The 144179-nt window shown below is 35.8% G+C and overlaps 3 protein-coding genes across 15 annotated transcripts; all 3 read right to left on the bottom strand.

The window, feature by feature from the left end:
* Positions 1-32696: 32696 nt before the first annotated feature.
* On the bottom strand, positions 32697-60904 carry LOC145670501 (uncharacterized). Of its 3 annotated transcripts, none has more exons than XM_081739248.1 (3): positions 60765-60904; positions 44318-44776; positions 32697-36268 (listed from the first exon to the last, which is right to left on the bottom strand). In XM_081739248.1, exons 2-3 carry the CDS (start codon positions 44680-44682, stop codon positions 34921-34923), a joined length of 1713 nt encoding a protein of 570 aa, XP_081595374.1. In that variant the 5' UTR covers positions 44683-44776; positions 60765-60904; the 3' UTR covers positions 32697-34920. The 3 variants fall into 3 exon arrangements, with proteins under 3 accessions (XP_081595374.1, XP_081595373.1, XP_081595375.1); XM_081739247.1 differs by lacking the exon at positions 60765-60904 and adding an exon at positions 58269-58348; XM_081739249.1 differs by lacking the exon at positions 60765-60904 and adding an exon at positions 53771-53932.
* Positions 58467-122193, bottom strand: LOC145670500 (uncharacterized). 11 transcript variants are annotated; one of them, XM_081739240.1, is made up of 5 exons: positions 122048-122140; positions 121585-121813; positions 112666-112840; positions 91998-92470; positions 85145-87745 (listed from the first exon to the last, which is right to left on the bottom strand). In XM_081739240.1, the coding sequence occupies exons 4-5, from the start codon at positions 92372-92374 to the stop codon at positions 86395-86397; spliced, it is 1728 nt and encodes a 575-aa protein (XP_081595366.1). In that variant the 5' UTR covers positions 92375-92470; positions 112666-112840; positions 121585-121813; positions 122048-122140; the 3' UTR covers positions 85145-86394. The 11 variants fall into 11 exon arrangements, with proteins under 11 accessions (XP_081595370.1, XP_081595366.1, XP_081595363.1 ...); XM_081739237.1 differs by having other exon boundaries at positions 121694-121813; XM_081739239.1 differs by having other exon boundaries at positions 121698-121813.
* A 10119-nt stretch (positions 122194-132312) lies between these two features.
* Positions 132313-133149, bottom strand: LOC145670179 (zinc finger MYM-type protein 1-like). The gene has a single exon (XM_081738555.1). The coding sequence runs from the start codon at positions 133147-133149 to the stop codon at positions 132313-132315; it is 837 nt and encodes a 278-aa protein (XP_081594681.1).
* Between the last annotated feature and the right edge of the window lie 11030 nt (positions 133150-144179).

Raw genomic sequence — 144179 nt, 5'->3', positions numbered from 1 at the left:
GATAATCCTAAAAGACAAATGAAAAGAAACTAACTCAAGCCGTAAAATCTCAATAATGCAAAAATACTGATGATTCGCAAGTAGCGATGGAAGAAATACGATTGATCGTAAACTGGGCTGAAGTTCACACAATCTTAATAGAGGGACCATACGCCAGAAAAGGGAAAATATTGAAGTTTGATGCTGAAACATTTAAACTAGGAGAGAAATCAAGTTCGGAAACTGCAGATGGAAAACCAAAAGTGGCAAATGAAAGTTTCAACAAAGATAGTTAATTGCTCAACATAATATAAATGATGGATAGGTTGAAATAATGTCTGAAAATACAATATAAAACAAGAAGCTTTATTTTAGTAAACAGCTACTGCCAATTTAATATGGATAGAAAAATTCTTACATAAAAATTTAATAACATATGTCGAAGATAAAATAACAGTATGATTATACGGACACTGAAATTGAAAATCACCAATGTGGCATAGTAACAAAGTAGATGAAAAGATAACTTGTAGAAAATATTATAAACAAAAATTAGTCTAACAATAATATGCAAAGATGGCGAACTTCTGACGTAGAGATAGGCACTGGATGAGTAATCATGGATGGTACCTTAAAACAGAAATAATTGGTAAAGGAATAAAAACTGGTAAATTCCAGATGCCGGAACAGGTAACGACTGCAATGTTATCGTTTCTGGCATTATGAAAACACAAATCTTAAACCATACACGTATGATAATTAACAGCTAAAATCTAATCTAGACAATATAAAATGACAAAACTTCGGGAAAACCATATCTTTACTGCAGATAGAAACCAAATACAATACAAATTCAGTCTCTTTTGCAAACAAAGATTGATACATCAGTTACAGATACGAAAACGAGAACAAGAAGTATATACAGGAAGTCAGGACCGATATTTTGGACCAGTAATCTAAGAAAACTGAAACAAAAGAGTAGAAAGCTACGAGACACCATGGATCGAGTAGTACGGCAAACTAAATTAGAAAATAAGAACGAAAGAAGAGTACCAAAAAAGTAAAGAAACTGATAAAAAAGCAAGGAGTTATCATGTCAAAGAAAACTTAAATATGGACCCATCGGATGAATCGTATGAAATAATAAACAGTAAGATTTCAAAACCAATAAGAGTGCCATTTTGGGTTCTCAAAATCCCTATAATTTTAGTCTCAACTTTGAGGTTCAACGAGGAAGAAAGAATTATCTCAACAGAGATTTTCTATTTTTTGAGGAGACTTCCAATCTTAAAATTAAGTTTCACTAGACACCAATGCTTACAACCTACTTGAAGGATCAACAAAAGGGAAAAAAGACAAAAATTCTAAACTATACTTACTGACATAATTATACATCTAAGAAATACAACGAATATACATTTCCTAATACATGCAAAATTTCTAGGTTCCACTCTCATTTTCCATAAAACAATACACAATCAATGAGAAAGGAAAAGAAAAGAACCTAAATAATAACACGATAAATATCAAGTGAATTTCCTTTGTCTTTACTATGAACCACCTGTAAGAACTAACGCGACATTGTAATTTTATGTGCATCTAGAAACTCTAAAGAATATCAAATACAATAAAAAACACATAAGCATAAATAGTAGGCCGCAGTGGCTCAATCATAGAGCGTTCACCTCTGGTGCACGGGGTCCAGGGTTCAAACTCTGTTCCTGCCAAGTGAACTTCGTGGTAAACAAACATCGTGTGCGTGGGTTTCCTCGGGTTCTCCCGTTTCCTCCCACTTTTCATTCCACAATTTCATTCATTTCTCATCATCACTGTCTCCTCTAGCCTAGCTGGCATAAGCGTAGCACGTAAAACTCAAACCGCCTTATGCAGAGTCGTTTTGATAAATGATTAGCGTCATACTAAAGGCCTGACTACTGCAGGAAGGATATGTTAGTTGAATTCTTTAGTACGGCACTAATCACGTGACAGAACGGCTCTGCATAAGGCCCAAAGATTTTATTTCAAATGCATAAAATAGTCAATCATACAATAAAAGATTTGAAAATAATTTTTCTAAGGAAATTTCGTAAATTTTTTTCCTAAATTAATAGCTACGTGTTCAGTTAATGGGTGCAAGAGATTTGCGCACATTTGAGATACAAGATTGCACACACTTTTCAGTTATACAGATCAAGATTCAAAACTCGAGGTTTGCGCACAGTTTTTTATAACGTTGCTAAACTTAGATGTTTACAGGGTGTCCCAAAAGTAGGTATACAGTACCGTATTTATCAGGCTCATTGCATTTTTTATCATTTCTTATTGTTATTTTTCAGATAGGCATAGTTTCTTTATTATTTGTTTTTAATGTGTTTTTAAAAACACACCTTAAGCTAAGAAGAGCCTAAGCAAATAAATCCATAAACTAGAATGTTATACTTGATCAATGCAGGGGTTTATACCTACTTTTGGGCCACCTTATATTATTATGAAAATGAAAATTAACTTTGTGTTAACCTGATCAAAACAGCATAGTTAATGTGCCAAAAACTTACTTTACTTTCTCTGGCAAGTATGAACCACTATTTGAGACTCAGCATCCACGACTTTTCTCCTTTCGCCGTAATAACATCTTGGATCTCTGCTATCTGCTTAATAGCTTGGAAAGTGCATATGGGTCCAGTAGGGGCTAATTTATTTCGACAATTATATATTCCTTCTCTGCAACTCCTTATATCTTTATTAGGGATGGACACGAGCGAGTTTTCTTTGAAACTGACATGTATGAGCTCGACTCGAGAACTTGGCTCGAATTTGGGTCGAGTCCAGTCAAAACGAGCCAATTCGTCCTAAATCCTGTGTGTAGTTCCAAGTACTCTCTTCAAGTGTCCTACATAGATAATATAATTATCAATGATACCACTACTGCATTTATTATTATTATCATTATTATATGAACACCGTGTATAATCTTTGAAAGATATGCGGTTTGTATCTGAATAGTAAAAGCTAATTGACTGCCGATCTCGGTCGTCGTGAAGTCTTCAGAAGGCAAGGATACCGGTCACGAGGTTCTGGGTTTGAATTCTGGAGGAGCAAGTATTCGTGCTCCAGCCAAAAAATTGTTAAAAGTTAGAGGGCACCTGCCAAACATATTCAAAACTGTTCGGCCCTGGTTTAGGGTCATCAACGACTCGAGCGGCTCGGTTCACAGCTCACTCAACCGAGCTGACTACTCACTCCAACCGAGCCGGTTCGAGCTATTGGTTGATTGATTTTGAGTTTAACGTCCCTTTCAGCAGCGAGGCTATCTGAGACGGGATCTACTGATTGACGTGGAATCCAAACTACACGAGCTCCCGCCGGGAAACGAACTCGGGTCTCAAACGCCAAAGGCGCGTACAGTAACCGCTCACCCACGAAGGAGCTCGTCGAGCCATTGGCTCAATTGAGCTGAGTAGCACCAAGTGTATGGATTCGGTTCAACGGAGCTGATGGCTCACATGAGCCGAGTTGGTAGCTCATCCCAGCCAAAGCGGCTCAATTGATCTGAGCAGATGGCTCTTCATCCCAACCGAGCTGGCTCGCGCTGTTCGCTGAGTTGAACCCAGCAGAGCCAATCGACATCACTATTCGGGTTAGGCTTATGCTTGGGCTCAAAACTTAGACCGTGCAGGTCTCAGCCTTGACGGTAACAACTACAGTATATATATATATACAGTATATACAATGTCTCGTTATAAAAATCTATTGTCGTCTCGTTTTCGAGACAAGACTAAACGCACTAAGAGATGAGATGCACCCCTGTCAAAAGCATCAGTAAAAGTATTCCACGTTACTGCTTACATATGGCTTTCGCTTTCCAATCTAATCAGGCCATGATTTCAAAACGAGTTAAAACGAGCTGAACGAGCGAGCCATTTATCAAACTCGACTCGACTCGAAACTCGAACTCAAAACACTGACTCGGTTCGGAACTCGTCTCGAGAAAATTACCTTTGACTCGACTCTCGAATCTCGAATGGGACTTTGTGCTCATCTCGAATCTTTATGGGTAAATTGTACACAATCGTCATCTTTGAAAGCTCCTGCCTGATAATCTTATTAGGTCTCTCTCTAATATATTCCATTGCTTTTCACTTACATGCTTCGTTTAGAATATGCTTCTGAAGTTACTATTGGACTTGAACATTTTACAAAATTATTGACCTGCTGTTAGAAAGCCGAAAAATATTAGAATTGAATCATTTAGAATAATTTTGAATCCTGATATCCTGAAATTTGTCTTTACAAATAAAAGTAGGTGGTGGTGTTTCCCTTCCAAGTACGAATAACTAGTATTTCAGATTTAGCATCCAGAAATCTCAATTGTGCACAATTCTGTTTTTATCATCTGGCAACGCCGCTTCCTGATCCTGTGCGCAATCCTGGCCAAAGATACTGTTAATCAACCTGTTATCTGGTATTTGCTGATAAAGAAGATAAGTGTGCGCAAGTCTGTGACTCCTCAATTAATTACGTACCTTTTTCTGTTTCATTCCCTGTTTCTATAATCATTAAGATGCTTTCTCTTGAATGACGTGAGGCTAAGCATGGAGATATTCTAATAGGTTACCCTCAGTACAGTCAAACTATTTCAGATTCTAAAAAAAATTGCATTCCAATAATACTTTCACGATTCAATGTATGAAGAACTGTGCTGTTCTTTAAAATTTTCTGCACCAAGTAAGGCCCGAGATAGCATTTCATAAATTTGTAATTTTCGTGTCGAACTGTAGATGAGATATAATGGGTTTGAACCATTACAAGACCTCCTTCTTTCAGAATTACCTCTCGACTAGCTTCCTTTTTTGTTTCCATTTTTTGAGCTTCTATCCGGGTGAGTTTGCAGATATTCAACCCTAGTAACCAAATTGGTCAGACTTGAAGGCTACGGAAATGATTGCATGAAAACTCCAGCCGCTGAATATAAAAGGATCAGTTCAGCAGACGTACTGTTCATACTACTGCAAAAGTAGTAGTTGAGCTGTCCTTGCATCACTTCCAGTAGAACAACTAGATACATGAAGTTCCAATAGATAGAGATAATTGCGTCCATCAATAACTTTATTTTTTAAGAAGAAAAGAGAGATATGGCCGCTTCAAAAATGTGGCTCCTGGTGATTATTCCTAGATGGTACATTGCATCACTGAGTACTTCTTGGTACTCAGTGGTTTTTACTTCATCAATCTGGTTTACTTCACCATCGCAGAGTATGGGTGAATAAATGTTTTTGTTAATATCTAGTTTGCAGTTTGGACGGGTCAACAAATTTTTACGTATTTGTTATTGCTTTCAACTGAACTGTAATGATCTTCCATGCTTCTGCGCGGCAAATGTACTTTTTTGAGGCAGAACTCCTCTACCCATAGTGAACCAAACAAACAAACTTGCCAAGGTGATGAAATAGACATGACTGAGTGTCAAGAAGTATATACAATGTACCATCGATGAATAATCACTGAAAAACTTATATTGCCACGTTTCGAAGCAGATATATCTATGTACTTTTTAAAAAGAATAAAAAATGAAGTTGCTGATTGACATAATTATGTCGCTAAATGCAATTCTGTGAATGCTCGTTTCTCCTGAGGTAATATTGCCTATATATATATATATATGGCAAGATTTTGCTTTTAGTTCTACTTATCCTGGATTGTGGAAGGTTTTGCACCTGTGAACACTCTTTGAGTTTTCGAAATTTTGGTGCTAATATTCATCACTTTTCCCCCGATTTTGTCATATATTTGAAGTGCCATTTCTTCGCTATCAGATAGGATAATTTTTAAATGTATTACATAATTACAATAGCTTTTACAAAATATGATAAGAACATATTCATTTTGTTCACAAGTACATTATGGTCATGTACCATTGAACAGATCCTCTTGTACCTCTGAACAAAATGATAATTGGAACGTTTCTGCGGCAATACTATAAAAAGAAGCCACAAATATTAACAACTATAAATTGCAATAAAAGGTTTAGCTTTAAAAGTTCCCCGAAATTGTATTTTCTTTAATTCAAAAGGAAGAGAAGTTCTAACAAAAACTTGTGAACAATAAACTTGAGTATATACAACTCATAACATAAGCTTGCTTCTGTAAACCCACTTAAAATGGAGAAGATACCACCTAAAAATAGGTCAAATCTACATTGTGAATATTAGTATCTTTGGCTATACTCTGAAGTCTAATGTAAAATTTCCTCTGGAGAAGATTGAATGCCAACTAGTAAACCTAACATTATTTCTTTATTGCAGAAATTCTAAAAGTTCAGTTGGTTCATATTGATCTCTAACTTAGATCTTAATATTTATTCAAAAGCCAATAGGTCTATGTAGCTATGTAGACCATGAAAAGAAAGAGAAACCTAAAAATTACCGATTCAGTTTGGATTTACTTAACATTGTAGTTCCTACCAATCAAGTTAACCTCAATCAAGTAATCAGTTGGTTACTTTACCTTGTAGTTGATCCAAATTTCAACGGTGGAGATAACTTCTAAATAATGTCGGATTCTATAACATGAAATACCTTCCCACTACCGTACATTAACTTTTTTGTATCCCCAACACGTTTCAGAACGGTAGTTTGAAAATATGTGACTTCAGCATCTACAATTTCCCTAACAAAATGTTCAATGTCTTTTTTCTTCTTTAAGAACAATACTAACAGAAAATCACCAATAGTACAACTGCTCGTTTGGAATTTCTCTATTTCTTCTAAACATTTTTTTTAATGAAGGATAGGTCTAACTTACCTCAAGGCTTCCAAGAAGCCTTAATCACTAGTGGTATTATACAAACTGATGTCCAGAGGATCATCTTCTGTTAAAATTCGAGGTTTGCATAACGGTCTTTGGGTCCTATAATTGTGTTCTGTTTCCTTGTCTATTTCTAATATTCTTTTTCCGAGATCTTCCTTTTAGGGAGTGTTTGTAATAATTCTTGTTCTTCCAGGTTTTGTTCCTCCGGTATAAGGTTATTGGGTTCGATTAATTTTGAATCCCTCTAAGGGCTTAACCGTTTAATGACAGTACGGGGTTCGATCCTGTATATCCCTTATTTGGGAAGAAAGTTTATGACACTTCTATGACTCTCTATGTCCCGCACGTCTCCTTAGGCTTTAACGATAGTTCGTAGCTTCTACCAAAGCCGACGATATAACCACTGGACAGTACGGTTCAGCGTTCGGGTCAGAACATTCTAGAAAATTGAGATAAAGACTGATTCCAATTGTATCCCTAATGCCAATACAATATAACAATACGAATATTATTACATTGTATAGCCATTAATTATGTTGGAAAGAAAAAGTGAATTAATTTTTCTTATATCTTAAAACATAAACTTAGATCATGGTGATTATTTTGAAAAAGGATACGTGCTACTGTATTTTTTAAATTTTAATTGATAACACTGAAACTTCACAAACACATATTAAATTTCACTTTGGCAGTTTGATTCAACCAATTTAAATATAGCAAAACATTTTATATTTAGCCCAATTTTTCTCACTACGCTCGCGAGGTTGCGTTAGTCGCGTGCCGATGGTTGAACACTTCACTACCACTTTACAATTGAGGAGTGTAGTGGAAAAAGTTGAAAACCCACAAGAACTAAATTATTGAAGAAACGCGATTAAAGTTATAAATTAGTGTAGAAAATCGTTTTGTTGAGACAGCTGGTCGGGCTTGTCCTTTTAATTGACCTCTATTAATTAACTTTCTATGATAAAATTGAAAATAATTATTAGACTTATTAAATTATGATGAGGAAAATACATCAATTGTATTCAAGATTGCAATGATGGTTATCAAGTTTTTCCACCACACCCCTGAATTGTTTGACTTTTGTTGGTTTCTTGGACGGTTTGGGAGAGGAAGGGAAGTTTTCTTTTAGCAAGCCCGTGAGGCATGGTGGTTATTTACAGAAATCCCTGTTTACGACATTCCATTTAATGCGAGGTTAAATCTCTCCTTAGTGTTCTGGTCCTGCCGAATCTTCTCCATTGCGCTGTTAGTTCCTTCCACGTACGAAGACTTTACAAATAATGCTTTGCAATCAATCATTATTATATTTTGACTTTCACTACGTATATTTATTAATCTTTAACTTAAGTGATCACATTTTGTACTGCTTGTTGTTGTTCGTCTTGTCGTTTATATCCGACTAACTCGCTTTTTCTCCCCGGCTCTCAGTCCTTCTATCAAGCAGAGGGCCTCGCAATGCAACCCGTTGATGTCGGAGTTAAAAATAACTATGATAGCCTATAGGTGAGAATGCTTGGAGACGAAGTTCGCTTTCTACGTTACCTTTCAACATTTAATTTGGGGAAGCGAGCTTCGCAAGAGCACACACACAAATACACATATTCGTTTGTTGGCGAAGAGAAAAATTCTAAGAATTGATTTCATACGAGGTTCACTTAAAAATTTAAAACTTTTGCAGCAAATTTTTATGGCATTGCCCATGATCTCATAAAGGCGCCCGCAGAGACTTTTGCTTGAAATCTGATGACAAACAAACAGAATTCTGCAACAGTGATCACTTCACTCTTGACGCTAAGTTTCTCCCACTGGTTTTCAAAGGGTTAACCTTCATGAAGTTTTCTTATGATAAGAGACATGCAGCAAAAAATTACTAAAGTCCATTTGGAAGTACGGTAACGAACACTTGGGCCAAACGAAACGAATTTCGGATCACGATTGGGCCATAATTTTAATAAAGTTCCTTAATGTCTTTCATTGTTTTTTATATCAGTTGTTTTAAAATACTTAATTACCAAAATTTTAAAAACACCAAAATACAAAGTTGTTACTAACCCCTTTCAAGATATATTTAATTATTTCATTAACTAGTTACTGACATTATTTACAATTCATTTCATGTTGAAGAACATACTAACTAGTTACTGTAATATAAGATAGTTACTAATGTAGTGCCTTTTAGTCTAACTTTTACATGTATTAACCTGAATTCTTTTGTGAGAAATCATTCATATTCAATATTCACTTTCATTAACAACTTCAAACATATTGGAAAACTAACGAAATAAATCCATGTCTGTTTTTATTTATTTGTTATTACTAGTAGTATTATTTTAACTATTATTACAGTATGAAACAATGATGACCTCATACTGTAAACGTTGGTGGATCACCGATGGGCAACTAGCGACATGTCGCCAAAAATTGGCGGCCCCGCAGCGACGATCCGCGGTGGTTCCTCTTCCGTTTTGAAAATTATACCGCAAGTGATCCACCAGCGGCAGAGACGCGACAAAATACAATTTCAGGAAAAATAAACCGATGACTAAAAATTTCGCATAAATTATGTCTCTAAGAACATCAAATGTCAAGTAACAGAGGGTATACAGCAATATATAATCTAGTAATGTAATATACGTAAGGATAGAAAGAATTTACAGAGCACAAAATGATGTTCGATTTCACGTCTAAATATGCATAAATTAAATATTTCATATTTGTTAGTGGCCTGAACAATTTTTAACCCCATAACTGCTTTTAGTGTAATAATCTGAAACTAATATTTTATTTTTATTCATTGTTTACAATATTTCGTGTAATGTTGGTTCGTCCTCAGATGGCCATGGCGTGGCCCCAGGTTGCGGATCGAGGAGAAGTCCTCTAGATATAGAGCTTAGTTGTGAATGTACTGAGTAAGAAGTCGTGGAGAGACAGTGTTCCTCCAGCCTGGGGGTCTGGGTGATGCTAAGAACCTTATCCTGTAATAAAAAGAAATTGTACAGACGCATTGACAGAAACCTCGGAACAAGACTGATAATTTGGAACGACCTCAGCGAGAGAAAATGGTCACGAGATTTGGAACATGGAATATTAGAAGTCTCTATAGGCAGTCGCGTTAAAATCCGTAATGAGCGAGTTAAAGGAATACAGGATGGACCAATAGGAGTTCAGGAAGTTAGGTGGGAACGAAATGGAACTGTAAATTTCGGGAATTTTACGTTCTTTTACGAGGAAGGAAATAAAAATCGCCAATTAGGAACAGGTTCTTTCGTTTACAAACGCAGCATTAAAATATCAAATATTACTTTTGATAAAGTGGATACTTTCTAATGTCTAGGATCAATATTAACAGATGATGATCATATTCACAAAGAAATTAAATGTCGACTAAAAGCAGGGAATCCGTTATTATTCATTTCAAAATCTCTTGTCGTCGCGAATTCTGCCGAGGAATTTGAAGTTTTAGATACATTAAACGGTTATCATTTTTGTTGTGCTGTATGGTTACGAAACTTGGCCGCTTACTTTGGGGGAAGAAAATAGACTGAAAGTAGTTGAGAATAATATCCCGAGACAGATATTTGGACCCAAGATAAACGAGAATGTAGGGTGGCGAAAACTTCATAACGAGTAAGGACATAATTTATACGGTTTACCGAACATTGTTAGGGCCATCATGTCTAGGAGGCTCAGATGGGCAGAACATGTTGCCAGGATGGAAGAAAGTAGGAACGTTTTCAAAGTCTTAATTGGAAGACCAATCGTTAGACGACTATTAGGAAGAGCGATACTCAGATTGGAGGACAATGATAAGACAAATCTTGCAGAAACGTGAATACAAAGTAGGAACTGGATCCGGTTGGCTAAGGATAGAAGTTAGTTGAGAGCTTTAGTGAACGCGGCATTAAACCTAGGGGTTCCATAAGCCATAGTTAGGTAGTTAGTTAGTTTGGCATAATATTACGTTCTTCCTTATATTGAGATTTCTGTTTAGCTTGGTAAATTGTCGTTTGCTAAAAGGGTGGTAGTTTTCTTTTTAGACAAAATGTGAATGATTATGACTAGTTGTTCTTTCGTACTTGTTTGGCAGAAGAAGAAAAGTAATAAATTCTATTGCTGCAAGAGTCTGTTACAAAATAACTGCACCACCCAAGAAAAATATATACATTTTGCGAATTGTTATATATATTATGAAAGATATTAATAGCAATGGTTTCAAATTATTTCTCATACATCGTTTGGTGTTTTATCTACTGCATATATAGAGACAAAAGATCCAAATACGATATATTACATAATACTATGCTACAAATAGCCATTATTACAAAAACTACGAATATATTTGTTTTCATTAACTTTGTATAAACGCATGTTAACATCTCATTAATGAACAAGAAATGGATGCGAGTTTTTTTTTGAACAGTACTGTTAAGTGTATAAAACCCATAACTGTGTATATACCTCATTCACTACTATGTATGTTTCCCATGTGCAGCTTTCAGTGCTGCCAACCTACTTGGAATGCTGTGTACGAGAGATTGGCACAAGGATTCGTCTAACTCATGGAACCAAACTTGCACCACAGCTTCAATAAGCTCCTTTCTCGTTTGAAAGCACTTCCCTGAAAGCTTGCGAGACATGATATGCCATAAAGTTTCAATAGGATTCATGTCTGGAGAGTTAGGTGGCCACCACAATATTTGGATACGCGTGTCTGCAAACCACTTCTTAACCACAGCAGCTCTGTGACACGGCGCATTATCATCTTGAAATACGAAGTAATCTAAGTTTTTGCATGAGAAATGATCCCTTGCTGTTGATAGAAGTTTAAGGTTTAAAATGTCCATGTAATACTGTGCGTTAACTGACCTGTTGCAAATTTCTAATCTCCTGACCCCTTTCGACGTGAAACAGCCCCACACCATTACACTCTCAACAAGCTTCTCTGTCGGTAATATTCAGTCGCTATTAAGTTCTTCCCCAATTGTCATCCATAGTCGGACGCCACTATCGTTCCCAAGCACCCTAAACTCTTTCTCATCGGAGAAAATCACATGTTCCCATTCTTCCACACCCTACGCTTCGTACATGGTAAGAAAGTGTTTCCTGGTTCTTACATGATTTGTGTTAAATATCGGCTTCTTTCTAGGTGTTTTCCTCCGAACTCCTTGTTCCTTAGCCGTCTAACAACTGTCACGTATTTTACACTAACACCTGTATCATCGGAGACAGTTTGAGCAATTTATCGTGAAGATGGTGCTCTGTTTGTCAGAGCTAGGGCCTTTATTTTTCTGTCTATACGAGGGTTTGTTTTTCGCCTTCGTCCACATTTTCTCTCAAAGAGGACTTATCATACATTGTTTGCTTTTTAATAACTCTAACAACCGTTGTATAATGCAGTTCAAGTTGTTTGGCAATTTAACGTTGCGAAATACCACGATGGTACAACACCAGTTGTTTACGAGGGAATGTGTCGTTCAGTATTTTACTCATTTTTGGTATGTAATCACACTAACTATTGAGGAACAATCACAAAGCACTAAGTATCATATACAGATCATAAACAACAACCCACAGGCACAAAAGGTCAAATATGGAACAAATTTTCATTAACAACGATAATCAAATCACCATTCAGTTGCTCATACATGAGGCAGCCATTTGCAAAGTGAATGCATGCACTGCCATCTGTTGAACAAAGATCACACAAAATCCACGGGTAGTAATAAACAAAAACACATCAAAATGCATTGGCTAACAAGTGTATGATACGTTAAGCCTCTTTAGAGATAAAATTAATTAACAATTTTCTAAGGGAAATTAAAACCTTGAAATTTTAGCAGGTGGTGCAGTTATTTTGTAACAGACTGTATATTACGTACGCTTTTGTAGAGAAAATAGTTATTTGCTTGTATTTGCAAGATGTTTGTCTATGATGATAAATGTAAGAGAAAATGATTAGTAAACAAAATGCAGATATTGCAATGTATCTTAAAAATTCTACCAATGATGCTTCATATCACTGATTTTGAGTGTATGATTTTTTTTATATAGAATCTGAAAATTTGCTAGCGGGAAGTGATGATGGGCAAACATAGACATAGAACCCTATTCAAATATTTCGATCGATGTTTACTAACGATAGCGTTATTAAGTTAAAACACACATCGAAGACGATGACCTGGACCTACTGAATCGTTTCATTATGGACTCTATAAATTTGATCTTTTAATGCTTGAAATAGTAGAACTAGTCTTTCTGCGACATGCATTAAATATCATTTCTTTCATCGTGTAGAGCGAGCGAAACCAGCACAGACCGAGAGGTTTCGGGATAACCAGGCACCTCTGCTTCTCTTGACGTCTGCAGGAGATAGTCGTTTAAGGGGCTGCTTTTTGAACCAGGCGAATGTAAGAAAAAGGCAAGGCCGCACAGATAAAGAATTTTCGTTAGCACAGATATTTTTTGTTCGGTTGTCCCCGTTGTCATACAGGAATAAATTATGAATCTTAAATTAATGTTTTCGTTAACTATTTTTTTCATACTCCTTAAGAAGGTACGTAAATTCTTGACTATATTACAGAGCTGACCTTGCTTTAGATATTCTTTTACAACCTAGTATGCACTTAATTTACAACGGACTTTTTTAGGATATGTTTGTTCACGATTATAATAAACCTCCAGTATCGGGATTATAATAAACTTCCAGTGTGGTTATATATACACACAAGATTACGTCAACTCACTCTTGTAGGTTTGTGTTTCTGGTCGTTAATTGAAGTAGTTCAGAAGCTCGTAGTAATTGTAACTACTTGTTAGTGAAATATACCTGTTGGTTTTCCGTGTTATCTATCGCAATATAAACAACAGATATAAATTGCTGGCTTGTAGCCTTGAACTTACAAAAAACAGATAAATGTATTATTTAATAGGAAGTTGAAGCTGTAAAAGAATGGTTTAAGGTATTACGAAGCTCAACCGTTTGTTTTGTAAAAATATTAGTAATAATTCATAATATTGTAATAATTCATAATGTTACTGTCTAATATTTTTAAATTCCATAGTTTCTATTACAATGATAAGAGTAAATATTGAAGAAATTAAATCAAATTTAAGTGAGATTATGAAATATAAAAATCACATAATAGTTGATTAAGAATTCATAGAATCAATTTTTTCTCCGGACAGTAAATTAAAACCCATATGAATAAATTACATGTCAATATTTAGAGAATGTGTCCCCAATGGATGAGTGGTTAAGCTCGTTGCCTTGTAATCAAGCGGTCCCGGGCTCGATTGCCGGTGAGGACACCAATGGCTCGGATCCCAAGTTAAGTCCCGTGCTTACTATGTCATCATCATCCCATGGAAGGCAATGGCAAACTACCGTGGGTTCACTTTGCCTAGGAACTTTCGGACAAATACCTACCTTGGGGCAGAACACTACATCATAGTCATCATTAAGATAATACGGCCACTTAACATTACGTTGTAATTTTTTTTAACTTGTAATACCTAAATTGCTACTCAGCAAGAGCTGATATATTTTGCAAAATCACTTGTTATTTCTTTCTTTGAGATAAAAATTTGCGCAGAGGAAGAAAAAGTTTTTCTTTCTAGAGTGATAGAAGAATAGGACAATCCTGTGAAAAGAGAAATATGCTTTGTATAAGTCAGCAGACAACTGAAGTTTAATTCCAAGTTCGGTTGCGATAAAATATCTGCAACTGTCCTTGAAAATAGGTGAAATCTGATTTTACGTCAACATTTTTAAATCTTCAAAGGCTATTATTTGTTAGATAGTTTCTTTTATGTCAATAGAATTAATGTGAGCAGCTAATTACTGTAACTTTTGGCTATATACTTCGAGAGGGTAAGAGCGTTTCTTTTATGCTGATGTTAATAAAAGACAAGTCTTACAGACAAGCAAGAACATCAATTACAGTCGTTTGCAACTGAATGCCCTATGATGTTTCATTTACTTCTGTATTTCGTAGTTTGAGGGGAAGTATCTATTTCCTGAATACAAATGGTAAATACAAACATCTATAACACTAATTACAAACTAAGAACTCATAAACGTTACGGTTTGCTTTCTAGTTCAAAAGGAAAGAAATGTTACTTAATTCGAGGCCGATAAAGGACAGTAGAGACAGGTACTCAATAACATCGACAGAAGACGTTTTAAACTGAATGCTGTGTGACAGCATATTACTTCTGGCTTTCGTTCTTTTAATTAACCCGACGTTGACAAAATATAGTGGTGACATGAAACAAGAAAATCTATAACAAACATTTCCAACGGAATGCTATCTGACGGCTTGTTGCCTTTTTCGTTTGAATACAATAAGCTGTCACTGGATATAATTTATGCTTCAAAGCTTGATTCTGTCCTTCTTAGTTTGATGGAGAAGAATCTGTCATTTACTCTGTCTTAGCAAAATACTGTGGTGACAGGAAACAGAGAGTATTCACAGCAGTCGTTTCAAATTGAGTACTCTGTGACGTCACACATTTCTGGCTTTCGTAGTTTGAGGGGTAGGAACTGATATTAACAAAAGAGTGTTGTCAGTTAAACAAGAGCGTATATAACAGTTATTTGCCAATAACTGGCTTGCTAGTCATAATCTATTTATCACCATCTTTGCTTGTAGGGGAAGGAGCTGTCATTTAATCTGAAGGTAATATAACACTGCGGTGACAGGCAAAGGATAGTGTCGATAGCTTTCACTAATAACTGAATACTTGTGACGTTATAGTTTGTTTCTCAGCTTCTTAATTTAAAAGGATGCAGCTGCTATTTAACTCGACTTCAATAAAAGACAGTGACGAGGGACAGAGAACAACATCTGTAATAGTGTTTGAAACTTAATGGTCTGTGACGTCATAGAATGATTCTCCACTCTTTGTTTGAGGGTCGATAAAAGACAGTACTGATAAGCAAAATCAAAACCTCAATTGCAGTTGTTTGTGAGTAAAAGCTCTTTGACGTAACATTCATTTTTGGCTCTCTTAATCTGAGAGCAAGGAAGTATTATTTAATCTGATGTTAATCTAAGGCAGTGATGACGGCAAAGATGAATATCTATAACATTTGTTTTAAACCGAGTGCTCTGTCACATTACAGTTTTTTCTCAGCTTCCTAGTTTGAAGGGAGGGAACTGTCGCTTAACCGAACTTCAATAAAACATAGTGACGACCGGCAAAGATCATGGATAGCAAACTTTTCGAATTGAATCCAATGTAATTCCGTAGTTATTTTTGATTTTCTCAGTTTGGGGGAAAGACACTGTTACTTAAACCAACTTTATTAAAAGACAGAGATAACAGGAAAGAAGGGTATCGATAACAGCACTTTCGAACTGAATGCTCTGGGTCGATATACTTACTTCAGGCTTTTTTACTTTAAGGGAAGGGAAGAGAACCGTTTCTTACTTGACAATAAAATACAGGGATGACATGCAGTCAAGAACACTGATAGCTTTCACTTTCACCTGATTGCCCTCTAACGTCAAAATTATGGTTTTCGTCTTGTTAGTTTCAGGGGAAGAAGCTAATACTTACCCTGATATAAAATAAATGGTGAAAGGACGAATATCAATAAAATAGTTTCAAACCGAGTGCTCTATAACGTTAGAGTTTCCTTCTCAGATTCTTAGTTAAAAGAAAAGACCTGTCATTTAACCTGACGTCGATACAGAACAATAAAGGCAGGGAATTAGGAATATCGATAGTATTCGTTACCAACTGAATGCTCTGTGACGTAACATAGTTCTGGCATTCTTTGTTTGAAACAATGGAAGTATTGTTTAAGCTGATTTGATAAAGGACAGTGGTTACACGAAACAAGAACATTGATGGTCATTTTCAACTCAATCCTATGTAACGTCAGTTACTTCTGTTTTCTCATTTTGAAGGAGAGAAACTCTACTTCAACCTGACTGTAATAATATACAAGGGTTTCAGGAAACAGGACCATCGTTAACCAGGCCTGTAGCCAGCCCAAAATGTAGGGAGGTCCGGCTGAAGTCAGGGAGGCAATAAAACCATATTATAATTCACCACTATAATATTTAACTGCCAGTCTACCGTGAGTTTCAGGGGGGCTAGCCAAAATTTAGGAGGCCGCCCCCTAGACTCCCCTGGATACGGGCCTGTCGTTAACTATCATTCCCAATTTAATACTATGCGACGTCACAGTTAATTCTTGCATTCTATGTTTGAGTGAATGGAACCTTTATATAACCTGAGGTTTACAAATGATAGTGCCAACAGGGAACCAAGATCGTCGTTTGAAACTCAAAACTGTGACGTCATAATATATTAGTTCCCTCTTCTTAGTTGGAGGGCTAGCAACCGTTACTTAAATTCACGCTGATAAGGCAGCGGTGACAGAAGCAAATCCACTGATAACGTCGCAGTTATTTCTGTCTTTCATTGAGGGGGCAAAACTCTTGTTCCACCTGACTTTAATAAAAGGCAGTGGGAACAGGAAACAAGAATATCAATAACAGATATGCAGAACTCAATGCTCTGTGAGGACAGTCACTTCTGTTTTCTTAGTTTAGGAAAAGAAACCTTTATATAATCTGACGTTAATAAAGGACAGTGATGAAAGAAAAAAAAACATCTATAGCAGTCAGTTATAATTGAATGCTTTGCGAGTCGTATTATGCTTCAAGCCTTCTTATTTTGATAGTAAGGAGCTGGAATTTAACACAACGTTGGTAAAAGACAACGGTTCCTCCATTCCGTAAACGTCGCCAACACCTAGTGGACAGCTTGCCGGTAAATGTCGATCGTCGATATAGCGACGAGTCGAAGGATTGCCGCTAGTGTGCCACTAGCGTTATGGTTTTGTCGAATCGAAACAGGTATCTAGAGTCGAGGTATTGAAATTGACACCGCATAGGAACGAAGACTTTATTTTGGTCCACACTCTTTCGATTTGTCGCATAGAATCGCGAAGGTGATCATCGCTAGTCATTTGCATGCGATTATTATTATATATTATTTTTTCCTGACAAATTGTTCCTAAGGTGAACTCTAGGGGTCAAGAAATTCGAAACGTCTCGAAATTCGAGTCGAGACAAAATGTACGAGTAGAAATTTACGCACACATCAGCCAGAACATTATGACTACCTACCTAATTGTCAGTATGTCTATCTTTGGCACGAATAACAACGACAATGCTTGCATGGATGCAATCATCCTTGGTAGGTCGCTGGAGAGATTTGGCACCACATGTGCACACACAGGACACCTAATGCTCGTAAATTCCGGGAGGGAGCGATGCGCTCTGACGTCACGCTCAATCACATTCACGATGTGTTCGATTGGGTTCAGACCTGGCGAGTTGGGGGGCCAGCATATCACTTGAAACTCGGCCCTGTGTTCCTCAAACCACTCCATTACACTCCTGGCCTTGTGACATGATCCATGACCTTGTCGAAAAATACCAAATATCACGACATTAATTATTAGCTTTAATTAACTGAATTGAGCTGAAAATTAAACCTTGATGTTTTAAGACTAACGATTAAGTTTATGCGTTCTGTACCTTTCTGAAGTAATAAATGCTGGAATTGGTTTCAAGGCTGTTTCTGAGTGAATACTTTCTTCAAAATAGTATTAAAAATTATAGAAAAAATTTCGAGTCATTCGGGTCGAGATATACGTTTGTCTCGACTCGCCTCGAATTTTACAAAGTGTGTCTCGACTCGAATTCGAGTCGAGTCGAGGTTCGAGACATGTTCCGATTCGTGCACATCCCTGGTGGTATAATTTTCAAAACGGACGTGAGGCCATCGCGGATCGTAGCTTCGTTGCCGCCAATTTTTGTTGAGATGTTGCTAATTGCCCATCGGTGGTCCAGCGACGCGAACGGCACGGGGTCATAAAAATAACATCGATATGGGTGGTCTACAACTGAATGCTCAGTGATGCCACAGCAGGATTATCTCTTCTTAGTTTAAGGAAACAACTATTATTTAAATCAATATCGATAAAAGAATGTGGTGATTAGTGTTGTAAATAGAAAAAAAAACGGTTCGTATTTTTTCAGAAATTTACGTTTTTTTAGAAAAAAAAAACGTTGACTCTCGTTTTTTTCTAAATTTCGTAATAGTCATTTGTAATACATCTTACGTCTATTTAAGTATGAAATATTTTTATGTAGGTGTAATTACCTTAAAATGCAACATAAATTATACGCTAGATACTGATACGCTACAAATATTTTACAATTTACATGAATACCATACCTATAACAATTCGGGTTTCAGCAGTTTTCATCAATATCAACTAAGAAATAAAAGTAGAAATGAAATTTTGTTTTTTCGTGAAAGCAGGCCTTTAATAAGTACAAAAATAATGTCACCAGTATCCAATAACTTGTGTAAAGGTAAAAACTAATACTAATTTGCCTAATAGTATTTTTCTAAATGTCATATATAAATAATTTGTCGACTACATATATATGATATGCAGAGCCGGCTCTACCATATATGAAACAAATGCATTTGCGTGGAGGGCAAACTTGGATTGTCCAGCAAAATCTGTCATAAGTATATTATTTAAATTAAATATTTGTTGTTGGAAATATACTTCATGATGATGGTAGTTACATTTACTAAGCTGACCCTCTATTTGAATACTACATTCATAAATTATGTTTAGGTTGCATTAGTTGAAGGCCACATGGACAATGCTAAAGCAAATGGTCGAATAAATCCGAGCACAAATTGCTTGATTGTTGTCAAATGCAAGAATTCAATTCTCGAATAGTAGTGAATGTCTGTTCCATTTAGTAAGTTATCACAGTTTTGATATGAAACTAGTCTTGTTTTTGTCAGAAACAAGTTCCTTATCATTGAAGATAGAAACAAGTTTTTTTTAAAAAATGTTAAAAGATGTAGAAGAAAAATCAAGAAATAAAAAAAGAGCTAGTTGCACTGGAATTGCAAACTGATACATTGAGATTGAAGCTCGATTGTGAATTCTATAAAAAGGATTACCATCTTTACTCTGCAGGTGTGTTTGCTTTATCTTTCACTAACATAATAGCTTAATATTTAAAGGAAAAAGAGACAAAACGGGATTGCATTTTTAGTAAGTATTTAAGCCTTTCTAAGTGCGACTGCACTTACCCTCACCTTTGTTGTTCATGCTGGAGTAGCATACTTTAAATCATGACTTTTAAGATTTGTTCTTTCTGGAGAAAGGGGGAGGCGGCAAATTTTGCCATTGCACGGTGCGACAAAATTGCCTAGTACCGGCTCTGATGATATGTATATACAAGACATGAATATAGGATGCCACAATTTGAAGTAATGCAGGGTGTTTCAAAATTAATATTAGGGTTTTGAAACTTTGTAGTATCTACTACAATTAACTTACAATTATAAATAGTATATCAAATGAAAGAGCAACTCAAAGAGTTTTGTACGCACGCATGTACGTGCATTGTTTCTTCTGTCTGCCGTTAGAAAGAGCAAGTAGCAAAGATGGAGACTAGAGAGCAGAAAGCTTTTTGTGTTTTAATAAAGACTGAATCTGTAGAGTACAACCGTCTGTGTGAAGAATATTAAGGAGACGCTTGCAACTACGTCTTTATGGTTTGCAGTTGCTACAGGTCTAAAGCCTACAGACTACGGTTTACGTGCCAATTTCGCAAGTGAAATATTCCTGTATAACAATGAAGATTTTCTGGACAGTGTCGTCTTCAGTGATAAATCGACCTTTCACCTAAGAGCTAGTGTGAACACTCATAATGTTTGCATCTGGCCGTCAGCAAATCCTCAGGAGATGGTACAGTTGAAACGAGACTCCTTTAAATTGAATGTGCTTTGTGCCATATGGCGGAAAGTTTATGGGCCTTTCTCGCCTATCGACTAGATGTGTGCCGTGTGACGAATGAATCTCACATTGAACACTTGTAGCAAAGACTGTTTGAGGTGCTCTTTTACTTGATGCATTGCTTATAATTGTACGTAAAATGTAATAAGTACTTCGAAGGCTTAAAATCCCAAAATTTATTTTGAAACACCCTTCATTTCTCAGCAAGTGTTGGAACTAAGATGTAAAAAGGAGAGAAAATTTTCCTTATAAAGTTATTGTTTACAACGATAATATTATTAGTCGAGACTATAACTACAACAACAACACGAGTTAGTAGTCAAAAGATGTAATCAAATGTAGACTCGGTGACCCAGGTGGCCAAAGTGGCACACACGGGTGTGTTACTTGTTTAATCCGCTCCTGTGTGGACACTAATTAAGATATTGGGATATTATTCTTGCAAAATATGGCTGGACTATAGTTTATCATATTAATTTCTTTTTCTTCTGGTGTCGAATTTCCTTCTCAAATTTCACCCAGTCAAAAATTCGAGAATTTTTTAATTTCTAAATTCCTTTACTTCTTTTTTCCCTGTAGCTTCCTTCGTTCTCGAAAGACATCCTTAAGACTTGCCGGGTTGATACCTCGGATGGATACATAATTGCTGACATCAATTGGACGGGCCTGCGCACAGTGTTGCCAGTTAGGGAAATTAAAATTCTCCTATATTTGGGCAAAAAATTAGAAATTTTTGTTTATAAATCCGTACCTATACGTCCGAGTGCAAGCCAACTTATGTCACTCGAACATTTGTCCTTACTTAACAAACGCAAGTACAGATCGCTACAATGGGGTAATTAGGGGGCGCACGTAAAATTCGTATTTAGGTTCTAACCCTTAATTTTTCTAGTTTTTCCCTACTTTTCTGTTTACCGTAATATATTTTTGGTAATTAGAAACTTTATTCCTTAAATATCGCCATAATACTTGTAGGATATATTAGTGGTGTACCAATGTTTAATTTAAGATAGTTTGCGTCTGTCTGGTAGCAGTGTTACCAGCTACAGAAAATTTTAATTCCAGAGTTCAGGGGGAAATTTTGGAAACATTATATGTTTTGTCTCTATTATTTCCCTCTTGTTGGCTATATCGGAACAAACGTACAAGTATATGAAAGTCTCGTCTTTGCTCTACACAACGCATTATAGAAAGTTTCAATAGGATAATTAGGGGAAGTACAGTTGAGGTTTACATTAGACCTTGTTCTCTAATTGGAAAGATAACTGTGATTTTTTAAAAGGTAGAATGAGATATTTTTTTGACATGCTTGCTTTGTTAGATATCATCACAATACTTGTAGGATATATTAGAGGGATACCAAAGCTTATTTTAAGATAGTTTGTGTGTGTCTGGTAGTAGTGTTGCCAGCTACAGTAAATTTTAATTCCAGATTTTAAGGGCAAATTTTGAAAAAAAAATCCCATTTTTATTTCTATTATTTCCTTCTAGTTGGCTACATTCGAACAAACGTATCAATGTCTAACAGCCTCATCGTTAGCCTACACAGCGCACCACAAAAAGTTTCACTAGAATAATTAGGGGAAGTACAGTTGAGGTTTATAATAAACCATTTTCTGGAAATGGTAAGAAAATGGTGAATTTCTGAGGTAGAATGAGATTTTTTTAAATTTCATGCTTAATTTGTTATATATCGCCATGATACTTGTAGGATATATTCTTGGGGTACTAAGGTTTATTTTCAGATAGTTTTCGTCTGTCTGATATCAGTGTTTCCAGCCAAAACAATTAATTCCCGCTATTAGGTGAAAAATTCGGAAAATTTCCTTTTTCCCCTCTATTACTTCCCTCTTGCTGGCTACATTGAAACAAACGTACCACTACCTGAAAGCTTTCTCTTTTATCTAGAGAACGCATCATAAAAAGTTTCAATAGGATAATTACAGAAGCTGTAGCCCCGGCATATTTGATTTTTGCTTTTGAGGAGTAAAAAGTGTCAAAATTTCCTGTGTATGACAGATTTTTTTCTTTCCCTCTTTGAATGGATGCCAGTGACTTCAGGATTTCACTGTACATTGTCAACACACCACAGATTTGTTTAGGTGACTTGAACCTATATAGCAGCAGTGGTGCTACATACAAAAAAATTTTGAAATTCGGTTAGAGAATTTTTTGTAAATTTTTACCCCTGCATTTCCTTCAATAATTTCCCACCCGTTGGCAACAATGCAATGCAACTTACACCAAAAAATAGCCACTTCCATTTTCTAAAAAAAAACCTTAACCATATCAATCGAATGAATAGTTTTTGAGCAGTAATCACTAACTGGAAATCTAGGAAAACGCCAAAAATGACCTGGGGCCGAAAGGAATAATCACACAATTTTGCTCGCATAGGTACAAAGAAACAAACGATTTGTAAGTTACGAGGGCTTCGACTCAAGTTCTGTTGATTATTTCAATAATCTGGAACATAAATCAATAAATAATCGCTGCCAGAAAAAAAACAGACATTTGAAAAAAAACATGAAAAAGAACGATGTTTTTTATTTAAAAAAAAAACTTCACAGAAAAAAAAACCGTTTTTTTACAACACTAGTGGTGATACTAAAACAGAACAGCACAGCAGTAATTTATGACTGACTACTGTTAGAAATACCGTTGACTCATATATGCAATTCCTCCCTTGAAACGGGAACATTTCCAGAAGATCTTAAACTTGCAAAAATAAGACCTATACACAAAAAAGGATTAACTACTGACCCAAGAAATTATCGTCGTATCTCTATCTGTTTTCTCCAAAAATTTAGAAAAAGTTATGTATAACAGGTTGGTGCCCTTTTTGGAAAAGAATAATATCTTCACGAAGAGCCAATTCGGGTTTAGGAAGTGCAAATCAATTAACAATGCTGTAGTTGCTTTTCTAAGTGATATATATAAAGCGAGAGAGAGAGAAGAAATAAAATATGCGGAATTTTTCTGGATCTCACAAAAGCCTTTGACCTTGTTAATCACAAAATTTTATTGAATAAATTGCGTAGTTATGGCATTAGAGGTCATACTAATTTATGGTTCCAATCCTATTTGACTAACCGCATGCAATATGTAGAAATAGGTCCAACCAAGTCAGAGGTAAGACACATTAGGTACGGAGTTCCACAAGGTTCAAAATTAGGTCCTGTACTTTTCCTTATATACATTAACGATCTTCCCGATTATATAGTTCCAAACAAAAGCGTACTTTTTGCGGATGATACAAACATTTTAGTTGAAATTCCAAATAACATTTGCTCCGAGGAATTCATATTTAAGAACACGACAGATAAAATTGTAGAATGGATAAAAGCAAACCAACTTAACTTAAATAGAGCAAAAACAACTATAATGAGTTTCAATGAAGGAAAACTGAACTCTCTAAATATACATCAAATACGTATAGACGGGGAACTCATGCAGATATCTGACACTTGTAAATTTTTAGGGTTAAAATTAGACTCTAAGTTAACATGGGATGATCACGTGAATGATTTGTTGAGAAAACTAAGCGCGAAAATATATCTTATACGTAAAGTTAGTAAGATTCTAACTACAGAAACATTGAAAACAATTTATTTCGGATTGATCCAGTCAATTCTATCGTATGGAATCATTTTCTGGGTTAATACCTGTTATGCGAAAAAAGTATTTACAATGCAGAAGAAAATGTTACGAATAATGTTATCAGTTCCGTTTCACACACCAAGTAGACCACTGTTTCAGAAACTTAAAATATTACCATTGCCGTGTATATACATTCTCGAAACAACATCATTCATACATATGAATAAAAGAAACTTTCAACTCAATTCGGACTTACACCAATACAACACAAGAACAACCAATCATATTCATATACAAAATTTCCGTCTAACAAGAACTCAAAATTCGTTACACTACATAGGAATAAAACTTTATAATAAATTACCAGATCGTATCAAACGAATGCCAAGCTTGCAGTTTGAAAGACACCTCAAGTTACTGTTACTTAAACATCTTTTCTATGGTTTAGATGAATATCTTCAGTGTGATCTTTCTTTGTAATATAAATATTACGATTTATTTGAATTTTGAAATATATAAAATAAGGTACAATTTATATTTTCTCTAAAAATACACTTCTAGTTTTATTGTTAAGTATATATTTTGTATTATTATTATATATATTGTATTATTATATATTATTTTTTAAATAACTGTGTTATTAATTGTAGCGTTTCTCTTGTAATTATTATTATTATTAATTGTAATAGTAACTGTATCTCTTGACGAAGCCATGAACTCTAAGTTCTTACGGCGGAAAATGAAATAAATAAATAAATAAATAAATAAAAATCATTCTCTACTTCTTGGCTACTTATTTGGAGTGGCAGAAGGTGTCGTTTAGACTACGCTGATGAAAGACAGAAGTGACATGGAAAGAACAATATCAATAAAAGTCAATTGCAACTGGATGCCCTGTAACATACTCTTCTCGTCTACTAAGTGTGAGGGGCAACGAGTTATCTTGTGACAGACGTTAATAAAAGACAGTGGTGACAGCAGACATGAACATCCATAACATTTGTTTCGAACTGGTTGCTCTAGGGGTTTACAACTTGCTTATCTATTTCATAGTTGGGGGGAAGTAGCTATCATTTAAACTGATATCTATAAGACATTGTGGTGGCAGAGAAACAAGAACATCGATGACAGTAATTTACAACTGAATGCTGTGTTACCTCGGTACTCTACTTCTCGCCTACATAATTCAAAAGTATAGGACCTGTCACTTAAGTTGACGTTCATAAAAGAGCGCTTACATGCGAAGAATACGGGTTCAAGTCTTTCTAACGGAATGCCCTGTAATACTACAGCTACTTCTTGCTTTCTTGGCTCAGAAGAAGAAACTGTTATTTAACGTGACTTCAACAAAAGACAGTGACATCAATAGGAAAAACTTGGAACTGGATGCTCTCTAACGACTAAGTTCATTTCTGTTTTTCTTAATTTGAAGAAACGGCACTGGTATTTAAATTGACGTTGACAAAAGACAGTGGTGAGATCAAACAGAAACAGCAGTAGTAGTCATTTCCAACTGAAAGCTCTTGTTTCATAGGAGGAACTGTTATTTAACGTAACCTTTGCAAAAGACGGTGCTAAAATGCAAACCAAAACATCGACAATTGTAATTTTCAAATCATTCCTGTGCAACGTCACAGTTACTTCAGATTTCTCATTTTGAGGAGAGGAAACTTATTTAACCTGACTTCAGTAAAACACAATGCTGACAGCAAATAACAATCTCTAAAATACTCATAGAATAATGTAACAATTGGAGATGAAACTGATGCACGACACGGTACTTAACTGCGAAATTATGGTTGAATTTAAAGAAAATTCAAATGTTTTAATTTGAAAATGACTAGTTGGGGAAAGGTGAGATGAGTAAGATATAAAGGATGAGCACTAGCCTGACATTCCGACGGATTGATATCGTCCTGATCATCTGGATGATGAATGGTTTTCCCTGGAGGAGCCTGGGTATACTGGAGTCAGCCAACAACTGCAACTCAATCCTGCTGGACTGCTATGGGCGTCGTGTTCTCTCTTCACGGTATGTCTTCTACGATGTTTTTCTTCACCTTCATTCCACTACTCAGATATCAAACTCAAATGTGTCTGTGGCGATGAACCAACGAATGGTATTCTCGAAACATGGAGTTGGTTGTCCTCCAATGGTGCGATGTGCTTCTCTCCACGATCCTGCACCTTCCTAAACCTGGTGTCGAATACCCCTTGTCGATGTGTCCTCCGTGGTCTTGTTTAATCAAAGAACGACGAATCCGATGCTCAGCAAACTAGGAAATGTCAAGGTAGGCGGAAAAGAATGCGGAAAGGGAAGAAGGAAACTAGTCGCGTTTAACATGATTATACAAGCTGCCTGGAAATGTACAACATTAATACAAAGCTTTTATTACGTAGAATTTTAAAGAGTTAATGATTCTGTAGAAGATAATCGTAAAATAATAAAATGGAATTTAACAAATTAAATCAATAGTTCACAGTCATCTCACAGTCACATCACTGTTACTAAACAGATATTTCACAATATTTTGGAACTGAATGCAATGGAACGACACAATTGGTAGTGACTTTCTTAGCTTAAGGGAAGGAGTACTATTACGGAACTTGCCGTGAATTTGAGACAGCCCACCATATTATGGACAATATTATGACTCAACATACCGGCTATTTAAATATTGTTTTGATTACTGAAAAACCAGATACGGTATGTCCTCATTATTGAATAACCAGAGGCGGTATGACATACCACCGCATACCATCTCACTTCGACCAGTGGGTAGAAATGTTCAATTTGTTTTAAGCACTAATTACCATAGTTTCACGTTAAATTTGTTTTTTCTATTGCAACCGAAAATGTAAATAAAACATAGTATCACTTTCGTTTTCAATATCAATCTCGATAAAGCAAAAGCGACAAATGGATTTTATATGAATTCAGCGTTTCAAGGATAATTTTGATTGAATGGATGGTAAGAGGTTAGCGTCCCTTTGAGCAGTGAACGTAGAGTGTATCGTAGGATCCGAACCACATGAACTCTCATCGCGTTTTCATCTTTCCCATAATATCAATAATTCACAATCCTGTTTACCCAGACAAGTACCCAAGTAGTACTTAAAAATTTGTCTGTATTTCGTAACTTACTTTACACAATTCGTGACTCCGGCATTGAGAAACGTGGATAATTAGATAGATCATATACTAGTTTCCGTGTAAGTTTTTGAACTACTTCCTCCAAATCCCATAATCTTCGAGCCAGAATGTTTTAAAACCGGACGTTTCACATTTTCAGTGATTCGTAACTTGGAAATGGGAAGTTTTCCGAGCTATATTTATGAAGATCACGCAACTTGAGTTAGAATATTGCAATATTAGAACATCTCTCCGTCCGATACATGATAATTCTTAAAAAAAAGTTATCTTTTGAATTCTGTGTTTTGCAGTAGAAATGCAGAGCGAAAATCTGAGACGAGTTCGTTAATGTTGTCTATCTTTAACTTTATAACAGGGAACAATGACTCACGCCCTTCCGTTACTCCACACGAAACATTTGAATGGAGAGTAAATTTTAATTTTGTTTCTCGTAACACATAACTAGAGCAATTATCTCGGCCAAAAGAGTCAATTCTTTAGTATTTTATTGTTCCGCCGACTTACATCCGTCAGTTACTGCACGCGATAATTCTCGAATCAAAGTGAACTTCATTTGGTAGGTATGCATACAGTAATGTAAGATCGACTGATTTTAACGATCCTTGGAACCAACCATCTCGTCCAACATAGCATTGGCATCATATACAAACTCTTATTCGTAAGGTTTTGAAAAGGAAATAAAAATCAACAATGAAGATAAGGGTAGAAGCAGTGAAGTCTATTATTAAGTAGCTGGAACACATAGGTGTTTTCATTTTTTCAGGTCAACATAGACGATAAGAGCTCGAGCAGTGACTTATGAGGGAACTCAATAATATACGGATCTTGGTACAATTGCACATACTTACATTTGGGGATATTGAAAGCAATGCACTCATTTTTATTGATAGATTTCGGAAGAAACTCCAGGATCCTAAGATGAACCTCAATGATGCAATTCTTAGTTTAAATGATCTCAAGGAGTTCTTTTATAGCGAAATACTAATTTACGTATGCGTCTATTTGAATGAAAGATTTTCTTTCGAAAGTGGAAACTAAAACAAGTCAAAGAAGAAATAAAATTATGGCTGGAGAGATTACGAGAGATGAGGGGCTTACCGCTATACAAGATATGAAGAAATCAATAAGTGGGATTTCATGAACGTTTCAAGAACCATTTTGTTGCTCGATGCTGATTCAAAATTTGGATTCCTTCTGCACGTGAACATAATGTAATTCGCTGCTAACAGGTGGGCCTAACGAAATGGAAAATAGTTGCAGATTTTGGGTAAACCTTAAAACCTTTTCCACTTATAATGGTGCACAGAAGCTACGTGAAAATACTCTAGAAAGCAAGGTCTTAGTTTCGTCTCGCATTCTGTTGTAGAAGCAGATTATAATCATTCAACACATAAAATATATTTAAATTTATTCTTAAATAGTAACTTATTCAGAAACAAATATGAGAAAGAATAATTTGGCTAATTAGCCACTGAACGTATAAAAAGAGGATAAATTTCTTGCTTGTGTTTCTCAGTGCTTACTTTAATGATTTGAAAATTAATCACTTGAATAATTCAGAATCCCTAATCTATTGTGTACTATTTGCAATTTTACATTGTGTTTCGATAACCATGCGTATTTAGTACTTCATTTCTTTTGGAATTCAACACTCCTGAACCTGGCTCGAATCCAACTGGCTATTTTTATTTACTAAAAAAAAAAAAAAACTTTTCCGCTGTCCTTAGATTGCTATTTCTAATTCATATCTTTCTTTCTTTCTTCAGAGGTCATGCTTTAAAAATCACTAACTAATTGCCCCTTGTATCCGACGATTTACCAAGAATACATGAAAGCTATTAAATTCTTACTAAAATGAATTCAAGCGTATATTCTTCCGAGTGTGCGTATAGACGGGAGGATGCTTGCGATTTCCTCCTGTCAAAAAATATGTGGCAGAAAATCGACCAGTTCCGGTTCTGACGGTGATCTCTATGGAATAAAGGCAGTCATTGACAGCATGGAGTAATTTTTGGCAGTCAACGAAACGTCCCAGGAATATATTCCGTCTTCACTCTGGTCGCTCTACTACAACCGGAAGTGGGACAAATCTACTACCACTTCCGGTTTTATTATTATTTGATATAATAGCAAGCCATAGAGACCACTTTTTCACGTGTTACTATATATAGACAGAAGTATTTGTTTGGACGACAAACTTAGTACAACGATATATTATAAAATTGTAATTACATATGTGCACCATGAAGGAGTTGTTTATGATATTATATTTTTAAAATGTGTGATGCTGGGCATGTTTGGGTGAATTCGTTCTCTCTGCGTAAAGTATTCAATTTATAAATTGTTTCCCCTTCCATTTTAAGTACTCGGAAGTTATGTCAAACAGGTGAATTTGCAGTAAGTTCTTCAATTTTTTCTCTTTCTTTCAGTTCCACAGTCACTGTTAGTTCCCTGGTTCACTATAAATAAGTTGTTCATGAACTTTGTGTCGCTATTCCGCGGTGCTTCTTGACAAGTTTTTATATACTCCTCGAATTATTTGATTATATAACATATAGAAATTTTTGTAACATATAGAAATTGTTACTTGTAACCACTGTTCTCTTATTTTTAAAATTTAAATGAACCCAACCCATACCACGTACTAGGCAGACCTATGTTCTGACTTTCTCCCAAAGGAAAAATCTTAGTGCATTTTTTCCAGAGACGCAGGTATTCTTGAAACTTTGCTTAACGACTCTGCAGAAATATCTAATATATTAAAAACAACCTACTTGATTTCTAGGTTGCCACCAAATGAAATCATTTTCGGTTTTTGAAGGATTTCTTTTGGAAGAGCTGGTGCCAAATATTGAATTGGTTGCATCTGTGGATAGTGTTTTGCAGCCCCTGAAAGATTAGTTTGACTAGGTAGTGTTACGCACGGTTGAATCAAGCGGAATATTTGCCCCAGATTGCGAGCTGTATGGGTCTTCCTCTATAGGAAAAGATAGGCTATTTAAGAAAAGTAACAATTTACTCTTCTTGGTTTATTCTTGGACATAAAAATATTTAGAGATAATGACCCTTGAATTCCTAAAGCAATTTACAAGTGTTACCCTTAATATTGCGAAACGTAAGTACTCATAAAGTTAACATAGGGGACGTTAAAGTGTGATGCTCTCAATATATACTTTAGGATTGCGAAAGTATAGAATATTGAACTTTAAATCTGGTTATTCTATATCCAATAAAATAGAACAGTAAACATAAGAGAACTTTCACATGTATATTTCCGATAATTTATTGTCTTAAGTCTGGAACGATTGGTCCAATCATTATTGCATCGAATACTACAAAATGTAATGAAAACTAAATCTTTCAGTTTTACGTCCCACGCTTATGCCGGCTAGGCTAAAGGAGACGGCGATGAGAAATGAATGAATTGGTGGAATGAAGAAAGTGGGAAGAAACAGGAGAACCCGAGAAAACGCACGCACATGGTTTTCTTCATCACAAAGTTCACTTGGCGCGAGCTGGGATCGAACCAGGGACCTAATGCACCAGAGGTAAACGCTCTACCACTGAACCATCGCGGCCTCTTAATCAGGCCAGTAGCCAGCCGAAAAATGTTGGGGAGGGGGGACGGTCCAAGCATTTATAGTTCATCACCATATTATAGTTGATTTCCAAGCCTACTGTGAAAAATTTATGGAGGGCAGTAAAAGTTCAGTGGTGCTGGACCCCGTTGACCCCCGCAGATGTGGGCCTGCCCTGTGAACTACAGTGCTGGTCACTGATCTAATATGACACTTATCCTAATATTTAACAGTGGCCTATCGGATTCTCACCATTTTTATTACTGCTGCATTAGAGGACGCAGTGTTCAAAGCGAATAAATATAATGAATACCTGGGAATATATAAGCAACAAGCTTTGAATGGAATGAAAGTAAGATAACTAAGAAATTTAGAAATATGAACTGTTATAAGTTTTATTTAAAAGGTTGAAAATGACTATGACGAGAAGTTCCTTTAAGGTTAGGCCTTCTTCGGTCAAATAAACAATACAATATGATTATCAATGCAGCATTGGTGGCAATGGAAATAGTTAATCGATTTTTAGAGATGCGTTATTTGTATAAAATTTTAAATTTTCAAATTTTATTACTACTATTTAGTGACATTTCTATGAGGTTACAGCTTCTGTTCATCAATAAGTGTAATGCGTTGCGTATTATAAAGAGACGGAATATTTGGAAATATGTGTTTTATATAATAGCGTTAACGATCTATAGCTGCTGGTTGCAATAGAAGGATACGGTCGTAGATGGAACATGTTCTTCACACGATGAATGCATACAAAGTAAGTTTCTCGAGTACAGTGTTTGATCCGAAAGGATTAAAATTGAAATGGAAATTTTTCATGAATTTCTAAAAGATAAGGAAAGCTTTTCTATAAAGAGAATCACAAAAATAGAAGTTCTATTTACGATATTCGGTTCTATGTCAATTCGAATGGATTTGAATTTAATGTCATGTTCAGGATTAAGGATATATGAAACGTGGACTTCAGCTTTATCTGGGCTGCGAATGACATTATCTCTCGACCGGAATCGAACTCAGATCTCGCATTCCAAAAACACGTACCATAATAATAAAAATAACAATTTCTCCAATATTAGAACTGCAGACTTATTTTGAGCTTTACAAAAATCTAACGAATTGACGTAAAGAGTGATTTACATTAAGGGGGAATCAGATTGATGCAAACACACACACACACACACACACACACACACACACATATATATATATATATATATATATATATATATATATATATATATATATATATATATATGGAGAAAGTATTATGCCTTGCAGCATTTTGTTTCTGGATAGTTCTCAATCACTCCCTATTAATACATATAATATAAAAGTTACGGTAAGAATATCTGAAGTTACAAAATAAAAATAAATAAAAAAATCACTCAGTGAGGTTTGTACCATGTTCAATCCCCCCAAACGAAACAATTCACATGCCTATGGAATTAACTATGAAATTTTCCTTCAATTATGCTATTGATATTGGACATCTAAACAACTCTTGTTTTCTAAACAAATTCTGTGGCCGTTATGCCGATGTGGTTCACCTACACGCATGTCTTCTGCATTTGTCATGACATCATTGTGTTCAAATGTATCATTACATTAAATAACAAAAGATAGACTTAGTATTTCAAACAGCGAACTGTGTACGTTCGGAGGTCTCGCTACTTTTTTTCTCTATGACTTCCGCTTCTTTTTGTTCGAATACGTTGCTGTCAATTTTAAAGGACTTAGAAAAACTGAGTCATGCAATTATATTTTGGAGAAATGATCATAAACTATGATATTTTGAAATAATGTTTTACATACCTTTTATCTATTTTATTGAATAATAACAGCAGCATTGAAATTTAGATAGGATTATGGGTAATAGCATTATTATACCCAATTTCTTACCTCAGTAATGTTAATGTTAACGCCCAGTATTAAAATAAATAACTAAGAGGCGGCTTGATATGTTAGAGTTAATATTACTTATATTTTTCTTTCTAAGAATATAAGAGAATATCTGCAATTCTGAAAATGTTATCTCAAAGTATCCTACAAAAATACAGCTCCACTACTTTGATATATGATATGTCAATTGTAATGTTTTTATCTGGAGGCTCGTAAATTGAATGAGTTGTCTTCGAAAGTTTTTTTCTTTTCTTTTTCGTACATTTTTAAAGCTATAAGAGGAATTTATGATGTTTCTTCACTATATCTTCTGCATTATTTGCTCAATCAATTATGTAACTTTTGAACCTCATATGGTACGTATCTTACGTTTAATTCTTGGTCCAAACGTCACGCAATTCGAAATCTAACACTCTAATCAAATTTTGCAGAAAGAAGGAATGCTTCATAAATTTACCAAGTAATGTGGGCATACTAGTTTTCTTAGAAAATAGGTAGGTTTTAGTGTGCACTACAGAGAATTTTTCAGCACTCTTTTAACCAAACGATAAGTTTAGTGATGAAATTTTGATGATTTAATGTATTTCTTTTTAAACGGGCTGACACACAAAACGGTATGGTTTCTCATATCTAACAATTTGCAGTTTCTATGCAAACTTGCGAGTAACCGTCTTGCTAGACCCTGTTCATGGCTTTACACCTCTCATTTGTGCATTTATAGCTGCATCTATTTCCAGGTGAGAGGATTTACAATGAAAACAGTAGATTCGATTCACTTTAAATTAGGAAAATAAATCTCAAGTAGTGTAAAACAAATTTTAAAATACAGGCTGTTCCACTGAATGCATGAAAACATTTTAACTGTAATTGTAGTTTAATTTTAAAATATATTTCCGAGCGGAGAATTTGATGCAATGGAGATAAGTGTTTCATAGCCTGTACAAAGTTGGCGGAAATCATTCCTGAAAGTATAATGTGTAAGATGTTACATATCTTGTCCTTTGCTTTCTATTTTTTAAGTAGTTAGTAACCTTTAAAATTTTAATTTAGCTTTGTCAGTAAACGATTTGACAGTAACAACCAGTTACGGGCCGTTGAATCTACGTCATTTATCATGCGGAAACTGTTGTAACTTTCTGAAAGAAACGCAAACACACTCAAATTAATTAAAATGGGCTCAACATCTGAGTATTTGCGTGTAATTTGAAAGAAACATTTTGAACAGAACTTGCCCTGGCAGACTTTGCTACTATGAGAGCTTTCAAAAAGTAATGTATACTGAGAAATGGCATTTCAAACTCAAACACCTGCAGAAACCATTAAATGAGGTATATAGTGTGCTTATCTGAGTATCCATGTGTAATATGAAGCAAACTTTCTGAATGATAGCTTTGCCGACCTGGTGTAACTAATGAGCGCTCACTGTAGAAAACAGTGTACACTTGCAAATGTGCAAATATACGCACAACTTTTAGAAGAGTTTTGTACATTGCAGGCAGGTACAATTTTCTGTCATAAAGCAAGTTCTTGTTAAACGTTTCTTCTTTTTTTTTTGTTCTTGTTTTCTAATTTAAGCGTTTGTAACACACTAAACATCTTGACAATAACACGATAGATCAACTTTTTGAGGGAGCATAATATATCCAAGTAACTTAAGACGTTAATGTTCATTCACGGTGATAAAGAGCCTCTTGTGAGATTTAAATTTTATCAAAATCGATTGCCAATCTGATGCAGATATATCCCTTTTCAACAGAAATAATGATATAGACTTCACATTATTTATTTCGCACAAACGCCTTGGCCCACTCTATGCAAGTGATTGATGACTGTTCAACATTACTGACATTCTGTTGTAGCTAGAAGCTACTTTTCCTATTAAACTGTTTTTCATGATCACTATAACTATCAATTAATTTTAACTGACCGTCTTTCTGATAAGTATATTGAGAAGGATGTACAGCTTAACACGTAATCAGAAATATATATAAAGTCTCTCTAATAATTTGATCTCCTGAGCCAAAGCAAGTGTTTTATTCACATAGAAAAGAGGGAGCATATTCAGAGTTATGAATAACCTTGTGCTCTATTAAACTGCTTTTCCGGCTGAACCCCTTTCCGCATTCAGAGCATTTATGTTGGTTTTCACCAGTGTGAATATTCATATGTATCTTTAAACTAATATTTAGACGAAAGGCCTCGCCACATATATTGCACGAATGTGACCTTTCAGTGGAATGTATAACCAAATGAGTTTTTAAATCATTTTCCCGAACAAACAATTTACCACAGTCTGTACATTTGTGATGCTTTTCATCAGTGTGAATTACCATGTGGCTTTTTAAATAGCTTTTCCGACGGAAGGCCAAACCACAATCATGACAGGTATAAGGCTTCTCCCCAGAATGAAGAAGCAAATGCATTTCCAATCCAGCTCTGCGAGTAAATGATTTTCCGCATTCATGGCATATATGTTCCTTTTCTCCGCTGTGAATCGTCATATGATTTTGTAGGTTGTTCTTTCGAGTAAAATCCTTTCCACAGTTATAGCAAATGTATGACCGGTTTCGAGTATGTATAATCTTATGCGTAGACAAACTAGTTTCTGAAGGAAAGGTCTCGACGCATATACAGCAAGTAGATGACCTGACTTCACTATGTAGAACCATGTGCCTCTTCAAGTCATAATTCCGCCGAAATACTTTCGCACACTCAGTGCAAGTATAAGGACTCCTGTCTTTATGAATTCTCATGTGGAGCGCTAAGTAGGATTTCAGAGCAAATGCTTTTCCACATTCAGGGCAAGTGTGTGATTTTTCATTAGAATGAATAACGATGTGTTTCTTAAAATCATATTTTCGTAGAAACACCTTGTTGCAGTGCAGACAAGTATGTAATCCTTCACCAGTGTGAATATTCATGTGACATGTAAGTTCATATTTTCGGAGAAACGCCTTGCCGCACTCATTGCAAACGTTTGACTTTACACCACTATGTAGAATCATGTGCCTCTTCAAATCATACATTCGACTAAACGCTCTTCCACATTGACCGCAAGTAGGTAACTTTTCACATGTACGAGTATCAGTATGCAACTTCGAAGCGCTTTCAACAGTACATGATTTTCCATACTCGAAGCATGTTTTAACTCTCTCACTCTCTTGTTTAAGTGTGTTATTTGTGCAAGCAGATTTTCGACTAACTTTTCTGCTACACTCAATGTGGGATGAATTATTTGAAATTTGATTCGACGTAATATAATCTTCACTAAAATTTCTGCTACACTTTCCCTTTATTCTTCTCATTAATGATCTTCCTTTCCTCAGGTCAGAATTGTCGGAAGAGTCTGTGGCACATTCATAAGATGGTGAGAAATAGGATCTGAAAGTATATAAATAGTATAATATAATTTCGAAAGCTTGTTATGTGTGATAGCCAAGTTTATATCCCATGGACTTTCAGATAAAAGGTTACTGTTTACTGACTTTGAGTTAGTCTATAACAACTATCTTTTCAAGCAGCTATGGCCTTCAGAGTGTTTTTGACGTATGACTAGCGTCATGCTAAAGGTCTGACTACTGCAGAAAACATATATTAGTCGAACTATTTAGTATGGCACTAATCATGCGTCAGAACGACTCTGCATAACGAACTGTCTTTAAATATATGAAAAAAAGACAGCATTGAAATAAAATCTAGAAAAAAATCATAGCATTCTGCAAAACATGTGCAAAGGGAATGAGACAAGATTCCCATCCCAGTTCTTCAGAGAAGCCTATTATAGTGGAAATTACGTTGTCGGGCTATTGTTAGGGACCAAGGGAAACAAATCGAGCACTTACAGACCTAGCGCCATGGATTCTTTTAAATTTTTAGGTAAGTCGAAATTGTCCAAATGTAGACTGAACAACATCTGTAGAACGTGATATGCGTGAGTGATGCCGTAGATCGTATTCAGATAGGAAAACTGAAGCTCGGTGAAAAGCCAAAAGTACCTATAAATTATGGATCTTATTTGGAAATACAAAAAAGGAAAATTTAAAGATTTACTTAAAAGTTTTGGTATCCATCTAAGCAGTAAAATAAGAACACAGCGCTGGCTACTCAGATGGATTTGAGTTCACTCATGGGAGTTTTTCATACATTTAACACATATAGGACTTGTAAAAATTTAACCAAAGGAACTTACATATATGTAGAGACATGAAATTTTCTTCGGAATGGAGTCTTTGCTTCACTTTATTTGTTTATGTACTTCTAAAAATACTTTAAATTTATTATGACATGCCTAATATTCTTTGTGGCATTTGGCATATTTTTAAATGTAATTTTGCATATAAATTCAGTTAAAAAATGGAGTGCGCTGAAACTGGTTTTATTTAATCTGGTAGGGAATCACAACTTTGATGTCTTGTAGGCTGTGGGCTCTGCAAAGACCACTAGAAAAGGAGCGTACCATGATATGTGGATTCGCCCGATACCTCAGAGTCAAAGTTCAACAGTTGTGGTGCCTGACGCGTTGACGACAAGGTTCATCATCGAGGAACTCGGATGATAAAAGTGATCAGATGGCCGGTAGTGCAGCAGATAATTGGTTGGTGTAAACCATTCCATACAGAACAATTTCCTCATCATGGGATACATATGCAAACATCGACGAGGGTACTTTCGCTGATGTTCCGCCACAAGGCACAATGACCGAAATGGGCAAATGCATGGCGACTGACTCGGGCAAAGGATCGCAGACGCTGGACATTAGAACATGCAGGAAATTTACGTGGATAACTTAATCGAATACTAAAGGTTATTTTGTTGTTTACCGTAAACTACATGAAACAATGGATCCTTCTTTAAAGTGGAGTAAATTCAGGTCATTGATAGTAGTATGCTGGTACGACAACAGTTCACGTGAGGTGATTTAGGACTTCTGATAAATTTGATCGTTCTTCACAAACGAAAGTTAGAGGAACCTGTTGACATATTACGTTCATTCCTATGTTCTCGAACACTCGGTAACTGACCTTTATTTGTAGCTGAAAAATACGTAAGTCCATCGCTCCCCAATCGTGTCTGACTAATTTGATGAGTAATCCACATACCTTATGATACTTCGTTTACCTCCAATGTACCCTGACATTAGTCTGATTGATAACAATTGGAATGCTGTCGAGAAAGGTTTCAATTGCCTTAACCTACTCTCACCAATCTTCGAGGTATATGGGATGCTGTGTAGAGTCCATGTCATGCACCATTCTTGACGGCATGTGAATGTGTGGGTGTTAGGAGCTGCTCAATTGAATAGTGACACTTCGGATGCCATTTAAACCCAAGTTCAGTCACCATTAGCACCTTTCAGAGAGAAATCGTGAAATGTAAAACTATTCTAAAGAGATCCAGATTATTGTTGGATCCAAAGTTTTCGTAGTCTCTTACGTTTATTGGCAATAGTTACCAAGGAAAAGAAAAGTTCATATTTTATGAATGAGCAAATTATTGTGTAAGGGATTCCTTACACGATATATTTCCAGATATGCTTGCAAGAGAATTTACTGATAAGCTCTGATTTCAGCACTACAGCTTTTAGTGTTATGAATAACGAGTGCTGCAATGTTTTGTTTCATGCATATACGTGAAAAATGGTAAAATATTCGTGATAAGATACATCGTACCACACGTTATTCAGAACACGAGAGCTCGTGGAAGTAGTGTATGAATGTATATTTTAGCATAACTCTGAAATACGTGGAGCTATTTCAATCAAACGTTGGAGAAGAATGACTTACGGTATGAAAAAGTACTTCGGCAGCTGAAAGGAGTGAAATGTAAAAACAATTGAAAACGACCTATATCAGTGTACAATCCATAGTTTTTGGGGTCGCTGAAATGAATAGTTATGATGTTAAAGACGCTGAAGTCTTGGTTCAGTCACATCTGCATAGATCTGGGGAAAAATAAAATGTCAAAAATGAGATTTGGAATGAAGTTCATAGTTTTCGGGGTTGGCTATATGAGTTTCTGTCTAAAATGCTTTCTGTCAGTTATTACCCACTTAGATAGGGCTTTTAATCATAACAATTTGGTTAAATTGCCCATTCTAGGAAAGTTAGTATTTCAAAATTTATGCCAGAAGTAGAATATATTTTGTATTTTATTCATTACACTTTCCTTGAAATAGTGTACCTATCCGAATGGGGAAGAGGTTTGAAATATTTTGCATCATGCTAGTCTTAATGTGTGAAGCAGGGAACATTTCAATTAGAACATGCATATAATACCTGATTATACTACGTGTAGTTGAAAACAGATGTCTTCACTGTATTTACTAATTATGTGTTCATATCGTACTAAATAATATTTTGTCGTCTTAATGATTTGTTGAATTATGATGTTCCTCTTCATCATGTTTGTGAAATGACGCCTAATTATTTCAACGTATTATTCGTTGCAATATTTCCAGTTTTCCAGTTGTTTGCAATATTTCCAGTTTTCAGGGAAAGAATTTCGTTTTTTTTCCTTATTATGCATAAAGTATATAAGGTCAATCCACATTAGTTATTTCGTTTGAACTCTCTGCTATAATTAATATATATATTTGTGCTAGTTTTAGGGGTTCTTTGTAAAGATATGGCTGAATCTTTACTGAGAAATAGAACTGAAACTTCATACAGTTTGTTGTATTTATTATTCCACTTCGTGCGTACATCGAAAGAAAAAAAAGTAAGCACCTCAGCTCATCAAGGCGTTCATTAAAACCATGCTTTCAGGACGAGATCTATAATACCTCCAGGTTACCACAGCAAGTTACCCAACTGAACGTCCTAACGTAACCACTTGCGAACTTTGTTTTTTAACAAAACCTATTTGAACTTCTAAACATTTTGTTCTTTGCCTTAACACTTTGTAACTGTGAACTTTGAGTTGAGAACTAAAAAGCAAAGAATGGGTAACGCTGAAATATATTATGCATGAGACTTGTATCAATAATTCCTAGCAGAAGACGCATTTAAAATTTCGCCTTGAAAAATGTGCATATTAGCAAAGCGAAGTTTTGTATAGCTGCGGCTGAAGCCCAGTCATATACTTTCCTCTGGAATCATTTGGTCTCACAGAACTTCATTGAAACGAGCTCGTCGTATACAGTGTCATCAATTCTTGCAAATAGTAGGTAAAAAGGATATATATATATATATATATATATACACAAGGTGTTAATGAACTATACCGACAAACTGCAAGAGGTGATTCCTCACATCAAAATATGAAAAAAGTGCATATGGACCTATGGGGAAAAGTGCATAGTTTCAAAGCTAAGGCTGTCCAAAATCGCGAAAAAGCTAAATTTCAATAGTTTTATTTCGAATTCCAGAAACTGTGGATGGTGGTCCTTACCGGCGTAAAGGAAGCCACGCATAAACAATCCAAAAGTGCATATTTGATTCAAATTCAATAGGAGTAGAGTGTATTCCCTACAGGGTGTAATTCTCAGATATGTTTCTAATAGTTTTCAGACATACCCTCATTTCAAGAAGCGTCCAAAGTAGGCAGTATGTAAACCTTGACTACAATGAACATCCAATGCTTCGGATTGAAGGCGGAAGTTTTAGAAACCCGCAGGTCCATATTTCGTTGTGATCGGAATAACGTGTGAAGATATGTATTTCGTCACGGTATATTTCGCGTTTTCATCACTTATAAGCGTGGAAAGAAACATCGCACCACGTGTTTTCCCGAATACGAGAGACCGTGCTGTTGACGATCCTTAACACTTATGACATCGCGTCAAATGATTCTGTGTTCACTGGTATCAAGGCCTAATCATTTGCCTACTTTGACCCAATCACAGTCTGAGGATATCTCAAAATTAGGTTGGTTGGATATCTGGAAATTTCACTCTCAAGGGAATAATTTGAACACCCATTGAACATTAATGAAATATGCATTTTTGGATTGCGTATGCGCATAGGCACCGAATTTGGGGGGTCAGGAAACTTTTGACCCCCCAATATTTAAACGTGAAGTCCTCTCCCCTCCAATATAATCCAGTCGAGGAAGAATTAAAAAAGGGGAGCAAGAATTTCTGTCATAAGCTTCGTCGTGCCTTTAATTAAATATTACTAACAGATTTCTTATTCAATAGAAAACGCCGTCTTCAAAACTGTGTTTAATAGAGCACTGAAGCTTCAAGCAACACTCTGACATCACTGATACCGATTATCGATATGGTATGTAAAGTTGCAGTGAAGTTCCCAAAATTTGAATATGAATTTCTTTTATTAGCTTTAGGTAAATTTGACTTAGGTTGTGAATTTTGCAGCGGAGCGGATGAAGCGGACCGAGAACTAGGAGGGGGGGAGGAAAGGAGCTTCATCAAACAGTTGATAGAAAACGGCTGAATGTGATGATGTTAATTGTCTGGCCCCCCAATATTTTCTTCAAGTCGGCGCCTATGCGTATGCGTGCCTCCCTTTACGCTGATAACGACCACCATCCAGTCTTTTGCATTCGAAATAGGACCTTTTGAAATTCGGGTTTTACGCGATTTTGGACAGCTCTAGCTCTGAAACTATGTACTTTTCGCCATTGGTCCATATGAACTTTTTCTCTTATTTTGATGTGAAGAGTGACCTCTTAAAGTTTGTCGGTATAGTTCATTAACACCGTGTATATATATATATGTATGTATGTATGTATATACAGTTGAAGCCCTTTTGTTCACCACTGTTGTTGATCAACCGTGCTCAAGCCGAACTTGTCCCGACCCGTCGATAACTCAGGAGGTCCATTAGAGTTTACTGCCGTCGCGGCATTGTTGTTTACTTGTTAGTCCTTGACCGCTTTAGTGTTCTGTCATCTCTTGTATCGTTTCTTTCATTGTGCGTGTTTTCGGTACTGTAGTGTGCAGCTGTTAGTGCTTACTGTTCATTGCTTTTCCAACAATGTTCTTTTGTGTTAATCATACTATAGGCTTATCTTATAGACACTGTATATACAGTATGTATTACTGTTTACAACAATAATAACAGCTTTTGTACGTTTTTTTGCAATGTTTTTTACTGTAGAGAACAACACAGCTATTTTTGAGTTTAAAGATTAATTATTTTATTGTTTGTGTGAGTGTGTGTGTTGCGTATGAATAAAGTGAGATTCAATACGTATCATTCTATCATTTGCATCATATTTGCGAATTGTATGAAATAATGACTATGCATCCAACAGAAGGGCAAGAACAATCAATACTTTTGTGCTTTTCGTAAAGTGTGCATATTAAACAAACACATACAGCAACAGTAACCACTAAACTATTGACCCTACGTTCAGAATATTTCAGGAAAAACAGTTGTCACTACTATCAATACTAATAGGTATTCAATATCAGTGAACTTGATTGAGGTTCTCTTATCCTACTCGATTAGAATTTTATGTATAATATATAAACGGTGGCTATGGTACAGCACTTGTCTCTGATGCGTGGAGTCCTTGCTTCTATCCCCGTCCAAATAAGTTTGAGGTGGACTACATCGTGGTCGTGAGTTTTTTGGGTGCTCCTACTTTGTCATTCCACCAATTCTTCCATCATTGTTCACTTGCGTTATTCATCGTTTCTCTTAGCCTAAGTGGCATAAACGTTGGACGTTTTAGACTTCATTTCATTTTTCATATCTACCACACGTTAATACAAATAAATGTACTCGATTTTACTGAAACTCGGATGTAAGTTCATTCATGTTCTTGAAATTGCTCGTAAACAATCGTTCACCTTTTATGCTTATTCCCTCATTTCTACACTCTATTTACAATTGGGGAAGTAAACAATATCTCATCTCTTATGTATTCTCAACTTGCTTCTAATTCTCAATACTCTGAGAGCAGGTACAAACGTTTTAAAAGCAGTCACGTGACGTGAGGTCACAATTTAAACTCACAGTTCAGTCACTACGCGTTCGCTACTGATGATATATTTCAGTCGTCTTAAGCAGGAGGGATAAAATTATGCAACAAATTTATCGCATTGTTTCGACATTTTGCATATACCTCTCGTAACAATGAAGTTACAATTGTGATGTAATGCTTGAAGCTGTAGCCATATTGAAGACTTCTTACTTCTCTATGGCCCCAGTGCACTTGGAATCAGGTAGGATTAAATGTGCTCAGTGCGATTTAATCTGGTAAATTAACATATATATGAAAATGTGTATTTAGTGACATTATAACGTCTATCATTGACTTAAACAACTAAGTAATTATTATATATACACATACTATTCATTGGAACTAGAGTTTAGGTTAGAGTGGGGACAACTGGGACAATTTTCCCTTCATATTTTTTTTTAAACCTACATTTTGCTTCAATTAAGAAACCAAAGGTCGAATATTAAAGTGTGATTTTTTGGGAACAGTCCACATCTTTTGGAGGTCAATAGAAAAATATTTCATAAAAAATGGAGAAGTTACTTCAAGAGTGCATTTTGTTCCATTTGTCGACATTGTCAGGCCAACTGGGACAAAGTAATATATATGTAAAAAAAAAAAAACAAAAAAAAACGGGGAGTTTACATTAAATAATCAACATTAGATGGCAAAGCAGTAAAAGTTTTAAATATATGACTATATAAAAAGAAACATCGTACTTATGATAAACTATTAAATGCTACCCTTAGCGATGGAAATTGTACAAGTAACTTTTAGATCTATCGGCAAAAATTATGAACAAAATGTTGAGAATGCTTCTAACTTTAGTGTAGTTAGTTCTAAGTTGAAAACTTTGTGAACATGAAGTATCCAGTAAGTAGTAGGTAGGTTGACTAAGCTAGTCACAAGGCGATGCACATAAAGTATGGTAACGTGAAGTGTATTATTAATAGAAAACAATGCCCGTAATACAGTTCTTATGATTAACTGCCATTAGGTTTACGAAAACTGAATATATTAAGCTATTTACACTATTAGACGCATTACATACAAAAACGTATCTAGTGGGGAGAACTGGAACATTGTCCCAATTGTCACCGCGCGATATGTCCCAGTTGACCACACACGGTCGTTTTTCACATTCCTCCTTATTCAAACTCACTGAACCTGCCACATGGAATCGGCTTTCTGTGTTGGAGCCCTAAAAGCACGTGTTGAACATAGATCTTGTTTTAATAATACATGTGTTCTAAGGGAGAAATTGCATTTATAATACGATACAAAGAATTTACGTTTAGCTGTCAAAAATGTTATTCTTGGTTTCTTCTTCTTTGTGCTTGTTAGATTGTACGACTCACATGCCATAAACAACAACCGTCTGACACTGCATCCACAGTACTCTAAGAAGTTCTCGTACTCCAACTAGATGGTACCAGCAATCAATGTCCAAGTTGACCTGGTGTCCCAATTGTCCCCACTCTAAGCTACATGGAAACTAGGAAACAAAAATAAAGCATTTACCTTTGAACTTCAGACCCATTTGAACTATCTATACTTTTCTTTCTGTCAGTTAACAACTGAGTTGGTTCTGCAATTGTAGTACAACTTTTCAGTTCACTTGTATTTTCAGTATCAGTGACAATAATTTCTTCAGTCTTTATTTCAGGCTTGGTTTTCTCAACATCTAGTAAATTGGAAGTGAAAGAAGATGAACATGTTGCTTCGGTTAAATGGTTTTCTTCAATAGCTAATGGTAATTTGAAGTCTTTGTTATCCGTGAACATTGCACTCACACCTTCACTAAAATAAACATTGTTTTCCATGTTTATGAAAAGTTTAGATTCCACTGGAATTGGTTCATATTTTGATTCACATTCACCTTCCATTATCGTATTCGGTTTTAATATATTTTCTTTATCGATATTAACAGCATGTTTACAATTTATTAATACGGATCGAAATTCGAAGTGCCAGCTTCATCTGGAATTACACAAAGCAACACAGATAACAGAATAGAATGTAACTAATTTGTAATATTAATGGGAATATTTTATACAGTAGTGGAAACTGATATAAGAACATGTAAATATTTTTGGATAAGAGTGTAAATACAAAGAGAATTATTCTACAACACACACACACACACACACACACACACACATATATATATATATATATATATATCATCGCAACTCACTTGACAGCGCAGGGACTGCAAACCATTTCAAGCCGTGATTTCTATGACGGCAGATAGTGTCACTGCAAACAGGCACATTATAATCTGAGAACATGAACACTAAACAAACGGAACACAATTTTGTTGTAAAACCGAGCCTGTTACCTGCGAGCTCAGGTACCAATATAGCAATCTTTATTCCTTAGGAGAAGGACTGTTTTTCCATTGAATGTCACTCGGATTCCGGCACGAGTTGTCGAGACATAAATTACCACGTACAATTGATGCGGAGCCGAGCTTCTCGGTTGCAGAGCAAGGACACAAAATTCAGTAGTCTTTATTATTTAGGCGATGGGTTACTTTGGCTTAAACATCACTTAGATTCTATCAGTAGTTTGCAAAAAGTAACTCATAGAGCCCGAGAAGACCCAAAACTGTCCCTGACCGAGGCCGATCGTCAGATATATACAAAGTTTTATTCCTTGAATCATCGGCTACTAGCCCACAAAGTTTTACTTAGATTCGATTAGTAGTTATCAAGAATTAATGATCCATAAACACAAATTAGCAAACACACACACACACACACACACACACGTTTGGAATAAAAATATAAGATCATGTATGCTCCAGCTGGGAGCTAATAACACAGGCCGACGTTTTTAAACTTTTGAAGAGTTACAGAAAGAAAACTCACTAATTCTGACTAATTTTAGGTCCGTGAATATGATATCCTTTTTACTACATTAGCTAGCATTTTTCTCTAACGCATAATTGCCAGATTTACCATTATAAGGAAAATGACCCATCATGAAGTGTACCGACCAATGAGCTGTTTGCGTGCCGAAAGGGAATCAACTTCATTTCGACAGTTGGTCAAGAACGACATTCAGTTTTAAAAATTCTTAAAATTAGTTTATTGAATCAAATCCTTTTGTTTGTATATTAGCACTAAAAATCTATATATATTCTGATAGTTTAGGCCGATAAGCATTTACATACACAGAGTAATTTATAAAGTTTAATGTTTAGAGCTGCAAATAACACCATCTGCTTTACTTTTTTCTTTTATGAAATGGTGGGTCCTCTCTCTTCACCGACCAGCAACAGCCCCATCATTGCAGGGTCTCAACGTCCTTGATATCGAGTTTCCATCGTTCTTATATCCTGGTGAAACCTTCTCCCATTTCGTCACTTACATTTGGAAGATTTTCTGGAAAGAAGTTGCGGTGGGAGTGCAGAAAGTGGATTTTCAAAGACATGCGACATCCCAGAGCTTCATATGCGACCATAAGTTGCTGCACCAGAGCCTCGTAATTTTGAGCTTTAGTTTTGTCCAAAAGACTTTTACAACAAAAGCACGCCAGGCATTTAGCTGTTTGTCGTTTAAATTCTGTTCAAACAATTCGTCATGGATAAGGTAGCGAATATCAGGTCCTGTGAAAACTACTTTTAATTTACCATCACTTAGTTTTAGAAAACACTGTATAAGATATTTAAATCTTTCACTTTCTTTGTCCATAGCTTTTGCAAAATTCTTCATGAGGACCAACTTAATATGAAGAGGTGGAAGCAGCACCTTGTTTGAATCGATCAAATGCACATACTTGACACTGTTGGTACCGGGCTTAAATGTCTCTCTGGGGGGCCACTCTTTTTGCGAAAAATCTTTTCCTGTGGCTCTTAAGTCCCAAAGATACAAAAAACAACAGTACTTTGTAAATCCACCTTGCAGACCAAGTATATTGCAATAACTTTCAAATCTCCGCAAATTTGCCAACCATATTCTTTGTAGTTAATACGATTTAAAATGAGTGGGAGATTCTCGTCTCTTTCATCGAAACATAGTGTGCCACAGGAATTGACGGCAGCTTATTTCCATTATGAAGTAAAACTGATTTCAAACTGTCCTTAGACGAAGAAAATACGCCAATCGGATGGATCATATTGAATTTGTAATTCATTCATCAGACCATTGATGTCCTTGCATATGCAAAGTGAACCTTCCATTATTTAGTATTCTGAAAAGTGAGTGTAGGTAGTTCCAGGAGCCAGTAAATTCTTTGCGTTTAGGACCCAAAAGTTGAGCTTTCTTTTTCGAAAGTTGTAACTCTCTCATTAAATCATTCAACTGGGATGAAGTGAGGCTCATCATTTACGTGGAAGGAACTGTCTCTCGGATCATCATCTGCAGATATTGAGTTGGTGTCCTCATCGCTCCCTGTAGGCGCTAGAATATCGATAGTTTTACAATCTTTTGGAGGAGTAGATACAGGCAAATTTTCTCCATGGTGCACTGGTCTTTTCGCGGGTTGCAAATTTGGGTGTTCCACGGCACGTTGTTTCTTCTCGTTACTTCCTACTGTATTCGTCATACAGAAATAGCAATCATCGTAATGATCCGGGGTTCTCTCCATATCATCGGAACAGCAAAAAGGCATCCTTCCTTTGGTTCCTTTAAGGCAGGCAGTCAGAGTCGCATAACATATCAAACAACTCATATGAGGTGCCCAGCTTTTATCTTGATCACGGATCTTGCAGTCAAAATAAAAATAATATGTTTCCTAACGTCATCATTTATCGATCTAATCTGCGACTTAACCATAAATACGCCACAGATATAACAAAATCTGTCCGGTGAGTTTTTACATTCTCTGCGGGAAGAAGTTGACATTTTGCACAGGAAAGCGAAACTTACAACCACTTATTCCATAAAATCACTAAAAGATACTGAAAACACAGACACATAGTTCTAAAAATACGGTAAAATAAAACTGAAGATACTGACGTAAAAATTCCAAGTCAATTCTCCCGAGAAAATACTTATACACTTGAGAGATTACTTACTGCAATGCATAGGAGCAAGACTGAGCCACACAATAACGGCGCAGTTGGAGCTTTTTTCGCCCACGTCATCTTGCCGCTCATTGTTGCCACACAGACCCTATTTTTTGGACCGGTTTCAGTGGTCTAAAAGCAAACAAAGGAGGAGGAGGAACACAAGTGTCAAGCATTTCAATTATCCCCGTCCTCCCGGTATTCATATATATGCCAACAAGGGGGGTCCTATCTGTCGCCAACCGAGTAAAATCTAATTTATTTCTTATTCAAATAGCATTGTCAGACCGGTTACTTCAATGACAACTGAAGCAGTCCCAACAAAATGGCAACATTGGCAACAATACATAACGCCAAAATACGAGCTAATGTAGCAAAACGGCTATAAATTTCGAATTCAGCATCCTGAAATTAGTCAGAATCAGAGGTTTTCCTTCCTGTAACTAAACTGACGTCGGCCAGTGTAATTGACTTTGGATGCATTGTACATTCACGTGTTATACTCGCGTGATTATCTCAGACATCTTTTCGATAAATCGTCTTTTGTGGTGACGAAGAAAACAACATAGGCAAGTCTTAAAGCTGAGAGTGTTTAGTAAACACAATAATTTGTGGCATTGAGAGTGTTAGGGGTGTACTTATTCGCAAAATGCACGTAGGAGGGAAAATCTAGCATCGTCTCTGTCATCGTGCAAAATGCACAGGTAACGAAAAGTATAATTTTTAAACGGAATCGCGGATCAGGCTGTTGGGTCATGCGTGAGCGCGAGTCTTTATAACTATCTAAGTAACTAGATTACGGATTTTACAGCCAAGAATTAGCAATAACATTTTCAAATATTACACTTACATGAAATATTTTTGTAGTTTTGTATTGCCGTCTTGTTGTACCTACATCCCAAGTCTACAAACTAATTTCACTCTTTAGATTTTTTTTATTTTTACTTATAATTTCAATAGCACGTGACTTTAGTGGACACCAGAAAGAAACAAAAAGTTTTCTTCTTTTCGAACATTGCATTAAGAAGTTGAAACATCTAAGAGACAACTAGCATTGCAGACTTGTCTGTTGCATGTATTAAGATTCCATTAAGAAGTAAGCGCATTAGTAATACCACTCCTACAACTGGGTGTTGGCAAAATTTTAATTTCTGGTACGGGTATTAGATGTACTCCTAGTATCAGATACTGCAATTTTTCCATCGCTGTATGCAACTTTTTCCCTCAAGGGACCGTTGTTAATCCCTTAAAAAAGTGTAGTTTGTCTCAAATTTTAATACATATTCCAAATTTAGCGAAATGTCAGATACAAAGAAATAAATAATATATTTTTGGTAGAATATACGCAATGTAATTCTAGGGTACAATATTATCTCACATCTTCAAACTTGCTTTTCTATATAGGTCATATTCAGATTTACTCCACACGTACATGTCTCCATAGTTTCTTTCTCTTTTCTTTTTTACTTTTTTTCGGTTTCTTATAATAAGATAGAGTTATTTTTTGATATCGATTTTAAAACTTGACATACTATATACTTGATTTAGTTCTAAAACTCGTAAGCTGATCTGTATCAAAATGATATTGAAATTTTGAGAGCAACGGAATTTACACTTTACAAGATAGATGTCTATTTACCAATTTTGAAAATAGATTTAAAGAAAAACTAAGTTATGCCTTTTTTATCTGAAGTCACATCAAAGAGTGAGTTCATATCGTCACTTATTATTATTTTGAAGCATTTCTTATTATATTCATACGTGAATAACCTATTCAGATTGTTTAAAAATATTTCGGTGTCCCCATCCGTTGACTATATAATGATTAGTCAACCGGATTTTTATGCAAAAGCACAGTTTGATTGAATATATACATCTCTGTTAAACTTAGTAGGTATTTCTAGCAACAATAATACAGCTCGAATTCGAAGTTCTATGAATTTGAAGAATGCGAAGTTGTGTTTGAAGTTCTAACCATAATACAGGATATAAATGCATATTTCAAAGGTTAGAGCATGTTTTAATGTTTAAGAACATATTCTATAAGTTTTATTTTAGATTTATGCTTGTAGCATGGAATAAATTCAGTTTTAGTTTATATTTTCGCTGCATTTACATGTTCATGCAACAGAACGGTTTTTACCATGAGACGATGGAAGAATGCCTAATTTATGGAGGACCAATTATGTTGGCAACCAACAAGCAGAGCAAGGACGCTTACAATTGTCAAGACTTTAAGAGAAATCTGATAATGATAAAGACACTGTAATCTTGTTGACATCAATTTAGAGACGCAAAAAATGTTGCTCAGTGAATACTTAGCTCTCACTGATGAAGTTCGGAAAAGCTTCAGTCAGTTCTTAGTAAATTCTTGCGCTCTGGGTGCTGTTGCCAGAAACTCCAACTACAAAACAATTTAGGCTATTGGAAAATGCATTCAAGGATTAAATTAGTTTCAAAGAAAATATAGATAACAAATTTGTTCCTCTATATAAACATTGCCCAGTAATATCTATTAAAATTGAGAGGTCATTTTCTAGCTACAAATGTCACAAACTGACACGAAAAATGAAGAAAAGCATTTTGTGATATACTCTAAGACTAATTGCTGGAAGGAATCGTTAAATTTTCTTTTTATTATTATTTGTACAGTGGAAACGTGTATAAAAGTTAGGCTTGTATCACTTCAGGTAAAGTAAATGCACTATAAAATAAAAATCTGAAGAAAAACAACTAGAGATTGTGTTCTAATATCAGTGTATTTATTTTAATCTTATAATTTTTGTATGTTTTAAAAAGTTAGGATTATTCATAAGGGTAAGCAAGGAAGTTCTGTCGCTTTTTCACTGACCACCTTCGAACATCGATATGTCACCTAAGAAGTACGTGGAAAATGAGAATAATCAGCAACTAGAACTGCTGTCAACTTCCTGGAAGGCCACGGATTCTATTGCGGTAGAACTTGTTGGGCCGTGAAGCGAAGAATGTAGCAATTGAATTTTGTATCTGTATTAGGGATTTGAACTGGCGTTTTCCAAGGTGATTGTCCAAGGAATGAAACAGGTGATAATCTGACGGTGCACTGTCTGGGGAGTATGACGGATGAAATAGTGTTTCCCATTCAAGGTGTAGAATGGTGTTCCGGGTCATCCTATCCATGTAGGGCTTAGTGTTGTGCTGTAACAGGTGGAATTATTTGCGTTTCAGAAGTGCTGGCTCCAGGGCTTTTAGTGTTATTTGAATACGGTTCAACTGCTGACAGTACATAGTCTTATTGATGCTCTGATCAGCTGTTATCAATTCCTGATGCATGATGCTGCGAGCAGTCTACCAAAGACACAGACACAGGTGGTTTCGGCTGTTTTCAATCTGGTTCATGTTATGTTAACCAATGACGACGGTGCTTGCGAGCTTCGCACAGAACCCATTTCTCATCATATGGCAACACCCTGTTCAGAAATGGCTTTCTGTCAGACGAGGCAGCAAAGAAACACAGGTGTCTGCTCACATTGACTTCTGTCCTGGAGTCAAATCATGTGGGACTTATCCACCCAAGTTGTAGTGCTTCGGAAATTAATGGAGATGCTGCCCAACGGTTTTTCCACTCACAGTGAATTGTAGTCCCAGTTCCTCACATGTCTGGACACTGTTCGCCTCAATTGCTGCCTGAAAATTTTCGATTTGTACATGTGTTGTTCTTCCGACATGTGGTGGGTCTTCGAGTGTTTCGTCATCGTCGTAAGATTGTTAATCTACGGCTGCAGTGTCCGCGTAGTCCCGAAACCCTCACCAAAGGCCTTGCATATCTTTCGAGCTACTGCAGCGGTGTTTGACCCAGTTTGAACTCGTTCAACTTAACGCCCTTTTGATGCCTTGTTGAGGTTCCATGTTCACTCTGTCTTTACGCAGGTTCACGGTGCAACTGAACTGCCATAACCAGGTGGTATGTTGGATATGACCACACAAACAATTGACCATCGCCTTATCTCCATTCCCATTGAATTTCGATGTGAGGGTCGACTGAACACAGACGTCCGCAAAATGCAACAGAATTTTCTAGGTTACTTTGATAACTGGAGATGTAATAAAAAAAACTTCTGAATAGAAGTCCCTAAAAGGTAATACACACTTTCGAAATTATATTTAAGCTACAATACTGGCACAACTTTGCTGCATGTTTAAAATGCTTTTTTTTATTTCATTGTTAGTGCATAAGACATTTAACAGCATAGTAGCATGCATATTTCATGAATTTAATTGCGTAAAAGTCTCACGTCTAACAGTGATGGAAATGTTATTTGTAGACGCACTAATATCAGTCATTTTAATGTCAATTTCTTCACAATCAAAGGTCACAATCTACAAAATCAAAGTTCAATTTCTTTCGTACCACAGTATTTTTAACCCATATCAGTCCAGCAGAGTATCTACTGCTGTTTACGACTTAACTTTTACTAGCTTTTAACTTTCAGTATTGTAATAATCGTGCTCATTTTGTGAACAATAGTGTTCACTTTAACTTAACACTTTTCTATTAATATTGTTTGAGAGCATAGATTTATCTTTTAACCCTTGTACATTAAGATATTATGTCTCCACTTATACAATGTTGTTAATATTTATATTGAAGAACGTTTTAGCCTTGTTTGTGTAGTTGGCGGCTTCTTTCGCTTTACGTTTCTGACTTCTAGTGCTAATATTATATATATAAAGAAATCATCTATCTGACACGCTGTGGTATCTTCTAGATTAATAAAGAAAAGACGCTGAAATTTTGTATCATACAAAAATCGGTGCGGGGTCATCGTACGGCATACACTACTACCAGAAGACTAACAGTGTTGTGAACACAGAATAGAGTTGGTGTTTTTTCAAACAGCACTTTGTCATATCATTACATACTTGATATTTAAATGTTGAAATGAAACTTACAGTGAGATACTTGTTATTCATAGTTGCAAAGTAAGAACGTTAAAGTATAAGAACCATCCATACTTTGAAAGCGTCTATAGCATGAACAATGCAAGCGAGGCAGACAGAACAAGGCAGATTTAAAATACTTTAACATATTATATTATATTCATAAATGACGAATTTCGAGTGAATAGGAATAACGATACAAGTGATTGAAAATTTAACTTTGATCGAAAACTTTTAAGACTGCTTATATAATTACATCTATTCAATATGTAGGCTTTCGATAGGTAAAAGATTCTATTGGTGTATACACCAACTTGATATTTAGAACCGTTCTTAGGAGATACTCAACATAGGTACAGTTTGCAAAATTGCTTAAAATTAAATATTTCCGCGAAATTGTTGCAATTATACCTACCGTAACTGCTGTTATGGTAAAGAAGTAAACTAAATCAAATACTCTTCTAAGTTTGAACAAATTTATGCAATATACCAAATTTACCCATTTATTCGGTCTTCAAATGTTTGAGATAATAAACATCTGTAAGCGGCAGCATTATATTTATGACTATTGAAAAGTGTTTAAGTACTTGCATGCGATGTTTATCTAAACAGGTTTTCAGCATATCCTTTGAAGACTCTCTTTCTACGTGTATGAAATATGTCATACGGGGAGTACTGTATGCAACATTACAGTGCCATGAATGTGCATTGCCTCGCCCGTTTCACTTGGCATTATAAGTATTCGACAACCTTGCAAGCTGTGGTTCTTTTTTAAATACTACCTAACACAGCTGAATTTTACGTTTATAAGTGTAGGATTAGAGTTACGATCGCTACAAATTATGAACGACAGTTGAAATAAGTAAATGTATATGAAAAATGACTCCATTAGATATAATTTTCTACGAGCAGAGTGTTTCTGCACAGAGTACAAAAGCTGTATTTCGTGTTTCAAGAATAGAGTCACTGGTTTTAAACCATTACCATTACATGTGCTATTGGAACTTGGAACATTGCTAAAACCTAAATATTTTAGGTACCTTTGCTTCAGCGGATATTTATCTTCTCTGATGCGAATACTCCCTTCGGTATCACTCGTCACTAGCTCAACAGCTTCGCCCTGCTCCGACTCCGTTAGATACCACTCGTGCATTTGGCTCGTCAACTGGAATCGCTTCGTTTTTTTTTACTTCAATTTTTATTCCATACATTCAGACGCTGTACTTCTAAGGAAATCGCAAGAGAATTGTGACTTTTAAACACCTACTTCTGTTAGTCTTCTAGTGTATATCTTTTTAAGGACAATAAAGAGGAAATTAGTGAAATAATAATTCTATAAAAGAGTATTTCGTGTGGATTGACTAAACATGCGGTCGAGAGGTCTAATATTACAACCAACGTACATAATACAATAACCAATGTATTTTTTGAGGAAAATAGTAGCGGCAATATTACAGGGATTATCGCGATTTAAACATACACTAAATCCAGCCAAAGGTTGCCAAAGTTGTTAGACACATAGTGAATAAAAGAAACGAGATTAATACTATTCAGTCTGACGAAATGTAAAATATCGAAAGCAACAAGTACAACTAGACACAAAAAAAATGAAAAAAATTGAACACAATTCTTTCTCTTGTTTCAAAGACACCAATCTATATAACTACTGGGAAACGCTCAGAGAAATTCTGTTTCCGTACAGATAAAGAATGGTCGTCAACCATTTCTTTTCCACATAAAAAACATTTCTCTTACATATTTTTGGCCTTATATGATTCCATATGTAGTTCTGGACTTGATTATCCTGGTATAAGTCCAAGTTATTTTGTACAGATTTTTTAAAAATATATGTGCAGACTGATGTACCCTAAAATCACTACCCGCTATATGCAATTACTCAATCACTAAGTTTACACAAACTTTCCTAGAGATGAGTATGATTGTACGAATTGCATTCATGGGTGCATATTCACTGCACGACTACTTTCGCAAGCAGTTTTGCTAGGTGGACACTAAAACAGACAATTCTATCCATGTAAGTTAGGGCAGGGGATCAGCACGGAGGGCCGCGCGTATAAATAGGAATAGTGAAAAAAAAATGGTATCGCAAAAGATTTCCTAAGGCAGAGCAGTTGCAATGATTTACAGCTGTAACTATATACATGTTAACATAATATATACTTTGTCTATATCGTGCAAAAATACTCCGCCGGAGAGAAATTAGTATGTTACAAAGTCAACCTTGAGATGCACTGATTCATTTTAACACTGGTATAGCCTTTGTAATAGTTTCACACTTGCAAACGTCAAATACTAGTTTCCTAGATTGTGAAGAACATTTTAGATGGAAAAATTAAATATGGTACAGAATCCTCTTTCATGTGCTTTCAATCGTGTTAGCCGTAAAATTACCAATTTAATTATGGACTATTTTTAATATCTAGTTTTTACCATTAAAAGAATAATGCACATTCTACTTCGTGTAGCATCAAATGTTCAATTACTGTACATATAAAGGAGAATTCTGCGTTACAAAAACATAATTCTTTCTCTATAATTGCAAATAGTGATATCTTCTTTTTTTTTAAATATTTATTTATTTAATTTTTGATATTTGTATAATTGTTTGGACATTTTTCATCATTCAAATTTTAATGGCCTGCTGTTAAACCATTCGAGTAGGTCAATAGGAGTAATACGAAACCAAAAGGAGTAATAAGAAACTAGCTTCGTTTATATTTGACAGATAGAATGCAGGTGGAGGAAATAACTAGAGTAGATGGGAGAAACCCAAAAGTAACTACTTTCACATCCACAATAAATAAAATAAAATGCGGCGTACCACAAGGATCAATTCTTCGGCCATTACTGTTCTTGATATATATATAAACGATCTCCCAGATAATTTAAACTTTGCAAAAGCCACATTATTCGCGGATGACACAAGTGTAGCAATAACAGGCGAAAACCAACAACAATTAAATACTGACATAGAAAATACCGTAAAACAGATAACGAACTGGTTTGATCATAATAAGTTAGTAGTAAATTCAGCAAAAATCCTTGTCAATAAGCATTAAATTAACAAACAACAATCTAAGTAAAGAAGTATAAAAATAACAGAAAGCGAAATAAAACAAGTTACTTTGTAAAATTTTTAGGTGTACATATATCAGCAAATTTAAAATGGAATTATTATATAGAAAAAAATGCGAATAAGTTAAGAAAAATGTGGTACGCCGTACCAACCATTAAAAATACTATAAACCGAATTACAGCAAATATATTATATTACTGCTCATTTGAATCTATATTAAGATATGGATTAATATTTTGTGGACATATTGTAAAAAGTAGACATATTTTTGTTCTTCAAAAAAGGGTTGTACGAATCCTAGCTGGTGTAGGACTCCAAGAGTCCTGTAGGAAATATTTTAAAGAAGTAGCTATACTACCTTTACCATGTTTGTATATATATTGCTTAATAGAATTTGTAAGATCCAATATAAATGAGTACACAACAAACGGTGACGTGCATGGTTATAACACAAGAAAAAAGACTAATTTTGATTTACCAAACCATAGAACAGGAATGTACGAAAAGGAAGTCAAGTATGCTGGTATTATGCTATACAATAAGTTACCAAACAAATTAAAGGTAATCAAGTCTAATGCTGCATTCAAAAGAAAATTAAAATACCTATTGTCACATTGCTTCTATACAATAGATGAATATAATCAATTAAATAGTCACAATGTAAATAGTAGTAACAAAGTAACAAGATAGGTCCATTTATGTATAAAGTATGCTGTAGTATTGGTATAATGACATTTCAAATTACTAAATATTACCAATAGACAAATCTATGAATTATGTTTAACAAATGTGTCTAATATATGTACTGCTTCAATTAACCGTGACGAATCCTATGTACTATCGGAAAATTATTTCCAAGTTTGTACAGAATGGAGGATAAATAAAATGAAATGAAATAGGGAGCGCAAATGGGTTCAAATTATCTGGTATAACATTAGAGGTGAGATAATACTTTTACCTAAATGCGTTCATTTTTTATTATCTACACAATTATTGTGTAACAACATCACTTTTTACAAGCATTTTACTTAGTATCGTAGCATATTTAATGCTAAACTATAAGCTTTATTTTTTAAAAAAAAATCTTATTAATAAGAGAACATACATAAAGATTGAAAGAAAGATGCTGGTATAGATTTTGCGTACAGGATTTTTGAAGATTTCCAGGTAGAATTCTATTTTGGATCAAAAGTCATGTTTATAAGAAAAAAATTTCTGCAGGCGACAGAATTAAATAGATGGTAAAAGAGCTGCATTCTAGGTTTACACTTGTAGGGTTACTAGTGAAAAATCATTGCAAGTGCTTTATGACGAGCAAAATAAGTAAGTGCATATGCAAGATGACTATATTAAATGCTATATTTCACGGACGGATATTCTTGCACGTCCGAGTTTATCAGCAAAATATAGTATTGCACAATTCTATATTTTGTTTACAAGTGAAGCGTTACTAGTACGAAACGATGACAAGTGCTACTGAACTGCAAGATTGCCAAAACAAACTTCTCCCAACTACAGTTGCGTAGTGCGTACCCACCACCGCTAACGCGCCAGCTTCTTTCGGACGCGCTACCGTTACCCTGCGGTACCCGTTTAGACAGCATTCATGTGTTTAGTGTCCACTTAGTGCTTTTTTTTGCACTGTAGTTTTTATGCCACACATTCGGAAGCCGGATTTTAAACGCAAATCGAAACAGTATTGTATATTTTTAACAACTACTTCTGGTGGCCCCCTTGAATTATTTTTAGGCCAATTGCAATATTTTTAGGTTACCCAGCGGGGACATTTTAGTGGACAATATGGAAATTAACAGAAGTTTTTAACATTTTTTTCAAGTGGTACGCCAAAAGTAAACCAGTACGCAGAAAAACACATACATTTGTAGTCCAGGTTCACATCGCTCATCAATGTTATTTGCTAATGTGTTACCTGATGAAGATGTGGGTCACGCCCGCTGACAACAAACCATTTCAATAAGTAAGTGAAATGAAATATCTAAGTATAATGGAGGGACAACGAAAACAGACAGGCTGATAAGTGAAACCATCAAAGCAAGACTAAAATAGAACCTCTAGAAAACAAAAAGTAATCAGAGAACTACGATGATTGATGTTGGTCAGACATACTTACCGTTTAGGAGAAAAGAGAATACTGAAAAAAACAAACTCCCGTGCAGGTTTACTACATGTATCTGTAGGATATGTAGTAATAGAAGTAGGAATGTGTTAGGTAGGTGTTAGTTTGGTTCTGTTCTCTACATAAAATGGGCAAATTAAGGACTTATCTGATGTTTTTTGTACAATTTACCATCTGTGGATCGGTATAAGAAAAAACTGAACCCAACTGTTATTCGCGACGTTCAGTTGATACCACTACTTGTTATATTTACAAAGATAGCAGCCGAAGTTTAAGATTCCGAGATGTTATAAATAGTACTTACTGTAGTGTTTATCACCCAACATAACGAGAAACACAGAATAGTAAGGTCCGTATTTGTAAATCTCCCCAAGAAGATACCTGATAAAGCCCTATGAAAACTAGGTGACAAGGCAATCCTCTAGGCAGAGTCACAACCTACGGCGTCCGAGTTTATCAGCCTGATAGATGCAATTTGTGCATGATAAAACTAGGAAATGAAGAATGTGGAAAACGATGAATGATTTGAGTTCATAGATTTTGATGAGTATGTTACTAATAAAGTGAAACATATGTTTGTTCCAACTATAATCAATTCCTGTTTACCCCAGGCACACAACCTGACATACAAGAAGACGATAAGTACTGAAGCGCAGTGTTGTGTCGATCATGAACGATTCAATCATTATGAACGAATCATGGCGTGAATCAAATTCTCTTCACAAACGAATCGATTCTTCTAATGAATCATTTGTACTTTTCATGAATTGCTTGCCGTGATCGAAATGAATGGAAAATCACAAACTTCCTGCTTGTGTGAGAGTTGGTAGGGTTGCTTCTGTAAATGCGCTTGCAGTTCACGGGGAGTGAAAAACAATGAAAACCATACGCATGCTTTTTTCTTCCTGCTTTCGTAGATGCATGCGTTTTTTCTTCGTCTGTGGCAGGCTTGCGTCCTGTGAAGAAAGGGAGCCGCATTGTTAGAAACAGATTACTTCTTCTTCTCGGAATTGTTTTGCCCTGACGCTGAGTCTTCTGGGCAGTTCAGTTACACTCGTATATATGGGTGTGACGGTGACGGTAACGGTGGAGGGTATTAATGGTTAAAATATGAAACAAATCTTTAATAACCTCCCGTTATCCGGAATCTCGGTAACAGGAGCGCACGCTTTGAAAACAAAGTGCATCAAGAAATAATGAACTCAAAGAGGAATACCAATATTAATACTACAACACTGGGTCGTAATCGACAACTAACCATTCGAGCCTTCAATATAAATCTCCACAATGTTGTGATTCACGAAGTTGTAAGACGTAGCGTGGACGTAGAGAGATGATGCAATCTAGACTCTGAAGTTTCAGAATACACTTGCATAAACTTGTTATCAAAAACCACATGTATTTATTTACTATATTTGTTTCTATAATACCACATTCTATCACAAAATAGTGTTCATATACATAACAGATAATGCTTGCCACAAATAAACAATCTTTTGACGTAAATAGTCGCTTCAATAATGACTTGGTAACGTCACTCACTTTAATTATTGATACCGTTCAACATAACACTGAGATTAACAAGTAATTAAAAGAAACATGATATTTAGAACAATGAAACATACAAAATACTATATACAACAAAAATAATAATAATACATGCAATAAGGTTTTGCTACTATATTTTTAAAAGTCTTTTCAGAATAAATGAAAGTCCAGACGACAGTAGCAAATTATGTTATTTCGAATATCTAGAAAGAAGTTTGATCTCTTATTTATATTTGTATTTACTATTTATTTATTATTTTTAATTATTTTCTTTTGGCACTGAACTATTATATTATACTTGCCACTTGATATAATTGTTTCTATCTTCGGTTCTGTCTTTGCCCGAACAGATGATTCACTAGTGAAATACTAATTTGAATGCAAAGAGACTAACTAACTGACACTTGATAGTCGCGACTGGCGAACTTTTATTTAAATTGAATTCAACTTATTACTGATACTTCAAACATTCTTCACAGATAAATATGTTGGCTAGCACAGTTTTCAGAAATAATGCAGTTATGTAACGGTGTTATATCACTACTGTGGTTGTTAGATATTTTTATAGCTATAATTTGAAGTAATATTCCGCTATTATATAGGCCTATATCAAATATAGATTGATTTTGTTTTAAGCGCTTTTTGTGTATATATGTTTTAAACTTGAGCTTACGACTAAAAGAATTCAATACAAAGGAATGCGTTCATATTGTGCGCTCATTATATGCACGACGTTCTATATATACTAATCCTCTAGAGTGTATACAAATTATTAACTTCTACTAATATTGACTGGCGCAAGAAACTTTACATTTACTTTTTGTAGCACTGATATGCAATATCCAATAAAATAGATTAGGTTATGAGTGAGGTATTTGAAATGAATAATATGTCGGCTCACATAAATAATGTATCAATATTGTAGATTTACTTTTTATATGCGCATATGTTTTTATAGTCATATCAAAAGAATTCTATAAGGTTACGAGTGCAAAGCATGCTTTAATGTGTCGTATACCGTATACACATATCACTTGTTTCAATCCTTTTCGTTGTCATTAGTACGTGAATTCACGTTCAATTCAATTGCTCAAATCTTCCTTCTTTTACTATGACGCATGCAAACTAAGTATAATACAAGTGTTGTAAATATGACGCCCTTAATAGTGACATGCGATGTTTACTTGCAGTGTATTGCTTCTTTACGAATACGGCTTACTTGTTATTTTTCGAGCACATTCGGTTTTCTTACCTTCACCGGCAGGTTGAAGCACGTATTTACATTTCATCGTACCTCTTATGCTTCTCACTTTACTATTACATCACTTAAAATTATTTTTCAGCTACATTTCTCTTCTATTCTTCTCCAGCTGCCTGCCACCTGCTCCTCTTCTCACACTGCTGCTCTTGATCATGTGTTGACAATGTTGCCAGTGAAGTTCAGACAACACTGGGGGAGTTTAGAAGGTTACTGAGCGGAGCGCTCAGTCACACCGCTCGAAGTGAGCGAAACACAAAACTACGAAAACAACACGTATACAAATGATGATGGGGCAGCGTGTCCTGTCACATGGGGTAGATGTACTATTGGCAGTCCTTACAGGAGGATATATTCCACTTGAGTTATATCTAGCTGTAGTGCAAGAGCTAAGTAAAGCTAATTAAAGCGTGATGTTGTTGATTATTATGTATTGCAGGAGGTGATACACTACTGTTCGAATATTGTTTGCTAAGAGAAAAGGAACGTTCACTGGTGTGGTATGGTGGAAATGATGAATTACAGTATATAGGGTGGTACGATGGAGTTAACTTACACTGAAATATGAGATGAGATAATCTCCCTTCTTCTTCGGCACAATTACAAAGAGATGTGTTACGATGTCCTTGTCGGTATAATCGATACGGTGTTTGAGTTACTCCTAAGTACAATCTAGAAAGTAAACACACATGTCTTCTCGACCAACCTGCAGGCGTAATCCACTGTTTCGTCGTGGGTCTTGGAAATATAGCCCAAAAGTATTTACCTTCTCGGTGTCTACATTGATCTTGGTATCGTCTCCAGTTTTTTAGTCGTTGTTTTTGGAGTTGGGCGTGGAGGCTTTCCGTGGGAATCAAGATGTCAGTGATATGATCCAATTGTGTACTTTCCTTTGCAAGACGGTCGACCACCATATTGCCATGAATGCCAGTGTGACCAGGTGCGTGAAAAAAGAGGACACTGTGTCCGTTGTCCTTGATGGTTGTGATCTGTTGTTTGATATTACCATGGATCCATGGTATGCGGATAGATAGGCACTTTGTTTGGAGGCTTGTTAAGGCGCTAAGACTGTCACTACAGATTCCAAAACTTTGGTAGTTATGTTCTATGGCGTGTCGCAATCCCATTCGTATAGCCCATAGTTCAGCGTGGAAAATGGACATCTGATTTGGTAGTCGTTGTCTCTCAACGCGTATGGAATCTGGTATGTATATACTCGCCCCTGTGTATTCCTCTCCTGCTTGCGTTCGTTTGGAAGCATCTGTATATATTAGGATGCGATTAGAATGGTTTGCTGCCATGTAAGAGTCCCATCTGGGAGCCACGCTCTGCGGGCATCGTAAGTTCGTTCGTTTGTTAGTAAAAATCGGTAATTCCAGTGTAGCTGATTGCAATGTAGTTCGATATTGCAGGTTATAACAAGGTAGACGAATCCGGTATATTGTTTGTTTCCAGCGTCGCAGGTTTGAATATGCGTGATATAACCATGGAAGTCTGTGTCGATATGGTAATGCTTTCTGTCTATTGTGCGTATAGAGGAGTTCAAGTTTCGGAACCACTGTGGGTGTTCCTTCTCATAATGAATCTTGAGACATAGTATTGCATTTGGACTGCGAATGGAATTGTACCGGCAGCCCCTAATAGAGCGTTAGTAGGAGCGGTTTGCGGTAAAGAAAAAATTGTACGGAGTGTGGTAACTTGAAGCCGCAGGGGTATTTGGCAAAGTCTCACAGGCGTAGGTGCGGACAGACAACCTCCATAGAGAAGAATGGCGTCTATACATTGTTGAGAGATTCGGAGTAATGGTCCTACGTCCGTCCCCCATTTTTTTGTACTAACACTTCGAATGATGTTGATATATGGTCGTATCTTCTCATGTAACAATGTTAATTGTAACTTCCAGTTTAATCGTTGGTGAAAGGTGATTCCCAAATAAGTAAACTGCGGCTGTTGTGTCAATCTGAGATTGTCAATCTGTAGGTGAATGTGACCAATCTGTCTTTTCCGTGTGAATATTGTATAGGTCGTTTTGGTCCAATTTACATGCATGCCGTTTGATAAGTTCCATTGTTGTACAAAGTTCAGAGCAACTTGTAAGCGCCTTTGTATGTCTGTTAAGGAGGAACCGCGAACATATAACAGATGGTGATCAAAATAACTGAGAATGCGGACATGTTCCCTCAGTGCGTTGTGAAATTCCAATATATACAGGTTGAAGAGCAGTGGACTGAGACAAAATCCTTGTGGGAGTCCCTGAGAAGTGGTACGTGCTGCCGTGATTTTCCCTTGGTATTTAATGCGGATCCTGCGGTTTACTAACCAATTGTGAACGTATCTAATAAATATTGGCGGCATGTTGGCCTTGGTAAGGTGATGAACCAGTCTATCTAAGTCGAGACGGTCATATGCTCGATCAAAGTCCAATTTGATAGCTGCTACGTATTGCCTGTGTTGGTATGCTTGCCAAATTTCGAGCAGAAATGTAGCTAAGGCGTCGAATGTAGCTTTGCCTTTCCGCGCGCCAATGATTGTGGCGGGGAATGTGTTATAATATTCAGTATTCCATTCCAGTCTTCGTAGTATGATTTTCTCCAACACTTCGCTGATACATGGAAGCAAAGTTATAGGTCGGTAACTAGTGGCCAGTCCAGTCGGTTTGTTGTGTTTCAAGATCGGGACTACAAGATGTTGCTTCCAAGTCTGTGGTATATGGCCGGTGCTCCATATGTATTGGAAACCTTGTATTAATAGCGGATGAAGTTGCGTAGGAAGATCCTGTATATGCTGATTGGAAATTGTGTCGGCGCCTGGGCTGGTGTGTCGTCCTCTAAGGATCGCTTCTTCGAGTTCCGCTAGGGAGATGTTAGAGATGGCTGTCGACGGTGAGGAAGCAGAAAGGTGAGATAATGTGGCAATTCTCTAATTCAAGAGTGACGGTGCTGTTAATTGTATATGAAATTCCTCCAACCAAGAGGGAGGAGAATGAAATCCAGAGTGGGTGTGTCGGTTTGTCAGAGCATTCCTAACGTACTTCCAAATGGATGTGGCGCTAGTTCCTTCTTGTAAGCTGTTACAGAAATTCTGCCAGTGTGCGCGTCGGTTCCTCTGGATCTGGTGTTTGAATTGCGCCTGTGCCTGTCTCGAGTGATAGAAGGATTCCGGAGTTCTGTCCTGAAAAAATTGTTTCTGTGCCGCTCTGCTTTTGTTGAGCAGTTTTTGGCATTGAGTGTCCCACCATGGATATGGATATCGTTTGGTACTATTCCTGCTGCTGTCCCGTTCTTTCCCCGCCTGTCGTACCCCTGTTGTTATATGCTCTGTCAGAAGTGGAAAGATGGAGCTTCCATTGGCTGTATGTAGGTGCGCCATAGCCTGTTTTAAATATTCCTGGTAGAGGAATGCATCATAGTTACGAGTAAGCGGTATGAAAGGTGTTGCTGCGTATCCCGGTTGCGTTTGTGAAGAGATCCCTTCCATGTTTTCCAGAGTGGTTATGATAGGAAAGTGATCGCTACCCCCGGTGAAACCATAGACCGTCCTATTATGATATAAGAAAGCATCCACACTAAGAAGAGTTAAATCAGGCGCAGAAGGTGGAGCGGTGAGGTTCGGCATGCGGGTTGCTGTACCATCGTTGGCGATCAGAAAAGATTGATCTTCTAGTGCCTCCATCAGCAGATCAGCGGCCCGGTTGGTATTCTTTGATCCCCATAGGATACTTTTGGTATTGGGTTCACCCGCTATGATGCAAGGACCCTTACATTGAGTGAACAAATATTTCCGGAGTGTCGGTGGTATTGCTTTGTCTGGGGAAGCGTAAACATTGAGAATAGTAAGTTGTTTGTATTTGAAGCCCTGCACTTGGATTGGATACATCAGCTGTGGATGTTGTAAATCCAATTGTATTTCATTAACGGATGAGTGTTTGTGAAATCCAACTGCGATTCCTCCGTATCCATCTGGTCTATTTTGCGTATACAGTCTATATTCCGGCAGTTTTGGTGGATATGTTAGAGTAGACTATGTTTCTTGTAAAAGAATAATAGCAGGAGTGAAAAATCTGCATACTTGCCATAAGAAAGGTTCCTTGCCCTTCAGTTGTCTACAGTTCCATTGCAATAATTTGAACACTGGGTTATTGGCCATTCTCTAATGACCTGAAGTATGAGTCTAATTGGTGATATATCGGGGAGTCTTCTGTCTGGTGCGTTACGGGCTAACATCCGTAGTTAATTATAGCATATTTTTTGATACTGCGTAAAAGATTTTGAAGAAAGTGTTCCAACGATTCTTCCTTGTTTTCGGTTGGGTTGTTCATCCGCGTTTGTAGTGTCATCCTGCGACGAGGAATGGACGGATACTCCTTCTGGAAGTCCTCTAAATCTTCCTGGGTTCTTCTTTGTTTACTATTGTGAAGTCCTGTATTAGTCGAGGACGGCAGCACGTCGAACGAGCCCAGCTCTTCATCTGCGCGTGGGGCCCTGCGTTTTTTAATATGGTCCGGTTTCTTTCCTCCCATTCTAGGAGATGCGATACGGGATGTTGTAGGTGTTGGAGCTGAGCGTGGAGATCTGGGGTTGGTAGTTGATGCTGATGTGGAAGGTCCCTGGAAGGGAAAAGGAGCAGGAAGCGGTATGTTGCTAGAGGTGAGATTATGAAGGAGGTTAGCGGGGCTGTGGTTTGTGAGTAATTTTGTAGTTGGTATTCTTTTCTGAGCTTCATTATAGGTTATCTTTTCCGTCGCCATGAGTTGATTTATTTGTTGATATTGTTTCCTCTCGGGACATTGTAAATCAGTGGCCGAGTGTCCTCTTCCACAATTAATACATTTGAGTGCATTGGTGCAAGTTTTAGCATCGTGTGGGGCCCCTCTGAAGATGGCCGAGACGGTGGCAGCCATCTTTACATTTCCTTCAGGGAAGTAGGATACATTTTCTGAAGGAAAATGATGGCACGTTTTAGAAACGTTTTGAAAATATTTCATTGCTGTTTGGGCTACTGGTACAGGAAGACAGAAAATAAACTCCATTACGGTTGACCGTCTTAAGAATTATTTACCCTCCGTCGCCTGTGGACGAGTTAGGAGATCACGACCATCAATGCAAGAAGCCTCCCACCAGTGACGATATTGAAGCCAGTAACTCAGCCATTCAAGGAGAGAACATACCCCCTGAAGAGAACTGTACAGAACATGAGGAGGAACGGAATCAGCTGTCTCCACGGAATGATGAAGACGAAACAGGCTTACCAACATATAGGTTTATTATTGAATTCACTGGAAGGAAAGAGAGAAAGGAAGAAAAAGATGATCAAACTGACAATTACACGTTCCTAAATATCGTTAATGCCATTTTTAGGCTCCATTAACCGGCGTGGGATGTCACAGCCAGACGTACGCTTCATAATGCACCTAAAATTTGGTGTGAATTTTAAAGTAGCTTTGTACCATTGGTGACATCAATTCTAAAGTAGCTTTGTACCATTAGAGCATTGTAGAACTCCAGGGTGATGCCATTGTATAGCCAAGCAATACGGATTTATTACCCATAGGGGGCGCAGACAGGGCAATACACTTAGCAGCAGGGCCACAATTAACTCAAGAATGTGCACGCATTGGGAAATTAAAAGAAGGTTCGTGCATAATTACAGAAGGCTTGAATCTTCCAGCTAAACACGTAATACACACTTGTGGACCTAAAGGTGAAAATAGTAAATCATTACAGTCTTGTTACTAGAAAATCTTATTTAGTGTTTTAAACGATGATTTTCGTACAGTTGCATTGCCTACCATTTCAACAGGTACATTTTTATACCCTAAAACACCAGCATGTCACATAGCCTTAAGAACTGTGAGAAATTTCTTGGAGGAAAATTTGGATCCCGTAGATAAAATTTTTTCTGTTTACGATGTACAGAATAAACGAATCTACGAACATTTGATGCATGAATATTTTCATGTTGTGTGAAAAAAAGAAAAAAAGCGAGCTTGAGCATATGAGTGAATAAGCTAATCTTATTAATACGATACGTTAGTAATGTATAGAGAAGTATTGATACTCTATTTTTGATAATTTTGAAGCTACTTTTTAGTTTCTGTGGGATATTTTATAGTCCCTTCAGCTGCGTATTATTTATTGTGTATGAGCAGTGGGTTGCATGACAAGTGTTCTTTGAATATGTTTTATATTCTTTCTTGACCTTTTTGTTGGTCGTTTTTTTCACTGACAATGAACCTTCAAGGTAGCATGGAAATAAATAAATAAAAATATATATATGTACATGTTAAACGAAAATAAGGGAAAGAAGCACTCAAATGTTTCTAGTGCTGTATATAGTAGATAATTTTAATATTTTGTTATTGCTCATAGCTCTTCACCATGAAGTTAAGAAGTAAACACAAGAATACTGCTTCAAATTCATATTTAATTGTAGAAATAGGCATCATTTCTATTCACTTGGCGTATCTAATGTTCTGTGAGAGCAATGAAATTATCTTCGGCGTTTCAAAGCTTTTTAGGAATTACTGACCTGCTCATCTTTATAACCCTAGTTCTCATGTTATTTGTGTTAATAAAAATCTTCCGATTATTACAAAAGAAACCACCATCTCTTCATCGTACTTTTCCAAGATTTTTGCCCGCTACTGCTAGAAAGAACGCCTCGACAGAAACACGCGAGGACTTGCATCACTCTACGCTAGAAGTTACTCCGAGAAATATCTCAGCATCTTATTTAAACAATTACATCCCTTATGTGTAACATATTTTATCTCGTGGTATCCCAGTCATTTAACTAATCTGGAATAGTGCTACTCTTCATATACCGTTACCGAGTAGTCCGCGGTATATCAGACTTTTCAGGCACTTAGTAGAGGAAATGCTACTAACCAAATTAGTTAGTCTAATTGTATCCTCCCATATTCTAACACTCCCACGAATATCAATTTTAACTAACACAAACTTTTACGAATATCTAAACTTAGAGAGATTTTACTTTGCATATGTATAAAAATATATATTATCTTATATGTTATTCATTATTTATAATTTATCTTATTATATTACATATATACATATATTTAATTTATATATCACAATTAGGTTAAGGAATCATATAATTATTACACATAAACAAGTCACAATTAATTTTTCTTTCAAATGTCATTTTTTCCTTCCCACTTAACCCTTTACTTGTATCTCAGCCATAATCTATATTAATAACTCCATATTAAAATTATTACACGTACCTCCCATCAAAATTGCATAACACCACACTTCCTGAAGTACTAGGAACTAATTCGTTTTATTTTTCTTTCAAGTAAAAAAAAAATCTGAATCAGCGCAACCTTGAATTCTATCCTTCTACATCTTCAGTTTTTACGTAGTAATGAGAGCGTCCGCCAGAGGGCAACCTTCGACAACATATCATAATTGATTAATACCTGACCGCCTTCTTAAGGACATTGGAGAATTACTACAGCATCTTTGGGTCATCAACACTCTTCTCCAGGAGAACACTCCGAATTTTTTTCAAAATCGTCGTGGAGAAATAGAGCAGGGAGTGTAGAAGATATCAGCCTTAGCGCCTATTTTGAATTCTCCCTGTATGTTGTTATTGTTCTTCAAACAAGAAATTGTAATTATTAAATAATAAAGAAGAGACTTCCCTATGTTGTCACCTCATCCCAATACAAATTCATGCTTACCATTCTCTTGCTAGTTTCCGTAACTTCATCAAAACAAACTCACCCACGCCGTTTCAGCATTTAACAAACTTCCCTATTGACCAAGATAATTTTGATGAGCTAGTCACCCACGTGCGGAGCACCAGGAAGAAGCTAAAGAAAGGAAGTAGAACAAAACTAGGGGACATTGGACCCTTGAGGTGGTGTTTGGACCCCTATTCAGAAGAGTCGTCCTAGCAGCAATTGAGAGACGGTCGGCACGCCTGGGCCCTCACCATCCACTGCATGACAGAGGTGTCATTCCGAAGAGACCAGGACATCTGGGGGCTGTTGCCCTGAGGTCGAGAGGTTCTTCACTCTCGAACGTGAGGTCACGGATCGATACCAGACGGAAACACTCAACGGATTGGAGGATAAGACTTCACCCGATATTTGAAGAGGGTCATCACAACGAAATGGCTGAGGTACAGTAAGACCCTTTCCTCTCCTAACCTTTGCGTCTCTGTGCTCTCTTCTATTAGAAAACATGCATTTCATTTCATTCATCCCCAATTAATTACTTCAGCACTGTACTGCTCAGATCCCTTCGCCTCTAGCATCACTGCCATACTCGGGAGGCTGTTTGAGTGACTAATTTAACTATCCGTTCTACTGTCACTGTGTAACACAGATAGACGGTGAAGAACCATTCTTTCACAGTGTTGTCAGCAAGTCAAAGTTTGTCCATGAGGTGTTTGTTTGATACCGACATCGGAACTGGTGGTACAGTTATTGAAACATCAATGCTTTCCCTAAATATTATTTCAGTGTTATTTTTCTGGTTCCCAGAATGGAGTCATAAAGATTACATTATCTTCTGTAATGCATTTTGTGAGACAGCAAGTCGACCATTAGTCATCATGGCGAGAACATCTCTGGGAGTGCGAAGAATGCATTCGCCTGAACGGATTACAGCCTGTTATTTTATTTGGTAAGTATCTAGACCTATGAATGGTCTCAAGGACGTGACGACGACCATCAGCAATGGAAGACTGTGTTCTCACACGTTATTGCATAATCACATAGATTGTAAGTATGAATGTCACAAATTCTATTAATTTCTTTGTTGCAATATACAATATTAAAATTCTGTTTGCTGTAGCCAACGAACGAGCTTTGTTTAGTTTGACAGGGATCATAGAAGCAAGCGATTCCGTGCATGCTAATGATTCAATGGCTTGAGATATCTGGAACAAGTATCTCACGTCTTTAGTGAGTTTTCTAAGCTCTTCTGGGCTGTGATGAATTAAGTCACATTTCATTTTTTTTGAATGGCACCACTGGAAGCTTTTCACAGTTAGAGAGTTTTGAGCCTGTGGGACCTGTGTAAGAATATCGGCTTGAATAAGCGCCGTCAATATGCGTAAAGAGAGCTCAGAATGGCAGTTCATTAAAATGCAAGAGACAAATAGCCCAATGCGTAAGTTTTCCTGTTAGTTCCTCTAATTTTCGAAGAATACCTTCCTTCCAACCAATGTTAGTGTTTATTCCATCACATCAAGAACCTCAACCTCATCAAAGCCAGCTTTGAGTTGGTTCATGATGTACTCGAAATAGCCGTTGTTTCGTCTTGTGCAGAGCCAGAGGCTGGTGTGACCTTACCAACGTACTGATATTTAGGTTCAGTTACAAGTGATAAGCGCTCTTCTCTAAGAATGCCTGTGTGTGTTCTAGTGTCATCCCTTCGACCATCAATGTATGGGACTTTAATGGGACCACCGTTTCTAGAACTTTCTTTTAAATTCCGAGCAACTTTAAGTTTCGCACGCCTTATTTTGCTCCAGTCCACAATTAAAGCAAATGTTATGTTGCTAGATTGTCGAGATGTTATAATTCCAGCCTTTAAAGCTGCCTGAAGCACAGTTGATATATGTGCTGCAGCCGGCCAGCTTATATTGTATCTCTGAGCAATCATAACAGTTTCAGTCAAATCTAGCTTCGGTTTAGATGTTCTGTCTCTGGGTTTGGTGTATTCCTCAGAAGCGCTATCTGCTTTGTCGTCAAGGTCTGCTTCATTGGTGTTGAAGTTTTGGCTGCCATTTGAAGCAGACGATTGAGAAAGGAAACTCTCATGTCTGTGCCTTTTACACGAACGTTCAGCTCGTTTCATATTTTGTTTGGTTACTGCTAAATCAACTGACCCGATGCGGCCAATACCGGGACCTCTTTGATAAGAAGGAACTGGCGTTCGAGAACAGTAACTTTCTTTTCCTTAGGGCAGGTACATGCAGAAAAGTCAGTATATTTACAGAAGGCTATTTCAAAAAGTTATGCGGTCCGCTCTTTAAAACATGTTAATTTATCATCCTTTGTTTTTTGAATTGTTGTTTTACTGTTTAGAATTTTCTTCATTAGAATGTAGTCATCATGGCAGCGAGTAATTTGTTGAATTTCCCTGTTATGTATTACTGTTGGAATAGAGACTTTATTCCAAATAACTTCAGGCTTGATTACAACTTGTTGGTCTACAGAAGAAAAAGCAGGGTTCTTTTTACTTTTAGACGTTAACACAATTTGCCGCCGAACTTCGAGACAACAAAGCAGAACATCTTTCTTTGTTGGTAGTTTAACTTCGTTAAAATACTTAGGGCTTTCTTTAAAAATCTGGCAATGCTTTACACCACGAAGAACGAATTTCGAAAGTGACATTCTATAGACTGAATGAAAAGTTGAATAAATCCTAAGCACACACCCGGCAATACAGTCAAATGTTAAGAAATAAAAGATCGATGAGCGAGTCAAAGAACTGTAACCACTCTCTTTCATCAGCTACTTCCCCAACTAGGAAGCAGCATATGGAAAAAGGTTCATTTATCTCACTATGTTGACGTGGCTTTGGCACACATGTGGTTCATATTATCAGCACTTAGTTGCTTGTAAACAATAGGTAACATGAATACACGCAGAAAAGAAAATTGAAGGTAAGAAATTGTATCTGCTTCTCAATGGAAGTCCTTAACCCTCCAATCCAGCAGTCCTTTTCTGCAACACCATAATAGGATAACTTAAAAGAAACTTCACAAAAAATATCTACGTCAACTCTGTAAGCATTCAAGATATAACTTCATCTTGCACCGAAGGAAAGCCAACTATGCTTGAACTATAGAGAAGCGACGCTCGGCAGTTCATATCAGAAACACAAGTAATTTAGATTTGCTATATTTCGTCCTCCACACGCTCTTCTCCTACTCGCCAAGTCGCAGAGCAGTCAGACTTGCGTACTCAGGAAAACAATGCAGAGAAGTAGTAGTGGGGGAATTTCACAAAGCAATGCACTGCACTGTGACACAAACTCGAATGTCATTTTTCTTACTTTTTTTCTCTTTTCTGTTTAAAGTATTTTGAAAGAACTGTTCATAGTAATTGCAATAAATTTTAATTTGTAACTCATTTTTATGATATAATAAATATGTAACGGTATGGATTGGCATGAATTTTTAAATCAACCCTCGTATTTCCCCAGCCTCAATTCTTAGAAATGAAAGCAGCCAGCGAACAGTTGGAAAAGAACAATGCTTAAGAATTTCTCACCCAAAAGGTACCTCACTTTTCCAGACAGTCTTATTTCCTCCCGTCAGTCCATATTAAGAAGAAAAATTTTGCTACCCTCGAGAGAAACGCCCACGCACAAGTCCTCATGATGATGACAGAGTATTACGTGACAATGTGAAAATTATTAATAATCGTGAATTTTACAATTTATTGGAACAATCAGTGTTTCTAGTGTGAGTTCTATTAACCTATGGACCAGTCATTATATATTATTAGCAATATAATAACGTAAAAATTTAATGTTCTCTACGAACTATATTTTAGTTTTGTCAGTGTATTCTTGCGCTACTAACTGGCAACTATGTGAGGCGTGAAGAGAGGTGTGTGTTTTCTTAGCCACCATGTGAAGCACAAGGTACCAAGTTTCTGTCTTCACTTAAAGTATAGACATACGTAAAGTTCCAGTGTCTGACTTCTAAAATAATGTAAAATAATTTGTGGAACACAACGTTCGAATTTAGACAAACAAATTAGTGTCTTTTCACGTATTTGTGAATAATGAAAACCATATAATCATACTACTCCAATTCACAAGTCGCAATGTCAAGGAGAGCATCAATTTCTGCGAAATGACACGGACTGATTAAACAAACTCTCATGTGAATTAATCAATTGAGTTGAATACTTTATAATAGTGCTACACCAAATTTGTATATTTAACAGTGGTGATACTGTGAAATCAACTATGTCTTTTATCGTAATATGGTAATGAACATCTTCACAGTTAAAATCAACGAAGAAACTTCTCTTTGATTCGTTGTGCATTGCAGAAATGAAACCATCGAGCTGTTATCTTCAAGTAGCAATGTAAACGAAATCTTTCTTATGAACGTGTATTGATGTTCGTCGTTACGTCCGCCTATATCGTCGTGCGCGTTTATAGATCGTCGCGAAATCGCGTATTAGGGCCAATACATCGTCAAGTAAAATATTATCCATAATTTGCAAATGTTATTATTGTTGAATCATATGTAATTTGTACAGTGAAAGTGAATGATAATATAGTGTTAATTTAAAATTCTTGTTATTATTCATAAAAGTGAAAAGTGCTAACCAGATGTGTTTAATAAGTTTTCTTTTAGCGGTTCAAATGTGTACCAGATAAAGTATATACGGCATAAAGTGTTTGTCAGAAGGTAAGGTATCAATAAGCGGTGAAGGACAAATATTACTTTCGTCTCCCACTATCCATCTGGCGTAAATCACGCATGGCTATCCTACCTTGCACTTTCTACAGGTATTGATCAGCGTAACTTGGAGTTGACGCAACAGCGATGGTGGGTAAACGGCTTATGCCTCTGATGGTTAACGCCCGAATCCCAGGACCGTAGGAGTGAGAATATTTGTTTACTTACCAGTTTTTTATTGGATCTGTTAGTCTTTTACAAATGAATGATGTTAAAGGAAGACTCCACAAGAGATCCAAGGTTCGAATCCCCATATTATTATTATTAGTCGGTCTTCTCGAACTGGAACAAGCAAGTATCAAACCCCATTCCCCTTATATCTGGCTTTCCCGAACAGGAACAGATAATGAACGAACCCGGCACTCCTCTTATATCTGGCGCCCGAACAGGGACAGATAATGAACGAACCCGGCACTCCTCTTATATCTGAAGCACCGAACAAAGACAGATGTTTTAGTGGGGAGAAAGCGAATTTTTGAACTTCACCATTTTGTATTCAATGCCCGTGTAAGGATTTTGTGTTGTGTCTTGTAGTATAATATTTTACAATGTCAACTAACGAAATGGAAACACTGCTTGAAGCAGTACAAAAATTGTCCGCAGATTTAGCTAACACTAACCAAGTGATAAAAGATAATCATAATGAGTTAGTCAAACAAGGTAATAGTGTCAAAGCAGAAATTACAGAGTTACGTGAAAAACATGAATTTTCAACTCAGGAACTTACGAATGGTATACAGAGAGTAGAAGCTGAGTGCAATGCCTTTAAAGTAGAAATTAAAGTTGAAATTGAAAATTTGAAACGTGAAGTTAGGGATTTCAAGGCAGAAGTAAATGATCGTTTCGATGAAATGAAAATTCAAACGAACAATCAGCTGATCGAGACACGGAATGAGTTGTCATTAGTTATCCAGCAGGTTGAAGCCCAAAGTTGTAGTTCACTAACTCAAATGAAGTATGATTTTCAACAGATTTCTAACACGTACGAGTGTAAAATCGTAGACCTTGAGGAGAAAATACGTAGCAATCAAAATCCATTGGTAGACATTGAAAGTAAAATTCAAGCTCACCAAGCACAGGTAGTCCAGTGCATGCAAAAGGTAACCGTAAATGAAAGTAGTGTAAACAATTGCGGCATGGAAGTTGACCGGATTAATCAATCGTTACTTTTTCTCAAAAATACAGTAGATCGTTGTAACAACAGTGTAGTAGAATTAACCAATGATAGGGAAAAAGAATCAAAACAGTATGTGCAGATCCAGAGTACTGTTTTGGAGGTTAAAAATGAAATTGGTAACCTCAAACAAGAACTGCAAATGTTACAAGCTCAACTAACCTTGACGCAAAAACAAATTTTGAACTTACACGTAGAATCTAGACCTAGTAGCATTGCTAATACTCGTAGTGTAACTAATTCACTATATAGTAGTGTAGCTAACACCTCATCAACTCGAAGTTCCACTAGTCGTAGTAGCAGTAGCGGCACTAACACAAGTTATGAATCTAATAGCAAACCAAAATCTAAAAGTAAAAATCGTAGTCGCATTCATCACAGAAAACCAGTTCAGATTACGAATGCTAGGCCCATTAAGCGTAGTGATATTGAATCGTTTGAAAAGTTCTTAGGACACGAAAGTGAAATCACAGCTTCAAACTTTTTGGAACTGTTTGAGAAAAATGTTAAATTAATGCAAATTCCTGAAGAGCAGTATTTAGATATTTTAGATTTTTTGATGCAAGGATCTTCCAAATCTTGGTTTCTTACTCGTAAACCTGACTTTAAATCATATAGTGATTTTGTTCTTGCTTTCAAGCAACAGTTCGAATCTCCGCAAGTTGTAGCTGGTAAAATGTCAGTATTGCAATCGAAAAGGTATGATCCTAAAACCGACAGTACAGTTTACCAATTTGTAGCTGATCGCTACCATAAGATTCGAGAATTGAATGAAAATGTTAGTGAAGCTTTTATTTTGAATACAATTAAATTGTTATTGCCTAATTATTTTCAGAAACAATTGGTTTTGTTACCATCCTTAGATTTACAAAGTATGTTAAATGTTGTCCAAAATCTGGAAACATTGTCAAAAAACAATGACAATTTTAGAACGAATAGCGGATTTCTTAAGAAACAGATTCGTGTAAATCAGGTTAATGTCCAAGAAAATGAAAGCAATGAACATAACCTTAGAGAATCACAACATTAAAGCAAAAACAAAGGCAAAAAGCAACCCCAAAACAAAGGTAAAAATCAACATTTTAAGAATAAAGGTAAATCGAGGAACGTTCATTCTCAGCGTAACCCTGAAAACGATAATCAGTACGATAGCCAAGAAGTTATACATTACACTGAGACTAGGCGCGCTGATAATGGTGGGCATACGCCTCAACCATTTCCAACTTTTCATCCTGGTAACCAATCACCTTTTATTTCAAATTTTAATCAACCTCGTACCTTCTCTCCTCCTACATCATCAGGTAACCAGAGTAGACAAACACCGTTAAACTAGAAACGCTCTGCCGAGAGAGTGCTTCTGGTAGAGCTTATGAAAACTTTAGTAATAGTCATGATTTCAGTAATGAAGATGCACTCACCCCAATTTTTCCTGTGGAATACGTAACGTTGAGTAAAAATATCAATAATGTTGTTAATTGGGACTCAGATATTTCTGAAGATGAAATAGAAATTGATGAAAATGTAAGTCAGGGTAATAACACTCGCACTGCAGAAATTTATTGTAAAGTATTAGATACTCAGTTGAAAGCATTGTGCGATACAGGTGCTTCGGCATCCCTTATCAGTTTTGAGGCATGGAAACGTATTTCTTCCGTAATTTCACATCCGCAATTAAAACCTGCACCACATATTCTCTTGGTAGATTATTCTGGTAAAAGAAAAAAGCAGGTTAAGGGTGAAGTAAATATTTGTGTGGAAATAGAACACTTGATGTTCGACATAAGAGTTCTGGTAGTAGATGAATTAAACAGAGAATGCTTATTAGGTCGTAATTTCCTCACAGTCGCCCATGCGATGATAGATTTTTCGAAAAACGTAGTTAGTTTTTCTGACGGAAAAGAAATTGTTGTTGTTCCTATGCTCATTGAAAAATCACATAATAAAGAAAATAGTTGTTGTCAACCTAAAAAGATTTTGACTTATGCTGATCGAATAAATAAACCTGTTGATACTGAGTTTAGTATTTCTGTAGAAAATAATAACTTGTCAGATGAAAGTTCAGAGTTCGAACCCAATCATGACTATACATCTTCAGTATGTCCTGTAATTAATAATTTGGTTTCACAAAAAGGTAAATTAGAACAAGAGTGGATCCGTGTTTTACATGAACGAGATCAGGCTTATTCACAGTTGAGAAAAGAGTCGAAAGATTTTCGAATAAAAGATCTTAACATAAATCAAGCAGTAGAAGAAAATTTTTTACTCGAGTATTATGGTTTACAAATGTCAGAGATTGACAATGAGATTCAAAATGCTTATGGTAATATCCAAAGTAAACAGGAAAGTTGTGGGGATAAGGTATCAAATGATAATGTTATTTTTGAAAATGTGTGTGCTGTAGCAACAATAAACGAAATTAGGGAAAAGGTTCATGAATGTGATCATTTAAGTAATGAGGAAAAACGGCAATTATTTGATTTGTTGGTAAAACATCGTGATATATTCACAGATTATCCAGGTAGATGTAATCTATACGAATATTCTATAGATGTTGACACTACTGACCCCATAGTAAAACGGCAATATACGTTACCCTACCATTTTAAAGAAAGCATTGATAAGCAAATTAATGAATGGTTAAAAGTAGGTGTCATTGAACCAGCAGTGTCGATACATAGCCACCCAATTTTCTGTGTACCTAAGAAAAACACCACTAAACCTAGAGTCGTAGTTGATCTGACTGAGCTGAATAAGCATGTTAAATTAAAACAATTGAAAGTAAACCGAATCGATGATTTATTGTTGAAATTTCAAGGTGCTAAGTTTGTAAGTTCAATTGACCTTGTGTCATCGTATTCACAAATTCCTGTGTCTGAGGAATCTCGTGATTTTATTGCTTTCTCTTGGAACGGTCATATGTACAGATTTACTGTTATCCCATTTGGATACATTAATGGTTCTGTTGCTCTCATAGATGCATTACAGAAGGTGCTAGGTTATGCATTGTATAACAAACTTGTTTCATATATCGACGATTTAAGTATTCCAACTTTTTCTTTTGAAGAACAATTAAATTTATTAGATCAGTTATTTACTAAGCTGAGTGAAGCTAACATGACTGTCAACCTTTCAAAATCTTCATTTTGTAAAACTAGTTTTAATTTTTTGGGTTTTGTTGTAACACCTGAAGGTATTTGTAAAGATCCTTCTTACGTAGAAGTTGTTCGCCAACTACCTCGTCCAACCAATATAAAACAATTGCAACGAGTTTTAGGCCTTTTCGAATGGTGTTCTAAATTTGTACACAAGTTTGCTGAATTAGCTGCTCCTTTATTTGAACTTATCCAGAAAGGGAAAAAATGGATTTGGACTCCAGAATGTGAACATAGTTTTCAGTCCCTTAAAGACAGTTTGGTTCAAGATGTACTACTCACTCACCCAAAACTTGATTCCGATTTTTCATTGATTACCGACAGTTCACAGGTGGCCGTGGCTGGCATACTTTTTCAAGAAATTGATGGTAAACGTAACATTATTGGGTTCTGTAGTAAAACTTTAAACAAAGCACAGCGTGCGTACACTACAACAGAACAAGAGGCGTTAGCAATAGTGATTTCTATTCGTAAATGGGGACATTTACTGTATGGTAAACATATTAAAGTGTATACTGACCATAACTCTTTAGTGTACTTACATAAGATCAGAAATTGGAATTCTCGTTTAGCTCGTTGGAGTCTTGAATTACAAAGTTTTGATTTGGAAATCATTCACATTCGTGGAATTGACAATAAAGCCAGTGACGCCTTGTCACGTATAGTTTTAGCTCCTAAAACTGAAACTCATACGGTGAATAACCTCGAAGTGCTACCGTCATTTTTCGGAAATATGACCATACAGGAACTAGTCGAAAAACAACGTGAACACGCAGAATATGGTGCAATAATGAAGTTTCTTCAAAATCCTAACGACCCATACTCTAAGGTGAAAAACAGAAATCTTGAAAATTTTTATAAACTTGAAAAAGGTGTACTTTTGAACAGAAATTTTCATTTCCCAAATTCTTGGAGAATTTGTATTCCACCTTCATTAGTTCGTACTGTTGTAGAACACATGCATTGTCAACGAGGTCACTTTGGAATTGAAAAAACTTTTGGTTTTGTAAATGAAATTTGTTACTGGAAGTCCATGAGAAAAGATATCAGTAATTTTATCAATGATTGTATTGTATGTAAAGAAACGAAGGTAGAAACATCACCTCCGGCTAGACCAATGGAAAGTATTACTGTTAATGGTCCTCGTGTACTTATTTCAATTGATATTTTAGGACCATACGTTTCTTCTTCCTCAGGTTATAAATATGCATTGTCAATTTTAGACGTTTTTACTAGATATTACACTTTATATCCTATGCGAAACGCTACTATCAAATGTGTATTACGTTGTTTAGAATCATTGTATTTTTTGCATTTAGGTATTCCCAGTGCTATTCTGGTTGATAATGGTAGCTGTTTCATTTCTCGAAAATTTAAAGAAAAAATGTCAGAATATGGAATTAAAATACACTACGTAACACCATATCACGCTTCTTCTAACCCGGTTGAACGAATCCATCGTGAGACTAATCGCCTATTTAAATTGTTTTGTAGTGAAGATCACACTGCTTGGGAAAAATTCATTCCTCAAATTGTAATTTTGTTAAATTATTCAATTTCAAGTAGCTTAGGTGTAAGCCCTGTCAGCTTGCATTTGAATGTAAAGCCTTCTGAATCAGTATTTAAGCATTTTGGTATTGTGGTTACTGAAAAGGACACAGATGAATATGTTTTGTGGGATAATAAATTAGTTATGGCAGATCTGAAAAGAACTGAAATAATTCGTAAAGAAATGTTAAGCATAACCTGAAACAAGAAAGTAAATATAAGGTAAAAGAAAATGACTTAGTTTTCTTGAAACAAACGAATTTGAGTTCAGCCATAGACAAAAGAATCTCAAAATTTCTTTATCTGTACAAAGGTCCCCTGTTGTGTTCTAAAAAGGTCTCAGAAAAGGTTTTTGAGTTAACGGATCCACTCACTGGTAAATGTTTAGGATTACATTCAGTTGACAGATTAAAGGTTTGGAAACCTACTAAAGAAACAAAGAGTATTTGGCTTAATTTAGCTACTAAACACTGTGGAACCAAAAGTGATGAAATCCTAAAAGAACAGAGTAAAAGTTCAGAGTTGAATAGTTGTATTGAAGAAGTAACCTATGATTCTATCAATGCTGTAAGGGTAAATCTTTCAAACCAATGTGATTCCAAAATTAACTCCAATAGAATTGGTAAAATTCTTGATGAAATTTTAGAATTAGATTCATATTTAAAATATCTCACTGAATCATCATGGTGTAACGTACATAACTTAGAGTTTGCATTGACAAATTTTATTAATCCTCTCGTTTTGTTTAATTAGCATTCTGGTAAGATCACAGTGATCAACTTAGAATGACTGACTCCTACTGATGTGGTGGGCTACCGCAGCCTTGTTTTTCCAACTAAACACGCCTACGTGGTGAACCACCGAGTCACAAACGGGAGAATAATAATAATAATAATAATAATAATAATAAAAACAGAATCAATGTTCAAATGCAAATGTGAGATTAGCAAAAGGAATATTTACATGATAATTGTTAGCAACTATTGTTGCATTCACTGTGTACTAATCTTTTCGTTGAATACGAAAACATTTCAAGTAGTACTTGAAGACATTGAAGCAAAGGTCCCTCCACTATTATGGGTTATTCATATTATGTAATGCCCGGAGTAGGCAATTTTCTTATTAGTCCCCTCTGTATTATTTTTGAATTTTAACTAAACGTTCTATCTTTTCACTTTGCTTCGGGGATGGAAACATATTAATAAATAAATGGGGTAGGGTCTTGCAAATTTTATGCAGGCAGTATATTTATATATACTTCGAGCGTGACGAGCTCGCATAAGCCCAGTTTATTTCATTTCATAGTAAATGAAATATTTTTAGTGTTATATTTACATACGTGTTTTTAATATGCAATTTTAATACAGTATAAACCAATTGTGTGTACTATATCGTATATTTTAGTTGTGTTGAATTATTTTGAATATTTTTGATAAATATTTTGTGTTAACCTGTCAATGAAAGTACATTTTGAATTTTATGAATAATGTTGATGTTTTCATTGTAATAAAATTTTCTACACATATAGTAGGAAGGAATATCTCATTTTCGTGAAAAATAATATTATGATAAGTTGAATTATTTCGTGATATACGATATTCTTGAGTGATATTGTGTGTTCTATTTTAGAAATTAAGAAGCACTATTGCAGAATATTAAAGCAATTTTACCATTTTAAATTTATTGGTATACATTTAGTATGTATTGTTATGTACTTCTAAATATGGCATTGAATACAATACCTCATTGAATACGATACCTTACCAAACTTAACACGTTATCAAATATAAAACTTTATTGAATATTGTATTGCATTGAATATATTAATATGTTTGTATAACTTGGTTTGAATTTTGAAAAACATTATGAAGTATAATGTTGAATATTATTTTGAATTACAAATAACTATTGATTTATATTCAAATATCGAAATTATTTTGTGTTTACATTTCAAGGAATAATTGAAATAAATGGAAAATGTAAACAAATAATAAAAATGAAAGGACTCAAAAGACATTTACGAAATGGCCCTCGCGTTATCGTAAATGGCCCTCGCGTTCGTTATTCTTCGAATTTCGCGATTATGTGCGTTCGAGTGAAGCTATAAACTGTTATTCTTCAGTGAGAACGAACTTAAAATGACATTCACCCTCTATGGACTAATGGAGTGCTGTGATTGCTGTTATGTTGCAGTATGGTTATGAAGACTTGGATTCCAGGTTTCTTGCCCACTTCTGTGATACCTTCAGTGGACAGTCCGTTCGCGGCCAGTTGTAACGGTATGGATTGGCATGAATTTTTAAATCAACCCTCGTATTTCCCCAGCCTCAATTCTTAGAAATGAAAGCAGCCAGCGAACAGTTGGAAAAGAACAATGCTTAAGAATTTCTCACCCAAAAGGTACCTCACTTTTCCAGACAGTCTTATTTCCTCCCGTCAGTCCATATTAAGAAGAAAAATTTTGCTACCCTCGAGAGAAACGCCCACGCACAAGTCCTCATGATGATGACAGAGTATTACGTGACAATGTGAAAATTATTAATAATCGTGAATTTTACAATTTATTGGAACAATCAGTGTTTCTAGTGTGAGTTCTATTAACCTATGGACCATTCATTATATATTATTAGCAATATAATAACGTAAAAACTTAATGTTCTCTACGAACTATATTTTAGTTTTGTCAGTGTATTCTTGCGCTACTAACTGGCAACTATGTGAGGCGTGAAGAGAGGTGTGTGTTTTCTTAGCCACCATGTGAAGCACAAGGTACCAAGTTTCTGTCTTCACTTAAAGTATAGACATACGTAAAGTTCCAGTGTCTGACTTCTAAAATAATGTAAAATAATTTGTGGAACACAACGTTCGAATTTAGACAAACAAATTAGTGTCTTTTCACGTATTTGTGAATAATGAAAACCACATAATCATACTACTCCAATTCACAAGTCGCAATGTCAAGGAGAGCATCAATTTCTGCGAAATGACACGGACTGATTAAACAAACTCTCATGTGAATTAATCAATTGAGTTGAATACTTTATAATAGTGCTACACCAAATTTGTATATTTAACAGTGGTGATACTGTGAAATCAACTATGTCTTTTATCGTAATATGGTAATGAACACCTTCACAGTTAAAATCAACGAAGAAACTTCTCTTTGATTCGTTGTGCATTGCAGAAATGAAACCATCGAGCTGTTATCTTCAAGTAGCAATGTAAACGAAATCTTTCTTATGAACGTGTATTGATGTTCGTCGTTACGTCCGTCTATATCGTCGTGCGCGTTTATAGATCGTCGCGAAATCGCGTATTAGGGCCAATACATCGTCAAGTAAAATATTATCCATAATTTGCAAATGTTATTATTGTTGAATCATATGTAATTTGTACAGTGAAAGTGAATGATAATATAGTGTTAATTTAAAATTCTTGTTATTATTCATAAAAGTGAAAAGTGCTAACCAGATGTGTTTAATAAGTTTTCTTTTAGCGGTTCAAATGTGTACCAGATAAAGTATATACGGCATAAAGTGTTTGTCAGAAGGTAAGGTATCAATAAGCGGTGAAGGACAAATATTACTTTCGTCTCCCACTATCCATCTGGCGTAAATCACGCATGGCTATCCTACCTTGCACTTTCTACAGGTATTGATCAGCGTAACTTGGAGTTGACGCAACAGCGATGGTGGGTAAACGGCTTATGCCTCTGATGGTTAACGCCCGAATCCCAGGACCGTAGGAGTGAGAATATTTGTTTACTTACCAGTTCTTTATTGGATCTGTTAGTCTTTTACAAATGAATGATGTTAAAGGAAGACTCCACAAGAGATCCAAGGTTCGAATCCCCATATTATTATTATTAGTCGGTCTTCTCGAACTGGAACAAGCAAGTATCAAACCCCATTCCCCTTATATCTGGCTTTCCCGAACAGGAACAGATAATGAACGAACCCGGCACTCCTCTTGTAAATAATATTGACACTTTTTTGTAAAAAAAAAAAAATAAATACAGTATTTTCTGTGAAAATAGTCGCTACCAACCTATTATGTGTAACGGAAAATTCATATAAGCTGAAAGTAACATTATCAAAATATAGCGCTTGAAAGATAGCTTGTTTTTTGTCGCTTATCCTGCTTGTTCCTGCCTTCCACGCTGAGTTAGGCAGATCGGGACAGTACATGGGAGTTGCCGAATTGTGAGGTGGAGGGGTGGGAGTGTCATGTTAAAAAATAGCAATACTTTGCCACCGCTATAAATCACCAGTCGAAGGAAAAGGCAAGGGGTAAAATAGCTGTAGAAACGGTTTATTGTTTATAATTCGCCCCCCTTTCTCTCTACAGATGAGGCACCCCTATCCCACCGCAGGGGCATATAACTGGCATTTTGAGACTTGAATGTCAGTTTTCATAGCACTTGGCATGTATAAACCCAAAAATGGGCTTACTTTAACATAACTAAAAATAATGAACAGTTTTTTTTTTTGTAATTTTTGATGAAATTTTGAAGCTTTGATACAATAATTCTCACAGAAGATATTATCCGATTTGAAAAAAAATCTACACCTGCAATGTTCATGTGGTTGGCCACAATTGCCAGGTATTACACTTCGTTCCGAAAACAAAATGGCAAAAAGACACACCTTAGAACCATACTGGGGATACTGTTTCCCCGGTCTCCTTCCGCCTTCTTCGTAGCAAATATACACACGTATTATCTCGCATTGCATTTATGCATCCCATATGCTATATATTTCTCCTTTAGGGGCAGAGTTTATTCTGAAAATTCTTTCATTCTTTACTTTTACATGATTATTCTGCTCATAAAATTCGCTGTGTAGGTAGTGTTGGTAACTTATGTAGCTCTCTGGCGTGAGGGGTAACACCATGACTACTTGTTCTAGTTCTTCGATTTATAGATATCACACGTTGAGGTTGAAGTTGAATATTAAACGTTAGACTTTAACTGTAGGATGCACGAATATTGATACTTGATGTTAATGTTAATTGAGAGTCTTGCTACATGGTTAAAAAATTATTAATCTTGTTCCTATACTTTCCGTTATTCATTTTGTCTCGTTATGTCAATTTCTATAAAGCTAAATTATATTTCCAATAAGAAGCATATCTCTTTGGATTTATCATAAAACATATCTTCTTCTACAGACTAGTAGGTCTGTAGGAGTGCTTAAAATTCACTATCATCTTCAAAAATATAAGCAAAAATTAATATTATCGTTTCATAATTGGTTTGGTGCTTCTGAGTATGTTTGTACAAAATAGAAATAATCTAATTGCTTATATCTTCGTCTTTTAAAATAATCCCTAATGTCGTTATTGTTGTCTAATATATAATCATCAAACACTGCAATAGAATAATCATTTCATTCTCAATTGAAGTAAAAGAATCAATGTTCCTATTTTATCTTTAAATTTTAATTCTGGTTAAATAACTGTTGTAGTTATTACTTTGATTGATTTATGGTTTGGGATACATATAAAATTATTCCGTAGCCAACTTGGTTTTATGGAAAAATAACAGAATAATCTTGCCACATCCAGATGAGCCTATAATAAAGTATTGCATCATCAGTATTGCATCATAAAGTATTGCATCATTTCCCATTCTTTTTAAACTATTTTCCTTAGTTATGTTTTCTGTATTCCAATTACTAGTTTCGTTAAACTTTCTCTTTTCCTATAGAAAAAAATATTTTGAGTATTTCTTTATTTTCAGTTGTAATATTTTAAAGTGAGGTAGTAAATATTGTAATCTTTTTTAGTCATGTTTCGTCTTGCTAATATTTAATTTAGATGATAAAAGGATTTTAAAGCCTTGCTATAACTTGAGATGATGCTATAATTGACTAAACAACAACAAGAATAATTTTTTTTTTCAATAACATTTATTGCAGATATGAAATTTAGGAAGCGATTAAACTGCAATGAACATATTTAACAAATTGAACTTTCCTGTTTTTCTTCTTTAAATTTTATTCTAATTTTTGAATGGTACACTTTATTAACTTAATGGCTTTTTCTCTTGGAATATATTTAACCAAACAACTTATGCATTTATTATATAATACATAAAGTGTTTTATCTAGTAATTTTTTTCATTTGGAAAAACAAATTGCATCATGAATTTAATAAAAGTGATAATACTTTAAGTATAGCACTAGCTGCACTTTACAATACATATTTAACTGAAAATTTTCACATGATGAACGGATTGGATATGCAGATGAAAATGTGTATACGAAATGGACAAAACAATTTAAAGAGAATCAATGGTTATTTAACGTGTCGATCTATAACAACATTAACAGATTATATAGTGTCAGAGTATATATAGAAAATGGTTTTGCCAACGTTACTATAAGAAATATAACCACTTTCTTCGGATATAATTTTATGAAGTTGTTAGCAAACCAGACTCACATGTATGTTCGCAAAGTTTAATCCATTTATACATTTAATGCTAATATTAATGTAGCTTAAAGTTGGTTTAATAAATATAGTGAAATAAATATAGTGATTATACTAACAGAGTCACAAATTATAGTATCTCTTATAACAAAGGCAGAATTTAAGAATAATAATATATATAACATTGAATAGTATACATATGAATCATAAGAAACATGAGGTTTCTCAACAGCGTGTCAAAATGTAACTTGTGACTGAGACTTTTGTTCAAATACCTTACAAGGCACCAGACAGTACGGTGTCTTTATACAGTAAGTAATGAGGGGTGAAATCCCAATCTTGACTTCTGAAAGAATTACGTCTCATGCTTGCCACATACAAGAGTCCTCTTACGTGAATATCTCTACATTTGATACACCAAAAGCAATCTCCAAAGGAATCCCTACCCATAACCGTAAAAAGCATAAGGCTTCTTAGTAGATTCTACGAGTAGTTATTTCAGGAATTAGGATTTTCAAGAGAATTTATCCTTACGTGACTTAGAAATTGATTGTTTCCAGGTGCATAAAATTTGAGAACCAGTATGTCTTAGCATGTGACGCTTGAAATACTTTTTTTAATGTAAATCCCTTTCCACACTCCTGGCATTAAAGTCTCTCACTAGTGTGTATTAACATATGTTGCTTCAAGTTATTCTTTCCATAAAATCCTTCCCAACATTCCGTAAAAATATGTGCTTTCTGGCTAGTGTCTGAACAAGTGGTTCTTTAAAACATAATTGTGGGAAAAGTTTTTCTTACTCATTATAAAAGTGATATTTGTCGCGTGTGTAATAGGTGCACTGCTAATGCATTTTTCATGAAAATTGCTCCTGACACTCCTTGGAAATGTGAGGCTTCCCATCGGTGTGTTTTAACACGTGCGTCCTCAAATTAAAAGAATACGAGAACCCCTTTCCACAGTGTTGGCAGATATGAGGTTTCTCACCAGTGTGTATTACCATATGCCGACTCAAATAACGCTTCGTTGCAAATTTTTTTCCACATTCGTGACAAATATAAGATGTTTTACAGGTGTGTGTTAAATAGTGATTCTGGAAATTGCCGATCTTTGAAAACCTTCTTCCACACTTATGGCAAATATGAATTTTCTTAACGGCATGTATTAGCACATGTTTTTTTAAGTTACGCTTCATTGCAAATCCTTGCCCACAGTCGTGACAAATATGAGTCTTCCCACATGTTTGTCTTAAAATGTGACTCTTCAAATTACAGTCACTTAAAAACCCTTTTCCGCACCTATGGCAAATATGAGATTTCTCACCGGTATGTGTTAGCATATGTTGCTTTAAGTTACGCTTTAGTTTAAATCCTTTTCCACACTCGTCACAAATATGAGGTTTCTCACAGGTGTGTGTAAATAAGTGAATTTTCAAATTAAAGTGTCTCGAAAACCCTCTTCCGCACTCATGACATATAAGAGGTTTTTCGCCGGTGTGCGTTAACGTGTGCCTCCTCAAATTAATAGAATACGAAAATCTCCGTCCGCACTCCTGGCAGATATGAGGTTTCTCACCAGTGTGTAGTATCACATGCTGCCTCAAAAGACGCTTCACTTCAAATCCTTTTCCACATTCGTTACAAATATAAGGTTTCTTACCAGTACGTGTTAAAATATGAGTTTTGAATCTATAATTATTACGGGTTACGGGTTTCTTTCCGGTGTGTGTTAATAAGTGATCCTTATAACTACTGTTTCTCAGGAATCCCTTTCCACGTCGATGGCAAATGGAAGTTTTCTCACCGGTATGCGTCAACATGGAAGTTTTCTCACCGGTATGCGTCAACATATGTCGTCTCAAATTATACTTATACGAAAATCCCTTTCTACACTCCTGACAAATATAAGGTTTTTCAACAGTGTGTGTTAACATGTGAAGCTTCAAGTTTTTATTCTGGGAAAACACCTTTCCGCACTCCTGCCGAGTCTTATAGTTCCCACATGTATGTCTAAACACGTCCTTCTTAAAGGGTGATTTAACGGAATCATTCTTTTCATACTCCGGGCATGTAAAGGTTTCCTCAAATTTCTGATCTAATATTTCCCTTGATTTTAACGAATCTTCATTGATAAACACGTCAGATGTATTATATTTCAGAACTGGATGAGAAAATGTACCCTTTAATCTAATTGCCACATTCTCTTTCCTGTAATCAATATATTAATGAAATTGTTAGTCATTGGGAACAACAGAAAGAAATAGGTACTGCGTTACGAAACCTTAAAACAACGTATTTGTATAAAAAGTTTTACTGAACCTTTCAAATGCATTATGAAAATAACAAGGTAATTCTGTTGCTTTATCTGGAGGTCTTGGTTCAATTGGCCCTCACACCGTGAACTCAATGCAAATGGAGATAAGACGAAGGTCCGTTGTTAGTAGAGGTATATACAACCTACTGCCTGGTTGTAGTAGTTCAGTTACACCGGGAACTTGTGTAAGGACAGAGTGAACATGGGACATCCCCAGACTGTCGTAAGGGTTGTATGCTTTACGAGTTCAAACAGTGTACTGTGCTTTGGAGCGGAGCGGAAGATAAGCCAGTTCTTTGATGAGGATGTCGCGGCACTGCAGCGGAGGTTAAACAAGATTAAGGACGCTATTAAAACACTCAAAGATGCACCACGTTCCGGAAGACAAACACATGTACAAAATGAAGATCTTCAGGGAGCAATGAAGGTGAAGACTGGAAAGACATATCAGGAACTGGGATTATAATTCAACATGAGTAGAGAAAACCATATGGCAGCACCTCCATCAACTCGAGAAGACTACAACTTGGTTCGTTTTGCCCCATTCGATTTGAATCCAGGCCAAAAAGCAACGCGACCAGACACCTGTGTTTCTTTGCTGTCTCGTCTGAGGAAAGAACGATTTCTTAACATGATGTTGACATGTGATAAGAAGTGGTTCTGGACGAAGCTTCACGGCACTGTCATCATTGGATCGTGGAGTTGCATCGGGAAATGCTACGAGCTGGTCAGAGCATCAATGTAACTGTGTATTGGCAGCAGTTGAGCTGTGTTCAAAAAAATCTCAGAACTCTGGTGCCAGCACTTCTGAAGACAACGTTGAGCCCAACGTGGCTAGGATGACCCGTGTCAGCATTCTATGCCTTGGATGGGAAACACTATTGCATCCGCCATACTCTTCGGACATTCCAACTTCCGATTGTGACTTGCTAAATCCCTTGGAAAATCACGTTAGAGAATGTCAGTTCAAATTCCCAATAGAGGTGGGAAATGCACTTGCTAATTTCTTCGACTCAGGGCCCACAATGTTCTATCGTGATGGAATCCATGGCCTTCTAGAACATTCGCCAAAGGAGTAGTTGAGCTGATGATAATTTTGGCCTTTCAGGTACATCTTACGGGAGATATCTATGTTCGAAAATGGTGGATGAAAAAGCGACACAGCTTTTTGGCTGGCTTTATAAATCAATACCGTACTGTCAGTCAAACTGGGAGATTTGGTCCTGTTTGTGTGACCTGCTTCCGACTACTGTGCAGAATGTGAAAATGTAATCAGTTAAATCAGCATCTTCAGAAAATCCGCGCCATGAACTTGGTTCAAAACGAAACTCAAGTAGGAAGTCCAGCTCTCCCGCACAATTGATGATATGTCTATAGAAACCCAAACATCGTGAATAAAATTTGGCATAATCACCACCTGCTGTTGTTAACTTATAGAGTAGCATGCGGTAAGAAGTGCATGCACATAACTAATGTAGAGACATTTAGAATATGAGACTCTGGAGTCCCCTTGTTTTTATCATTCAGAATCTGTGTTTATTTCTAAGCATGTAACCACACATGTGTTCCAAGAGAAATAAATAAGGACGCCGTTGAGCCCAGTCCATACAGATAAATTTTGTGAGTTCTGGTAGTTACTTTTCGATATGTCTCGAAGAATGCTAAGCATTGTTCATTACGACAAACACAAAATTCATCTTGAACAAGTAGCTACATTATAGCCATTTAAATGTACCTTACTCCGTCTGGTTTGCACTTTCCACTACCCACACTCAGTCCGGTTTGCACTTTCCACTACAGTAGACACAGATACTTTTGCTGTTGTTAACTATACAAGGCAAGTATCACATATTGATCAGAAAAGAATCCTTATCACTACACATAGTTAGGGAACATTATATCTCTTGGATTTAATACTTTCACTGTGTCCATTCTAAAAGTCTCGCCTCTTGTGGTTTCTCGTGTTGAGAAAAGTATCCTCGTGTAGAACTATCAGTTCTTAGGCATTCTAGCATAAGCTTACCAAGTAATAACCATACTCTAGTAAAACCTTGTTCCACAAGAAATATGTATAATATGATGGATTGTAGATGACGTCTTCTTTCAGCAGAATTAATCTTTCTAATTTTAGTTGTTCCGTTACTTCTACTCAATTTGGATCAAGATGTGACCCAGTTAATACATACACTTGAGATCACTTCGTTGGTCAATACAAAGTGATAAGGCGTTTTAAGATACATTCTCGCGTTGTGATACGAATCGAAAATTTAAACACACTGAGCTACTGTAAAATTGACGACCACGCAATCTATAAAACGGAAATAGTTAAAAAAGATATAAACTATCATATGGTGACATGTATCTATTCCTGCAACAGAGAAATCATTGTTAAAAAGTGCATGGTTTAATATATTACGACAAAAATGGCAACAGATTCAACACACAGAACTAAATATGGCATCTTAGTTTTCCCCAAAAAATATTACATTCACAAATTATGAAATATTGCCTATTAGAGGAAAATATAGCATTTCTATGTATTAGAATAAAAAAAGAACAATTGTGACATTCCTAAGATCAGAAATTTCGTACTTCTAGTTTAGATACAATACTGTTGGTACAATAAAAGAATAACATGAGATACTAAAAAAACAATGATGTTAACGTAGGACGAAATAGAAACAATAGTTCCCGTGGATTTTTTCGTGGTACTCCTGTTTGTTCCTACTTTGTAAGTCCGTAAATCGCGCCATGATTCACTTGCTCTAATCGTCATAAAATACATAAAATATGAAATTTCAAAACTACATGTAACACAAGATATATATTGAATACTTACTATAACAAAGAATAAATTGTGAATGAGATAACATGTGAGTCAATATTAGAAAGAACAAATGTAAATTTAATTATACTTTAAACGGGAAAAAGTCCTTGAACTTGTTTGTCTAATACATTTCGTATTGAGAAATTAATGATTATCTGTCTATGTTTTAGACAACGGATTAATAGTAATCAACACCAATACCTTGAATAACCCATAAATTCTACACTTGTGGAATAAATAATCGATGAATAACGTGAAAGAAAATTTTCTGATTATTCTAAGAGTGTAATAAAAGTGAAGTTTTGCCGTTCTTCTAAACAGTGCAAGGACTAATTCCGAGGCGGCGGTGTATATTCATCGTCTAACTGTTAGTTAAATTATCTTACTTATTTCTGTACAGAAACCATACGGAAGTCACGTAGCCCAAAAAATTAGAACACTTATAGACCTTTGCGATCCTTATGTATTCTTTACGCTAAATAACTTTATACTGTGATATTTACTGTATACGGTACTGTATGAATTTTTGGAAATTCATATACCTTTTCTCCTTCACTGCAACAACACCAGATTAACCACTCCACGCAGGATTAACATGCCACCAACGATATTGCCTCTTAAGTTCCAATATTAAATCATTCCATTTAGGAAACTCGACATGAGTTTCCACATTGCTATATGTCTTTGTTGGATATTAACGTTATTCTCATAAAGCTTGACGATCGTACTTCTGATGTGCAGTGATTATTATTTTTTTTTACTAGTTACAATTTAGTACAAACCTACGGCACTTAGAAAAATTGTAGTGAAAAAGGATCACTTACAATTATAATTCAATTTACTAAACTTATTAGTTCCTCTACTATCTTTAAAAAATGACTTAAATTTCATGTCATCTGTTGACACGCCACACATGAAATGTTGCCTTACCAAGATTTTTATAGTATGATACGTTTCCATTGCATCAGGCACTAGGTTCAATACATGCAACAAAGTAACCAGAAAATCTTGTTCCCAACATATAGATATCAGTATAGTATATTTTATACCACTTGCAGCTACAATTCTGATGTAATGTATGACGTTCAGCTTATTTCCAAAATCTTACTCTTCGATCGTCCGAGTACGCTTAGAGTTTAGTAGGGTCGTTATGTTGACATTGTATATATGAGTAGCACTTATTTCTTTCAAACATTCTAACAAGATCATACACATAATATTTAAATTTGTGCACCAGACATTGAATCAAACATCTACACAAATATATATACTATTGATACAATTGTATACACACGAACAACTAAAAAATGAATCCTTACCTTTCAAGTTTAGATCCACTTGAATTCTCTATGTAATATTCAATTCCGTTATTTAACAATTCAGATGATTCTATATTTGTAATACCATTTTCAATTTTGTCTCCACTTTTATCATCATCACTTAGATTGATTTCTTCATGCTTGATTTCAGGTTCAGGCTTTACGAAAGAGAGTAAATTGGAAGCCGAAGATCCACATGTTTGCTTGGGTATAGGATATCCTTCTGGGACTAACTTGTATTCTTTGTTATCCGTGAATAATACACAATTACCTTCATAAGTACTTTCTTCAGAAAAATAAGCATTTTGTATATCAGAAAAAGATTTACATTCCACTGTAATTGATTCACTTGTTGTTCTATATTCATCTTCCATCATGGTACAAGTTTCAGGAGAGTAATTTTGTTAACGTAATCTTCAACAGGATGTTAAAATTATTAAAACCGGCTTGAAATACGTAACTGATAGCCACATCTGTAAGCAAGAGGATGTTATTAACAGAAAATGTAATGGAACTACTGTGTAAAATTGGTGTAAATAGATAATTTTATACACTAGTGGAAACGAGATTACGGAATTATTAATATGCACGGACAAAATATGTCCTGCATCATGTACCCTAGCATTGTACCTGTGACTGCCTGGAGAGGATAACACTTCAAGCAACCTCTTTGATACAAAAAGTTTGTCATTTCAGACATACCGTTATGTAAGAATATGAACACTATATAACTGATTTTGGACGGAGCTTTACCTTCACGGTTTCTTAGAGATCTACTGTCAGCAAGAGCGACGCAATTGGTAACTCAGAAAACAATATGACCGACTGAAAGGGAGGGCAATGGCACATGGTAAAATGTAGTGTGATAGTTGTCGGCATATGCGATCTACAGCTGATGTCCTATGTGCTAAATAAAAATCATGTGCTCTCTGCTTGAAACATGCGTCTCACAATCATACAAATACACTTCACTGTTTACTTTCCAGCTATTACTGTTATTAGAGAAAAAAAGCAAATTGAAAAGAGAAATATACTTATATGTGTAAAACCATTATTATTCGAAAATAAGGAAGAATCAATTTACTCATTTATTTACTCTTTTTATGTTACTTAAATATACTCCACTTTTAAAATTTACGGAGAATTAACCACAAACGAGTGTTAGAGGAAGAAAAGTTATTAGTATTTTAGCGGTCATCTTGAGATTATGAAATCATAGAGCCCGTCTGCAATGCCACTAGGAAAAACATGATTACATGATTATATGATATAATGATATAGTACAGTGTACATGATTATATGCTTAACAACAAATACATCGTAATTAGTCATAATATTTCGTCATTCAAAATACCACGGGATTATATATGCTCCTGGACTATAACTTGAAAGATCCTGATAGTGGAGCAATCTCACAAAATACTGAAAATCCATGGTGTTAATTGAAACCCACTTTAAGTTTGAGGAGTGGTTCTTAAAGCATGGTTTTGCAGTTTGCTTATTACCAGAGCAAGTGTTAGTAAGAAGTACGTACCATTTATGAGACATGCACCTAAGGTGTATTCGTCTATATGATTTCTGTGGCACTTAGTTACTTTCTCTATCGCCGATGTTTTTTAAAATTTTTATTTGATAGAATAGTATTTGGTGTTGTGGGTTACGACGGTTTCATCTCCATTGAAGTGAATACGAATTCATGTATTATTTCATTTGCTTCTGCAACAAGAATTCTGATAGAATGGTTAGTTTAAAGTCTTTATGAATTTTTTTCTAGAACTTGCTGGTTTTCGGGAATATGGTGGTTTTTGGTGTACTATTTTCATTTATTATTTTAAACATTGAATATATGAAATATTAATTAATTTAGGATTATTTTAAGACAGGAAATTAGGATAATAAGAAATTTTTCGTTCCTTCGGAAAGCAATGTTCAAAATAATTAGTGAAACAATATCAGGAAACATCATAATTCTTAACCTAATTTCATTGAGTTCACTCGAAAAGATGGTTTCAGCAAGTAGAAAATTTATAGGTAAAATACGACGTGAAACATTTTTCGTGAAGGGATGAGTGTGTGAATATAAGTCATTATTGTCAGTGCAGAGCATACAGAAATGAATTTTTAGTGATAGTGAAGTATTGCAAGTGTAAGAGTGCTCTTTTACTATCCTCCTTTATGCGTATACCTCCCATTGCTGACTCCTGCTCCTTATTGACGGACCCCCTCTTTACCGCTCCGGACCTTCTACTGCACTCATGCTCTGACTAGTGATGGTCAAATTCCCGGGAAGATATGTTTTGGGAATGTTCCCGGGAAGATTCACAAAAATGGGAATTTTCCGGGAATTTATGAACAATCACGAAGAAAATTACATTCTATCACTATTTTATGATTTCAAAGCTTAATTCGTTTTTCTATCGCAGTATATTATGACTGATGTTCTCAGACGATTCTTTAAAATGTATATTCTGAACGATATTATGTTATTTGTTATTATTGTATTATATTTAGAGAGCCCATTTTATTTTATTATTTTATTATATTTACTCACAATAAATTCTATGCATGTAAATACGTAGTAAATGTTATAGTAGTTCCACATATTTTCACACCAGTAAACAGTTTAAATTTATATGTAAGAGGATTTGTTAAACTTGACTGTATTACAGATATTATGAAAATATTAAATTTTTAAAATTATAAGCAAATTAGGCTGGGCCAGAAGACACATGTCTCACCATTTTATCAACATTTGCGGTCTTTAAAATTTTGCCCGTAACATTGCCACGACCTATTTCTCGAAATTTCGTGCGTTAATTCACAGGCAAGAAAAGTCGGAGTACCTCTTCAGAAATTCGAGTCAGAGACATGAGATAGACAGACATGTGTTACTAACGGTGTTTCGGAGTGTTGAGACGATCTTCTCCGCTCATGTATGATAATTAAAATTAGTAAAATATTGTAGGGAATTTGAGGACCCAAAATGGCGCCCTTCTTCGACTTCGACCCAAAGCAACATTAAGTTTGTGTATAGTCCTCGCAGATAGCGATGGTACTGCCGTTTAGGGGGTGAAATAAAAAGTGAAGAATGAGGACAATCAAAATATTTTTTTTTTATTACGATAAGTAGTAATCGTAGGTTAGAGAAAAATATATTGTTTCTTTCTTTCCAATAGCTTTAGTAGATATATCAAATTAATGTAAGCGCAGAAAGGTATAGAATAGTTAACGTAAAATAAAGTAACGATTAATAAAAATATCCGGTAGTAATCAAGGCACCAATTAAAACAGAGGGGGTAAGAGAAGTTATTTTTTGCCGGGAGCAAAGATTTTTAACGTGATATGATAGGAAACTGGCGTAGCATACAAACTTAGTCCGTGGATGCTGAAGATAATAGTAATTAAAGCGAGATATACACTACTTAGTCCCACCAAAAGCATGTTGTGCATTGACTAACCTTAAGGTGGCAGGAGCGAGTAAAGGCCACTGAATTACTGTAGTTATGTGAAGAGAGAATACTAGTGAAATGTACCATGGAGTTTTCCTTCCTGCAGATTAGTAAGTTTTCCTCCAGTGGTGGAATGAATCTCTAAAGAACGATAAGTGACCAAATTCGATTCTGCACCACGTAGGACCCTCAGGTAATTTTAATTTCTTTTTATTTGGAATGCGCCTCAAACATGTTGAGAAGATCATATCACCAAGCCCATTTATCGCATTTGAGCAAAATGGAAGAGACAATGTTAATTTTGAACTTAATTGACAAAGCCTCGTATATCAAAGAAAGATCCCGAAGCCTTCTCTCATCGCTTTGGTATATTTTTGTATTTGTTGTTGTGCATAGCTCCAATCTTATGAACATATATGGTTAAAAAATGCGGACCTTAAATACGTGATCACTGCATTTTTGGTGACTGTTTCTTTGTGTCTGATTTTCGGGACTCTCACCTGTCTCCCACGCACTGTTATAATTAAGAGTTGATTGGACAGTGGTTCTCTCTATTTGATTTTCGGGACTCTCACCTTCTACCTACGCTGGGCTGTATCTAAAAAAGCCATAGTTAGCTAAGGGAATCTCCAGTGATGTTTCTGCTCGCGTTGACGTTTGATCCGTGTTGATCGTTGCTCTGTAGGCCGTCCCTGAACATAAGTCGGGTGTGCCGTGTTAAGTTGATTTGTGCCTCTGCGTTGCTCAACGCCGGACTATTGACGTCCGTGCTCATGAAAAGTGTTTTTTTAGAAGTGTATCAAGCGGGCTTCTCAGACGGGTCGAGCATCAAAATTAACTTAACAATTAAAAATCAAGTTACTATCCCTATATATAAAGGGAACTCGAAATTAAATAGAGGACACTTGTCTCTTGTTGCCAAGCTATGATTAGCATGTTACACTGTACGTTATGCGACGCCTGTTTCGTAGGCTTGGTAGGTCGTCCATACATTTGTGTTAAGTGATTGTGTGGTATTTGGACTTTCCACGATTGGAACTCTAGAATAGTCACGGCGTGACTGTAAGCAGATGAGCACAAACCAGTTCGAATTACCATTTGTGGAACCTTTCCTGAGCCTTGGTATCCTGTCGGGACTCGACGCTAGGACATCGATTACATTGGAATTATTGTCCGGTCGAAGACCACTGTGAGTAGAACGTGGTTCAAATTAATTATTGTTGTTACAAAGCCACCACGAACTTTTCAAATTAAAATTAAAAACGAACGTGAACGTCATAAGGAGGAGAATCGTTTGTTTGACATTTTATTCCTACTTTATATATAATATATATATATATATCACTGCTAAATGTTATTACATGTGTAATACACTTTAAATCAGGTTTTATCATTTGCACGTAAGATTAACCTTTTACCGGCCTAATTATATAACTTCCAAAAAAAATCTTTTTTGTATTTATACGATATAATTTTGTCCCTAGAAACTAAAAAATAACCATTTTGGAAAAAAATATGGAGGTGCTGACTCTTGAAAGGAAGTCCTTACGTTCAAAAATTCACGGGCAACGCAGCAAATTCAACACTAATATCACGTCAAGTGTTATGACGTAGTTTGTGATTTCAAATACACAATGGCCCGTAGAGGGTTAATTTTTAACTTGTGCATGTCTATGTTTAATTCAAGTACACAGTTTTACTTTTATTTTCCGATACTTACATCCCCGATCACCGTTTCCGGGTTTGGAGAGGGTATTGGTATAGGTGAATTCGTGGTTTGTCGGGAGGCGGCTGCGACAAAAACGAAAGAAAGAGAGAAAAAATAAATTAGATAGAGAGTAAGATAAAGGAAGTATGGCATACACCTGAAGTCAATTCTAACCAGAACGTAAACCACGATATTAACCTACATGGCGACCGTGACAGAACGGAATAAATCTTCATATGTAATTGTGCCCGAATAAAATTATAACATTTTTTGGATATTTTTTAATTGCTATTTTAGTGATCATATACACAGAAGCGATTAGACTTGAATTTGACCTGTGTATTGTTCATAGTCAATTTCCGTCAGTTGATGTGTGAATACAGATTATTAAAATAAATAGTAGGGATAGATAAACACAAAAAGTAATGTAGATTTTTCAAATATTCTGAGTAAATTAGCTTTGAGTTTGGGAGCGACAAAGATAAATACAACTCACCAAAAAAAAAAATCTGTTGACTTTTGATGTTACGTAGATGCGAGCGGACAGTAAACAGCTGATCGAGTATACATAAACACACACACACACTTCAACATCAGTGCTGTGCACCTTTTATTGGAAATGAATTTATAGGTGTACTAGAAAGTACTTAACTGTCTAATATGTGATGTTGATGTTATGACTAATTGTGTTATTTTGGTTACAGTTAAAATGTTTGCCAGTTATATGGCACTTAGAAAAAAAGAGTTGGTCGACAATAGTTGTAATATTATAATTCTAGTGTTTTATGTTTTGAATACTTATCTATCAGGCGTGTATTGAATTGAGATACCTATATTTTGTGCTTTGAATTACTTGTTTGTAATTTATATGAATATGGAACCCATTACGATCAATCACTTAGAAGAGTTGCTAGAAAACAGCCCACTAAATTAGAACAAAAATTAACGGATTCGACAAATGAATGTAAACAGTCCATAGCTAAACTAGCGAATCATTGCACGCAGAATATACTTGAATTAGAAAGTAAATATGATACTTTGAGTAGTGATATCACAACGACCAACAACTCCTTAACTGAAGTGTGTTTCGAATTACTTAACGCGGCCAACCACGTTGATTTAGGAACCGCTGAGCTCAAAAACGGTGTAGCGGAATTTAAGAAAAGCCTCATTGAGTTTTGTGAATGAATGCGAACAGCAAAGGTTGAGCGCAGGCAAACCGAGAAAACACAACAGCGCGAGGAAGGCGAAAGAGAAACCTTAAACACTCTTGAATTCACGCCGGCCCACAATGCAGTAGATACGTGTTTGATAAACCAAGAAGTTGGTTACACTCAGGAGAAGGAAATATGCCGTGTAGAGATAACAAAAAAAGGAAGGATCGTTACGTGTACTTGTAGACCATTATATTTCTAGTGTAATTGTTTTGCCGGCAAGATATGCCGGTGATTCAGACATGATGAGCGGTAGCGTTAAGGTTGCGCGTATCCACCCTCAAGAAGAAGCCAGGGAAGGTTTGAGACTCGAATTGTTGTTTTTGTTTGATAATGAAGTTTTAGTGTTGTTTCTGTGTCGCAGGCAAATGGTTTTGCGCGAATTAACAAATTCTTATTGGTCTTTGATACCGTGTGCGTCCAACGTGAATTGCATTTTTGTGCTGCAAATCAAATCCGACCTTATCAATTTAGAGTTAGTCCCACTAAGCGAATTGTGTTCTACGTAGTAAACGCGTGTACGTAACTAATTGGCCAGAAACATAACACTTTCGATAAAGTGCACGCAACCGAAAGGAAATTGCCGTTAGTCAAATAGTTGCACTGCAATACCGAGGTCAAGAAGGAAGAAGAGATACTTCAAAACCAGTTGAGTTTTGATGACACTGCAGTTCGCGCGGATTCGATTTCAAGGCGTACCAGCAGCAAAAAATGAGCAGATGTGGACGAAGTGTCAGTACATCGCGTCCAACATGCAGTAAAACTGAGTTGCCAAAACGAGTGAACTTTAAGGTCACTCTTCCACGAATGCGAAATCGTAAAAAGAAAAATTTAAGCGCATAATTACTGGAAATACAAAACAGCTGATCGCTCATAGTACTCATAACGGCTATCGACTCCAACTGAAATCCACCGCGCATAGAACTGTACATTAAACGTGTATTAGAAAGTAGAAGAAGAGTAAAAGAAAAGCGTTCCCGAAAGCCTAAGTTTGGACAAATTAATCGTAGTGTGATGCCATTTACGCGCGAACCGAAATTAGGGCATCAGCAAATCCGGAAAAAGTCCAAGATGAGAAAAAAGTGTCTTGGACTAAACCTGTCCCATATAATTATATACTTAAAGAAATATTAAGCAATTAGAGATATTCATGAACTTAATTAAAGAAGTACTAGTTACTACTACAATTAATTACGGAACATGAATTTTGTGAGATTTGAAAAAAAAGTGTTTCTCGCTTAATGAATTCTTTCGTCTGATATTGTCATTAAATAATGGTAAAAACATGCTAAATTTGTAATGTAAGATAATTCGGCGTTGAAATATTGTAAAATTAATCATAATTTAGTATAATATTGAAAATAATTGATAATTAATATTCGATTTAGCAAAGTTATTTGTGAATTCGTTTACATGTGATGCCCACTATGAAAAATCAAAATTTATTCGTTGTGATCATAATGAGACGAAGTTTGATCGAGTTAAGAAACAATATTATTATAAGTTAAGAAGAGTTAAAATATAATTCATCCCCTAGGAACATCACTACTTTCATTGCCAAATTAAAGTGATGAAACCAAGGTAGCGTCTGATTGGGTTGCAGCTAATGTGTAGATTCTGCAATTAACTACACTTTTCAAAATTCTGTTTCGATGTTTAATATTTGGCATATTTGTAGAGCAGTACGGTAAGAAAAAATAATGTTTGGAAGTACTTAAATTATTGTTAACTAATATATTATTAATCAAGTTTTTCGCATTGTAGGAACTCAAAGTTGAATTATTCTCGTTGTTTTGTTTGCATCAAAAAACTATTTTAATCCAATGAAACGTTTTGGTAATCAGCTTTTGTTCTAATGTTGTGAATAATGAATTTAAATAGTAATATTACTAATTTGTTTAATCTCCAAATAAAACACTGCTATATGTTTGTAGTTAACATTAACCTTGTTAAGTTTGATATCCTTTTGAAAAAAATAGGACATATAGTGGCAATAAAGGATTGAGATATGCAAGGCAAAAGGCCAGTGATAATTTACGGGCTATGATTGGGCAAGAATGGATTAAAAGCGATTAGTAAGCAGTTCCCGTGTTATTTGGTAATTCCGGTGTCAAAAGGCTAATTGAAAAGCGGTACCGATGACGAATTTCAGGGTTTCAGAGATTACATACGCATACAGGGCGATCATAGCGTATAAGGCCCATAGATAGGCAAACGCTTGTACTAAGGACTATGAATTATATATTGCGAAGCTTGCATGATGCAAACGGCAAAGAAAAGGCCGCATCTGTTACTTGAGGTTGATTTTTCCCTCATTGTTTTTAAGTTTCCAGCCAAGGGTGCTGGAGGAGGCAAGAAGCTTTTATTTTTGGGTATTCATGCAATTAATCAACAATGGTCCATGAGGTCGATATGTTTATCCCTCTTATGTTTGGAAAATGTCAGTGATATAACACTCATTTTTTTTGAGGTGAGTTTATCCTTCTTTTACGTTGTTTAAACTGTCCGTTTAAATCCATCTTGAATATGAACCACTTTAGCCCAGTTTTATAAGCATCCGTAATTCAATTAATTGCCATTAAATGTCCTTTACCAAAGTGTTGCTGACAAATTGCAATAGTCAGGTTGAAAGTTAAATTTATATTAAGTCGGAACGTTAATTAAGCAATACGTTGTGATGGCCAGCGTTTTATGGAACTAAAGTTATGTTATAAGAATATATTAATTTCGTTATGTATGGACAGGCCCCAAATTACTATTAATGTCCAATGAATAAATTCGCTATTGTTTCGAAGTTCATTAACGTTACATTGGTTTAGGTTTTGAACGGAAGTAGACAAGTATTGTTTTTAAACTTTTGAAATAATAAATCTTCTTATGTAGAAAATGATGAGTCAGATTTCTCAAGAGTGGAGTTAATTAAGTGATGAATTCTTTATATTCTGAATTTTACTGGTATTCCCAAATGTGACAAATACTCTCAGATATGACTTTCTGTTGACAACGATAAGTGCAATTGCTAGTTAAGGCGCACATACATTGGCCAGTGCCCTTTAGGAAGATTATAGTTGTAAACCTACTAATTTTGTAGGTGTAAGGCAGGCCTTAAATAATATTAATGATGATTGATGAATTGTAACGCTGGGCTCTAGCATTGAATTTTCTTCCAGGCTATATTTCTTATCGTCCTTTTCATATTATTTATTTTCTTAATACGCCTCCTAAAGGCCTGAATGTTGAAGGCCCAATTGGGGTTGGGAAACTTACTCGGACGTGTCATAGCTGGGATGGGTCAAACATTGAGCTTGGGTGGTACATATAGGTTCTAGTGTAGAAGCGGTTCATTTGAATCGTCAAGGAATTTAGCAATCTTGCACACTTTAGCTGAAAAAGATTGTAAGTCAGCGCCCGTTGCTTTTCGGAACCAATTCATTCACCTACATTTTTTTATGAATGACTTATGACCTGTGTTGTCATCATGTATTAAAATGTTTAAAGAATTATTAGCTTAAGCATATATAGATACTTTAATCATTTTGTGTGTAATAGAGACAATATGCAGGAATGCTAAATAGTATATATGTAGATTTTTGCCTAGTTTTTTTTAATTTTACCAATTTTATAATAAATCTTGTATATTTGGTAATGAAAATATTATTAGTATTGAACATCTGTTCGCATCTTCTGAATATATACTTCTACATATTAGGTTAGTACATTTAAATTATTTTTCTGAGCAATGTATATCTAAAATGACGATAATAATTTTAGTGCAGAAAGCATATTTAAAAAAGCTTCGCTTCCGTAATATTTCATTAGTTTGTCCATTGCTCAACGACTCACACAAGGGGTGAGAACCTAATTTTTGTTTTATTTTGAACATTCATACAGGTGGAAAAGTTTTGTTAATTTATTTTACTAAAGTTTTTATTTACTTCAATACGAAGGAAGCAAAAAATGAAACTTTCGCTACATGATTGGTATAAATAGGATACTCGTAACCAACGAATTATTTTGCCGCTTATCTGATTATTTTCATGTTTATTGGACTAAAAGGAGAGAAAATATTGTTCTAAACTAGCGCTTGTCAATAAACTCAGAGAATAATAATGTAATACAACGAGATTTAAATTGAATTTGGCAATTTTCATATTAAAAAAAGAGGAAAACGGCGTAAGAAAATATTTGATTCCTTGTATGATCTAGTAATGGGTAGGTTAAAGGAATTAGGCATATATTAACTAGGCACGTTGATATTGATAATGTTCATTGAGCGAAAAAAAGGATTGTATACGAAGTATTTTTAGGTTTCATACGTTGAGTACAACCGAATGGCATTTGAGCATTATGAATGGTTTAGGGCTATTTTTAAGATGCCCAAAGGCTGTTCTAGAGCGGCATCCTTACATAAATTTACTGTTATGATACATGCGTATTTTAACGTGATGCCAAAGGCCATAAGAGGGCGGCTCACGTTCGGAGATAGCTTCTCCTTTTTACTTTTTGAATGTTAGCTTGCGAATGCTAGATGAGTAGAAACTGTTTATTGTAAATGTTTAATGCTTTCAGAGGTGGATAGGATATCCCTCTTGTCATTGCGTTCGCGATTAATGCCCACGAATGTGTTATTAAAGTTTTACTTTTGCCGTTGCCAATGAGGAGTTTTGTTGAAGATAAGATTAAGTACTGATTGTACCAGCCAAAGATCGTGCGTTCATTAATATTGTAAAAATCCGTTCACTAGTCTTGATGCCTACGTCCCTGTTTTAGTTGATATTGCTGATTTGGTAAAAGTAAGTTTCTGATATATTGGTTTAAATGAGAGGAAGTTGAGAGAGATTATTATGTGAGTTAACATGTAATTCCACATTTATTTGAAATCCTTGGATGTATCTTTTATTTTGTCCCTTGAGCAATATGATCACTGATATTTTACAGTTTTTCTCTGATATTTATTGGCGCCAACAGTAGAAATTGGTTCATTCTCGCCTCCTGCAAGAATTGTTCCATTTAACCCCATACACCTCCCCCTTCTTAATACTGCAATTCTCCTTAAATTGCAGCCTACTATTTTGAATAATCAATATATAATTAATGTAATAACTATTTTATGAAATGTTTTTTTTTGAAAATTATTTTGTTTTTATTTTATGTGTGGACATACATATAATGCTCTATATAATTATTTTGAGTATTCACTTAGATTCTTACATTTAATAGTCACTTATTAGTCCAATAATGTATATTTGAATAAAAGAGTTCATTTTATAGTAAATTAACATTGTGAAAACGTGCATACTCACATTACACTACACCAGATATACACATTAGGAATTTGGATTTTCTCGGTTAAACCGTTCTTAGGCAGTACGTTATTAAGCGATAATTGGGAAATTAATACACACATTGTCTATTATTGTCTAGTAATTAAGTATTTTTTATTAATGTTTATCTGTATATCCATTTGGTTTAATGTGTTTACTGAGATTTCAAATATATGTTCAGTGTAAAAAGGTTGAAAAATAACTTGAAACATTCATGGTGAGAAACGCATAGTTGGAAAAAAAAAAGAAATAAATAAGTGAATGAATGAGGACTTATAAACTGCAAATATAAATAAACGAAATAATGATGAACATTTTACTAATGGTGGTTTAAACGTGGTATTATAAATATAATAGTTGGCTCTAACAAAAGTTGGCTTATTACCGTACAGGTTGAACAACCTTACACTTAACAAGTAAAGTGTGATCTACCACATGCAATGACGTCCGAATATAACAATTCCCATAGTGAACTTCTAGTGACTTGTACGCATATACGGGGTGTTCCACAATATAGTGATTTCCCCAGTGACATTTCAATACGGACCATTAACCCTCTGACGGCCGGGTTCTCTTCGCAAATTGAATCATTTTGCTCGGCCGGTTGTTCGGGGCCAATAGGATATCACCGACACCTAGCCCATTTATTGCATTTGAGCAAAATGGAAGAAAACCTTAATTTTGATCTTAATTGACCAAGCCCCGTATATAAAAGAAAGATTCCGAAGCAATCTCTCATCGCTTTGGTATGTTTCTGTATATGTGTTATTGTGCATATCTTCAATCGTATTAGCATATATGGTTAAAAAATGCGGACCTTAAATACGTGATCACTGCATTTGTGGTGTCTGTTTGTTTGTGTCTGATTTTCGGAACTCTCACCTGTCTCCCACGCACTGTTATAGTTAAGAGTTGATTGGACAATGATTCTCTCTATATTTGATTGTCGGAACTCTTACCTTCCACCCCTGCTGGGCTGTATCTAAAAAAAGCCATAGTTCGCTTAGGGAATATCCAGTGGTGTTTCCGCTCGCGTCGACGCACGATCCGTTTTGATCGTTGCTCTGTTGGCCGCCCCTGAACATAAGTCGGGTATGGAGTGTTAAGTATTCGCGCCTTTGCGTTGCTCAACGCCGGACTATTGAAGTCCGTGATCTTGAAAAGTGCTTAGAAGTGTATAAAGCGGGCTCCCCAGACGGGTCAAGCATCAAAATTAACTTAATTAAAAATCAAGTTACTATCCCTATATATAAAGGGAACTCGAAATTAAAGAGAGGACACTTGTCTCTTGTTGCCAGTGCTATGATTAGCACGTTACACTGTACGTTATGCGACGCCTGTTTCGTAGGCTTGGTAGGTCGTCCATACATCTGTGTTAAGCGATTGTGTGGTATTTGGACTTCCCACGATTGGAACTCTAGAGTAGTCACGGCGTGGCTGTAAGCAGATCAGCACAAACCAGCTCGAATTACCATTTGTGGAACCTTTCCTGAGCCTTGGTATCCAGCCAGGACGGCGATTACATTGGATTAACTGGCCGGTCGAAGACCACTGTGAGTAGAACTTGGTTCGAATTAATTATTATTTGTACAAAGCCACCACGAACTTCTCAAATTAAAATTAAAAACGACCGTGAGTTAGAGAATCGTTTGCTTGATATTTTATTGTTACTTTAAATGTAATATATATATCATTGCTAAATGTTATTACATGTGTAATACACTTTAAATCAGGTTTTATCATTTGCACGTAAGATCTGCAAGCAAGTACACACTTTCATTTTTATTTTACGGTACTTATATCCCCGATCACCGTTTTCCAGCCGCGGGTGGCGAGGGTACAGGTATGGGTGAATTCGTGGTTCGTCGAGGCGCGGCTGAGACAAAAACGAAAGAGAGAGAAAAATAAATTAGGTATAGAGGGAGTAAGATAAAAGAGTGTGGCATACACCTCACAGTTAATTCTAACCACGACGAAAACCACGATATTAATCAGACGATGAAGCTAATTAGGCCATGCGACTCGGAAGGTTTCAGGCGTAAGGGAAAGTGGCCATTATATGTTAAATTATAGTTTTGGATTAATTGGAAGATTACATTCTATAAATTGTTATAAATCTTTCAAATTAGTACTACAATTCTTTCTTAAAATTTCAGGTTTGGAAATTAACATGTACAAAAAAAAGGAAGGGGGATAAAATCTAAGTAGGTCTGTCTATTGTTCATTATTTATAATTTTTAATGTAAGAAAGATTAAGTTTCTTTCAAGCAATGGAATCTAAAACCATGAAATCTTAAAGTAGATAATTTTCAGTCAAGCATGGGGCCACAGTCGCCTGGGTGATAGGATTCGTTTTTCCTCTCCCTTCACTCCCAATTCACTTGCTTCATCGGAAGTTAAAACGTTGAATTTACTTACAGGTTAGCACCTCTCCATGTCAAATCCGTTTTTAATTCTTTTTGTGAATTTATTTTCTGTCTTTGTTAGTTACCGTGGTTAGGTTAGTTTTAGTATTAATGTTTTAATAATTGTTTACAAAGTTCCGAAGTTGGCCCTGTTGCTAATATTACTAGGATTTTTCTAGTAATTTCAACATATAGACCGATAAATCCGGGTTGATGCTTAGTTTATTCACTACTCGCTTTCTCCTGCTTACATGTTATTAACGTTCATGCTTTTAATAATGGAATCATATTAAGCTTGTCTAGTTGCAACTATAGCATAAGAAATAATAACACTAGTCAACAAGATTTCGGCACAGAAATTAAAATACCTGATTGTAATAGAACTTTTCAAGTAGAATTCGAATCTGCAATCAGTTTTTCTCCATCACCCCAAGTTTCCACGTGATAGAGGAATTTTCGGAAAATTTCCTCTTTTTTACAATTTGTGTACCTGTAGCTCGGGTACCCTTAGTATATAAACACACACATTATATTGTTTGTTAGCTTGATTTATACTTAGTAAGCCCTTTAAGTTTCATAAGAATCGCATTATTCTTTCTAGAGAAATAAACATTTTTACATAAAAATATGCTATGTGTACTGTTCATTTTACCATATTCATTAGTACAGATAAAATCGCATACAACTTCCACGAAAATTACAATATAAGCACGGTTTATACCTCATTGGAGTTCCAATAAAATATATTTTCAATGATGTGTACACTATATACCCATTTTTGTATGAGGGAATTTCTAGAGGGATTTTGTGGGAAATTCCCTCCAAAAAGTAGTTTATAAGATTTTTTGTCTCAACTTGCTATTTGTGTATAGTGATACAGAAACAGGAACTGCACTAAACCATAGTATTATGTGTACTTAATAACTAACGTTAGTTTCATGTGAATCGCATTATTCTGTCTAGAGATATAAACTATTGTGTCTATTTATAGGTAATAAAGAATATACTATGCAAGACTTTTACCAAACACAAAAACCTAACGTTGTAGTATTGTTGTCAGCAAATAGATGGATACTCAAATACAAGCACAAATACACGCATGATTTCTGTGGAAAATAAATCATTTTTTTAATATTTTGATCTGGCAACAATGCATAAAAAATTAATGACTCACGTAGCTTGATGATTGTTAGTAGCGATGACTGACGGTCCAGGTTGGACGTGTTTTACATGTGGCCGCGTGTAACTTGAAGTGTTTGTGCATTATGGAATTCGAATAGATTGTGTTGTGTGGTGATGCACTGAGTCAGATTACGTTTGTGCTGCTTCATGACTGATGGAGTGTAGATTCGTGTGTGTGATACCTTACAGGATACAAGATGTAGAGGAAGTGTGTAAAGCACCCGGACAATTTCTGTTATGTATATGAGGAGCTGACATTTCAATCGCAACGTCGATATTTTAGTCCACTTGTGAGGAAGTGTTATCAGTTATATTTTGGTTGCTGTGTCGGAGACCAAGTTAAGAATTGGGTTCCTCACTACATTTGTTGTAGTTGCGTGAAACGTCTGACTGGGTGGGCAAATGGTGAACAACACATGAACTTCGCAGTACCAATAATCTGGTGGGAACAAAAAAATCATACTTCAGACTCCTACATTTTTATGACACAGATAAAAGAAATAACCAGTAAATCTAAGCAAACAGTAGAGTACCCTAATTTGCCATCAGCAATTAGACCAGTTCCACACAGTGCAGAATTACCTGCACCAGTACCTCGTGCTCATCTTATGGTAAATGAGGATTGCGTACTTGAGGCAACTACTGAAGTTCAAAATGAAGATGATGATCCTACTTATGTAGGAAGCACATCTACATTGGATCCCCATCTGATAACTGGGTAAACTAAATGACCTCGTACGGGATTTAAAACTCTCCAAGATACAGACAGAACCTCTTGCTTCTAGACTTAAACCTGAAATCTGCTCCATCGTTACACTAAAGTGTTTATTTTTCGAAAGCGTCATACAGAGTTTCAAAGCTACTATTCTCAAGAAAATGATTTAGTGTATTGTAATAATGTCTGTGCTGTGATGGATACACTCGGATATGCACATATAAGTACAGAGTAGAGATTGTTTATTGACTCTTCCAAAACTAGTTTGAAGGCTGTTCTTTTGCACAATGACAACAAATTTCCTTCAGGGCCTTTGGCTTATGCAACTAATATGAAGGAAACCAATGAAAACATCAAAATAGTGTTAGAAAGAATTCAGTATGAGAAATACAAGTGGACCGTTTGCTGTGATTTAAAAGTTATTTCTTTGTTAATGGGTTTGCAGCTTGGTTATACGAAATATTGTTGTTTCCTCTGCGAATGGCAACAAAGCGGAACACTACATCAAGAAGAAAAGGCCAAAGCGTGTAATAACTCTTGGACAGAAGAATGTTGTTTATTCCTCAATGGTGAGCCCTAATAAGATAATTCTACCTCCTCTTCACATAAAGTTGGGGCTCTTCAAAAACTTTGTTAAGGCAATGGACAAAACTAATGCAGGATTTTGTTACCCCAAGGAAAAATTTCCTCGAGTTAGTGACGCTAACATCAAGGAAGTGATTTTTGTAGGCCCCCGGATAAGGTATTTGATTCGTGACCAAAAATTTGAGGATCTCTTAACTCCGGTTGAGAAAGTAGCTTGGTGTTCATTTAAATGATTAACAGAGATTTTTTTAGGAAACCGGAAAGCCCCAAATTACCGTGAAATTTTGAGTGGTTTCCTGCAATCATTCAAAGAAACGGGTTGCAGCATGTCCCTTAAAGTTCACTTTAGAGACTCCCACCTGGATTTCTTTCCTGAAAACATTGGTGCTGTTAGTGGTGAGCATGGGGAACGTTTTCATCAGGACATTTCCTCCATGGAGAAAAGATACAAGGGACAGTGGAGTTTACAAATGCTAGATGATTACTGCTGGAAACTCAAAAGAGATGTTCCAGAAGACAAACACAGAAGAAAGTTGATAAATAAAACATTTTAATTAAGGTAAGTGTTCATTTATTAAGAAGATACCACTCACTTCTTTTGCATTATTTATTAGGTAGACGTAAAATTATGTTTTAGTGCAGTTCCTGTTTCTCTATCACTATATACAAAAATGAAATCTTTTTAAGTTTTACGTCCCACGGTTATGCCGGTCAGACTAAAGGAGACGGTGATGATGAGAGATGAATGAAATGGTGGAATGAAGAAAGTGGGAGGAAACGGGATAACCCCGAGAAAACCCACGAGCACGGTGTACGCTATATACAAATAGCAAGTTAAGACAAAAAAATCTTATAAACTACTTTTTGGAGGGAATTTCCCACAAAATCTTTCTTGAAATTCCCTCATACAAAAAATGGTGACACGGTGTATACATCATTGAAAATATGTTTTATTTCAAATCCAATGAGGTATAGAGATATCGGCAGATATAATTAACAGTTGAAAGTTTTGTGTGATGAATAAGTCAAAGTAGGGAATTTGAAATTTTTTAATAGGAGCCATGGACAAGAAAATAATTAAGTTCCTGAAGAATGTATGTGTTTGGAGACGTGTTGTCCCTGAGACGGACAGGTTGCCCGCTCGAAAGAAAATTATAGTGTGTTTTTCTGACACGGCCATTCTCTATCTCCACGGCTGCCAGTTTCATAGGGTGCTCAGCTATTAGGAAAGCTGTTGGGTGAAAATTGTATTTAAATGTGTTAACCAAAGTAATATTTATGATGGGAAAGTTTGTAATAAATTTTTTCATCTTTATTGCATGTCAGCAGGCCAAAGAATTTTACCACTCCCTTTCTATATGGGTGATTTAATATAAGCTTAAAAGTTAATTGTTTTATTAATACTAAATTCTGACAAAGTTTAATTTGGCCAACTCAATAATCCATTATTGTTTATAAGTCAAGTCGATAGTCACGGGTCCACGACCGTGACTATCACCATACATGTACACCTGCGCGTCTGTCTTAGGCTTTCTTCTTGCATTAGGAAGATAGAATCAATATGGCGTCAGTGATGGTAGGGCAGTGCAACCCGTCCCGTAATGTTTGTGTTAAAAATAATGGTATATGTTTCAAACGCGTAAATATACGTACAAACAATCAGCGCAGCATCTGCATTAATATCAGTGTAGGCAACCAGGCTAAAGAAAAAGTTCCAGTGGAAAACAAGTATTAAATAGAAGTGTAACAGAAGAAACAATTTAGCATTGAGAGCTAGCAGGACAAATTGTTATTAACTATGAATACTCTGTCCTTGATTTCATGTTGCAGGAAATTGGAAACCTTCGCAATGAAGTTGAAAATCTACACAAGATTATCGAAGTTCTACACGAAGACGTGCGCAGTCTACAAAGTAGTGATACTAATAGTAAGCAGATACTTGACGGTACTCTAAATGCAATTGAGAAATAGTGTGCGTGGAGTGATATTGTCAAGCAAAATAGTGGTGCAGTAAACTATCATAATCCAAATCAACTTAATGATAGTTGTTCACGATCACGATCACGAATTACGTTACCAACAAATCAAAGCAGAATTAAAAAGCTGCCGTATACTCCCTTAGTACAAGTCACATTTCATGTCAATAGTCAGATCAGTAGAACTAACCCAAATGGGAATGAGTGGCGTGTTGTGAAACATACAAGAATCTCTAAGAACAGAAAAAATAACCTACATTCTAAAAAACAGCTTATTCAAATTTTCAATAGATATTCGCCATTAGCTAGAAACAAGATGGTTAAACGGGTAGTTGAAATTGAACGTACGGAGTGTGAGTCAAAACTGGTTCAGGAAAAACCTGCAAGTAAAATCGGGAAAGAATGCAATATCTTAATAGTGCCAGACAGCCGCGGTCGAGGTAATGCAGAAAGAATCAAAGAAAGAAATAAAAACAAAAATGAATTTGTTTCTGTGAAACCAGATGCCAATGCCAGTGAACTAATAAAACCAGCTCTGGTAACTGAGGAATCTATGCTTGGTAAGGATGCTATTGTCATAATTTGGGGTTCAAATGATGTTGCAAGAAACGAGGGGAGGAACTTAGTGAGCACCCTGCGAACAACTTTACCAACTCTCACACATACCAATGTAATAGTCGCTACGTTACCGCATCGCCACGATCTCACAGACTCTTCCATAGTGAACAAAGAGGTACATGAAACAAACATTAAATTTCAGAATATTTGCAAGCGATTTCGAAATGTGAAGATTCTTAATATTAGTAGATATCCGAGACACTATCACACGAGACACGGTCAGCATCTTACTGGTACGGGTAAAAACTCCCTCGCTGATGACCTAATCCATCTACTATCAACAATAGAGCCTATGAAGGCTAGTATAACATTACCCTTTCTTGTAAATTCTTCTGAAGCGGATCAAGTAAAGGAATCGACTCCTCGGAACAACAACAATATGCAGGTGGTTAGTAACAATAACAGTAATGACAGTGATAACCGAAACATACCGCGAAGTGACCATAGTGAGCTACCAGCTAAAAAGACAGTCACAAAGAAAACGAGGATGAAATAACAAATGACAATAGTGAAATAGCTCCCAAAGGTGTCAGTCTGTCAGATAAGATCGCGAGTGTTGTGGAAAATCAACAAGCGTCAAAAGTTGAGAATGGAAGTTAAAAATGTTCAAGTGGAAATGGATTACTTTTATTGACTTTTTAGAACCGAAAATAAATGGCCAGCTTGAGATTCTGTTGCAAGCATATAATTTAATTGCTACAGTCATAGTACGAACCAGGTTCTGCAGAAACAAAAACAGTGCAATAGATCAAATTACACAATACCGATCGTCTTGCCTGTAATGGTCAAGTACTAAACAGTGGGTTCTCAGACAATGAGGTGCAAATTTTTACAGTAATGTTAATAGTTAACAAGATTACTAACGGTACAGTAGATAAACGCGGGACTAGATTATTAACGAAGGGAAACTTTAATGACTCGAGAATACATCTAAACTGTCGTTTATTCAACGAAACTTGGGAGCAGGTATGTACAGCTAATAACATGAATCAAGCGTGGGATCGCGTTCACAATATCTTTGTAAATTATTTCAACGTAGCGTGTTCAAAAAAATGTATTCTGTTCCTACATCTACATATAATAAAAAAACACGAGTAACCACCGGTATTAAAACATCAAGCAAAACACTAAGGTTTCTAAATATAGCGTATAAAAAGAGAATTTATATCCAGAAGGACAAGAATATTATCAACGCTACAAAATTGTTTATAAAAAGCTGTTTAAATTTGTCAAGAAATCACATTACTCAAATTATATAGACAATTGTAAGAACAAACAGGCAGCTATGTGGAAGCTAGTAAACATAGAGTTAAAACGTAGCATCAAAACGAAAAATGAAATTACTGAATTGGATGTTAATGGAAGCAAAGTTACATATCCAGACCATATTGTAAACGCCTTCAATAATTATTACACATGTTTACATAACCAGCATGTTCCATAATGATAAATCGTACCGAAACATTTCCAATATAAATACAACTATCGGTACCATGTTTTTACGCCTCACTTTACGAAGAGTGCTGCATAATATAATAATGTCATTGAAGTCAAAGTGGTCTCCTGGTCTGGATGAAATACCAATTGCCATCATCAAAAAATGCAGCATTCACATCTCGGAACCATGCCTTACTTCATCAATATGTCATTTCAGAGAGGCATCTTTCCTGAAAAATTAAAATATGCCAAGGTTAAACCGCTATATAAGTAAGAGGACAATACGAAAATTACAAATTTCCTTGTTGTTTTCTTTCTCAAAAATTATAGAGAGGGCCTTTCTCAACCAAATTATACCATTCCTATCTAAGCATAATGTAATTTTACCTTCACAGTTCGGGTCTGAAAAATGCAAATAAACTGAAATTGCTATATATAATTATATCAATGAGGTTACGGATGCCCTGGACAATAGGGTGCATCGAATTTCTATTTATTTTAAAATCAGCTTACCCTTAGTGATATTTTTTTGTGAAATGGGATCCATATAACGTGTAAAAAATTGTAAGTCGATTGGTCAATATCTTTAGGTACCACCAACTGCCGAAATTTTTAAAATTTTGTTAAAAAATAAATGTTATTTTTAAAAAATGTAAAATATGTACTTTTATGAAATATGGTTATCCTATGTGGTTTTGTTTATGTAGAAAGTCTATATTTTCCGTGTAAAAATTCAGCTTGATGAGTCAAGTCATTCGGGTGCCACAAGTAGCTTAAAATATGGACAATTGTGTCCCTACTTTTTTCATTTCTTAAAATTAAGTTGCATTGTTTGTGATTCATCTGGATCGTTAATTAGATAAGAAAGAGTTTGTTTTACATCTACAGATCTTTACTTATTTCCAAACATTAATTATGGAAATAACCCAGAACTCACCACGAGGAGGTGGCTGCTGTTCGAGTTTCCCCCACCCTTATATACTAATGTTGCATATGGTAGTGCAAGTTCATATCCTCACTCTTTTACCTCAAATTGTGTGTTTTTTTTTTTTTGTATTAAATTCTGGTACGTTTTTTCTTGATTGTAGTGTTGCTAGGACAAATCTATGTCATGCTTCTTGCCCACATACCGCTGATGCCGCTTGTCACCAACTTCACCATTCTTTTTACAGCGCGAGTGTGACAGGGTAAGGATGTATTAGATTCATCAGCCATTGGAGCCGTCTTTACATTTTCTCTTAGCTTTTGCAGGCTCAAGTGTTTTGTCAGTGGTGGCTCCATCACTGTGCATGTTGACCAATTAATCATATTAACAAGGTTTGTCGCTTCTAAGTTGATTTCAGGGGCGATGAATTCTCGCACCGGTACGCTATCACCAGGTTGGGTCGTTTGTCTTGCTTTTAGGAGTCGCCTCCAGCCAAGCTCTCGTACTTTAGCAACTTGGTCAGCCAACATTGATAGAAGTAGGTTCTCAAGATGGCCGTACCACACATTTCTACGGATCACTAGATGAATTTTCCTGTATTTCGCTTCCGTGTGGTGAGAAGTTGTGATAAAGTTGCCACAAATGACGAGCTCCTTCTGCACACGATGGATTACGGATCACAGCAAACCAGAGTGGTGCGTAGACCGTCATGTTGCACTGGATGATGGTCTTTAGTTCATTAGTGCGTCCTTTTGTTCCTACGTACAAACGTAACACCCTATTTGCCGTAGTTAGCCATCTGGCTTGATAAATTTTACCAGGCTTCGTGTGAGCTAACCCAACTGGACATTCTCCCGAAGAAACCGCTTGGCAGATATTCAGCAAATATTTTTGATCCGTGGTTAATGAATCCTCAGTGAAGTTGAGTTCCCAGTCTACTGGAACGGGCTGAAAACTGGAGTGGCAACTCTTCGCAGGTTAGAAGTGCTGATCCTATTGCTCCTCTAAATGTATTGGTCCAGTAGACTTGCCGGCTATGAATTCAATCAAATGTCGAAATGGGAGCTCCTTCGTGTGTATTATACAGACGATTCTCTGAAGGGGTTTGTTTAGGAAGACTTCAATATGTGCCATCGCACCATTCTTCCGACCAGTGTTGGTAGCAGTACCGTGGCAACCCAAAACAACCAGATCGGAAATGGTGATATTTTGATGAACAAAGAACTTTGTGATGGCAACCCGTATGCTCTCTCCTCTTCCAGATGAAGGAGGGACGTGGCCAAAATAGTTCTATCCTGGCTTCTGTAGGAGTTCGTAGTGATCTTTTTTCTCTTTATTGGGTGGTTGAGGCCGCCTTTAGTCTCAAGGGTGAGAGTCTTATTCTTTCTTCTGTCGAAGTATAAAGCTTTTACTTTGGTCGATTCAAGCGATGCCCTCGCCAATTCAACGATGGCGTTCCTTAAGGATTTCTTCTCTCTCAAAATCTTGCGTTGGTCGATCACATTCTCCTTATGAACTGGGGTAACCAGTATGATATCTGCCAAAAGCGTCGAAGCGATAATTGCGGCCTGATATATTACATCTATATACTGCATTGGAGAACGTCGGCAACCTAACTCCCATTTGTTTAGAAGGGCTAGTCCTCTTTCTTTTAAGCGCAGGGAGAAACTCGACAGTGGAATCACACTCTTCTCTCGATTCATTTTGTAAAGGGACACTATCGTTTTGTCTTCCGAAACTACTAACGTCATTGGGCTTTGGTTGATTTTTCTGACCTCGAATTTTACGCAATAAATGTTTGACACGTTTCTGTGTCTCCTTTCTATCAAGTCCTGCCACACGCATCTATCGGGTGGTTCTCTGGTCAATTAAAGATGAAACCTCCGATTTAGGCACTTTCTTCTTTCTCGCACAAGTGCAAACAACCGGGTCGAAGCATTTACAAGAAGAGATATCAAAGTTTTGGTGGCGAACGCCTGGAATTCTGCAACTTTGGAAGCAAAGGAAAGGGGATTGTCCTTGAACTTTTGCAGCTGACGGACCTTTTTGTGATATGTAAAATCAACGCTATAACCTGTTGCTCGCTGAAAATAGCTGCACCGCTGATTGATGCATTTTCCCAAATTTCAATTACTTTCGTTGCCACTGAATGAGTTAGAGTTTTGCAGAAGCGTCCTTCTGAGATGCTGTATTCCATTTCGTGTTCTCTCTTTCTCACAAGAATTGCTTAAGAATATCAGCGATTGTTGGAAGCTGACTAAAGGTGAATTCCGCAGGGAATACAATGACATTATGGACAAAGTTCCTTACATTCAAACGTGAGTTCCTTTTAGGTGATATCTTTACGGATACTTGATAGTTTGTTCACCGAAACCAATTTTGAAGAGTTAGACACTTTTGTCAACGCAAGGCCTCAACAAACTTGCCGCACCATTGGAATGACGAACTGACACATTCAATGAGTGCCGACAAGCACAAGTAGGACGCAATCCTTCAAAAACGCACACGTATTTTTTTCACTTAAACACAATCAGCAACGTAAACTATTTCCACATCAAACACCTATTTTTCTGTCTAGAAAGCAACGAAAAATAACTCCTAATCACATCTGCAGACACACTAACAATGAGTCACTTTTTGCTTTTCTCTTGATGCTACTCCACTTTTAATTTTACAACAAACTCGCTTTTAGGCGACTTCATTCTATGCAGTGGAGGTGTTTTATTAAAAGGAGATTTATCTACAAAAATAATCACTTGTTATTTTTTTCGAGCTATGAACGTAAGTTGGACAACTATTGGTATGTGTGTTAATTGATAACATTCATTCTACTATAAAGTCTATTTTTTTACCTTGAATGCCACATTTCTTACGTAATTAGCTGTTTATAAGAAACGAAAACTTTTTTTTTTTTTACAAAACACTGATTAAAATATATCTTTGGGGCGTTTCGTCCAAATTTTAAGACGCTGGTGGCACTTGAAGGACTTGACCGATCAAGCTCAAATTTTTTTCACGTAAAACATGTACTTTTCTGCCAAAAATAACTACTGAGGGTAAAATGTTTTCGTAAAAGTAAATATGTATAATTTGTTTTTAAAAAATGTATTTTTTAACAAATGTTTGAAACTTTAGGCCGTTAGTGGCCCCTACAGAAACTAACTAATCGGCGTAAAAAAATCGCTAAGGGTAAGTATATTAAAAAGTGGAAATTCGATGTACCCTACTGGACAAAGGCAAAAAATGCGTCGAAATGTTTCTAGATTTATCCAAAGGTTTTGATTCTGTCCGATAAACTTATCGATATCGATTCTTATCGATAAACTTAACAGTTACAGTCTAAGAGGAGTCATTAACTCGTGGATTAAATCTTATTTGCAAAACCGCAACCAAGCTGTTGAAATATCTTTTTCATCAGACATAGATGAATGAGCAACTTATGAATTTCAATTTAGAAGCATCTTTACCGGCGTCCCTCAGGGTTCGATACTAGGACGCATATTATTTTCGTTATACGTAAATGATTTGGTACATGACGAATCATTAGGAAATACAACTATGTACGCAGATGACAAGAGCCTAAGAATAAAAGGTACAAAATATATTATCTGCGATAAAATTGACGAGACAACTTCAGGGTGGCCACTCATTTGGAATTTCAAAATTCCCTGACTTTTCCAGAAAATTTCTAGAGATCTAAAATTGGTATATATAGGAACCTTGGTCAACTCAGGGACACGAACCCCTAAATTCCAGTACAATTATTGCTTTTAATTGTTCTTTTGTGATTCCAGGCCCCCGGGAATTTGTCCCCTATTCCCCCTCCCCTGTCGCCGGCCCTGCAAACCCGTAAACCATTATTAAACACAAATCATGTGAGTTATACGGCAAAGAAGTCCATGTGTTAAGAAAAAGAATTACTCGAAAACATGGTATTTTGATCCAGGCCCATAGCTAGGAAATGGCCAATGGAGGTGGAGCCCGCACCCTGCGACAATCCTCAACTCCCTTGACTGAAATTTTCATTTCTTTTTTAAACAAATATATGTTTAAAAAATAAGTAGTCAATAATTCTTAAATTTATTTTCTTGGAAAAACACCATTACAGAATTTACATAAAATCGGTTTAAAATTGCAAAATTCAAATCAAGAACCTGTTCTACTCATTATCTACTTATTATTCGTTAATTTGCAATCAAATATTTCTCCGGATTTAACAACAAATATACAATACCTTCACCAGTGTGCTTATTAGCAACCTCTGTCATATTGCAGTACAAGGTTATGCGATCGTTCTTTGACATCACAAATGAATGGAGAGGACAATTATGGAGCTACCTGTATTAAGAAGTAGCGGACTTTGATCTAGAAAGCCGGCATTAACAACTTTAGGTAGGCCCGGGTCCCAAAGGTTTTGTCGTGCCAGCAGTGGCGTGTGGTGGTTATGCAACCGGGGAACAGGTCGACATAGATGGGAAATATTGTGTAACAAAACAACGGAACTGAAGTAAATGAGCACTATTAAAATGTGCTTTTAAGAAATCAGAAAAATTTGTTTGAAGCTGATTTTTTTTTTTTAGAACAATAGTACATGCAGTAGCGGAATTGGGTGTAAAAACTAGGGGGAGGGGAATGCCATTACTTCAAATTGGTGGTCAAAAGGTCAAATATCTGTAAAAAAAAGCATGGCCAATTAATCGTGTGGCGCAAAAAGTAATGCCGCCACTGAGTACAAATGCATGTGGAATCCACACAGTTTTTGATTCCACATAGAAATACACGCATTAACCAAAATTCCACACATTTTGTGGAATTCGACACACATTCGGAACTCTTCCGGCAGAAATACTCAACTATCGTTCAACCTTTATATTAATCACGTGACCACCAAAACGGGATGCAGGGATGCAGCCCCGAGCGAATTCTGGAAATCAAGCAGCCACCGAACTAAACAAGTGTGTTAATTACAAAATGGTCCCGATTTCGCTCCAGCTCAATTCATGGGCAGCACTAAATGACAAAAGAATATGAAGAAAGTATGCGCAGCCCAAACCAGCAGAGCTAGATAAACGAAACCTGGAAGGAAGGAGAAATCTGGGGGCGAAGCCCCCAGCGACCAAAGCTATTTTGTATATAAACCGGCTAAATGGCTAGGAATACAGCAGAACGTAAATTTTCTCCCGAGTAAAAAATTCCATGTTTTTCATCAAAATTCCCTGACTTTTCCACAATTAAAAAAATTCCCTGACTTTTCCCGGTTTTCCAGGTGAGTGGCCACCCTGAACTTGTAGTTTAGGAAACTGATTTGCCCAAAACAAACTAAAATTAAACACAGACAAATGTACGCCTCTAAATTTCCATCACATTCAAAATAAGCAGTGCGTAGAAATTAATATAATGTTAAATAATCATAAAATCATTTACTCAAACTCTACCAAGTTTTTGGGACTCTGGCTAAAAACACTCTGTCCTGAGAGACTCACATAATTTCACTGGCCCAAAAACTCAATAAAATGCTATATGCATTAAAGTCCATCATCTATGTTTTAGAACTAGACACGATTCGTAACTTATATTTCGGGCTCTTTCAGTCTTTACTTACATATGGCATAATATTCCGGGGAAATACTCGAAAAAGTAATATGTTGTTCGTGATTCAAAAAAGGCTTTTAAGAACTATAACAGGGGCCAAAATAAAAAAAAAATAAATAAATAAATAAAAACATGTAGGCCAATATTTAAGGAATTTAAAATATTGTCTTTACCCTTTCTTTACTTATTTCGACTGTTGCTCTTTGTCAAAAACAACATCGACTTATTTAACACACCATCAACACAAATATGATACCAGACGCAAGGATAAAATCCCCAGCAAACAGCATTGCAGTAAGCTATATGAAAGGAATCCAATGTTTATGGGTACCGTATTGTACAATAAACTTCCTCAGTATATTCGAAGGACAGAACCAAAAGGAGAGTTCAAGAGGTTAATGAAAACATATCTGTTGCAGCCCTGCTTTTATTCTGTAAATGAATTTTTAGATATGTAAATGAATTTGTCTATTGATAGCTTTGAAAAAATATATTGTTTTGTACTGCTTTTATATCGTAGCTATAGCAGAGTAGTTTAATTCAATTAACTATTGATAGTTTTGGAAATATATATCGTTTTGTACTGATTTTACATCGTATATGTAGCACAGTAGTTTAAGTTAATGGGATGGGTTTGTCATTACTACGTATTTTATATATTTGTAGTCACGAACATTAATAAATGAAGGTTGGAGGCATAAGAAATAATGGCTTCAGCCTCCATTTATTAATGTTCGTGACTGTACCTTGGACGAGTCTTATTCATACGCACGTAATAGTGCAATATGTGTGACTAAAAAGACGAAATGAATGAATAGGAATTGTATTTTACCCTATGTAACTCGAAATCTACAAAATTTTAGGAATGTACTTGTAGTATGACTTGGATTAACTAAACAAAGTTCATTTTGGACAAAACTAACCCTAACCTTAAGAAATTTATTCTTTGGAAATTTAGGGGATGTATTAACATTTCTTATCTTGTGTCGAAATTGTTGTGATAAGCAGGACTAGTGAAGATAAAACCGAAATTGAGAACCAAAATCTTAAACCTAGATTCTTCTTTTTTTAATTACAACATTCAATGTGTCCTTCAGTGTTTTTCGTTCCCGTGCAAGAAGTGGATCTCTGTCGTTGGAGTTTTTTTCTCATAACAATAAATTTTAGTTTGTCTTTTATTAAGTACTAGTTGTTGCATTATGAAATAAAAACATCCTTTAGTTATGTTGGATCAATAGTATTCTAGAAGTGGTATTTAGCATCAAGGAGATAAACATGAATTCTATCAGCTAAATTGCTTCCCGGAGTGATCTCAACAAGAGAAAGATCTTTATTGTTCGAAAGTATTTTTCTTCCTTTCTTCAATATTGCAAATGTCATTTTATTTACTCTCCTTGTGCAAATGTAATTAAAGTTATATGTGGTTAGCCTGGAGTACCTTCAGTACTTAGGTGTATCTAACCTAGGTCAAATTTCGAGGAAAGGATGAAAGCAAGTTAGCTCTTACATTGTATTAATAGTACTTTATCTCTATTTCTAGAGTATCTACATTACTTTACAAACTGGTTCCTTTTCATCATTTGTAAATTAGTACTTTGCTATTTTTTAGTGCACATGGAATTTGAAAATCTTATTATTAGTTGTATAAAGTACAGTCAACGAATTTTAATCTTCTAACTTCAAAATTATTAAAACCTAGAAGTAACCCATAATAAATGAAAATAAAGTAATTAGTCTCATGGTTCTTATAATTTGGAAGACAAAGTAAAAAAATGGAAACAAATTCCTTCCCGGGAACTTATATGCAAGGAAAAAACCGGTAATAATCCCAATTTTTGTTTCCGTCCCACCGAGAATATTCTCACTGCCCATCACTAGCTCTGACTCGGATAGCATTCGTGCTTTTTAGCGGTCAAGTAGCACAAGTTGTTTCGTGTTTTATGCGCTGGGGGTTTTTTGCTGCAATCAGCTCTGTATTTATACTGAGCTCTCCTTAAGTCAATTTAAGTGCAGTAATGGAGCTTCTAAATTAATGCATGGTCTGCTAAAAGAAATACAAAACTCTAAGCTAATTTTAAAATGTAACAAAAGGTCAAAATTTGATAGAACCGTCTGCTTGAGTAATGCTATTCCATTTCGAAGGAACTGTTGCGAGGACTGAGTTCCCTTCGAATCGGAATCATTTACCGAACCAAAAATGAATGAATTACTTACGACAACTTGCCGGTTCGCGTATTATAGTCTGACCTCCTAAAGTGAATCTATACCAATTGATGCAAATATTTCCTTAAGAAACACTAAGGCAGAGAGGGTGCATTTACTGCTAAAAGTTCACATCTCATGAATATATAATGTATGCTTCTTTCATAAGTATGATCCCATGAAACGGAATAGGACGCGACTCTGTATGCTACGTGATCAACAATAATTTTTTTATCTATAAACTTAAAAGTGCACTCGGTAATAGTTAAGAACAGCTACTTCTCATCTCCCGTGCACGAGGATACATCTTACTGCTGCACTACCTAAACAACCTAAGTACAAGGGCAAGAACTCAGTCTATTACCTACTTTTTAACATCCTAGATAGTCAATGAATAATTCCTGAAAATATGGCGTTTCTCGTCCTTCCCTAAATGGGAAGTACGGCTCCTTAACTATAACCGTGCACTCCATTTGGTGTAAATCTGAAAAAGAATTATTCTGTATCTACATAAGATATGAAGGAGAAAATAAACGTGAGAAAAAGAGAAATCTTTCGTTGCCATTATTAGTAATATTAACTTTCCTAGATTTTCCTATATTCTATACATAATTCTGACCTACATTAAAATCACACACACAAAAAAAGATTGACAACACTATGAGGAATAGTTTTCTTCTTCTGTATTCTTGAAAAACTTGTTGCCAAATGCATTTACCTTCTCTTACATCGAATATACACAAACAATTGTACCTTTAAGAGGCTTAATTCAGTACGTGCATATAAAATGTAATTTCATAGAACATATATTAGAAGCCTTCATTACCAACAGCGTTGCCAGGTCCCCAGCTCGAAAAGTCGCTACTGTATCGTCAAATTCCGGCACGTTCCGCTACCCTTACTGAAATTCTGGTATTTTCCGCTACATTATAAAATTAGATTTTAAAAAAAGTAGGAAAAAACGCTGTTAACAAAACTGCAAAAAATTCACACATTTGTATTAGGCCTAAATTCTAAATGGAAAGAAATGATTTAGTGCTTCACTCAATTTTATGAATTAAAAGAAAGAGTTTCAGTCTTATTTGAATAAATCCTTCAATCACGGTCAATACTTATCATTCTTTTATTATCATGTTCTTTATTAACGTATTAACATTGTCACACAGGCCGGTAACCAGCCCAAAATTGTAGGGGGGGAAGTAAGAGGGGGACGATTCAACCATATTATACTTTATCACTATATTATAGTCCATTTGCAAGCCTACCGTGAAAATTTTAGGGGGCAGCAAAAATTTATGTGGACCGTCTCCCTGATTAGGGGCCTGGTGTAACATCAATTGTAAATTTTTTTCTTTTTAAAAATAGTAGAAATGAAAGAAAAGGGATACATATGTTTCATTCGTTACTGCATACAATAGCTTCTAAATAATTATGCAAGAATAATTACAATAATTTCACTTGACAACAATTAAACAAAGATTAGCGTGGAAATAATGGTGATACATATATCAAATACAAAATTTATAAAATGTTTCATTGCAATTACCTTCAAGAAAAAAATATTTTTCCGTTTAATGCTATTTTTTAAAATTTCTCTCCCTAAGGAATAATTTAGTTTCCGGGGGTCGGGTATAATCAGCAACGAAACATATACAATCTATATATTAATCGATTCACCTTGACAAAATAAATCGATCGATACCAAATTTAATCGGTTTACTGAGCCTAATTTAGTTTTCTGTAGGCGGGCGAAGGGCCATATGCATAGTTATTCTGTGGGCTACTTAAGGGTCACGTATGCGACACTTGGTGGGGTATAATCAGCAACAAAACATATACAATCTACATATAAATCGATTCAGCTTGACAAAACAAATCGATCGATACCAAATTTAACTACTTCCGGTTTACTGAGACTAATTTAGTTTCCGGGGGTGGGGTATAATCAGCAACGAAACATAGACAATCCATATATCAATCGATTCAGCTTCACAAAACAAATCGATCGATAACAATTTCAAGTACTTCCGGTTTAATTAAGTTTCCGATGGTGGGGTAGAATCAGCAACCAAACATATGCAAATTATATATCAATCGATTCAGCTTGACAAAACAAATCGATCGATACCAATTTTAACTATTTACGGTTAACCAGTTCCCGTTTACTAAGCCTAATTTAGTTTCCAGGGTCGGGTTATGGAAATGTCAAAATTCAGAAAACAAAAATTCTTTCAATACAGTGGATACTTTCAAATATCTACCGTAACAGCAAAAGATATGCTAGACATAGGGCCGGATTTCCCAATAGGCCCGGGCCTATGGGGGCAAGGTCCCAGAGGGCGCACCGCCGAGAGAAATTTTTTTTAAAAATATCTAGAAATAAAAATAAATAGCCATAACTTAACATATTTTTTGAATTGATTAAAAAAACAAGCTAATAAAGCATTCTGAATTTGAAGTTCATTGGAACAAATAATTGTTGGTAAAGTTAAACTATTTTTCAACATTATGCATCAATTTCGTTACAACATTGATCTCAAACACGAGAGAATTGGCTGTTTTTTTCTTATTTACTTATTTTTTTACTACAGAGTTTTTTTTTATTTATTTGCTCAAATGGCTAAATTGAACAAAACCAGTTATTCACCAATCTTTTGTTAATACACTAACGGTATTTTGTTGAGCCCAGAACCAGGTAAATTCCTCAAAAAATTTGCAATGATAAAATTGCATCGTGGAGTGGTGTTTAAGCAATTAACATATAGGCCTGATATAATTTTTTTATAAAGGTTTTTAGGGAAGTAACTTTAACCAGACTAGGGGAGGAAAAAATTATTGGGCCTAGGGGCCTACGGTCGAAGTCTGTAGTCTTCTGGGGATTAGATATCTTCTTCCTCAACCGATATATGCTCAGTCATAATATACAGACGTAAATGGTGGGGAAGTGATCGTGTTTTGGACATTAGGCCCGTTAGAAATATACCGTTATTTTAATCAAGATTCAAAGACTCATTCCAAATTTTTTCGAACTCCTCGACTGTGTTTCAAATTTCAGTAAAGTAATCCACTACACCCTTCGTAACTAAAACAGCATCAGCTAGTGTGCTCTCCTTATTTTGTAGATAATCTGACAATCTTTTCAACTTTCCAAGAAAAAGTGTGAACAAGTTGAGTTGGAACATAAACTGACAATTAACTTCACTCAATAGACGTCTTGCTTCAGAAGAGCGACTGCGATTTTTATTGCTTATCTCAGCAAGTATTAGAACAACTGCCCTAAACGTTCTCCTCATAGCCACATAAGCTGCAACCTTAGATAAACGGGTAAAAAATATTTCGTTAGCGGTTCAGAAGATATTTAATGCCATAAATAATACTATATATTGAATACCATACGAAGATAGTATATTAGAAGCCGTCATTTTCTGTGTAGTATCACTGATGACACCTCAATATACAAAGGACGCGATGATCGATTAGTGGAATTTCATTATGATGATGCAGTGTCCTGTCCGAAGGTAGATCTTTGGCCCGAAGTTCCCTGGGCAAAGTGAACCCATGATGGTTTGCCATCGTCTTCCATGGAACGATGATAACCTCCTAAGAACGGGACCTAGAGTAGGATCCAAATCACTTGTCTTCCCACTGGGAATCAAAACCGGAACTCACCGGGGACACTCGAAGGTCAATAGGAGCAACATTATTTCGCATCTGTTTATTTTCAAGGTAACTGTGCGGACAAATTGCGGACCAGTAATAATCTTCGATAATTACAGCAGGAAGCTCGCGTTAATCCGAATATTTGCTTGAGCTTTTCGGGTTATTAAATTGTTTGGCGTAAAAGGGAGTGCTCAAAAGCCACAAATCCAGTTACAAACAAATATTTGTCAAGGTTTATTTCTAATCTAAAATATGTACAGTACCGTATAGGTAGTTAAGCATTCAAAAGTCACTTGAAACAGTCTTGTGTTAAAAAAAGGAAAAAAAAACTGACCTGATTTAGTCACACAATTCACAACAACTGTTTCTGTTTGAGCAACCAGTCTAAAAATATCAGCCCCACCGGCTAAATACACCATGCGAGGGGAAACAATGTTAGCAATTCTAGCCGTGCTAACTTTAATGGTCCACAGCAATTTGCGAATTATCTGGGAATGATGGGAAAATCCCTCTTTAAAACTAGATACACCATGTAAGTTTTATTTTTATTCGTGTTATTTCCTCCTGGAGTAAAAACTGGAATTAGAAGGGAATTTTTACATGGATTGTGATGTCAAATAATGGACTTCAGATAATAATAAACACATATTCCTCCTATCAGTATATTTGAGGAGGGGGGGGGGGAGAAATTTTAATTTTCTTTCCTAAAAGCAAATTTACAGTAACAACAATACAACAATACATAAAACAACAAAAATCAGGTATATGTCAATAACTGAAATTCAAGTAGAGATATTAAGTAACAAAAGTTTTTTTTTCATGTCTCTGCGGCAATTACGAGTTATTATTTTTACATTTTTTCCCAATCCTACGAAATCGGTTTAAATGGCTTCGTACTTCACGAGGTGCTTTAATTTAAAGCCCGCGTAATTTAAAAATTAATCACGACTTTTGGCGTCATTATATTACTACAAGTATCTGTTTTAAAATCGTTCTTCATTGCAGAGTTAATTAGGGTCCTTTTACATTGCAATTCAAAGTAATACCTATTGCTTTTGAAGTACAGGATGTCACCTTCATTACTCTACTTCTGTTGAGGCGGGCGAGGTCATCCATCGGGTGGGCAGTCGCCCACCCTTAATGCTGTCCATGTATGGTATTCATGTGTTAAGTATGTACTTCAGCTAGGTAAAGTTTTAGGTGCTTGTTACACCTGATTGATATTTGCGACTATGTACCACAAATGTAGCATTTATATACCTGGCTCAGTTTAGCACTGTGATAATCATTTGTTTTTATATCGTCACTTGGGACATATATCTTTCATATCATCATTTGCTCATGCGCAGTAACATGCAACGGTTTCTCGCGCTTTTTGCTCCACTTTCTGTACTAGTACAGAATCGCTTAGAAAGAAGTAGCAACAAATGCATGAAATTTTTTAGATAAATGTAGAAGAAAGAAATGACATAACTGATGAATAAAAATTTAGATGAATCTTTCATACATGTGTGAACAGTTAATTATTTACGTAGTTAGGGATAAAGAATTGTATTTTTTAGATGCCAACAGTCGCTGATCATTTGAAAGTGAAAATGGAAGAACCATGAAATAAAGTAAAGAGAAGCTCGTCATTTTGTTATAAAATTACATGGCGAGCGGATTTTATCTGATCCCAAATGGTTATCGTCGAATATACAGGGTTACAATAGCACTCTGATTAGCCAAATTAAAAAGACCTCAAGGATTTATCCCTCTACAAGCAACATTTTCCCCATCGACTTCGTGGCCATGTCGGAAGAGAAAGCGCTTAGTAATCAAATAGTTGGTGGTTCACGCCCACCCTGAGGCACATTTTTTACTTGGATAAAGTGTTTTTTAGACTCACCTTAATGTAAGCATATTACGCATATAGGCGATTTAACATATTTTAAGTGAATAATTATGTGGTTCATTGATGCTTGCGGCATGGGGAACCTACTTGGAACATACTAGTTAAGTTTCCGAGGTACCTATGAGGCATGTGCTTAGGGGCGACAATAGACTGTGACTATTACTTGCCATCCATGTGGCTTCTTTCTCATAGGTACATAAGGCATATACTGGGCACATTTCCATGTACCTGAGGGAACAAGATAGGCATATGCCTGCTATATAATTGTGCTGTTAGGGTAGGATCAATATTAACAGACCAAAACGATATCTATGAAGAAATAAGATCTCGACTGAAAGCAGGGAATTTGTATTATTATTCAGATCAGAATCTTTTATCTTCAAGAATTCTGTCGTAGATTTTGAAGTTTAACATCCACAAAACGATGATCATCACTGTTGTACTCTATGGTTTTGAAACTGGTCGCTTACTCTGAGAGAAGAACACAATTGTTTTAATTGTTTTTAATATATATACATACAGTTAATTTAGAGTGTCTTGTGATTCTACTCTGGAAATTTCAACTTGAAGAACAGAAAAATGCGGCGTGGCCGCCCGCCATTTTGAAATTTTAAGTTAGCATGTCGTCAAAATCTGTACAGGAAATTTAGTTTGTCTCGTACTAGTACCCTGAAAATTTAAACTTAAAAGACGGAAAGGGGTACCCTGTTGTACATGTGGTACAGGCAGACGAACGAACAAATGTAGAACGAATCAGCCAAATACCCTCAGTGACATTCACCAAATATGAACACCAAATATAATAATTTAAAACAAATATATTAATTTAATTTAGAACAACTCAATCTATAACTCATGTTTTATAAAATAAATGTTTCAAAATGTCTTAAATAAAATTAAATATTTTCTCGCGTAAAATAAATGGTATTATTGTTGAAGTTCTCTTCCGATACTTTGTGCGTTCAATTACGAGAATTTCCCGATCACTTGTTGCAAGACCGTTCTCCCAGAAAATTACTTTAAAACAATTAACATATATGCAGTGTTTCAAAACAACACCGACAACGTTTGGGAGGTGATACCTGATACCAAGATAAGACAAAAAGTATAGATCAACCTAGGTGAACAAATGCTTCCTTTCGGAGTTATAAGCTGCCGAAAACATAAAACAGAGGTAGTTGGTGAGTACTTCAAATTATATGCTCGTAGCAAACCTCCCTCTATAAAATCGTTGCGTGAGTACCGCAGGATTCTGAAACGTGTATTTTTGGATAGTGCACATTTTAGTTCCTAAGTGAAGTCTCGACACGACAACGGTAGGTCTCATAGTTTTGGCGCTATAGATCTTTAAAGTTCATATTTTCGGCAGCCCATAAGTGCGAAAGGAAGCATTTGTGCACCAAGATTAGTCTATATTTTTTGTCTTATCTTGGTGTCAGGAATAATGTCCCAAACGTTTTCGGTGTTGTTTCGAAACATCCTGTATAATTCATATTTCATAAAGTAAATGTTTCAATATATTTTAAATAAAACTAAATGTCTTACAGCGTAAAATAGTTTTATTAGGGGCGCGGTGGTTCAGTGGTAGACAGTTCACATCCGGTGCTTGCGGTCCCTGGTTCGATTCAAGCTCGTGCCGTGTCGACTTTTTGGTGGATAAATACTGTGCTCGTAGGTTTTCTCGGGGTTCTTCCGTTTCCTCCCACTTTGTTTATTCCACCATTTCATTCATTTCTCATAATCACCGTCTATTTTAGCATAACAGGCATAACCGTGGGACGTAAAACTGAAAGATGTGATTTCATTTTTTTTCAAATAATTTTATTGTTGAAGTATTCAGTTCCGATGCTTTGTGCGTTTAATTGCGGGAATTTCCCGAACACTCCTTTCGTGACGAGGGTTTACTACTTTTTCCGAAAATGCAAGCTTTCTTTACTGTACATCGAAACCTCCACTAGTACGAAGTTTGAATTCAGCACTTGAACTAGTAAGCGTTACGTACTCTTCGAAACTCCGAGCATTAAGATTCTTAAATTTGACACGAATTTTTAAGCTATTGCTGTTGTTGATTCTACAGAAAGCTTATTTGAAAACTAGCAACAAATAACTAAACTAAACTGTTGTTAGAAAACCTAACTCTACTGAAAAATACCAGTGTTACCATCAAAGATAATAAAAAAATAATACTAATAGTTTTATTAATGCCCTACATATTTACTAGTAGTATCAGCACTTATGGCCTAAACCTATCAGATGTATGAGGGATAATGTCCTTCGGCGTCGCCGAGTAAGCGAGCACACTATACATGGAAAGTATTTTCTAAAATATAAAATTGCATATTTTACTTCAAATAGGCTATAAGCACAATCCATACATTAATTTGTTTTATAATTATCTCAATCTAAGATACGGCTTTTTTAATGCATTCAGTGTAAAGGTCTTACGTTGAATATTGTATATCATAACTTGAAAGCACCTAATTCGCCCAAGGAAAGTCCAAAATCAGATAAAATGTGATCACCTTAATTGCACCAATAATATACTAACGAAAAGCTCAAAAACCCAGGCGCTTTTTTCCGGGCGGGGCCCTCTTGGGCAAACCCTGAATACAATACAATTAAATACAATACATATATAGCCTACCCAAATCGCGAAAAAAAAATAATAATAATAATTGTAATTTTTTGGCAAATCTAGTCTGATGGCCCCCTTGAATTTTATATATGCGAGGCGAAGTATTTACATGTCGTCTGTCGCAAATCATTTAAGAGACAATAAGAAAATTAGCGAAAGAATTATATGTCAACAATTATTCGAGCCGCACGCAGAATTAGGCAATACTCTAGCAGACTGTTTTACCAAATTCTGACGTATTTCTTGCATCTTCCGGTTCCTTTTTGCAGAACATGCACTAAACGAAAAGAAATTCTTAAGTTTAACGTCCCACAGTTATGCAGGTTAGGCTAAAGGAGACGGTGATAATGAGTGAAATGATGGAATGAAGAAAGTGGAGGAAACGGGAGAACCCCGAGAAAATCCACACGGCGCGAGCTGGGATCGAACCACGGACTCCAAGCACCGGAGGTGAACGCTCTATTACTGAGCAACCGCGCCCTCCTATGCACTAAATGAGGAGCTCCAAAACGAAAAAGCGAAACAACTTCAGCTAGGTGGCCAGTAAAAAAGCACGAATGCTATCTAACCGAGTCAGGGAAGAAGCACAGCAGGTGGGCCGGAGCGACAGCGTAGGGTGCAAGCATGTCAGCGACAAGGGAGGGGAATACGCATAAACGAGGATGGTGGAAAAACAATTACAATATTTGTGGTTATTCTTGTTTGAAAAACACTTAATTTCGATCCTTAAAATATATATATATATATACCTTTCATAGCTAATACACGAGTGTTACACCGCCTTTCTTTCTTACCTTTACGACAGAAAATAGTGTATGTAGGGCTATAGCCTCTGTTCTGAATTTTTCTTCTTGAATAAATCTTTTTCACAATTTGCGCAGTTAATTAAAAAAAAATGAATGTTTACATTACGGCCATCGGAGATGTCCACAACTGACGTATGAACCGCAAATTCCCGCCGCTTACTTCTACCCTATTTCCATTCAAAATCCATTTCAATAAGCTGTGCAATCACAGAAATAAATTACATTCACACTCTCATTCCTTCACGAAACAAATTTCACATCACATTTTACCTATAAAATTTGTTCTCGGTTTAAACGTCTGCTCGAGTGGACCCCAGAATTATTATAACCCAGTGGTGTATTTAAGGGGCTTCCGGGTTTAAGCTCCTTGAGATTGTAATTACTATATTAAAGTAAATTAATTATCTTGCAGAACAAAGTTAGCCAAGCCCCTCTCCTCTGAAAAAATTCGTAAATACGTTATTAAAATGGTAATATACGCGCCATTAACCCGTCATCAAAATATAAATGTACGTGCCTGCTCCCATCGGAAGCACCTCCTTGGGCCCCCCACCTTCACTCTATCTGACTCAGTTAGATGGCATTCGTGCTTTTTAGTAGCCCCCTAACTCAGATTGGTTTGTATTTTTGGTACTGTACTTCTTATCCAGACATCAGGAATCAGTATAAATACGCAAATCGTAAAAGAGTTGTAATTTTTCGACAATTAATTCTGACGGTCTCCTTGAATTTTATCTATGACAAGTGAAAATTTATACGTCGCTTGGCGAAAATCATTAGACAACAAAAAGGAAAGTAGCGAACGAATTATATTTCACAAAGTATTTCGAGCAGTGTTTCTTCCAGACCTGTTTTTGGGAGGGCAGTGGCTTCCAGGAGCAGACCAAAATAATACGTTTATAATAATAACTAAAATAGTATTAGCAGTGGCGGCCTTAGTATTATGCGGGGCCACGGGCGGTGGTTTCGGTAGGCGAAACCCCCCCGAATCCAGGAAACATAGGTGAAATTTTTGAGGGGGTAAGGGGTTCTTATGGCATGGGGGTCGATATAACATACGACATTAATGATTCGGAAACATTTTACATGCATACAAGATTAACAAACTAGAACACATAATAAAACTATCACTGACTTACGAAGCAGCTGCTTTGACGGTCACAGACGGAAGTCCACTTTTCTGGCTATTCGCTGTGCAAAATCGTTGATATGGTCCTCGTATTCCATTGTTGAGGCAACTTAATTTTCGATGGACAAAATAGCTAAACCGCACAATCTGCTTTGCGACATTGTTGATCGTAGATAGTTTTTGATAAGTTTCAACTTCGAAAAGCTTCTTTCCGCGCTGGAAACTGTCACAGGAATTGTCAACATAATTCTGTATGCAATAACGATGTTGGGAAATGAATCTCGAATGGGCCAAACATACTGAAGGCACTCTTGGGCGGCATTGATGTTATCAGGAAGCATTTCTCGAAAATTCTTCAATTCTGCGCACAAGTCAATTCCGTCCAAATCGCGTGAATCTTCTGCGCGTAACATGTTGTCCAAATCCATGCAGCACTTTAACAAAAAATCGTCGTCTAATGACCGGAAACCCTTCAAGTTGTAAATCCAATGATTGAAGCATACTCTTCCAGTTGTTCGAATCTTTTTTCGATTGAGGTAAGTGCTTGATCCACTATCCATAAGACATATTCTGTTTTGAAGGACTCCTCCGGCGAAGATGTTTCTTCGTCGTTATCCTAATAATCGAATTGTTTTTTCTTGCATCTGGCTCTTCGTTCCTTGAATTTCTGAGCTACGTTCATTTCGGACGCAAATTCCTTTGCTGCGATCATAGCATCGGAGAATCCGATTTCCCGGTACTTTTTCAAGAAACTAACAAGGCCTTTGATTTGCTGTATTGCCACATCGAGCTGCATGTCAGCTGATTGCAAAGTTTTCTCTGTATGACACCAAAAAACGTCACTGCTTGGGAGTTGCATTTAGCCATGTCTCCTAAAAATGTTCAAATTATGGCAGCCACACGGAGTGTAAAATGCTCGACTGTTCATGCGAAGAATGTGCGCTTGAACTGCTTGATGTTTTCCCTTCATGTTCGCACCATTGTCGTACCCCTGGCCACGACAATCGGCGATGTTTAGACGGAGGTTCGCCAGTGCGGCAAGAAGAGCTTCAGACAACCCCTTTCCTGTTGCGTTGTCCACATCCAGAGACTCGATGATGTGATCCGCCATCTTCACTTCCGGATCTGATACGTCCACAAAACGCAATAATATGGACATCTGCTCTTTGTGGCCAACATCAGGCGTGCAGTCAAGGATGACGGCAAAATATTTACCAAGTTTCACTTTATCAATAATTTTTCCCTTTACTTCTGACGCCATCAGATCGATAAGCTCGTTTTGGATCGTATGCCCGAGATAATGGTCGTGAGCCTCGTCGTTCTTATTTCGGCGGAGATGTTCTTGCATGGTTGGATTGAATTTGGCCAACATCTCAACTAAGCCTAAAAACTGACCATTGTTCGGCGCATAAAGTTGTTCCGTTCTCCCACGAAATGCGCTGTTGTTGTCGGCAAGGTACTCTACAATCGCTAGAATTCTTGTTAACACTACGCGCCAATGCAGCTTTTCTTTTCTAATTCGTTCTAGCATCATATTATCTATTGCGCTACCATTGGACATTCTCCGAGCTGATTCCAACCACGCTGTCATGCACTTAACGTGATTTACAGAAACTTCGTGGTTCTGAAGTTTATCGCCAAGATGCTTCCAGTCGCAGCTGCCATCGTTTGCTAACTGGCCTCTTGTAGCTGTCATGCCAAACAACTTACAAGGAAAGCAAAATACTCTGTCTCTGATCTTCGAATAACTTAGCCATCGCCTATCCACTGTTTCTCCGTTCGCATCCTCCGTGTAAAGAAATTGTTCGAAAAATGTCTGTTAACTTCGTCCTTTGGGTATTCAGTCACTTAGCCTGATTGGACCTTTCTCCACTAACATGTCACGCACTTCACTGTTAATATGTTGTTTCCAATTACCTGGATCGTATATGTCCTCAAACAGTGTGCTCGTCGTTTGAAGAGTGTCACAAGTATTCAGAGGAATGGTCGCGCTTTCACAGGAGAGGTTACTTTCTGGGTCTGTTGCAACCACGTTGTCCCCAGAGAATTGCACCAAGTTTTCATTGTTGCTTGTGGGACAACAGGGCGTAGAAACAGTTTTGTTGCCGGCTAGTTTGTTTTCTTCATCGGACGCAAAACTTGGTATCACAACCTGGTCTGTCGCAACACACCGGTCGCTTACAGTCACACACAAATCATCATCCGTGTTCTCAAGTTTTTGGTGTTGATCCGCTGATTTTACCGCTACCAACAAACTTGTCCAAAGATCCATTTTGCTTCTGAATGAAATCTTCTTTATATTTCCGTTTCTTGGCTTTCGCAACCCCACTTTCGTATTTACGGAATTTGTCTCTGTCTCTGCCACTCATGATGGTCATTTATTCTTTGCCCAATAAACGAATAATCGGAAGACACTCACACACTAATCATAATATCCACATCTCATTACGACTGCGCGGTCCGAATTCCGAAGCCAAACTGAGGTGCTACACAAGGCGTGCAATAGGAGCTATTTCTTGGAAGCGATGACTCAGAGGTGTCCGTAGCAACAGGACCACTTTTCTGACCCAAAAAGCAACAAACACCATGACTTCTCACTCTACTTCGACAACAAAGGAAAGTTGAGATAAGGCCATTTAGAGGCACGTGGATGGTATTAGCGTCGCCTTGTTTGCTGGCCCATTGTTAATCCGAAACTCAAGGGCGTAATTATTACGGTACTTTAAAACCAAAAATATCATGCTAAACGCTTTCATAGTAATGGTGTAGATTTCGGGAATTTAAGGCTTCTAAAAGTAAAATATTAAGTAAGAAGTTCTGGTTTATAAAAACTGGTTTCCGAAGAAATCCACCACACCGTATTATTGGTCAAAGTATTCATTTTACCCTTTTAAGTTTTTTCGTTCGCTTTCGACCCTTATTGTAGTGTCTTAAAGATTCGATTAACCCTATAACGGTCGGCGGAAAAAAGTTTCATAAACGGTCGGGCTGGGTCTGAGAGACCCAAGAAAATAAAACTGCATAATTAATTAGTAATCAATATTTCTTAAAATGGAAACATGCTTTTATGTAATTAGAAGTATTTCTAAAGCAGAAGAAAGCATTTCAGCTCAAAAATGGTGTTTTCGCCTGTTTCTAAAAACATATTTCTAACTGTTTACACATTTTTGTTAGTAAATTATATGAGCTGTTTTAGAAAATTGTATAAAAAGGAATACTTGCTTACATGTTGCTATAGATAAGTAATATTATAAAGGAAACTTATAAGTTTATTTAACATAACCTAAGGCACAGCCTATGTTGAAATATACTGAAGTCAGAGGGTAAAGTTTTTTAGTTATCATTGTTGGCAAGATTGTTATCTAATGGCGGAGTGGGTGGAGTTTCCTCAGCAGCGGCAGTAGATAAATATTCTTCACTCTTATCCTCTTCTTCACAACACTCACTGTTACTATTATGGTCACTAAATAATTCGTAATCAGGATCTGCATCGGAATCATCCTGTTCACTTTCATCATCATATAAAATTCTATGTATTTTACTCATGAAACTGTTTCTCGTTCGCTTATGTTCTAAAGTTGCTCAAAATACCAACTGAAACGTTGTTCGTATATACATACTCAAAAAATGTCGAATAGGTAGTCTTAATAAAAAAGTAAACTTCCTACAAGATTCTTAACACTGGCAAAAAAAGAGTTACGTGAACGGTCGGGCTGGGTCTGACAGATCCACGCGAGGTTTAGAGCTCTATTGAAAGCAAACTAACAATAAATCAAACCGGTTTGCAGCACTAGCGTCTCTTATCGGTCGTTTTAGGAAGGTATAGGAAGTTACAACTCAAACCGCTAATTTCAAGTTAATTTTTTTTTTAAATATAAGTAGATGGGTCTCACAGACCCGGCTCGACCGTTCTAGGGTTAAAAGAGAACTAAGAATGCTATTTAGTACCGATTTTTCTATTCCCAAAGAGGAGGCATTCAAGAAAGCCTTGGAATGGTCTATGCGCTTCCGAGCGTCAGAATAGGGAGGTATGACGTCAACAATTTACAAATTCCCTTTTTTTTTTACTGAGGTCTAACTTCAACATTTTTTGGTGAGCTTCGCTTTAATCCTACAATCCTAATATTTTCCATAAACAATCAGCGGACCAGTTAGTTTTTATGAGAATTTTTTCAGATCTTTTCGTCAACATAGAAGGGGTTTTAGAGGAACAAAAAGGCAAAAAATGGATATCTTTTGACCAAATATCTCACTTTCGCGATTCTTGTTCCGCTCGGCTACATGATAGTGACATTTGAGTGGTACTTTCTCAAAGCCTACTCGATTCTGAAGAGAACGACGTATGAATCGTTATCCTACGATAATTAGGGACGTGTCAGAAAATTTTTGAAGTTTGTATAGTATTCTTGGGAAATTTCGGAAATATTCGCAGAAGAGGAAAATATTTTTCCCGCCCTTAGTATTGAAGATAGGAGATTGCTGTTTGGCACAAGTAATTAGTACAAGGAATTAGTTTGGTACAAGGAATATTTTAAAAGTGATTTTCAGATCTCTATGTTAAACCTGGGCCGCGCCAGAGGGCCCCAAAACGGGGAAAAGGGATTTTTTATGCAAAAATCTTTATTTTCCTAAATTTTTCCCTCCTTAGAGATGTCCGATGGATATGCGGGTGATACAATCTGAAAGGCTACTGCAAAGCTACGTACGAACCATAATTTTACAATCATTAGGGGCGAGTCAGAATTTTTTCAAAATTTGTAGGGTACATGTTAGAGAAATTTTGGGGGATTTTTGATGCTCTCTCAACATGGGTAAAAAATTTTCCAGCTTTTACTATCCAAGACAGGAAATTCGAATTTGTCACAAGTAATTAATACACTACGTAGTATTTTTCCAAATTTTTGGAGGTTTGTGCGCAGACCCGGTAGAGCCTCAGGGAGCTCTACACTTTCAAGAAGTTTTTTTTGTAAAAATCTCGATTTTCCCTCAAATAATTCCCTTCTGGCATATTATAGGAACATGCATGTGGTACCGTTTGAATGGCTGTTCCATTCTGAGAAAAACGAGGTATAAACCACGATCCTAGAATAAATAGGGATTACACCGTCGCTGCTTATCCGAGACTTAAGAAAAACGCCGAAAAAGGCAAGAATTTAAAAGGGTTAACTCTCTAAGCTACGGTACATTAGAATGTTGCAGAGGCCCCGTATATTTGAGCTGACTGTGGCAAGAGAATATCCTATCGCGGGCCCTGGGGCGGATGCCCCAATCGCTACCCCCAAAGGCCGCCTCTGGTATTACCAATTTCCCCGGAACATTACTTCAGAAAGAAACACTGATTTCGAATGGCACGCCAGAAGTAAAACTGCACGCAGAATTAATATAACCTGTCATAAAAATGGTAACGTACGCATCTTTGGTAACTCTTTACTTTGGGCAAAGCAGTGATATTATGTCAGTACGCAGTATTGCCGAGCGAGCGTCAGCGTGTTAAGGCGGGTTAGAGCCCCGCAAGGCACCTAGTTTACTGTCTTTCTTTCTTGGGAACTGTAACTGCAGGAACCGGTTCAGATGAATTGGTTTTTGTCACTGCTTTGCCTAAAGTAAAGACCTGCCCGCATCTTTTCCCTTTGGAAGCATCCCCTCGCTCCTGCTGTCCTCTACCTTCGCAATGCTCTGACTCAGATAGTATTGGTACGGGAAGGTTCTAGAACACAGGTCCCCCATATAGGTTAATAGATGTCTTTTTTTTCTGTACCAAAGTAAAATATTTAATTCACATAGTATTGCCGAGCGAGCTTTAGCATTTGAAGGCATGTTAGAGCCCCGCAGGCACGTCGATTTCTACAGATAAATGGGAAGATGAACCTGTGTTCTAGAACCCTGCCTATTGGTGCTTTTCAGTGGCCACGTAGTACAGGCTGATTTGTAATTTTTGCACTGTAGTTTTTACGTCATACATCCGGCCCCGTATATATATAGGCAAATCATAAAAGAATAACTGTAATTTTTCGACAATTACTTCTGACGCTCCATTTGAATTTCGTCTATGCCATGTGACGTATTTCAAATCGCCTAGCGCAAATTATTTAGGAGACAATAAAAAGAAAATTATTAAAAGAATCTATCTTTCAGCATTTCGAATGGTGAGCCAAAAGTAAACCTGCACTGAATTTTATGTAAAAATTTTATGTGGAAATGTTCCTACTAACGTTCTAAAAATGCACATCCTGTCAGTGGCGTATTTACGATTTTGATGCGTGGAGCGAATCTTTGCTAACTTTATTCCTGGAAATGTGAAAATTGTGCAGGATATTTCATTTATTTTAATATAGTAAAACAAATTTCGGGGGGGGCTTAAGCCGGAAAGTTTATTTAATACCGCTGTTTTCCGTACTTCATTAAATGTTCTCCAAACACATTTTAAAAAATATTTCCGGCAAATATTACGGTGAGATATAACAAGGAATATGTTTTCTCCAGTAACGGAAGAGTATATTCTGAAAACAATATAGAAATGTTTCTATAATAGACCTATATCAGAAAATGTTGTTAACTAAAGACACAAAACATCTTCCAAAACACAATGGAAAACTTTTTCTATTCATTTTTAATGTTTCCTTTTACCTGTTTTAAAGTTTTATATTCAAAATTCGTTAAAATATTCTGGAAATAATACTAAAATATCATACAAAAATATTTAATTTAAATTATAGGAGGAGATTACCAAAGTAAACCTTTTTAAAACATTTCTGAAAAATATTTATATTACGAAAGAATTTATTTTTAAAATATTCTAAATGTTTTAAAAATATATATTTAATACGTTTTCTCGTAAAAATAGACAATATTGCAAATAACGTATTAGAAAACATTTTTTAAATATGCGGACTATATTTCGTTTCATTGTTTTCCTATCATATATGCAAAACATTTTTAGTATCATTCCAAAAATATTTCCTTTCTCAACAGTGAAAACACATTAAATTAGATGCAAAACAATATTTCTAATATATTTTGTGATTATTTTCCTGGATTTACTTTCCGGCAGGCATTCTCAAAATACACTCCCGGTAATTTCTGAAATGTTTTACAAACATTTTGGGGAAAATATAATCGGTAAATGTTCGGAATAGATTGGAGGAACCAGCATGGAAATCTCCAGAAAAGGAAAACCTTTTGGAAACCAAGGAAAATATTTTCTTTTGATTGAGGAAATATTCCTTGGTGTGTTGGGCTACTACTAAACGTAACTTCGAATTTTATTTGCTCACCATGAAATTCAAGGAACTCGTACTCAAACGCGTCGTGTGCTAAATTAAATTTCAACACAAAGCAGACAGTCAAGTAGTAGAAAATGGATCGATCTGGGCCATATGAGGACAACATCAGACAACTCACAAGCCCCTGGGAAATTGACCACCATACGCCGTGAGCCCACGGTCTTTTACGACCTCCATTTTAAGGGTGAATTTATTCCCTTTTATGACCCCTTTTGGGGGGTGTATTCGTTCTCTTTTATGACCACTCTTTAGGGGGTGAACTCGTTCCCTTTTATGAGCACTTTTCCGACCCCTACGAACATCAGACTACGTAACATAACAGAAGAGCAGATAACATATAAGATTACGAACACATAGCAGAACATAAGACTACCTAACATAACAACGGTGTATTCATTCCCTTTTATGAGCATATTTTTCAACCCTTATTTTAACATAGCAGAAATTACACAGAGACTATGAACACACGGCATTTTAGGGGTGTACTCGTTCTCTTTTATGAGCATATTTTGCAACCCCTACGAACACATAACAGAAGATCAGATAACAGATAACACTACGTAACACACAGCAAAACATAAGACTACGTAACATAACAAGGGTGTACTCGTTCTCTTTTATGAGCATATTTTTCAACCCCTATTTTAACATAGGAGATAACACATAAAATTACGAACACATAGAAGAGCAGATAACACATAGCACTATTTTAACATAGCAGAACATAAGACTACATAACATAACAAGGGTGTATTCATTCCCTTTTATGAGCATATTTTTCAACCCTTATTTTAACATAGCAGAAATTACACTGAGACTATGAACACACAGTAGAACAGATAATACATAGCACAGCTAATAAAAGAACATGGCTTACGTTCCAACCCCTATTTTAACATAGCAGAAATTACACTGAGACTATGAACACACAGCATTTTAAGGGTGTACTCGTTCTCTTTTATGAGCATATTTTGCAACCCCTATTTCAACATAGCACATCAGACAGAGACTACGAAACATAGTGAAGATTAGATAACACATAAGAGTACATAACATAAGAAGGGTGTATTCATTCTCTTTTATAACCACTTTTTAAGGGGTGAACTCGTTCCCTTTCAACCCTTATTTTAACATAGCAGAACTAGTAAAAGAGTATGACTTATTTTCCAACCCTTAATTGAAGAGAGCAAAGAATACATAAAATTCATTCTCTTTTATAACCACTTTTAAGGGGTGGACTCGTTCCCTTTCAACCCCTATTTTACCATAGCAGAAATTACATAAGATTTTTTTTCAACCCCTATTTTAAGACAATGAATACCTATGTAACATAGCGATTCGATACGCTCTTTGAACCGATTTGGATGAAACTCGGCATATGGGGGTTTTCGATCATGCTGAGTACGAATATCATACTTATTTTTACCTGGGTCCTATAGTTTATGTGGCATACGCCCTTTCTATGACAATTTTAACCGATTTGGATGAAAATCGGCATATGGGGGTTTTCGAGCATGCTGAGTACGAATATCATACTTATTTTTACCTGGGTCCTATAGTTTATGTGGCACACGCCCTTTGTATGACACTTAAAAACCAATCACTAGTAAACGAAGCAACATATTAAGGTTCTGTTTCCTCATTTAGCAATTGGTCATCAACTACTACAAGTTCCAAAAAGAATGACCATCGAGGTCAAAGGTCAACATAATTAAAACCTAATAACTCGAAAATGGATCCACATATTGAGGTGCTGTTTCCACATTTAGTAATTGGTCATCAAATACTACAAGTTTCAAAATAATGAGCATCGAAGTCAAAGGTCAAAATACTTAAAAGCTAATAACTCGAAAATGGATCCACATACTCAGGTGCTGTTTCCAAATCTAGTAATACGTCATCAACTATTACATGTTCCAAAAGTACTGACTATCGAGGTCAATGGTCAAATATTTAAGCCTTAATAACTTTAAACAAAGCCTGTGTGATCTATTCAATTTTGTACAAAGCAGAAAAAAAGTGAAGAAGGAATAAATTTGAGTGGCTTATTTACTTTTGTATTAATGAGAAAGAAATCAAAGAAACACAATATTAACTAGCGCAGAATTTCTGTACCTTTTTAGGCTATTCAAATGGATTAACAAGAAAGCAAGCAAAGATATGCCATATTAACTAGCTGAGAATTATATGTCATCTTGTATTATTTAAGCAAAACGAAGGGCTAAATTTGAGAAAGCGAACATGGACCATTTTACTCAAATTTGGATGGAGTATTCATCTTTGTATGAACCAGAAAAAAATGAAGAAGGTTCAATATTTCTGTACAATTTTGTACTACCCAAATAAACGAAATTTTATTTTTGTACCAATCACAAGAAAATCAAAGAAGGGTCATTTTATACCTTTTTGTGCTATTCAAATAATAGAGGGAACAAATTTCAATGGTCTATTTTATTTTTGTACCAATCAGAAGAAAAGCAATGATATGCCATTTTAACTATTTAAACAAACGAAAGGATACATTTGAATGACCTATTCAATTTTGTACCAACGAGAAATGCCATTTTGTACTAATCAAATAAACAAAAGAAAACGAAGAAGGATCATTTTAACTAACTCAGACTTTTATACCATTTTGTACTACTCCAATAAACGAAGGAATACCAACCAGATAAAAAAGAAGTGAAGATTAGGTGGATTATTTTCTTTTGTACCAACTAGAAAAGAGAAGAAGAGCCACTTCAACTAGCTCAGAATTTATGTAACTTTTGAACTACTGAAATGTTCTATTTTTGTATCAATCAGAAGAAAGCGAAAAAGGACCATTTTTACAAGCTCAGAATTTATATACATTTTGTACTAGCTGAATATACGAAAGAATAAACTTAAGTGACCTATTCAATTTTGTACCAATGAGAAATGTCATTTTAACTGGCTCAGAATTTTACTACTCAAATAAACAATGGAGTATTTAGTTTTGTACCACCGAGAAAAAAAAATTGCACCATTTTGGAGTATTCAAATAAACAAAGGACTTATAATTTGTGTCAACACAAAATCAATTAAACGAGGTAATGCATTTGAGTGAGCTATTTAGTTTGAAAAACCGAAGCAGGATCATCTTATACCATTTTGTATTATTTCAACAAACAAAAGAATAAATTTATATTAACCAGAAAAAACAAAAAAGGACCATTTTAACTAGCTGCGAATTTTATATTATTTTAAACTAGGCTAATAAACGAAGGTATAAATATGAGTGAGCTATTTAGCTTTGTACGAACCAGAAAAAAGTGAAGAAGGTTAATTTTATACCTTTTGGTGCTATTCAAATAATCGAGGGAATAAATTTGGGTGGTCTATTTTATTTTTGTACTCATTCGAAAAAAAGCGAAGAAGGACCATTTTATACATTTTTTTACCATTCCTATTTCCTTTTGTTCCAACGAGAACCATTTATAACAGGCTTAGATTTTTATGCCTTTTTTTTGTAATATTTCTACCAAACAGAAAAAAGCTACCCAAATAAACAAAGGAATAAATTTGTAATAACCACAAAAAGCGAAGAAATGCCATTTTTAACTAGCTCAGAATTTCTAGACCATGTTGTACTATTTAATCAAACAAAGGGATAAATTTGAGTGGTTATTCAATTTTGTAGCAAGAAGAAAAAGGAAAGAACTAACATTTTGTACTAATCAAATAAATGAAGGAATATTTAGTTTTGTACCAAGCAAAATAAGAAAAAGCAGTGAAGAACGAATAAAATTTGGATGGACTATTTTCTTATGTACCAACAAAAAAGAGAAACCGAAGGAGGAATAAATTTGGGTGACCTATTCAGTTTTGTACTACTAAAATAAACGAAGGAAGAAAACGGAGAAGGGCCATTTTATTTAATTTTGTAGTACTCAAATATACAAAGGTATAAATCTGTGTAACCCATTCAGTTTTGTACTAAGCAGAAAATTTGTTGGCTTTTTTTTTAGAAAGACCATTTTATCTTTTGTATTCAGATTTTCTGGCTACTTTTTGCGCTCTACAAATAGAGATCATTTTATGTGCCTTTTGTAACGAAGGAACAAATTTGAAGGAGGCTCATTTTAACTAATCCTGCTGCGAGTAGATCAATGTGGCATTATTGCGACTTTCATTTTCGAATACATACGGACTAAACCACTATGGCAAAAAATACTACTCTCTTCTTATGCTTATTTGGAGCAGACATAAGAGGACCAACAATTAGAAAGCCACTAGTAGGGCGTCGATTCAGTAAAACCCGTTATGCTTTAGAAAACAAATTCTTTCTTCTACGGTCTTCGGCATGCATTTTAGACCAAGAGCAGCAATATTAATATTTGTATTCCCCTGCTGGATAGAAATTCGATACTTGGAAATTGACCCAATAAGCATCTGTTAACTTTATCCATATCTTAGAATTTATGGGGTTACAGCTAGTAAAAGAAAACGAATAGATAATTTTGAAACAGTTCCATATGGGTAAATACTGTAGTAGTAGAAACGATAGTTTTTTTAATTAAGTAGAGATAAAGAGAGAGTGTGAAAAAATGGATAATTAAATTTTAAATCATTATTATTATTATTATTTTAGAGGTCAAAGGGAAGAACAAATGAATTTGAGTGGCATATGTACGAACAAGATATGCCATTTTATTATATTGTCGTGTGCTGTTTAAACAAATGTAGGGAAATGCACTACTCAAATAAACGAAGGAATTAAGTTTTGTACCAGGGAAAAAAGGAGTGAAGAATAAATAAAATTTGAATGGAATATATTCTTTTGTACCAGATAGGAAAAGTGAAGGAATTTAGTTTTGTACCCTTGTAACAAACTAAGTATTTTGTACTATTTGTACCACCGAGAAAAAGCATTCAAATAAATTGGGATAGAATATTTAGTTTTGTACCAAGGCTTAGTATTGTAGGTTAGATATTTTCGGTTGGATAATGGTATACAGCCATGTTTTGTTGAACAAAATGCCCACTATAACGATGTGGTAGACAATTATTTGATGGATAGATATTTGTTTAATAGTCGCTATTATCGCTTCTTTCGCTATGGGAGAACACATGACACTTTGGATGAGCTACTAGAGTTTTGGAATCATGGGTGCGAGTTCAGGCCAAGTATCCATATTGCAGATTTACTTAGTTGTTTTACACGATGTGATAAAACTGGCCTTCTTGCGGTATCTCCTGATATCTATCTGTTGGACCTCGCAGTATTTGGAAACTTGGTGAAAAAGAATAACAAATGATTTTTCTCACAATAAAGCTATACATACAGAATAATCCATTATGGCAAAAAATACTACTTTCTCCTTATGCTTATTTGGAGTAGACTTAAGAGAATTTAGGTGGTATTACATTATACTTCGATAACACTAATTCCCCGATTAGTAGTAGGTTTTACAAGAACGAT

Source organism: Thermobia domestica, chromosome 14 (genome assembly GCF_964235325.1).
Source record: "Thermobia domestica chromosome 14, izTheDome1.hap1.1, whole genome shotgun sequence".
In the NCBI taxonomy this organism is placed as follows: Eukaryota; Metazoa; Arthropoda; class Insecta; order Zygentoma; family Lepismatidae; genus Thermobia; species Thermobia domestica.
Note: the sequence above shows the minus strand (reverse complement) of the source record. Positions and strands in the feature narration are given on the sequence as shown.

What these genes read in the sequence shown, in the direction of transcription:
- LOC145670501 (XM_081739248.1), bottom strand. Translation starts at nt 44,682, where the DNA reads ATGGAAGGTGAATGTGAATCAAAATATGAACCAATTCCAGTGGAATCT. An exon ending in AATGGGTCTGAAGTTCAAAG is followed by an intron (nt 36,269 to 44,317) that starts GTAAATGCTTTA and finishes ATATACTTTCAG; the next exon opens with ATCCTATTTCTCACCATCTT.
- LOC145670500 (XM_081739241.1), bottom strand. Translation starts at nt 92,374, where the DNA reads ATGATGGAAGATGAATATAGAACAACAAGTGAATCAATTACAGTGGAA. An exon ending in AGTGGATCTAAACTTGAAAG is followed by an intron (nt 87,746 to 91,997) that starts GTAAGGATTCAT and finishes TATTGATTACAG; the next exon opens with GAAAGAGAATGTGGCAATTA.
- LOC145670179 (XM_081738555.1), bottom strand. Translation starts at nt 133,149, where the DNA reads ATGACAGCTACAAGAGGCCAGTTAGCAAACGATGGCAGCTGCGACTGG.